Source organism: Lathyrus oleraceus, chromosome 4 (genome assembly GCF_024323335.1).
Source record: "Lathyrus oleraceus cultivar Zhongwan6 chromosome 4, CAAS_Psat_ZW6_1.0, whole genome shotgun sequence".
Classification (NCBI taxonomy): Eukaryota; Viridiplantae; Streptophyta; class Magnoliopsida; order Fabales; family Fabaceae; genus Lathyrus; species Lathyrus oleraceus.
The window spans coordinates 48,802,405-48,946,583 of record NC_066582.1 but is presented as its reverse complement, the minus strand read 5'-3'; the positions used below and the strand labels follow the sequence as shown (position 1 = coordinate 48,946,583).

Genomic DNA, 144,179 nt, shown 5'->3' with positions numbered 1-144,179 from the left:
CAAGACTCCAAGTTTCTCAGATACACGAAGACTCTGATCATGGAAATGCTAATTATGAAAGAGTAACGTTAAAGTCAAGTAAAGGATTGCAAATGGATTTCCTAATACAGAAAGAGACGTTAATCTCCAATTTCAATAAAGAAGATATTATATGTGGTAAGTAGTCATTTCAAGGAGAGAAAGTTATCCTGCAGAAGCTATTTATGTTATGGCGTAAATTCATTTTATTACTCATCAGTTTCAACTACTACCTCACTGATCTATATAAAGGACTGCAAATCAACATTCAGTACACAACACACATACAAGGAAAAATTATACTGAAACATCAACGCTCAAGAAAACACTCTTGCTCTCTAAATCTTCACGAAGCTTTTGCTTATAACGTGAATCACTTTGTTCTTACTATTGTAATACTTGCTTATCTTAGAAGCACTCTAGATTACATAAATCTTTTATCTATTGTTTGTTTATTTCCTCAAGTGACTCTGTGTAGTCTGTATACTTGAGAGGACTAAGAGATCTTTCTCTTAGACGTTGTTTGTAATCAATCTTTCAAGATTAGTGGATTAAGTCCTTGTTGAAGGCGAAATCACCTTGGTCGGGTGGACTGGAGTAGCTTTGTATTATAAGCGAACCAGTATAAAATCTTTGTGTGGTTTTCATTTTGAAAAAGCGCTTATTTTTCCAAACAATTCAAACCCCCCCTTTCTTGTTTTTCTCACCTTCAGATTCATGGTTGTGCATAGATGTTGATTCCATGTTTAAATCCAAGGAAAAACATGTATTTTGGAGTTTGGATTCTCAGTGTTCAGAGGTTGAAGATGAAATATTGCCTGAGTTTTTGAATTTAAAACTTAGTGTTGTTGTGTCCTGATTAATTCTCTTGCGCGCGTGTTCGATTTTAACTTTTGTTTTGTTATTTTATTATGTGAGCGCATTTTAGAATCACAAGTGGGCGCTTGGCCCAATGGAAGAGGGGTTGATCCCCCATGACCCCAAGGTCTGGGGTTCAACCCCCAGCGCATACATTTTATTCCTTTTTTACTATTTGCCCTTTAGTTTTATTTTATTTTCACCCCATTTATTTTCCATTTCATTTTATTTTTTATCCCACTCATATTTATTTTTCTGAATATATTCCCAACATAAAATCATGTTATTTTTGCCTCTACTATTTTAATATACTTTGTATTATTTCATTTGAGCCATTTTTCATTGACTTATGAGTTCTTGAACTTGGTTAGCTAATGAAGTCTATTAGGTCATGATGTTGGTTTGATTAGGGATGTTTGAAGCTTCTATGCTTCAAACCTACTAGCGAATGATCAAGGACTCATTAATGGTACTTTCAAGCATAGATATGTTGCCTCTATATCAACCAACTTGAATCATTTGACACATAGATGAAGCTTTGTTTGTTTACATACTAACTTGTGGTTTCATTTGTTCCATTTTGTTTCTATTGTTATACTAACCCTCTAACCATTTTACTAACGTGTTCATATTGTACATTGATCATTATATAAATTGTCTAACCTAATCATTAATCAACTTATTAACCTTTAAGGTATAGTCTTCCTTTTGTCAAGGGATTGAGAGATGGATATGGGGTTTGCATAACTTTAATTGTTACAAATATATTGTAAGTTGATCATTTGATCATCTTCAATACTTTGCATCAATGATAAGTTATCCTCTGATGCACCATATTTTGAATCTTTTGACCTAAGAATAGTTAATTCTCAAGTGTTGGACTTGTACATATTACTAACCAATACTTAACTTTACTAACTTTGATTACCACTAACCATTGTTATTATCATTGTTACTTTGTTATTTACTTTTATGTTGTTACATTCCAATTTACATTCAAGTACTCATCATAATATTCATTGTACAAACTCATCATGCATATTTATTATTGTCATTTATCATTATTGTCATCATACATAAAAAACATAAAAAAACATGATAAAATGATAAAAACCAAAAAGAGTCATTCCACTTGTAATCAATCATTGGACTTAGAGGATCTCATCAGGAACTTTGCTTGGAGGACCTTTCCCTACTTTGTGATACTTGGTTTTTAACTTTGGATTTCATCTGTAACTTGCATACCGGTTGTAAGATGACATCATGCACTAACCTAGGAAGACATGTTTGTAAGACCATTATCCTTGCTTAGCTTAGGTCACCTTTGCACACACAAGACTTTCTCTTGGGCTACCTTACAATGATACCCTTTACTTTCTTGTTGGTTACTTTCTATACTCACTACATTACCCAATTTCATAATCAAATAAACAAACCCTTGATTCAATATCAAGCGGCATTTTCATAATCAAATTCAAAATACGTAAAACTATGATTAGTATTGTATGTCGCGAGCCTTAAGTGGTGGAGAATGAGTAAGAATGGAGCTTTCCTACCTTACTATGATTATTTTGGACACAATACCTTGGCTTGTTTGTCTAGAATTTTCACTTCCACCCATAGACTTTAGTGCAATCTAATCACACACACTTTTTCATAAACCCTTATTCAAGGTAAAAACAATACAACCCATAAAACCTTATTTTTGTGCATTATGGCACCACCCCGAAAACTCTGTTATCAAAGTTAAAATCAACCAACCAACCAACATTTTTTTACTCCGAACTACGGAATTCTGATTCCTCATCACCCAATGAGTGATACGTAGGCACAAGGGCCACAATCCTTGGTGAGCACAATAACAAATAAATAAAAACTCATTCTTCTACACTATTTTAAAAGAAACACAATAAACAAGACAAATACCCATGTACGCAGGCAACCTAAATGGTTCCCATGGAGTGTCATGGACGTGAGGGGTGCTAATACATTCCCCTTGCCTAACCGACTTTCGACCCAAGTCTCGGTTGCGAGACCGATTCTTTATCCTTTTGCACTTCCTGTGTGCACCCTTTCTCCTGAGGGTTTCATCGATTATTTTCCTTTTCCTCTCCCATTGAGGAAATCCAATAAAATATGGTGGTGGCTCTTCTGTTTATCCTTTTTAATAGTATGGTTCTCAGTTTTGTTATCATGAAATCCAGGTAGCGACAACTCTGACCTCTAAGAAAGATTCTCGCCGAAATCTCCGTGACATTTGGGACTTTGTTAAAAGATTGGCTATAATGACAAGGCTCATCTTCACTTAAGACCAGAGGGTTTCCCATGTATTTGTTGATTTCTTCCCTATTGAAATGTATGGTTCTACCCCTAATCATTGTTGAAAATGTGAAGGGGTCTCCCTCAGACGGAAGAGCACTTGCGTAGAATTCGTGAACCATATCGTAATTCAGATTCTTGGGAGGGTTAATGACCACCCCCCAATGCATGTTTTCAAAATGCATGCTTATCTCTCTGTTTTATCCTTGAGGGTTGATTGCAAATGATTGTTCATCCCAAATATTTCTATTTTCCAACTCGCGAAACCTCTCATGTTGTTTAGGTCCCAGGAATCTCGTGTTGTCGAATTATGGTTATGACCTTGATGAGCCAGCACTAGTGGTTTTCTGCTTCTTGGAGCCAACAATCTTCTTGGGAGCCATATCTTCAAGCATCAATACAAAACACGGTCCTATTAAAACAACTTGGAATTATGTAGTATGCTATATTCGCTTAACAAAGTGTAGTGAACAAGAGTTAGCTTAGCGATGCTTGTCTCGCTTAGAGAATGAGCGTGAATTATAGATCTGTATTTTCAGAGTATTTCATCACTTCTTTTGGTTGTTATCATACACATAAAATCAAAGTGGTATTGATACTTAGCAGAAATCATGAATATATCCAAAGTTTGGACAAGTTGAAACCTAAACTAGATATTTGCATGATAAACATGAATGGTGTTTATGGAAAATCATTATGAACAACGGAAGGAAAACACTTGTTAATCATGAAATTATAAAGAACAGAGGCAAGATGTCTATAACTTGATAGAAAATATGAATATTACAAATGAGCATACCTAGATTTACAGAGATTTGAGAGAAAAAGTTTTGAAATGAAAATGAGGATTGTGTAACTTGTGAGAAAGGAATGGATTTTAGGGTTTTGAGAGAGAAAATACCAAGGAGAAATGATTTCTGATGGCAGAAAACGAGATCATAAAGAGTATGATAGGTGAGTGGTTAGAATGCAGTAAATGGTCATAAATGCAACTTTTGACTGAGACTGTTTCGCTTAGCGAAATAAGTTCGCTTAGTGAACTTGACAATGTTCAGTTTTTTGTAAAAGTTGCCACTTGTTGCATTTATGCCTGCTCAATGGGTACCTAAGAATGCAAAAGCTGTAAAAATACTTACAAAGTTGGGTTGCCTCCTAACAAGCGTTTGTTTAACGTTATTAGCTTGATGCATGTCTTTGTTTTTCAAGGTTCGTATAAGGGAATTATTGTGGTAAGTCTGTCAACGTCACAACCCAAATAGATTTTAACCCTTTGGCCATTAACTATCCATGTTTCTTGAGATACAAGATCCTCCAACTCAAGTGCACCATAGGGTTTTACTTATTTGATTCGAAATAGTCCTGACCATTTTTATATTAATTTTCCATTAAACAATCTCAATCGGGAATCGAATAGCAAAACCATTTTTCTAGCCTTAAAATCCTTGGGAAGGATCTTACTGTCATGATACTTCTTAACTATTTCTTTGTAAAGTTTTGATGATTCATATGCTTGCAACCACAATTCATCAAAGTTCATTCAATTGCACTTTTCTTTTCATTCCTGCTTGATTTAGATCAAAATTCAGAAACTTTAATGCCCAAAAAGCCTTGTGTTCTAATTCCACATGTAGGTGGCAAGCTTTTCCGTACACCATTTGAAAAGGCGTGAGGCCTATTGGTGACTCATAAGTTGTACGGTAAGTCCAAAGTGCTTTTTCTTGCTTTAAGGACCAATCTTTTCTTGATGTTAACACTGTCTTTTCCAAGATCCTCTTAACTTCATAATTAGACACCTCTGTCTGCCTGTTGGTTTAAGGATGATATGGTGTTTCAACCTTGTGTTTGACACCATAGTGTTCAAGAGCTCTTACCAGCTGGGCATTTCATAAATGTGAGCCACCATCACTGATTAAAACTCTTGGTGTTCCAAAATAGGTGAAAATGTTTTTCTTCAAGAATTTGATCACTGTCTTGCCATCTGCTTTGGTGATGTTATTGCTTCCACCCATTTTGATACTTAATATAATGCAACCAAAATGTATTTGTTTGAAAAGTGACGAGGGAAATGGTCTAACGAAGTCTATACCCCAACAACCAAAGACATCTACTTCTAACATGTTTTGTAAAGGCATTTCATTCTATTTGGATATTCCTCCGACCCTTTGACAATTATCACAACTCTTGGCATGCTCATAGGTATATTTGAATAATAACAACCAATAGAATCCTTCTTGTAAAACTTTTGTAGCTGTTCTTTCACTGTTATAATGACCACCATAAGAAGAATTATGGAAATTCCATATGATACTCCTGGCTTCTTCCTTCATTACACACCTTACCTTCTCAAAAGACTTATCAGCCCCTATTTTAAACAAGTATGGATCATCCTATACATATTTATTAGCATCACGTATTCTTTTGTTTCCAATTAAAATCCTCAGAAATAAAGCCAGTTTCCTTGTAGTCTGTGAGATCTGCAAACCATGGTTTTTCTTGAATCATGAGCAACTTCTTATCTGGAAATTCCTCAAGGACTTCCCTTTCTTGCTTAGTGATTTCAGGGTTTACCAGCCTTGATATATGGTATGATACTACGTTTTCCGTTCATTTTTTGTCTCTGATTTCTAAGTCAAATTCTTGTAGCCGAAGCACCCATTAGAGTATTCTAGGCTTGGAATCCGCTTAGGTGATCAAATATTTGATCGTTACATGGTCAGTATAATAGATAATCTTTGAACCTTTGATGTAAGATCAAAAAATTTCTAATGCATACATTATGGCAAGCAATTATTTTTTTGTAGTTTCATAATTAACTCATGCATCATTCAAAACCTTGCTTGCGTATTGTATAACATGAAAAAATTTGGTCTTCCACTGGCCTAGAACAACACCAATCGCACAATCACTAGCATCACGCATGAGTTTAAAGTCAAGTGTCCAATCGGGTGCAGTGATTATGGATACAATGATCAATTTTTCTTTCAAATTTTAAAAAGCAAGTAAGCAATCATTAGCAAAAGTAAAGGACTTATCTTTGTTAAGCAAATTGCTCAATGGCTTTGTAATTTTGGAGAAGTCTTTGATGAATCTCCTATAAAATATAGCATGGTAAAGAAACCTATGGATTCCTTTAACATTGGTTGGTGGGTGAAACTTCTAGATCTCATCTACTTTGGCTTTGTCAACTTCAATTCCTCTAGCTGAAATTTTGTGCCCGAGTACGATGCCTTCGATAACCATAAAAATGCACTTCTTCTAATTCAGCACCAGATTTGTTACCATACACCATTTCAGGTATGGTGTCCAAGTTGCTGAAACATAATTCTAAATATGCTCTGAACATGGGAAAGTCATCCATGAATATCTCGATGCATTTTTCAATCAGATCGGAAAAATTGCTTGCATACATCGTTGGAATGTTGTTGGTGCATTACATAAGCCAAATGGCATACATCTATATACGAAGACACCAAAAGGATAAGTGAAAGTGGTTTTCTCATGATCTTCATGATTCAAACTAATTTGATTGTATCCTGAATATACATCCAAGAAAAAATGAAATTGTTTCCCAGACAACCTCTCCAACATTTAGTCTATGAATGGTAATGCGAAGTGATCTTTCCGTGTTGCTTGATTAAGCCTTCGATAATCGATACACATCCCTCATATTATCATAGTCCTTGTTGGGATTAACTCGTTCTTGTCATTTGTTATTACCAGCATGTCTCATTTATTTGGAACTACTTGGACTGGACTCACCCAAGAACTATCCGAGATAGGATATATCATTCCAGCTTCTAACAATTTTACGAACTCCTTTCATACCACTTCTTTCATAATCGGGTTTAAATGCCGATGAGGTTGAGCTACTGGTTTGAAATTCTCTTACATCATGATCTTGTGCATACAATATGGCAGACTAATACCTTTCAGATATGACATCACCCAACTTATTGCCTTCTTATTCTCCTTCAAGACTTGAATGAGCTTCTCTTCTTCATGGTTGGATAATGAATTGCTGATGATAACAAGTTTATCACCTCCTTATTCAAGAAAGACATAATTTTAGTGGGATGGTAAAAGTTTTAATTCAAGTTTGTTGTCATCAAGCTTGGATTCAGCTTTCACTTCCTCGATCGTTGCTTCTTTTAGAGGAATTTCTTTTGCTGCATAAAGTTCCTTTAAACACTCCTCAATTTATTTTTCTTCTTCACTGTTGAGGACATTAAGCGCATTTGTGAGAGCTCGTTCTGACGAAGTTGGTATGTGTGCTTGTTTTTGCACCTCCATAATAACCTCATCAGTGGCATCCACTTTGAAACATGTTCGCTTATCCTTTGAATGTTTCATGGTGTCAAAGAGGTTGAAGCTCACTTCTTCATCTTGAACATGAACTTTCATTAAACCATCATCTATGTCAATCATCATTCATGCAGTTTTCATGAATGGGCGGCCTAAAATAAGTGGCACATCATCATCTTCCTCAATTCCCATCACAATAAAATCAATGGGGAATAAGAATTTGTCTACCTTAACCAATACGTATTCTGCTATTTCGGATGGACTTGTCAGCTAACTGTAGCATCATTTTGTTTTTTCATATCCAAGTCACCTATCCTTCTGATTAAAGATAGTGGAATGAGATTGATGCTTGAACCAAGTTTGATCAATGCTTTTCCGACAGTTATGTTTCCTATGGTAACATGTAAGGTAACTCTTCTGAATCTTTTTCTTTTTATGGAAGGGTCTGTTGAATGATCACACTACAACTTTCATCCAAATGAATGGTTTCTTCATCAGTAAACTTTCTTTTCTTTGTGAGGATCAATTTCATGAACTTGGCGTATGTGGGCATTTGTTCACACGCTTAGGAAAATGGAATGTTTATCTGTAACCGCTTGAAAATATCCAAAAACCTTGCATATTGCCTTTCCTTATCCTTCTTGGTTGGAGCATGAGGATACAATAGGTGTTGTACTGATAGATTGGTCATTATTACTTTCTCTTCTCGTGTTTTCTGATTTTTCCGCTCATCACTCATTTTTTTCTCATTCTCTTATTTTTTTTTCCTTTTCAACTAGTCTTCCCTCAATTTTATTCTCTTATTCCTTCTTCTCCTATTCTTCTTTTTTCTATCTTATTTTTCTCTTGCTTCAAGAACAAGCCTTTCTTTTTCCGCATTCTTACTGACTCCTGATCTAATCACTCTACCACTCCTTATTGTTTTTGAATTGCAGTGTTCTTTAGGATTTGTCTAAGTGTTAGTTGTGAATATTCCTCCTTATTGTTCCACCAATTGTTTTGCAATTTGTCCGACTAGAGTTTCAAGATTCTTGATTGAAGCATCAATATTCTTCTGATTTGTAATAGACAGTTGCGTAAACTAATTCAAGGTCTCTTCCAACTTTGACATTCTATCCGGTTGTGAAGGGTTCTTAGGATGCTGATTAAAATTCTTATATGGAGTTGGCCTATTTGGAGGTCCTGCATCCTACCTCCAACCTTGGCCATAATTAAAGTGGTTTTCAAGTGGATATCCTTGGTTGCCTTGGTACGGTGCTTGTCTTTGTTGTTGATTTCCCATATAATTCACTTCTTTGTTAACCGGAGGGCAAAAAACAATTGGATGACCACCTGTGAAAAGCTTGAAAAAAGCTACCTATTGAGGTTTATTCGATGTTTCATGCATCTCTTTGAGTTGTTGTTGGAGTTTTGACAATTTCTTGGTTAATTCTTCCACAATTTGAGTGAGAAGCTTGTTTTACGCTAATATTACCTCATTTGATTAATGCTTAAGAATTCCAGGTTTCCTTTGTGCCGTACCTCTTTATATTGAACCTAGTGATTATTGAGAGACATACGGTTAATAATAAACACTACATCATTTGCACTTTTGGACAATAAGGAACCACCAGCAGTTGCATCTAACAGAATCTTTGGTTGCAACTGAATTCCATTGCGAAAGGTATGAATATGTGTGAGGTCATCTAATCCATGATTTGGTACTAATGTGATACTACTTCCATTCAATAGTTAATAATGTTTTAAGTGAGTTTGAAAAGATGTTTGGATTGTAAATATAATGGTATAACGATGTAAGAAACGACAAATGATAAAATGAATTTCACAGATGGTAAAACATGCTGGGATTGAGTTGCATAAGTTGAATACGTATAAATTTATTGATCACTTTCATATATAATCTTAATGTTTATTCATATCATCATGTATCACTCACAACAGGTTTTATGTTTAAAATCTTGTTGAGATTCTATTGTATTATTTAATCGATGATTTCTCAATCTATCAAACAATCAGATAGTGTGAAATTTTAATACTTTATGTGAATATTATACTCTAACCCTATATCTAGCGATCAGAGTTTAACAAAATATTATCTTAGATCAATATTGGAAAAGTATTTTTCAATAACAATTCAAATCCATGAATTTAATCAGTAAAACAAATATAATATTTGATATTTATACACGACTAGATTATATAATATGATGATCAAATAGTACACATACGGTTTTGTAAGTTAGGAAAGAGCCTAAGAGGGGGTGAATTAGGAATTTTAGAAATTTATTCGGATTTGGTGGATAAGGTTCTTTTCTTTTCTGGATTGGTATGATGTTGGAAGCGATAAAGAGCGGAAAGTAAAGAACACCAGGAATTATACTGGTTCCCCTCACAACTTGAGAGTACTCCGGTCCCCTTACAATGTGTAAGAGATTTTATTATTGTTAGATCTCCTAAAGCAAACCTCTAACTAAGTGATCAAGAACAATCCTCTTGAAAACTTAACTCACAAGAAAAGAATGTAAAAGAATGTAACGGTTTCTTATTTTTTATTATAATAATTATTAATAATAAAAACTCAATTTTAATGTGGTCCATAGTTTTGGGATTTTGGTTCTGAAAGTGCACTTCTATTTTCGCATTCATGAATGTTACCGCTGGGCTGCTTTGTTAAACATGTATTTTGATTTTGTTCATATCCATATGATTTCATTTTTACTAATTATTATGCCTTATTATTTAATCTTTGAATTAAATTTGTGCAAAAAAAAATTAAAATTGATTTATAATGTTATTATTTTGTTAAGCAATTGTATAAGAGATCTTATTTATTTATTTTTGTTCTCTAATATGATTGAGTTACTATGTCTAGTGATCGTTATAATTTTGATTAATTTGGATTAGCCACAATATCCTTAAATTAATTGAAATTATTTTTTTAAAGTTTTGAGATCACATAAATTATTAGACATAAAATTGTAATTAATTATACGTGGCATAATGAATTTTATCCTACAAATTTTTTTATTATATTTGTATGATTAATTGGGATAAAATGTCAAAATATTTTCATAATTTGCTCAAAGGAATTATGAATTGGTACATAATTTGATAGTTTTATCATAAAGTATTAATTTTGGATAGAAAAACAAAATTATATCATGCACGTAAAGTATGAGGTTTGAAAAATCTATCGCAATTTTTTTTTAAAATCTTATTACATTAAAATTTAGCCCACCGGTAACTTTTATGTTGCAAGATTTATTTTATGGTATGTTTATATTGATAATACATACAATTTGGATAATATTTATGCCTCAAATTTTGACATCAATTTTGTTTATCTTTTTAGCTTCTCAACCTGCTAATTTTTCTGATATCTGATGTGATATTCCCAAGCTCAGAGGAGATAACTATAAGGTGTGGAAGGAAAGAATTCTCCTCCATCTATGTTGGATGGACATAGATTATGCTATTAGGAAAGACGAACCACCTGCAATTACAGATGAAAGTACTCCAGCTGCAATCGCACTATATGAGCGGTGGGAGAGATCCAACTGACTCAGTGTGATGTTCATTAAGACTAAGGTCACATGTGGAATATGTGGTTCTGTCGATCAGCATGAAAATGTCTGTGCTTTGCTAAAAGCCATTGACGATCAGTTCGTCACTTCTAAAAAGGCTTTGGCAAGCACATTAATTATGAAATTTTCCTCCTACCGACTCACCAGTGTGAAAGGTGTGCGTGAGCACATAATGAAAATGCGTAACATTTCAGCTCAACTTAAAAAACTTGAGGTTTATATGTCTGACTCCTTCCTGGTGAACTATATTCTGAACTCTCTTCCGTCTGAGTATGGGCCTTTCAAGATCTCCTACAATACACATAAAGATAAATGGTCAATCAATGAATTAATGACCATGTGTGTTCAGGAAGAAGAAAGACTTGTAATGGAACAGAGTGAGAGTGCATTGCTGACAAGCACTCGCGGGAAGAATAAAGCTTTCAAAACTAACAAGTCACAAGCCAATCAGAAAGGGAAATTCAAAATACCACCGCAAGGTGATATCAAGAAAGAAGCAAAGTGTTACTTCTGTAAAAAGGGAGGACATATGAAGAAGGAATGCCCTGGATTCAAATAATGGCTTGAGAAGAAAGGTAATTTATTCTCATTTGTTTGTTATGAATCTAACATGACCGATGTTAATATTAACACCTGGTGGATTGATTCTGGATCAACAATCCATATAATAAATTCCTTACAGGGTATGCAAAACCTAAGGAAGCCAGTGGGAAGTGAGCAGACTGTCCTATCAGGAAGCAGGATGGGCTCACATGTGGAAGCTATTGGAACTTGGAATTTAATTTTGAATAATGGTTTTGTTTTGAAATTAGAAAGGACCTTTTAGGTACCAAGTTTCTCACGAAACTTAATTTCAGTTTCTAGACTTGTACCTTTTGGATATTCCTTTAATTTTAAAGACACCTTGTTTGAATTATTTTATAATTCGGAATATGTTGGGAATGGTATATTGTCTGATGGTCTTTATCGTATTAATTTACAAATCGAATCCATTTATAGTTCAATGCATGTTCAAACTAGAACTAAAGACGGTTGTGTATATTCTAAAATGGATTCCATCCAAGGATGTCCCAAAGACACCATTTGAGTTATTTAAAGGATGGAAGTCGAGTTTACGACATATGTGTGTTTAGGAATGTCCGTCTGAGGTGAGGATTTATAACCCACAAGAAAAGAAACTAGATCGGAGGATCATTAGTGGGTATTTCATTGGTTATGCCGAAAGGTCTAAAGGTTATAGATTTTATTGTCCATCTCATACAACTAGGATTGTGGAGTCAAGAAATGCAAAGTTTCTTGAAAATCATTTGACTAGTGGGAGCGATCAAATCAAAAATTCAATTTCTGTGCATGATCATATAAAGTATGAACCTTCCACTTCAAGTCATAGATTGGTTACTATTTACAACATCCCTCAAGTTCAAATGTATGTTGATCAACCAATCATCGAGACTCCACAAGCTACTGATGATCTAGTAAATCAAGTTGGTCATCAAGATGATGAATAATTAGTTGAACAACAAGATCCACAAGAAAATGTTGATCAAACATTAAGAAGATCTACTAGGACAAGAAAATCAGTTATTCCTAATGATTACATTGTGTATCTACAAGAATCTGACTATAATGTTGGAGCTGAGAATGGTCCTGAGAGCTTTAGACAAGCCATGAGTTGCAAAGAGTCAAATTTGTGGTATGATGCCATGAATGATGAAATGAATTCCATGAAAAACAACGACGTATGGGATCTTGTAGAGTTACCTAATGGGGAAAAGGCCATTGGTTGTAAATGGGTCTTTAAAACCAAGAAAGATTCGTTAGGCAACATTGAGAGATACAAGGTCAGACTCGTTGCTAAGGGATTTACTCAAAAGGAGGGAATCGATTACACTGATACTTTTTCTCCTGTATCAAAGAAAGATTCTCTTCGTGTCATCTTGGCATTAGTTGCACATTTTGACCTTGAGTTGCATCAAATGGATGTGAAAACAGCCTTTCTTAATGGTGATTTAGAGGAGGAGGTTTATATGAAACAACCTGAAGGTTTCTCTTCTAATAGTGGTGAGCATTTGGTTTGCAAGCTTAAGAGATCCATATATGGGTTAAAACAAGCCTCTCGTCAATGGTATCTTAAATTCCATGAAACGATATCCTCATTTGGGTTTATTGAAAACCCCATGGATCAATGTATATACCAGAAGGTCAGTGGGAGTAAAATTTGTTTTCTCATTTTGTATGTGGATGACATACTACTTGAAACCAATGATAAAGGTTTTCTACATGAGGTGAAACAATTCCTCTCTAAAAACTTTGATATGAAGGATATGGGTGAGGCATCTTATGTCATTGGCATTAAGATCCACAGAGATAGACTTCGAGGAATTTTGGGTCTATCACAAGAAATCTACATCAATAAAGTTTTAGAGAGATTTAGAATGAAAGATTTTTCACCAAGTGTTGCACCCATTGTCAAGGACGATAGATTTTAATTTAAATCAATGCCCTAAGAATGATTTTGAGCGGGAACAAATGAAGAACATTCCATATGCTTCTGTTGTTGGAAGTCTTATGTATGCTCAAGTATGCACAAGGCCCGACATTGCATTTGCTGTTGGAATCTTAGGAAGATATCAGAGTAATCCAAGTATGGATCACTAGAAAGCTGCAAAGAAGGTGTTGAGATATCTTAAAGGAACAAAAGACTACATGCTAATGTATAGGCATACGGACAATCTTGATGTGATCGGCTATTCAGACTCTGATTTTGCTGGTTGTGTGGATTCTCGCAAATCAACATCAGGATATATTTTTTTGATGGCTGATGGAGCTATTTCAGAGAGAAGTACTAAGAAAACCTTGGTTGATACTTCTACTATGGAAGTCGAGTTTGTATCCTTTTTTGAGGCTACTTCTCTTGGTGTATGGCTTAAGAGTTTTATTTCTGGGCTTAGAATCATGGATTCTATTTCTATACCTCTGAAGATTTTTTGCGATAATTCAGTAGCTGTCTTTATGGCTAAGAACAATAAAAGTGGAAGTCGAAGCAAGCACATCGATATAAAGTATTTAGCCGTTAGAGAAAGAGTTAAAGATAAAATAGTAGTTATTAATCACATTAGTACTGATTTAATGATCGTTGATCCTTTGACTAAGGGCATGCCACCAATAAAATTTAAGGATCATGTAGAGAACATGGGACTTGGGTCCTACTTATGATTGTATACATACAGTTCATTAATAAAACTCTTATATTGTGATGTTTTCTCATTTTCATGCGCACATCAGTTTGAGAAAACATGTTACATCTGGACCAAGAGTAAACATTGGTTTATTCATCAAGTTAGTTACCACATTATAGATATATACTTGAAAATAGACATGTTGTAATACATTGATGAGACTACTCACTTTAAAAGGGACTATCTATATGATTCACATATTTATTTCTTGAGTAAGTTTTACATGACTCACTTATGCCAATAATCATTTCTATGGACCAAGTGGGAGAATGTAACGATTTCTTATTTTTTATTATAATTATTATTAATAATAAAAAACCAATATTAATGTGGTCCATAGTTTTGGGATTTTGGTTCTGAAAAGGGTATGATTTATTTTGGTTTTAATGTAAATTGATATGACCATTTAATTGGGTGGTAATGAGTTTTAATGGCTTTAAATTCTTGATGGTAGAATCAAGCCTATAAATAGTCTTTGGACCCCAAAGCTTTCTCTCATCAGAAAAGAAATACACCATCTATATTGAGAGAGCAAGAGCTTGGAAGAATCAAAGGCATTGCACTCACAACACTGCAACAATGGCTGGAGGTAAAACCTCTAATTCTATTTCCGCATTTTGTTTTATTGATCTTGTTGTTCTTTTGTTATCAGAAACATAGGATCAATATATATATTAATCTAACAAAGAAAACAATCCTTCCTTTTCTTGACACTTATATCCAACAATTCTGGATTATAAGCAATATACCTAAAACCAAACAATCCTTGGTATTTAGGATTTTACAAAGTAATTGAATGAATATATGAACAATTGTATTGGATAAGACTTTAATCAATGATTAGAATCTTCTTTTCTTTCAATATCAAAATTCAAAACAAAATAATCTCTAAGTGCTCAAGAGTACTTTTGAAGAAAATGATATGAAAATTATTTTTCAAAAGTATCTTAATATGAGAAATAGATGAAAATGAATGTATAGAGATTTTGCAAAATGATTTGAAAGAGGTGAATTTTGAAATGAAAATATAAGGATTATCTATAGTATGAATGCATCCCTTAAATCATAACATGACAATTTTTAGAAAGGAAATTAGATAATTGATCATGAAAAGATGCAAGCTTTTACCATGAAAAGTTATGATGAAATGGTGCAAAGAATGGTGAAATAATTTTTCAGATTTTTCAAAATATTTTCAGAATCAATCGATTGACACACATAACCAATCGATTGACACAACTTAAAAAATGAAAAAATATACTAAGATCAATCGATTGACATACAACATCAATCGATTGGCTCAGCTTAAAAAACAAAAAATTCTAAAACAGAGAGTTTGATCAATCGATTGTATCAATGCATCAATCGATTCACATGTCCAAAATATTGAAAAAAATTCTAAGTTAAAAAACTTTTGAACATGCGATTTTTAAACAATATTTTAAAATAAATAATTATGATAGAAAAGATTTAGAATGATAATTTTAAAGCATGATAAAACTTTTGAGCACTAGGAGTATATTGTCAAGAGTTTCATATACCTTTATTAGATCCATGAAAACTTGAGCAATTCTTGAAGTGATCTTCTTTTTCCATTCTTGTTATCTTCATCAAAACCTTGTAGGAAGCTTGTCTTCACATTCTCCCCCTTTTTGATGATGACAACCAATTATAAGTTTGAACTCATACTCCCCCTATCTTCTTAGAAATGATCACATACAACACTCCCCCCGCATTAAACAATTTCAAGCACAACACATATACAGACATCTTCTCCCCCTTTGTCATAATCAAAAAGAAGGGAAAAAAGACACAATAATATTTAAGAGAAAATTTAAGCAATTAAACCACAGACAAAGGATGTTTTAATATTACACCACAAATATCCAGATACGTCATGCAAATCAGAAACTAGGAATGATAAAAACGAACAGAATGAAAACATAACAAAGTCATAAACACCATAAGATAGCCAACTACTGATTGTTGTTTCCATCATTATATACACCACCGGGATAGCCACCACCCTGAAAATTGCCACCTTGATAACTACTACCTTGAAAGCCAGCTTGAGATAACTCCCACCGATCCATTCTCGACGACAAATGACCAGTCTCGGTCATAACATATGTGAGAAAACCTTGTAGATAGTCCATAATTATTTGATTCGAAGGTTGATTTGATTGAGCTTCGATAGGCGGATTAAACTCATCATCTTTGTTGGCTTCTTGTTGAGGTTCTTCATCTTCATTATCCAGGTATTTAATCTCATGAGTCCGAGGATTATAAATGACTCCCATCTTCCGATTGATCTGTTTGATACTAATCATAAAAGAAGGTTTTTCCATTGAAAAACACAACTCATTTTCCAGATTAACATTGAAGTGTCGGAAAATCTTGGTCAATAGGTGAGCATATGGTAGACCTTTGGCATGCTCATCATGAGACATCATATGAGATAGGATTGAATGACCCCAATCAACATGGAAGTGAGTTTTGATGGAATAGAGAAGCATCATTTCTGGATCGGTGACAGTGCAGTGATTGGAAAGTCTTGGCACAACAACATATACCAGAAAATAGTGTAACATCCTGTCATCAATAGAAAATTTTGTTGGGGACCAGTAGACTCGTTCCGGGTTATCTCCTCCAAAACTCTTCTTTCTCTTGTTATAAAATTGATGTTTGGACAACCGACTTAAACTATAGTAAAAAGCATGTTTGCTATAGTTTTCCCACTGAGCAATTGTCCCAACAAACTTATGACCACCATGAGGGATTTCAAAAATAGCACAAATATTAGATGCAGTTAAAGAGATTGGGACTCCTTTCACTACAGATGTTAATTTCCCTTTCTTCTTTACTATATTGGAGTAGAAAACCTTAACTAGTTCAGGGTAAAAATTTAAATGGCATCCAATTAGGTCACACAAACCTAATTCCTCAAAGACATTAGGAAAGGTAAACACTTCCTCAGGAAAAGTATCAAAAGTGATATACTTAGGCTTCATAATTTTCTTTTGGAAAAATAATGTTTCATACCTTTCTTGTTGATTTTTCGTTGTAAAAAGCCTTGATAAATCAAGAGAGCCTCTAGAGGAAGAAGCTTTGCCTTTGCCTTTTCCTTTTGATGATAGTTGAGATTCCATGAAAAATGCTTGGAGAGAGAAATAAAAGATGAACCAAAAACCCTTTGAAGAGAAGTGTATAGGCGTGAATGCTAGAAAAGTGATGAAGGGGAGAAGTGGCTTTATGGTGGTGGTGGATTGTAGTAATGTGAAACAAGTAGTTGGACCAAGAAAGTAAAAAGTAATAAAAGAAAAAATAAAGTGAAATAAAGATATGGAATATATTGGTAAATGCTATTTACTAGAGAATAGGAAAAGTAGAAAGAATAGGAGAAAAAAAAGAAGGAAAGGACAAAATAATAGTAAATGTAATAGGAAAATGTATCAGTAGAATCAGAATTCACATGGCCAAAATTAAATACACAGTGGAAGAGAATCATGCGCATCCTTAATTAAATAAAACAAAAATTTTAAAGGATCAATCGATTGACATGCAAGACAAATCGATTGGTTATGTAAAAAAAATTGAAAAGTAACAAAGACCAATCGATTGATGTAGGAGATGCAATCGATTGGTTGAAAGTAAATTTTAAAACAAAAAGGTAAGGAACCAATCGATTGTTTCAATTATGTAATCGATTGTAGAAACTTTCAGTAAAATGAAATTTGAGAAATTGAGAGGGACCAATCGATTGACATCCTACCATCAATCGATTGACACAATTTTTTTTTTGAAAAATACTTAAATTAACACATAAACAAGCACATTTATTATAACAAACACATTTTAATAACTATAAATAATTAATTACAAGATATTAAAAGAAAGAGTGCACCTTTTTTTATGTTATTTTGATGAGTTATATATCACACTCATCTAGAATCCCAAGTTCCCTTCAAATTTTGTAAAATGGTTCTCGCGCCAAAAGTTTTGTGAATATGTCGGCAAGTTGATTATGAGTATCCACAAATGTGACTTCGACATCTCCTTGAAGCACATGATCACGAAGAAAATGATGTCGAATATCAATATGTTTGGTTCTTGAGTGCATGATCGGATTCTTTGTAATGTTTATCGCACTTGTGTTGTCACAAAGAAGACGAATGCATCCAAGATCGAGTTCGTAGTCACGAAGTTGTTGCTTAAGCCAAAGTATTTGAGTGCAACAGCTACCTGCGGCTATGTATTCTGCTTCGGCAGTGCTTAGAGCAACACATGCTTGTTTCTTGCAAGCCCATGAAACTAATGCATTTCCAAGGATGTGACATGTACCACTAGTACTTTTTCGATCAATTTTACATCCTGCATAGTCAGCGTCAGAATAACCAACTAAGTTGCAAATACTACCTTTAGGATACCATAGGCCGACATTTGTTGTTCCCTTGAGATATTTCATGATTCTCTTAACAGCGGTGAGATGTGATTCTTTTGGATTGGCTTGAAAGCAAGCACAAAGACACACACTGAACATAATATCGGGACAGCTTGTCGTCAAATAAAGTAAGGAACCAATCATACCTTGATACTTTGTTAGATCAATCGAAACACCTGATTCATCTTGATCAACATAAGATCTGGATCCCATCGGAGTAGACATTGCCTTGCAACTATCCATGTTGAATCTTTTTAATAACTCTTTGTAGTACTTTGATTAGTTGATGAAGATGTCATCCTTCGGTTGCTTAATTCGAAGTCCAAGAAAATAATTCATCTTACCCATCATGGACATCTTGAATTCTCCTTGCATCATTGATGAAAATTCTTCACACATTTGTTTGTTTGTTGAGCCGAATATGATGTCGTCAACGTAGACTAGAACCAATAAAGTGTTATCTTTTATTTTCTTAATGTAGCAGGGTATTCGTTACAATTAGAGATATTGACTAAATCCAAGGTAAACCATACAAGTCGAGTCGCCACCGCACTTCTATTTATCCAAAGGAATGGTTAGAAAGCGAACAAAAACCTAAAAGTTTTAACAAAAACTAGTAAAAGAGAAACAGAGATCTGGGTAAGTGGGTTGGTTATGTAATGGGAAGGTGTTAGGCACCCAAAACATCCTAGGTAATCCTAGGGAGCCCTTTTCATACTTGTTGCAAGGTTGTTATTTTGTGAAAATTTATTTGTGCAAACATGATTGAAGAGATGAGAGGAGAATGTACAAGTTATTTACATTTTGTGTTTCGATGGATAAACCCATTGCCTACGTACCATCTTAAAAAAGATTAGGATCAAAACCTCGTAATTCGGGGTAAAAATCTCAAAAATGAGTTGGTGAATTGATTGGTCCAAAAGCCTTAAGGTCTTTTGTTATCAAAGGGAGAAAACTCAACCAAACCACAAATCCACCATGTGAGGATAACTTCAACATGCTAGTGAGGGGTTAACCCTATAATAAACATGGAAGACTCATTGTCCATCACTAAGGATATAGGTGAGTATTACATCTACCACAAGGATACCTCAAACCTAATAGCTAAAGGTTATGGAAAATTTGATTAAGGAAGTGGCCATTGGAACCACAAAAAGACATTTGAGTGGGTTATATTTACCAATTAGAAGTATATCCAAAAATGGTCAAAGTTGACTTAAAGGTTCAATTCAAAATAAGTGTTATGAAAAGAAGGTTTGAAAATCAAAAGCATAAGGCTTAGGTTTCTAATGTTTGAAAACAATGGTTGAATGTTTGCACAAAGAGTTTTGGCTTGGGTTAGAATGGGGAGAAGAAGAAGAATGGCTAAGGTCCTAAGTAAAGCAAAAAGATGAGGGATGAAGAATCAAAACCACAATGGAGTCCCTCTCTTGAGATCATATTGATGATCCAAGTAGCTCCCATCCTTTGGAATAAGCAATCACACAAAGAATAAGCAATTATCAAACAAGCCTCTTAAGAGATCCTCAATGTATCTTGTATCTTTCACTTTGGATGAACATGGCAATGGTTTCTCCAATTTGAGCTCTCATGGAATTCCCTAGCACAAAAGCACACACATCAAAAGTTCCATGAAGTAAATCAAGAATGGACAAGAGTGAGTTTAGAGATTTGGTCCTTCTAATCCATCTTCATCATTAAGGTCCATTTACTCCAATTTTTGTATAGGGAAAGTCCTAGAATCTAAGTCCATTTCTCCATTCTTTGCATAGGGTATGTCCTAGAATCTAAGTCCACTTCTTTGCATTTGATTCTCAACAATCAAAACAAAACACAAGCATAATAATATATACACAATTATGTGCTCAAGTGAGCAAAAGGAAAATGGCATTAACATAAACATGTGCTCAAGTGAGCAAAGAGAAAAGCAAATGGATAATATGTACAAGAATAGTAAATTGCATAAAAGTAAAGAGCAAAAAGTAAATGTTAATTGGTAATGGTTAGTGTTAGTAATTAGTGCGCCATAAGGCAAATTTAGCGATATGTTAAGCAATCGTAATTGGACTTATGTAGAAGTCACAACTATCTGACGGTCAATAATAATGTAGGCAACAACACAAGTTAGAAGTCTTGATTAGTGAACCAAGTTCCAACAACTTGCCATGCCAAAAAGAAGAAGAGAATTGATCTTGTATTGGTTTAAGCCTTTTGCATGATTTAGAAAACAACCTATCCTTAATGCAAAGCCATTCACTTGATCAATTGATCAAGATGAATTAGATTTGAATCAAGGAAGATTAAGTCTCCCTAATCAATGCTAACTTATCAACCTTCAACTCATTGATCAAAAGAAAGAAGAAGAAGAAGAAGAAGATGAAGAATGGATAAGGAAATGGAAAGATCAAAAATGCATAAAGTGAAATAAGATGTACCAATCCATATGTATTGACCAAATGACATTGAAAGTCAAAGTCAAACAATGAGAAATCAGAAATGAGATGGAGATTGGAGATCAAACAAGAAGCATAATATTTTTGGCATTTTCAATATTAAAATAAACTTGGATTAAAAAAAAAGAAAGGTCAAACTTAAAAATCACTTCAAATCAACCTTGAAAGGTCCAAGTGATTTATCCTAAGTTCAACAAGGTCAAACAAAGTTTGACAAAAAATTTCAGCATTTTTAAAAGTCAGAAACTATTTTTTATCAATTAAAAATGAATAAAAACAACCTAATTGAACTAAAATCTCAAATAAATCTCAAATCAATTATGAAAATGATGAGAATATTTTTCATAGATCCATCATCATTCAAATAGGTTAGGAAAATATTTTTGTATTTTTTGAATATCAAAAACTATTTAAAAATGAATTAAAATAACCAGAAAAGAGAAAATTCATAAAAAATATCAAATGACAAAATAAAAAATATTAAAAATCAGAAATAGAAGCTAGAATTTATTTGGAGAAGAATGCAATTGGTCCCATATTTTTTGGATTAAAAATGAGAGAGATATGAATTTTTGAAATAAAAGGGAATTAAAGAAAATAAAATCAGAAATTAAAAAAAGTGGAAAATCAGGAAGCGTTGGATCACGTTCATTAATTGACGTGGCCAATCTGATGGCCCTGAAGCGCGCGCTCATGGTGAGTCTAGGTCAATGCAACCACACGCTGATTAAACAAAAGTCATAACATCTAAAGGTTGGGATTGAATCTGGAGATGAGATCCAACGATCCAGATTCAAACTGGCAATAGGCGGCCACCAGAGCCACCTTCTTCTCCGGTGAGCTTCCAAATTCCGACCAGATTTGCAGGTTTTCAAACCTTCACCATTTTGCACGATCCTTATACCAAAATGAAGCTAGGGTGATGTACATCACCCCTGTAACCTTGAATCACACTCAAGATTCCTATAGGTTAAGAAATCTGAGGTGGAAGATTCAGGTATGAAAAATGCAGATCAAAGAAAAACAAAATTGAAGCTACCACTAGCTTGCCTCTCAGGTGAGGACTTCAGAAAACACTTTGGCCAGGCAAATGGATCAATATATGATGAGTTTTGAAGAGAATACCAGTTGAAGAGCACACTTGAATTCTGGAGATTTGAGCTTGATTCTTTGCTTTCTTTGCCAAAACAGAAGATCAATGAGTTGAATGATGAAGGTTTAGAAGCTTTAGATCCAAGGATTCAACCAGATGTAGTTGAATTTTGGATCTGAAAAAATTTGAAAGAAAGTGAGATAGCTTCTTTGGTAATGGTTATGGATTCAGTTGTGCAGCATCTTAGGCGCCATTAGGTTGAGAATTGAAGGAAAAGGAGCATGTATTTATAGCTGAGCTTGAAGCAATGCAAGGCAATACTCGTGTGCATAAGAATTGGGTCCTCCATGCATGGGCCTGTACAGGCGCATGTGAGGCCCAAAAGTTGATGCAAATGAATGCTGAACACAAACCAAGTTGAATTGGACGTGTAATTTGAATGGCATTTGCTTGTGTATCAAGATTTCATGTGAATTCCATATTTGGACCTAAATGTTCACCTCTTCGAAAATGCCAATTAGAAAATCCAAACATAAGCATGTGGGTAATGGTTGGAAAGGTCTTGATGTAAGGAACAATTGTTATGTTGGGTAAAAATCCATTTGAAGTGTGGAAATTGGTGAAATTTGAGTTTAAAGTGTAATGTGCAAAACATGTCAAGGTAAGGTTTCCAAATTTGGCCAATGTTCAAGCCCTTCTGTTTTGATGATGCAAGCTTCAAATGAAAAAACCTCCAACATAAAAGTTGTATATCTTCTTAAGACAATCAAAACGGACTTAAATTTTGCATCATTTGGATTTTTTTATGAAGAAGTTATGGGCACTTGAAGTTGTACTTTTTTGCCTTTTAATGCATTTGGCCCAAAATGACCTATAATGTCTTGCACTATCACATGTATTTCCTTTGAGATTTTGAAATTTTGTTCAACATAACATTTTAAGTGGACATCTTAAGCTTTCCAATTCATTTAAATCCACCTCAAAATCATAAAAAATGAATGAGTTATGTCCTTGGGAAGTTGACCCAAAATTAGGGTTTCAGTCAAAATGACCTATAATGTCTTGGAATGGGAGATGACCTTCCAAGCTTCAAATAAAATTTTGATGAACATTAAAGTTGTTTAAATTATCCTTAAGAACATTTTTTCTTTTGGGATCATCTCCATTTGACAAACACATAAAAAGTTAAGTCTCAGTGCATTTCAAAATAATCAGATGAATTGACTGATCAACTTCTCAAATCCATGACTCATATCTTGATGAATTGATGATTGAGGATACTCAAATAAGTTCAAATATGCATGAAATGATGAATTAAAGAACTTCCCTTGATTGCATTTGACCATGGGCTGAGGTTGCTTCAAGAACAAGGCATTGTGGTGCACAGATGAATTAGGGTTTCCTTGGGGCACAAACCTCAAACCCTTTGACATGCTTTGATCAAAATGATGAATTGAGATGATAGGGAAGCATATTTGATGGATTAGAGCTTTGGGAACCATCACCATGCTTGCTTTCATCTCCTCTTGGCCTTATCATTGCACAAAAAATCTCCTAGAAGCTTTGGACCTTGTGATTGCTCAAGCTACAAACAAAAGATGTTAGTGACATATTTTTGTGCTTTTAGTTAGTAAACAAAATAAGAAAAGCAACAATATACAATTCAAGTATGCTTGGTGATTTCAAACCACTCACAAGAAGTCCCTCCCAAAGGCAAAGGGAACCAAGATGCTAATGATCCTTGAGGCAATGCAAATGCAATGTTATGATGCCATGAGGGATCTTAGGGACAAAATTGGGGTCTTACAGATGCCCCTATTTAAGGTCATTCTAGCCGGAGAAGTGAAGGTTAAAATCTTCGTCTCGACGGGGTAGAATGGGCTTAAATAATAACAAAGAGACGAATTTTGGTCCCTAAGAGACCTCATGATGCAGATGTATGCATGCAAATAGTAAAACTCTGTGGGGATAGGCGTCCACAAAAGAAAAAAGAAATCCGGAGAAACTAAAAATCCAAAGGAGTAATACACTCACTAGGGAGACAGAGACTCTAGGGGAGTAAAGGGTGAAGATGCGTGAGCAGGTCATGACTTGAGACTTGCTGAGAGACACGGAGAGAATCCATGAAATAAATCAATGGAAGGACTCGAGCCGACTCGAAGATGCATGTATTGGGGAATATGCCAATACAGCCAAAAAATTATCCGCGACGGATACTTCGGATATAAAAAAATCCGGACTCAGGTGGGGATGTCCACTAAGGACTCAGCTGAGGAAAATCCCAACAGAAATCTCCTGGGGAAGCAACAGGATGAGGTATTACCGGTTACTGGGTAATAAGCTCAAAGAGACGTGTGATCTGAACACCGGTATAAGGGTGAGAGAACAACATGCCCCGGAAGAATGAATATCTAAGACCGGTATAAGGGTGAGAGATATCAGTCAACCAAATCATCTGAGGAAGACCTGGAAAGGTATATTTCAACTCAGGAAAATCTGACTCCACAGGGGACAAAAAGTCATAATAGGGAGCAGAAGGAAGGAACACCAGGGATGCCAGTTACTGGGCATATAATAGATGACCAACCAAAGCGTGAATTGGGGAATATTCCCAAAACACTCATCATCCGAAAAGAGGGCAAAAAGCAAACTCGATTATGGGATGGACATTCGATTCCAAAACAGGGATACGAATCTTACTCAACTGGGGAAGAACAAAAGGCTTCGACCAAAGAGCGCATGAGATATATTATCTATTACCGTCAGAACGTAGATAATATACTCGCATGGAAGATTATCCACAACCGGTTACTGGGTTAATAAAGGATAAATCGACCGAGAGAGAAGGGCATCGGGATACCGAAACTAGGTATATAATGATGATCAATCAAGGGGAGCAACAAACATTACCGACAACCGGTAAGAAAGATGACTTGCTGGGGATAAACTGCCTAATCAGAGCAATTATCCAAAAAGAAGGGAATATCAACACCGAATATTGGATAATGATAACCGTCAAGAAGGGGATTACATCTACCGGATACTAGGTAGAAAACCACGGAAGAGTAACCGTCATCGATTAGGATGAACAAAAAGGTTAACTCTGCAAAGGGGAGAAAATAGGGTTTACAACTATCAGTATAAGGGTAGAAAACCACAGACTCCGCCGAGGATAAGATGAATAATTATCGATTACTGAGCAATTATTCATTTATGCCACGGGGAAACACAGGAAGCAGTCACAAGAAGGCCAATTTAGGATCAAGCCAAAGAGGCAAACTGAATCAAGACTCGTCCTAGTGAGGATATAACTCAATAGGGGAACCCATCCCAATATATGTGTTGGGAGGAGGCAAAAACAACCATCGTCCACGAGGATATAACTCGGTGGGGAATATGGAGAGAAAGATAAACACTTTCTACTTAAGGGGCTGACTCTTCATGGGGAGATCAGACACCGACATCTGCTTGGGAAATGCATTACCAACTAGCAGGGAATAACAAACAAAGATATATAGCAAAGAATGCAATATGAATATCCGAATGTTTGAAAATTATATGCACACATCTCCAGGGAATAAGTACTCAAACAGCTGGTACTACATCTCAAGAGAGAAAGCTAGATTCCACGGAGAGTATCCAATGTGATGAGGGCAAGAGAAACCAAGAAGCAACAAAATCCCTGTAGAGGATGAATCATCAATCCTTCATAGTTTGGAGTCCACTTGCCCCTGGAATCGGACGCGAAAGACAAAACTTTCTTGAGCACAAGGTCACCTTCTCGGAACACACGAGGCTTGACCTTCTTATCAAAAGCTTTCTTCATTCTTTGTTGATATAACTGACCATGGCATATGACAGTCAATCTCTTTTCTTCTATCAAGTTCAGCTGGTCATAACGACTTTAAACCCATTCAGCATCAGTTAACTTGGCCTCCATCAAGACTCCCATTGATGGGATCTCCACCTCTACTGGGAGTACAGCCTCCATGCCATAAACAAGAGAGAAAGGGGTTGCCCCTGTTGAAGTGCGGACAGATGTGCGATATCCATGTAAAGCAAATGGCAACGTGTCATGCCAATCCTTATACGTGACAACCATCTTCTGGATAATCTTCTTGATATTCTTACTAGCAGCTTCAACAGCCTCATTTATCTTGGGTCTATAAGGAGAAGAATTATGATGCGCGATCTTGAACTCACTACACAGCTCTTTCATCATTTTGTTGTTCAAGTTAGATCCATTATCAGTAATGATCTTATCTGGCACACCATAACGGCATATGAGTTGATTCTTGATAAACTTCACGACCACCTGCCTGGTCACATTTGCATACGATGCCGCTTCAACCCACTTGGTAAAATAATCGATTGCTACGAGAATGAATCTGTGTCCATTAGACGTTTTCGGCTCTATCATGCCAATCATGTCAATTTCCCACATGGAGAAAGGCCATGGTGATGAAATCACATTCAGAAGTGTCGGGGGAATATGAATCTTATCCGCGTAAATCTGACACTTATGGCATTTCTTCACATATTTGCAGCAGTCAGACTCCATCGTCAGCCAATAGTAGCCTGCTCTCAATATCTTCCTAGCCATGGCATGTCCATTGGAATGAGTACCAAATGAACCCTCGTGGACCTCAGTCATTAACAGGTCTGCTTCGTGTCTATCCACGCATCTGAGCAGAACCATGTCAAAATTTCTCTTATAAAGCACATCACCATTAAGGTAGAAATTTCCTGATAATCTCTTCAAAGTCTTCCTATCTTTCACGGATGCTCCAAGCGGGTAAATCTAGTTCTGAAGGAAGCACTTGATGTCATAATACCATGGCTTATGATCTTTTACCTCTTCTACTGCGAATACATGAGCTAGTCTGTCCAAGCGCATGACAGTGATATTGGGAACTTCATTCCAAAGTTTTACCACAATCATCGAAGCAAGCGTAGCAAGAGCGTCTGCCATCTGATTCTCATCTCGAGGAATATGATGGAAGTCAACCTCAGTAAAGAATGTTGAAATCCTCCTCGCATAATCCCTATATGGAATGAGACTAGGCTGATTCATTTCCCATTCACCCTTAATCTGATTAACAACGAGGGCCGAATCACCATAAACATCAAGATGGTTGATCCCTAGATCAATGCATTTCTTCAATCCCATAATACAAGCTTCATACTCAGCCATATTATTCGTGCATTTGAAAGTTAGCCTTGCTGTAAAAGGAATATGTATGCCCTGAGGAGTAATAATCATTGCCCCAATACCATTTCCATACTGATTTACAGCGCCATCAAACACCATACTCCATTTGGAACCAGGCTCTGGCCCTTCATCGAGTGTAGGCTCATCACAATCTTTCATTTTCAAATACAGAATCTCCTCATCTGGGAAGTCATACTGAACTGATTGATAATCCTCAATTGATTGATGTGCTAAATGATCAGCCAAGATACTACCTTTGATAGCCTTTTGAGCTCGATACTCAATATCATACTCAGATAACAACATCTGCCATCGGGCGATCCTCCCTGTTAAAGCAGGCTTCTCGAAGATGTACTTGATTGGATCCATTCTGGATATCAACCAAGTCGTATGATTTATCATGTACTGGCGTAAGCGCTTAGCAGCCCAGGCCAAAGCACAGCATGTCTTTTCAAGCATTAAGTATCGAGACACAACCCAATGAATCTTTAAGAACAGTCAGATACATAATCAAAGGTCTCCCTTCCACGGGCAGAGACAGGATCGGAGGTGCAGACAGATATTCTTTAATACTGTCGAAAGCTTTCTGGCAATCCTCGGTCCAATCATGGGACTGGTCTTTCCGGAGGAGCTTGAATATCGGCGCACATGTGGCAGTCATGTGGGATACGAATCTGGAAATATAATTCAAACGGCCAAGAAAACCTCGGACTTGCTTCTCAGTTTTGGGCGCAGGCATCTCTTGTATTGCTTTGACCTTTGCAGGATCAACCTCAATACCTCTTTCACTGACAATAAAGCCTAATAACTTGCCGGAACGGACTCCAAATGTACACTTGTTGGGATTCAGACGGAGCTTATACTTCCTCAAATGCTGAAAAAGCTTCAACAAGTGCTCTACATGTTCAACTTTCGTTCTTGACTTGGCCATCATATCATCAACATATACCTCGATTTCCTTGTGCATCATATCGTGAAACAAGGTGGTCATAGCTCGTTGATACGTGGCTCCGGCGTTCTTCAAACCGAAGGGCATCACTCGATAACAGAATGTTCCCCAAGGTGTGATGAATGTTGTCTTCTCCATATCCTTGGGTGCCATCTTGATCTGATTATATCCGGAAAATCCGTCCATAAATGAGAAGATATTGAATTTAGTTGTATTACCTACCAACATATCAATGTGTGGTAGAGGAAAATCATCTTTTGGACTAGCTTTATTCAAGTCTCTATAGTCCACACACATCCGGACTTTTCCGTCCTTCTTGGGCACGGGCACAATATTGGCCACCCATTGAGGATACGTAGAAGTCACCAGAAACCCCGCATCAATTTGCTTCTGTACTTCCTCTTTGATCTTCACTGCCATATCAGGATGAGTTCTCCTGAGCTTCTGCTTTACAGACACGCACTCAGGCTTCAAGGGTAAGAAATATTGCACAATATCAGTATCTAGACCGGGCATGTCTTCATATGACCAGGCGAAGACATCAACATATTCTCGTAGCAAATCAATCAACCCTTTCTTAACAGATTCTTCAAGGAGTGCCCCAATCTTCACTTCTTGCACACAATCTTCAGACCCCAAGTTGACTGTTTCCAGATTCTCGAGATGCGGCTGAATGATTTTCTCTTCATGCTCAAGTAGACGGGTAATCTCGTCAGGAATCTCTCTAATATCATCTTCTTCCGCCTCAAATACAGGGAATTCAAAGTTGGGAGATGGTGTTGGATCATTATGTTCAATGGGTTTGATCAACCTGCATAATGATTTTGGATATGAAAAGCTTTAGAATTCAAACAAGGCAAATCATTATGCAAATGAAAGATTGATTTTATTTTATTTTTAGGTTTTATGTGATCACCAATTTAATGCAAAAAGTGAAAAGGGAAAATTATTGGAAAAACAAACATTTAGCATGAATTCATTGAATGAAAATATCATTGTATTTATGCGCCAGCAATGTCATCACTCCTCCTTTTGGCATGGGAGGAGGGTTTTCTAAACACAATGAACATTACTTCGACTTATGGATAACTGTTGGAATATCCACAGCGACCCAATTATTGTAGATTCCCCCAGGGATGACGAAGTTGACAGAATCCTCTGCATCCTCTTCCAAAATGGCAGCAGCTTCCTCGCTCTGATTGGTGTGGATGAACCCTCCACTCTTGAAAAGCCCTTGCGAATTAGAAACCCCAGAAGAGTAGCCGATGCCAGCCCGAGACTTGTTGTTTTCTAGCTCAATCATTTTCCCTAAACCAGCAGTTGCACCACGCTCAATGGCCAACTTTGCATCTTTATAGGAAGCAAATGAAGGAGTTCTCTTCTCAATAGGCTCAGCAATAGATAAAGCTTGGAAAGGAGTTCCAACTTCATCCTCAGCATCTATGTATGAGAAGGGAGACAAATGGCTAACCAGGAGAGCCTTTTTTCCCCCTACCACCACCAGTTTCTTATTCTTCACAAATTTCAGTTTCTGGTGTAGGGTGGATGTCACGGCGCCCGCCTCATGAATCCATGGTCTGCCTAAGAGACAGCTATACGATGGGTGAATGTCCATAACCTGGAAGGTAATTTCGAAATCACTTGGTCCGATTTTGACTGGGAGATCAACTTCCCCAACCACAGTTTTGCGAGACCCATCAAAAGCCTTCACAACTACTCCACTCTGCCTCATGGGAGGCCCTTGATATGACAGTTTCGAGAGAGTGGATTTTGGCAATACGTTCAATGATGACCCAGTGTCCACCAGCACATTGGACATGGCGTCTTCCTTGCAACCCGTAGATATATGTAATGCCAAGTTGTGGTCTCTTCCCTTCTCGGGGAGATCAGAGTCACAAAAACTCAAATTGTTACAAGCAGTAATGTTTGCAACAATGCTATCGAATTGCTCTATCGTGACATCGTGATCCACATATGCCACATTCAAAACCTTCTGCAGAGCCTCTCGATGTGGTTCTGAATTCAAAAGCAATGATAATACCGATATTTTGGATGACGTTTGTAAAAGCTGGTCTACAACGTTGTACTCGCTTCTCTTGATGAGCTTCAGCATCTCATCACAGTCTTCTTTCATATTGCCGCTTGGGACAACAAAAGCAGGAGTTCCCAATGTAGAGGAGGGCTTAACAACAAGTGCCGGATTTGGGGTGCTCACCGCATTCCCAATCGGGCGTTCAACATAATCAGCATTAGCTTGAGGCTTCGAGGGTGCTGAAAATACACGACCACTACGGGTCAAACCACTAACATTCGCAATGTTAACAACAGAGGAAGATGGCAAGGACACTTCTTTCTCATTTTCTACCGCAACAGCATTGTAGCGATAGGGAATCTCCTTTTCAGAAGAGTATGGTATTGGTCCGGCTAGCTTAATGGTTAATGCGGGAAAAACCTTTTGCTTGCTACCATCATACTTGATGATAACAGGTTCGGGGATCCGGAATACTGGAGAAATTACGTTGACCTCGTCAGCATCTTCGTCAACATTTCTGTTTTGAAGGATCTCAATAACTCCTTCATCCAGCATTTCCTGAACATCTTTGCGCACCTGGCGACAACCTCTTTGATTGACAGAACAAACTCGGCATCTATCGTGGTCATGCTCATAATGACTATAATCACACAGCAAACGATGCATCTCGACCAGCGATTGTCGAATATGACTGACATATTTGACTTTGTATTTTCCAGGGCATCTCTGGACCATGTTGACAGATTTCCCATGCTCGGGCAATGGGTTCTTCTTCACATTAGGACCTACGTCCTCGAAACACAGAATGCCACACCTCACAAGGTCTTGAACCTTGGTCTTCAAAGGGTAACAATTCTCCATGTCGTGGCCGGGAGCACCATAATGGTAAACATAGTGTAATTCAGGCTTATACCACCACTGGGGTTAGCAGGTATAGCCAGTGGGTCTCGCGGAGTAATCAACTTCCTCTCTATCAAAGAGGAATATAATTCTGCATATGTCATTGGAATAGGATCGAAGGTGACCCTTTTCCTCTCGTAACTCGTGCTGGTTTGATTACTGTTTCGAGGCTGGTAGACCTGCTGCTGCGGACGGTGTTGTTGATGTTGATATTGCGGATGTGGTTGCTGATTGTTGTTATGTTGCTGGTATTGTTGATTATCTCTGAAGACAGGTGCTATATGAGCCACCTGGTGCTGGTTACTGGAGGAACGCACGGTCTTACTCCTCACAAAGGGTCTTCTTGGTTTCCCATGGGAGATCACAACATGTGCCTCTCCATCTTTCTTCTTTGCAAACGCCCCATAACGTTTGGCAGAAGAGCCTTCTTCTTTGGTCAGACGTCCTTCTCTAACCCCTTCTTCTAAACGCATCCTCATATTCACCATCTCGGTGAAGTCAGAAGGAGCGCTAGCAATCATCCGCTCATAATAAAAAGAACTTAAGGTCTTCAAAAAGATCTTAGTCATCTCTTTCTCTTCTAGCGGAGGCACGATTTGTGCTGCTAACTCTCGCCACCTCTGGGCGTACTCTTTGAACGTTTCTTTGTCCTTCTGGGACATGGCCCTCAATTGATCCCTATCGGGAGCCATATCCATATTGTACTTGTACTGCTTGACGAAGGCCTCGCCAAGATCGTTGAAGGATCGGATGTTCGCCCTGTCTAAACCCATGTACCGACGCAGAGCGGCACCGGACAGACTGTCTTGAAAGTAGTGGATGAGCAATTGGTCGTTGTCAGTGTGAGTCGACATCTTCCTGGCATACATGACCAGGTGGATGAGAGGGCAGGTATTTCCCTTGTATTTTTCAAAGTCAGGGACCTTGAATTTCACAGGGATCTTCACATTAGGAACCAAGCAGAGTTCGGCAGCAGACTTGCCAAAAAGATCCTTTCCTTTGAGAGTTTTCAATTCCTTGCGAAGCTCAAGAAATTGATCATTCATAGCGTCCATCTTCTCATAGACATCTGGACCCTCAGATGGCTCAGAATGATAGATGGTGTCGTCTACTCTGGGCATAGTATGCACGACAGGAGGAGGAACAGCAAGGACCGGGCTAGATGCCGGCATAGAAGCAAAGGTTGGAGCAGGACCCTCGGGCATGAAATTGGGAGGCATCCCCCACGGGAACCCGGCTGGCATGGACGCTGGAGCAAAGTGTGCACTGGCTGCAGGCACAGTCGAGGATACAATCTCAGAGATGACTGTCCTCTGGGGAGGAGTTGAAGGTGTCGGAGAAGACTGGCTCTGAGCAGCCATGAATGATTCCATCAAGGCACTTAATCTGGCCACTTCCTCTTTCAGTTCGCGGTTCTCTTGTTCCAAATGATCCATCAATCTTGAAATGTTGGCTCTGGTGTAGTACCGGTGAATCAGCTTGTCTTCAAAATAAATGAAGAACACAGAGTTAGACTGATCGCGACTTTATGAGTCGAATTTGGGGTACAAACTGCAAGTGCACAGTTCTATCGCGTAGTTTTAAAAGATATCGATCCCACAGGGACTTATGAATCGATATACCGTTATCTAAGGTTACTTCGTAAAGCTAAGGCAGGTAATACTTTGATTGTTTGGGGGAAAATCTAAAACTAAAATAAGATCTAAAATAAATATCTAATAAGCGGATATCGGTATGTAATTCGTCGTAATTAGGGAATCAATTCTTTATTGGTTTCTTGGTTTTAAAATGAATCTTTTCAGTTGACTCTATTGATTAAAAGTTTTATCTCAAACTCTCGCTCTGTTGAATAAACTATGATTTTATATTAACGTAGCTGTCACTTATAGTTAAGTCAAAAACCACTTTTTGAAAACAATAGAATCCGTAGAAACTCTTTTTAAGAAAACACTAATCGTTTAAACACCCTTATCTCAAACTCTCGCTCTGTTGACTTAGGTTATATAATTAAATTCAAATGCTTAACTCTCGTCCTCACATTCAATCTTTAAAAATACTTTTTGAAAAATGTTAGAATTTAATTAACTCTAAAAATTGCTCTCGCCCTGATCTAAAATTAATGTCCAATTTACACTGTCCAGTCAAAACCTCAAACTCTCGCTCTATTGATTTTAACTTCTTTATGTCTTTTACTTTCGTACAAAAACTTTGTTATTAAACCTGTAAATTGAGACCGTAAAAAGAGTGATTTTAATTTTAAACTTAATTAAACCAACTTAGCTTTGATTCCTTCATTCCGCTTACTTTACATACCGATACCTAAATGAATTAGCCAGACATACTCAACAGATCCAAATAATCAGCATGCATAAACAGATTCATCGCAGGCAAGCAGTATAAATTAATAATAAAAACAAGCATATATAAATTCAACAAATAAATAAAGAACCTGAATAATTAAATAGCAGTCTTGAACACTCCACCACAGACCGGTTGGATTTGTTCTTGAGTTCTTCAATCAGGCAGAAAAATAAAAGCGAAGGAATAAAAAAACTAGATTCTAACGTAAGGTTAGATCCGGTAAAAGGTACACAATAGTTTCCGGTGTAGAAACTATTGTGCGAAAAATTAATTAAATGCTAGAAAAGAAAATAGAATTGCAAAAGAAACAATATAAAAATTGTAAAGGTAGTACTGGAAAAAGAGAAAATGCGAAAAAGCGAAAACGGCGAAGGAGAGTGGAAACGTGGACCCCTGGAAGGGTTTGCAAAGTTGATATTTATACTGGTACTTTCTGTAACGGTCTTCAGAAGTAGTCCACGTCAAGGGGTCTTCACGTAACGAAGGGATAGGCGTGCAAATAGGACTCAACGTCTCTGAAGGCAAAAATATAGGGGAATGGTGTGACGTCCGTCACACCATGTGTGACGCTCGTCACATGAGTGTGCAAGGCGTGACGCTCGTCACAGCCTCTGTGACGCTCGTCACAGGCACAGCGCCTGTGCTCTTTGGGCTGGGCTTGGCTTTTGCTATTTGTTTCCAAAAACTTCTTTTTGCACCTCCTTTTCTTCCTTTTTTTACTTTTGCTTCAAATAGACTACCTGAGATAAATAGAAAGGAAATATCGAGTAAAATGAAATAAATTGAAGCAAATGATAATATAATTTAATTGAATTAAGTCCTAAAATGTGATATAGTTTCATGTTATCAAACTCCCCCATACTTAGATCTTTGCTTGTCCTCAAGCAAAATACAGTATAGAACTTGTTTTAAAAATTTTAGCCAGATGAAATTTCAAAACACACATCAATTTGTACTAGGTTGCATGTAAACCTTGTTTAGAAGTAACTTGAGTTTAATCTTGACATCAACAACCACCGTCACAACCTCAGATAACCTCACCTTATGCAAACCAGTTCGAGTAATGCCATTATAGCTATCCTAGTTCCTTTACTCTTATTTCACCCGTTTTCATTCTAGCGAAATCACATTAAGCCCTTTATCTTATCGCGCACATAGTGGAGTAACCGGTTAGTGATTCTGATCCCTTTTTTTGCTAGAAGTTCTGGTACATAAGTCGGATAACTTCGTTATTCAGTCCATTGCAAATTGCGGGGGATCGGACCGTAATCCGCCCTACCAAGTTCAGTACCAGATACCTGCTGAACCAACTCATAATGGATCTTTATGCTTTTGTATGATCTGCAACCTTTAGATTAAATGATCTGGTAAGGATCACCTAACTTAATTAGTGCATTTCCTGATATATATAATTATTTTTTTTACTATGGGAATCATTCACTTATATTCATCGGCTCTCCACGTAGTTTGCTATTAAGATGGTGCTGACTTCTCGTATAAACTACTCGGGGTTACTATAAAACTAAAAGTTCAAGGGATTGGTATAATAAGTACTTATCCTGATCTGACATGTTGAGGTTCTTAGAGCGTAGTTATGGTAATAATTTTTGTTTTGATTTTACTCAAGTTTTATAAAATAAGCGACCTTTATACTTATTGAGTGTGATGAATTTTTGTTATGGCTCATGAAAATTGAGGGGAATAGATAATAGAAAGTTTTCACACTAGGGACTTAACTTAAAATAAATCTATATTATAATAATATTTTTTTATTATATTATTTTTTATTTATTTTTTTATAATGGAAATAACAGTGAAAAGAAAGATACATACTTGAAAAGGAAAAAGGAGGATAGAAAGAACATGGTTTTCCCCCCCATACTTGAATAACACATTGTCCTCAATGTTTGAAGGAAAAAAAATGAATTACAAAAAGAAAGAAAAAAAACTAAAGTTAAGGTTGCATTTCGAGATTCTGTGCTTGCATACCATCAATAGCATCCATGATGTCGTCATTGGTTGCAGGCTTTCTTCGTCGACGACGTCGGGAGGATGGGTCAGCTGCAGTATCGGAAGGGTTGAGCGGGACTGATTGTTGTTCAGGAGCGTTATCACCTTGATCCATTTCTTCGAACTCGTCGGTAGACGAGTTTGCATGTGAAGGCTCGGTGGCTTCGGGAGCATTCAGATCATAGAGGTGGCGGTTGGGATTGGTGACATCGGTTAAGGCGATGTTGGGGAGAACAATGCTTGGGACGGCCTGGTTATTCACCATAAGGTAATATTTTCCGCCTACTCGGTTCTTTATTAGGCGGCTGGACCGACAGTAGCCTATATCCATAAATAGGGGAGGTAAAGATTCTAAAGTTTGGAGTCGGTCCCCTAGGTTTAAGCCAAGTGCTATGGTGGTGATTAATCCACCAATTACAAAAGGTTGACGGCCTCTAGCACATAAGGTGCGGATATGATGAAATAGGAAGGAGGCGGCGTTTACCTTAGCCTGCGGTTCGAAGACGCATTCGAGGAAGAAGAGTTCCTTTGCGTTGACCTTGTTGTTGTTCGGTCTTCCAAAAACGGTGTTTTGTAGGATGCGGATAAAGTACCTGATAGTTGGGTTATGTATATGGGAAACAAGGAGCTCTTCCCAGTTGTTGGCATCTACACCGGATATTTTCTTAAAGAGGTCGAAAGCGGCAACTGTGCTCCAGTTTAGGTTTGGAGGGATTTTGGGGTAGACTTGACCTTCTGTGGGGAATTGTAGCATGGTACTCAATTGGTTTTGGGTTAAGGAGTACTCGGTGTTGAACATACGGAAGGTTGCGGTACCGGTTAAGAATTCGTCCTCACCGGCGGGAGTGTTGTACGCGTATGAACTTAAGAATTCTAAGGTTAGGGATGGGTAGGTGGGTTGATTATGCGTGCATAGAAAGGTTAGATCGGCAAGGCGGAGCATCCACTCGATACCTTGAAGTAATCCTAATTGTTGTAAACAAGTTGAATCAGGATACCTGGTAGAGACGACGCCTCGCTGTTGAAAGCGCTCGAATTGCTCCCTTTGATAGTTTTCATCTCCGGATCGGAAGATGATATTTCCGAAATTCTGATTTCCCGCCATATTGATGAATGAATTTAAAGGAGTAATAAAGAAAAGAAATGTATTTGATATTAGAGAGTGGTTTGTGGTGAATGAAGGAAGGTTTGGTGGGTATTTATAGGAAAAGAATTTGGAAGTTGGAAAAGAGGTGGTTGAAAAGTGAATAAATGTGGGTTAATGTGAATAAATGGGGAAGGTAAAAAGTGAAAGGGTGTAACGTTCGTCTCCAACGGTACTGTAACGTTCACCTAGTCAGAAAGGTGTTACGCTCGTCACAGGGGCGTGACGGGCGTAACAAGTACTTGGCGTGCCGTCCGTCATAGATTGTGTGACGCTCGTCACACAGTCTTTTTGGCATGGCTTCAGCTAGCGTTCTTCAGAATAACTATGGTAATTTAATTTTTTATTATTTATTTTGTTTTGCTTCAGATTATTTTGTTTTGCTATTTAATTTTCCTGCATGCTATTCTACTTGGTTTAATAGTGCATAAATGTATTATGTTCTTAATAATAAGTCATGTAGGCAGCAACAGTAGAGAGCATAGTAGATATTACATAATAAAATAAATAAATAGCTTCAATAAAATAATCATAATGTAACAATGGAGAAAAACAAAAATGCGAAAGAGAAACAAATACGAACATAATTTGAAATAACATTAAATAAATAATCTAACTTAAAACTAAATAACTAAGAAAAATAAATTATATCCATCTGCACGATCTCTGGCCGGAGGAGCAAAGGAGTTAACACGGTTTAGCAACTCGTGAAACTGATTTGTCATACCGTTCATGTATCCTTGAACTTCGTGTCTCATGTTAGCGAACTCTTCTCTGAGGGCTTCTTGTTCTGACATCAAAGCTTCAATGGCAGTGTTATAATCAGTTCCGGGCATATGATGTCTAAGGTTGGGTATTGCCGATTCTTCGGTCTGAACAGGTTGAGGAGGAGGATCAATATCATAATAGCCAGAGGGTGTCTGAGGGTCAGATTCGGCATAAGGAATCTGGTCATCACAAATCTCATAGTCCTGGATGGATTCAGTGGATCTAGCAGGAGAGGGGGTTTCGTTCAGATTGTAGAGCCAGTTACTGCGGTTATGAACACTAGTCCTAGGATCGGGCATGGTGAATAGGCAAAGAACTTGGTTATTAATTATAAGCTCAAACTCATCGGATCCTAGGTTTGCTATAAACATAGTGTTGAAGAGGAAGGGTATACTCATAGTAGTAATGCCACAAAAAGGGCTCAAGTCAAGAATAGGCTGACGTAATCCGATAGCATTACCTATCATAGTTATCAAACCGCCTATTCGAATTGGTGCTCGCTCATCTTGGATAAGGTGGTCCAAATTTGCTAACATAAAAGTGGCACCGTTTACTGGACGGTTTTGGGAAGCACAAAATATGATGAAGAGTTCATCACGTGAAACTGTGGTACTGTTTGGCTTCTTCCCAAATAAGGTGTGGGTCAGGATCTTATGAAAATAACGGAAGGCCGGGTTATGTATGTTTCCAGAGAGAAACTCATGTTCCTCGGGATCGTCATTTCCAGTCAAGTTACCCCACAAGTGTTCAAGTTCTCTATATTCAAAAAGTTCTTCTTGGCTCACTGTGAACGTGTCAAAGGATGTAGGGAAACCTAAAAGGTTGGTAAAATCTTGAATATTAAATTGGTACTCCATGTTAAACATTCTGAACTGGATAAAACCTCTGCTTATTCCTTTTCCATGGCTGGGTAGATAGATCAGAGAACTAAGGAATTCTAGAGTCAGTCTCCGGTAAGTGACAAATTATCTATGGATAGGAGCGGTTTCCCACCCTATCTGATTCAGCAAATACAGGACACTTTGTCTTAGTCCAAGGGCAGTCATTACCCAGTCATCAGCATACAGACTAGGTAGCATCTCTCTTGTGGCTAGTTCCTCAAACTTTTGTTTCTGAGCGGTTCCTCTGAATTTGATACCCATACGATCAATTTGTCCCATCAGATTAGTGTTAGCTAGAGAAAAGAAAAACAAGAGTTTTTAGTCAGGATTTGGCCAAATGCCGAAAGAAGAGAAAAGTTTTTAATAAATTAAAATAAATTAAGAATGAATACTAAACAAAAATTAAAAGAATAATTAAGGAAGAAATAGAAAAATAAAAAATGATAATAGAAGAAAATGATAAAATATTTGTGGGTCGTCTCCCACTAAGCGCTTTGTTTAATGTCGCAAGCTCGACATAAAAACAACCAATCTATAATTTCTGGAGGCATTTCTTCTAAGTGCAAGACTTGCGAATCTTCATTGTTTTCTGCATAGTGATAATGTTTTAGACGTTGCCCGTTTACGGTAAATGGTTCCATAGATTTGCCTTTAATTTCTACTGCTCCACTGGGAAAAACATTGGTGATTTGAAAAGGACCTGACCATCTAGATCGTAGTTTTCCCGGGAATAACTTTAGCCTGGAGTTAAATAAAAGGACTGTATCGCCTTGTTTGAAGATTTTCCTTGATATGCGCTTGTCATGCCATTGTTTTGTTCTTTCTTTGTAGATTCTGGCATTTTCGTAAGCGTCTCTTCTGAGTTCCTCTAATTCGCTTATATCAAGGATTCTCTTTTCACCGGCGGCTTTATAGTTTAAATTTAGATTTTTAATAGCCCAATAGGCTTTATGTTCTAATTCTACAGGGAGGTGACCGGATTTTCCATAAATCAGCTTAAATGGGGTTGTCCCTATGGGAGTTTTGTAAGCAGTTCGGTAAGCCCATAAAGCTTCTGGTAATTTTAATGACCAGTCTTTCCTTGAAGTGGCGACTGTTTTCTCTAGTATCTGTTTGATTTCTCTGTTAGACACTTCCACTTGCCCACTGGTTTGAGGGTGGTAAGGTGTCGCTACTCTATGTCTTACGCCATACTTAAGCAGTAGTTTTTCGAGTACCTTGGATATGAAATGCGATCCACCATCACTGACTACTATTCTTGGGACACCAAACCTTGGAAATATTATATTCTTAAAAAGTCTAGTTACTACTCGTGTGTCGTTTGTTGGAGAAGCTATAGCTTCAATCCATTTTGATACGTAGTCAACTGCCACGAGTATGTATTTGTTACCGAAAGAGGATGGAAAAGGTCCCATGAAGTCTATTCCCCACACGTCAAAAATCTCTACTTCCAAAACGCCCTTTTGTGGCATCTCGTCATGTCTAGATATGTTTCCTGTGCGTTGTCATCTATCACATCTCTTAATAGCTGCATGTACATCCTTCCATATACTTGGCCGATAAAAACCGACTTGTAGGATTTTAGAGCAGGTCTTGGATGTACTTGCGTGTCCACCATAAGGAGCGGAGTGACAGTGTTGGATTATATTTTCTACCTCTTCTTCGGGTATACACCGACGGAAAATACCATCGGGGCCTCTTTTAAAAAGTAAGGGGTCATCCCAGTAATAATGTTTTATGTCATAGAAGAATCGTTTCTTCTGTTGGTAGGATAAGGTAGGTGGAACTATTCTGGCAGCTAAATAATTGACGAGGTCAGCGTACCACGGTGTAACAGATATAGCTAAGGTGGTTTCTACCTGTTTATCAGCGTTATTTTCTTCTAAAGTAGCTATAAGCTTATCGTACGAGAAATCATCGTTAATTGATGTTCTTTCCGGTTCAATGTTCTCAAGTCTAGAGAGGTGATCTGCTACTACGTTTTCAGTTCCTTTCTTGTCTTTGATTTCCAAATCGAACTCTTGTAGCAACAGGATCCACCTTAGGAGTCTAGGTTTAGCATCCTTTTTAGTCAAGAGGTATTTGATAGCAGCGTGGTCAGTGTAGATGATTATTTTGGCTCCGACCAAGTAAGAACGAAATTTATCTAGCGCAAACACTACTGCTAGAAGTTCTTTCTCGGTTGTGGCGTAATTCATTTGTGCTTCATCTAGAGTTCTACTTGCGTAATATATAACATGAAGCTTTTTATCTTTTCGTTGTCCTAAAACAGCACCTACAGCGTAATCACTAGCATCACACATTATTTCGAATGGTTCGTTCCAATCTGGTGTCTGCATTATGGGTGCGGAGATCAGTGCTTGTTTAAGCGTTTGAAATGCTTCTAAACATTTATTGTCGAATATAAATTCAGCATCTTTCATTAATAGCCCGGTTAAAGGTTTAGTTATTTTAGAGAAGTCTTTAATGAATCGTCGGTAAAAACCGGCATGTCCTAAGAAGCTTCGTACTTCTCTCACAGTTTTAGGGGGTTGAAGGTTTTCGATTACCTCTATTTTAGCTTTGTCTACTTCAATTCCTCTGTTTGAGATGATGTGTCCTAAAACAATTCCTTCTTGTACCATAAAGTGACATTTTTCCCAATTAAGTATTAGGTTTACTTTTACACATCGCTCTAGAACTCTCTCTAGGTTTTCAAGACATTCTTCAAAGCTTTGTCCGCATACGGAAAAGTCATCCATAAATACTTCCATGATGTTTTCTAGAAAATCGACGAATATTGCCATCATGCACCTTTGGAAAGTTGCAGGAGCATTACACAAGCCAAACGGCATTCGTCTATAAGCGAAGGTACCAAAAGGGCACGTGAACGTTGTCTTTTCTTGGTCATCAGGATGAATTGGTATTTGAAAGAAACCTGAGTAACCGTCTAGATAGCAGAAATGAGAATGTTTTGCTAATCGTTCTAACATCTGGTCAATGAATGGTAAAGGGAAGTGATCTTTTCGGGTTGCTTTGTTTAGTTTCATATAGTCAATGCACATTCTCCATCCCGATTCGATTCGTTTGGTTATAGTTTCTCCTTTTTCATTCTCAATGACTATTATACCTCCTTTCTTTGGTACTACGTGTACAGGACTAACCCATTTGCTATCAGATATAGGATATATGATACCTGCCTCTAATAACTTGGTTATTTCCTTCTTCACTATCTCACTCAGGATCGGGTTTAGTCTCCTCTAGTGTTCCCTAGAAGTTTTACAATCTTCTTCTAACATGATGCGGTGCATACAAATAGAGGGACTTATTCCTTTAAGATCGGTGATGTTGTAACCTAGTGCGGTTGGATATTTTCTTAAGATATGCAGGAGTTTTTCTGTTTCGAGTCTTCCTAGGTCAGCATTAACTATCACTGGTCGTTCAAGCTCTAAGTCTAGGAATTCATATCTCAGATTCTTGGGAAGTGTTTTCAGGTCTAAGGTTGGTTTCTTAAGGCATTGCGTAGGGTCCGGTGTTATTGCTAAACATTGGTTAGGTTTGTCTTCTACAAGATAGTCAGATGATTTGTCTTTTTCTAACTCCGTTTCTTTTATGCATTCATCGATGATATCCATGAAGTAACATGTATCTTCTATTGCAGGTGCTTTCAAAAATTGGGAAAGAATGAACTCAATTTTCTCTTCTCCTACTTCAAAAGTGAGTCGTCCTCGTTTTACATCTATGATTGCACCGGCAGTTGCTAAGAACGATCTTCCCAGTATAATGGGTGTAACTTCATCTTCTCTAATATCCATAATTATAAAATCAGTTGGAATGTAGAATTGACCTATGCGCACTGGAACGTTTTCAAGAATTCCTACAGGATATTTTACGGAACGATCTGCTAGTTGCACAGACATTTTAGTTGGTCTTAATTCTCCCATTTCAAGTCTCTTGCATATGGATAAAGGCATAACACTAATACCGGCTCCTAAATCGCATAAGGCTTTGTCAATGACAAATTTTCCTACGTGACAGGGTATAGAGAAACTACCTGGGTCTTTAAGTTTAGGAGGCATATTCTGGATTATAGCGCTACATTCAGCGGTGAGTGTAACGGTTTCGCTATCTTCAAGTTTCCTTTTATTAGAAAGAATTTCTTTTAAAAACTTGGCATATGAGGGCATCTGCGTAATAGCTTCTGTAAACGGAATTGTGACGTTTAATTGTTTTAGTAGGTCGACAAATTTTTTAAATTGGCCCGCATCTTTGGTTTTAATAAGCCTTTGAGGGTAAGGGATAGGTGGTTTATAAGGTGGTGGAGGTACATAAGGTTCCTTCTTTTCTACGGTTTCCTTATTACTCTCTTCCTTTTCCTTAGGTTCACTTTCTTCCTCAGTTGACTTTTTAGAGTTTTGGTTTTCTATCCTTGGGTCAGACGGTCCTTCCACTTCCGTTCCACTTCTCAGTATAATTGCATGAGCGTGGCTTCTTGGGTTAGGTTGGGGTTGTCCAGGAAATGTACCAGTTGGGGCAGCAGTAGGCGCTTGTTGTTGAGCTACTTGTGAAATTTGCGTTTCCAGCATTTTGTTATGAGTAGCCAGGGCATCTACTTTACTTGCTAGTTGTTTAATTTGTTCGCCAGTGTGTACATTCTGGTTTAAGAAATCTTTATTGGTTTGCTGTTGAGAAGCTATAAAATTTTCCATCATGATTTCCAAGTTGGATTTCCTAGGGGCGTTATCGTTAGGTGTAGATGGAATCGGCTTCTGATATCCCGGAGGTATAGCTGGGGCTTGATTTGGAGATTGTCCAGGTGCGTATAAAGCATTATTACTCTTATATGAAAAATTGGGATGATTCTTCCAATTTGAGTTATAGGTGTGCGAGTAAGGGCTTCCTTGAGCATAGTTTACTTGCTCCGCTTGGATTCCTGTTAGGAGTTGACAATCTGCAGGAGTGTGACCTTGGATTCCACAGACTTCACAATTCTGAGTTATGGCAACTACGGTGGCTGGAGGTGATACATTTAAACTTTCAATTTTCTGGACCAGAGCATCCACTTTTGCATTAACATGATCAAGGTTACTTATCTCGTACATGCCAGTTTTCATTTGAGGTTTTTCCACCATTGTTCGTTCAGTTCCCCACTGATAGTGGTTTTGAGCCATGCTTTCAATAAGTTGGTAAGCGTCAGCATAAGGTTTGTTCATTAGTGCACCACCTGCGGCGGCATCTATTGTTAACCTCGTGTTGTACAAGAGACCATTATAAAAGGTATGAATTACTAACCAGTCTTCTAAACGATGGTGTGGACAAAGTCTCATCATGTCTTTGTATCTTTCCCATGCTTCGAAAAGAGACTCGTTATCTTTCTGTTTAAATCCATTTATTTGGGCTCTTAACATAGCTGTTTTGCTTGGCGGAAAATATCGAGCAAGAAAAACTTTCTTCAACTCGTTCCATGTGGTGACTGAGTTGGAAGGAAGAGATTGAAGCCATCTTCTAGAGCTATCTCTTAGTGAGAAAGGAAAAAGACGAAGTCGAATTGCCTCTGAAGTGATACCATTAGCTTTAACAGTATCAACGTATTGGACAAATACGGATAAATGAAGGTTAGGATCCTCGGTAGGATTTCCAGAGAATTGGTTCTGTTGTACTGCCTGTAACAGTGAAGGTTTGAGTTCAAAGTTGTTTGCTTCGATTGCGGGTGGAGCAATACTTGAATGCGGTTCATCTTGCGATGGAGCGGCGTAATCGCGAAGAGCACGAGCTGGTTCTGCCATCTCGGGTATCGAAGGGAAAATATTTTTGAAATCGGGAAGTTCTACAGGAGGGAGATTGTTTGCAGCACGATATTCCCGAATTCGTCGTAAGACTCGGAGATATAGTTCGATATCATTGATTCGTAAGTAGAATGGCTCGCCTTGTGAGCGAGTGCGTGGCATACAAATCAACGAAAGAAAGAAAAGAGAAAGAAAAGCCTTAGTCTCTACAGCGTAACACAAGAGTTACGATATCGACTAAATAAAAGTCCCCGGCAACGGCGCCAAAAACTTGATCGCGACTTTATGAGTCGAATTTGGGGTACAAACTGCAAGTGCACAGTTCTATCGCGTAGTTTTAAAAGATATCGATCCCACAGGGACTTATGAATCGATATACCGTTATCTAAGGTTACTTCGTAAAGCTAAGGCAGGTAATACTTTGATTGTTTGGGGGAAAAACTAAAACTAAAATAAGATCTAAAATAAATATCTAATAAGCGGATATCGGTATGTAATTCGTCGTAATTAGGGAATCAATTCTTATTGGTTTCTTGGTTTTAAAATGAATCTTTTCAGTTGACTCTATTGATTAAAAGTTTTATCTCAAACTCTCGCTCTGTTGAATAAACTATGATTTTATATTAACGTAGTTGTCACTTATAGTTAAGTCAAAAACCACTTTTTGAAAACAATAGAATCCGTAGAAACTCTTTTTAAGAAAACACTAATCGTTTAAACATCCTTATCTCAAACTCTCGCTCTGTTGACTTAGGTTATATAATTAAATTCAAATGCTTAACTCTCGTCCTCACATTCAATCTTTAAAAATACTTTTTGAAAAAGGTTAGAATTTAATTAACTCTAAAAATTGCTCTCGCCCTGATCTAGAATTAATGTCCAATTTACATTGTCCAGTCAAAACCTCAAACTCTCGCTCTATTGATTTTAACTTCTTTATGTCTTTTACTTTCGTACAAAAACTTTGTTATTAAATCTGTAAATTGAGACCGTAAAAAGAGTGATTTTAATTTTAAACTTAACTAAACCAACTTAGTTTTGATTCCTTCATTCCGCTTACTTTACATACCGATACCTAAATGAATTAGCCAGACATACTCAACAGATCCAAATAATCAGCATGCATAAACAGATTCATCGCAGGCAAGCAGTATAAATTAATAATAAAAACAAGCATATATAAATTCAACAAATAAATAAAGAACCTGAATAATTAAATAGCAGTCTTGAACACTCCACCACAGACCGGTTGGATTTGTTCTTGAGTTCTTCAATCAGGCAGAAAAATAAAAGCGAAGGAATAAAAAAACTAGATTCTAACGTAAGGTTAGATCCGGTAAAAGGTACACAATAGTTTCCGGTGTAGAAACTATTGTGCAAAAAATTAATTAAATGCTAGAAAAGAAAATAGAATTGCAAAAGAAACAATATAAAAATTGTAAAGGTAGTACTGTAAAAGTATGCTTAAGCTGCTGGAAAAAGAGAAAATGCGAAAAAGCGAAAACGGCGAAGGAGAGTGGAAACGTGGACCCCTGGAAGGGTTTGCAAAGCTGATATTTATACTGGTACTTTCTGTAACGGTCTTCAGAAGTAGTCCGCGTCAAGGGGTCTTCACGTAACGAAGGGATAGGCATGCAAATAGGACTCAACGTCTCTGAAGGCAAAAATATAGGGGAATGGTGTGACGTCCGTCACACCATGTGTGACGCTCGTCACATGAGTGTGCAAGGCGTGACACTCGTCACAGCCTCTGTGACGCTCGTCACAGGCACAGCGCCTGTGCTCTTTGGGCTGGGCTTGGCTTTTGCTATTTGTTTCCAAAAACTTCTTTTTGCACCTCCTTTTCTTCCTTTTTTTACTTTTGCTTCAAATAGACTACCTGAGATAAATAGAAAGGAAATATCGAGTAAAATGAAATAAATTGAAGCAAATGATAATATAATTTAATTGAATTAAGTCCTAAAATGTGATATAGTTTCATGTTATCAGAAAAGATCCTTTCCTCTGAGAGTTTTCAATTCCTTGTGAAGCTCAAGAAATTGATCATTCATAGCGTCCATCTTCTCATAGACATCTGGACCCTCAGATGGCTCAGAATGATAGATGGTGTCGTCTACTCTGGGCATAGTATGCACGACAGGAGGAGGAATAGCAAGGACCGGGCTAGATGTCGGCATAGAAGCAAAGGTTGGAGCAGGACCCTCAGGCATGAAATTGGGAGGCATCCCCCACGGGAACCCGGCTGGCATGGACGCTGGAGAAAAGTGTGCACTGGCTGCAGGCACAGTCGAGGATACAATCTCAGAGATGACTGTCCTCTGGGGAGGAGTTGAAGGTGTCGGAGAAGACTGGCTCTGAGCAGCCATGAATGATTCCATCAAGGCACTTAATCTGGCCACTTCCTCTTTCAGTTCGCGGTTGTCTTGTTCCAAATGATCCATCAATCTTGAAATGTTGGCTCTGGTGTAGTACCGGTGAATCAGCTTGTCTTCAAAATAAATGAAGAACACAGAGTTAGACCACAGGACAAGAAACCGGGAACAAAACCTGCTTATGCATATGATGCATGCAATGCTCGTGCATATGATTTTTCTTTTATTTTCAAAGGAAATTTATGGTCCTATTTGCAAATTTTTGGAAATATTAAACATTTATCACATATGGAAATATCTCATCAAATAATATCAAGGAAAAGAAGTACAGCATCATCAATCATATACAAGAGAAAAGGAAAATAGTCATCCTATGGATCCCTAGAAACAATCATCTAAAGCTCTGGACACAGGAAGATAGGATGCACGAAGCCTCTTCACCTCCCTCTCGTAGGTTGCCTCCATATCTGCTTTCTCCTTGGCGAGTCGGTCGTACTTCCTCTTCCAAAACTTGGAAGACTGAGGAAGTAGAGAAATCCATGCATCATCAGGATCATCAATAACCTGATGTTCGAGGAACTCTATCAAAGCATCCTTCTCCTTGATCTACTGAAGCAACTCCTCCCTTTCACGGATCCAAGCGCGTGATCGGTCTTCGTCTCTCAACTCCTCTACTCCTTGGTTAGGGAGGGTTGAAGGCCCAGCCATAACCAAAGGTGTAGGTCTTGGATACTCGTAAGGCATGAGATACTCAGACACTCTCTTCCTCACCCAAGCAGTGTACGACTCCATAGCAACACAGTTCTTAGGACCCAATTCCTTCCTTCCTTTCCTATGAATCTTGCGCCAAGTGCGGACCATTCTTCCCTTCAAGCCTTGGGGATCTTTACCCTCCTGAAAGAACACACCCTTTAATAGAATGTTATTGGGTTTATCCTTTAGGGGGAACCCAAGCTGACGTCGTGCCAAAACAAGGTTGTAGTTAATCCCACCATATGTACCAAGAAGAGGTACATTGGAGAATTCACCACAAGAGTCAATAATTTTCACACCGTTATACACACGGTTATACCAAGAGATATCATCATTAGTGAGAGACATAAGTCTCGTGGACCACCGTAGACATCCTTTGTTCTCCTTGAAAGCGACCGTCTGTGGTAAGTGAGAAATAAACCACTTATACAACAGAGGCAAACAACACACAATGACACCACCACCCTTTGCATTCCTCATGTGCAAAGAGAAATAGGTATCACCCAACAGAGTCGGAACGGGATTAAGAGTGGAGAAGATCCTAATAGTATTCACATCCACAAACTTGTCGATGTTGGGGAACAATACTAATCCATAAATGAGAAGTACAAATATGGCTTCAAAGGCATCCTCACTCATGGCCTTCCCATATACAGTAGCTTGCACAATGAGGAACTCAGAAGGGAGACCTTGAATTCCACCTTTGGTAGTCATATGAGCACCAACCAGAGATTCATCTATGTGCAACATGTCTGCTATCTCTTGAGAAGTAGGAATACTCTCTAAGCCACTGAACGGCAACTGGTCTAGAATAGGTATACCCACAAGGTAGGCATACTCCTCAAGTGTAGGCAAAAGTTGAAAATCCGGAAACGTGAAACAACGGTACAAGGGATCGTAAAACTGCACCAATACACTCATCAATCCTTCGTCCACCTGAGTAGTCAGAAGAGGAAGAAGCTTCCCAAAACGAGCCTTGAAACCCAAAGGATCTAATACATAGGATGTCAGATTCCTTAACTCTTTCAAATCTGGTTGTCTGAAACTGTACTTCTTTGTATTCCTTCTTTGTCTTTCCATGTCTGAAAATTTTGCAAATAAACCCCCTTAAGTTCCTTGAAAAATTTCTTTATTATTGATGATATGGGTGCAAATGGGTGCATGAATGCATGAATGCAACAATCACACTCAAGGATCAAGCAAAGTACACCAAACAAAGGTCATGGGATGGATCATATCATCCTTAATATCAATCATCCATTTTGGTGGATTATGGTTTACACCTTATCAACACCCAAGTTCCATTGATATTAAGGATACATGAACGGAACAACCATGAATCAAGGGTTTGTTGCGAGTCACGAGCATGGGGTCTCGGTTAAGAACCAACCAAAGGGAGTGTACTAGGGTTTAAACCTGCCAAACATGTTCTATAAGAGGTTCCCATAGTCATCATCCCATCTTTCGGATATTATCGGAGAAACGACTACTCGTATTCCAAAAATATTCTCAAGAGAGACTCTTATGAGTGTAGTATCGCGTAACAATCGTATCAAATCTTACATCTGAACAACTTTCGCACTACATCCTAAGAATAGGCCAAGATGGGCTTGGTAAACTAAGTTCCTTGGCTTCTAAGGTCTATATTGGAAAGAGTAATGTCTAACCACAACTTACTTGTGTGACATTATTGATCCCAACATGACCTCCACCAAGTGAATGGACTTGCAAGTCAACTTGCTAAGGAATAACTCCACACAAGTCAACAAGACTACGCCATTCTCCTATCCTAAGTGCGCTCGAGTCCGGGTATAGAACTCATCTCACAAAGATCACCAAGCATACAAGGAATTAATATTCAAGCAATTCAATCATTACATACAATACAGTAATCCCAAATTGCACAAAAATATGTCACAAAACAATACAATACAAAAAATATGAAAAGTAGGCAAAACCCACTAGGTAAATAGTCCCCAGCAGAGTCGCCACTTTTTTGTAGCAGGGTATTCGTTACCATTAGAGATATTGACTAAATCCAAGGTAAACCATACAAGTCGAGTCGCCACCGCACTTCTATTTATCCAAATGAATGGTTAGAAAGCGAACAAAAACCTAAAAGTTTTAACAAAAACTAGTAAAAGAGAAACAGAGATCTGGGTAAGGGGGTTGGTTATGTAATGGGAAGGTGTTAGGCACCCAAAACATCCTAGGTACTCCTAGGGAGCCCTTTTCATACTTGTTGCAAGGTTGTTGTTTTGTGAAAATTTATTTGTGCAAACATGATTGAAGAGAGGAGAGGAGAATGTACAAGTTATTTACATTTTGTGTTTGGATGGATAAACCCATTGCCTACGTACCATCTTAAAAAAGATTAGGATCAAAACCTCGTAGTTCGGGGTAAAAATCTCAAAAATGAGTTGGTGAATTGATTGGTCCAAAAGCCTTAAGGTCTTTTGTTATCAAAGGGAGAAAACTCAACCAAACCACAAATCCACCACGTGAGGATAGCTTCAACATGCTAGTGAGGGGTTAACCCTATAATAAACATGGAAGACTCATTGTCCATCACTAAGGATATAGGTGAGTATTACATCTACCACAAGGATAACTCAAACCTAATAGCTAAAGGTTATGGAAAATTTGATTAAGAAAGTGGCCATTGGAACCACAAAAAGACATTTGAGTGGGTTATATTTACCAATTAGAAGTATATACAAAAATGGTCAAAGTTGACTTAAAGGTTCAATTCAAAATAAGTGTTATGAAAAGAAGGTTTGAAAATCAAAAGCATAAGGCTTAGGTTTCTAATGTTTGAAAACAATGGTTGAATGTTTGCACAAAGAGTTTTTGCTTGGGTTAGAATGGGGAGAAGAAGAAGAATGGCTAAGGTCCTAAGTAAAGCAAAAAGATGAGGGATGAAGAATTAAAACCACAATGGAGTCCCTCTCTTGAGATCATACTGATGATCCAAGTAGCTCTCATCCTTTGGAATAAGCAATCACACAAAGCATAAGCAATTATCAAACAAGCCTCTTAAGAGATCCTCAATGTATCTTGTATCTTTCACTTTGGATGAACATGGCAATGGTTTCTCCAATTTGAGCTCTCATGGAATTCCCTAGCACAAAAGCACACACATCAAAAGTTCCATGAAGTAAATCAAGAATGGGCAAGAGTGAGTTTAGAGATTTGGTCCTTCTAATCCATCTTCATCATTAAGGTCCATTTACTCCAATTTTTGCATAGGGAAAGTCCTAGAATCTAAGTCCATTTCTCCATTATTTGCATAGGGTATGTCCTAGAATCTAAGTCCACTTCTTTGCATTTGATTCTCAACAATCAAAACAAAATACAAGCATAATAATATATACACAATTATGTGCTCAAGTGAGCAAAAGGCAAATGGCATTAACATAAACATGTGCTCAAGTGAGCAAAGAGAAAAGCAAATGGATAATATGTACAAGAATAGTAAATTGCATAAAAGTAAAGAGCAAAAGGTAAATGTTAATTGTTAATGGTTAGTGTTAGTAATTAGTGTGCCATAAGGCAAATTTAGCGTTATGTTAAGCAATCGTAATTGGACTTATGTAGAAGTCACAACTATCTGAGGCCGGTCAATAATAATGTAGGCAACAACACAAGTTAGAAGTCTTGATTAGTGAACCAAGTTCCAACAACTTGCCATGCCAAAAAGAAGAAGAGAATTGATCTTGTATTGGTTTAAGCCTTTTGCATGATTTAGAAAACAACCTATCCTTAATGCAAAGCCATTCACTTGATCAATTGATCAAGATGAATTAGATTTGAATCAAGGAAGATTAAGTCTCCCTAATCAATGTTAACTTATCAACCTTTAACTCATTGATCAAAATAAAGAAGAAGAAGAAGATGAAGAATGGATAAGGAAATGGAAAGATCAAAAATGCATAAAGTGAAATAAGATGTACCAATCCATATGTATTAACCAAATGACATTGAAAGTCAAAGTCAAACAATGAGAAATCAGAAATGAGATGGAGATTGGAGATCAAACAAGAAGCATAATATTTTTGGCATTTTCAATATTAAAATAAACTTGGATTAAAAAAAAAGAAAGGTCAAACTTCAAAATCACTTCAAATCAACCTTGAAAGGTCCAAGTGATTTATCCTAAGTTCAACAAGGTCAAACAAAGTTTGACAAAAAATTTCAGCATTTTTAAAAGTCAGAAACTATTTTTTATCAATTAAAAATGAATAAAAACAACCTAATTGAACTAAAATCTCAAATCAATCTCAAATCAATTATGAAATTGATAAGAATATTTTTCATAGATCTATCATCATTCAAATAGGTTAGGAAAATATTTTTATATTTTTTGAATATCAAAAACTATTTAAAAATGAATTAAAATAACCAGAAAAGAGAAAATTCATAAAAAATATCAAATGACAAAATAAAAAATATTAAAAATCATAAATAGAAACTAGAATTTATTTGGAGAAGAATGCAATTGGTCCCATATTTTTTGGATTAAAAATGAGAGAGATATGAATTTTTGAAATAAAAGGGAATTAAAGAAAATAAAATCAGAAATTAAAAAAAGTGGAAAATCAGGAAGCGTTGGATCACGTTCATTAATTGACGTGGCCAATCTGATGGTCCTGAAGCGCGTGCTCATGGTGAGTCTAGGTCAATGCAACCACACACTAATTAAACAAAAGTCATAACATCTAAAGGTTGGGATTGAATCTGGAGATGAGATCCAACGATCCAGATTCAAACTGGCAATAGGCGGCCATCGGAGCCACCTTCCTCTCCGGTGAGCTTCCAAATTCCGGCCAGATTTGCAGGTTTTCAAACCTTCACCATTTTGCACGATCCTTATACCGAAATGAAGCTGGGGTGATGTACATCACCCCTGTAACCTTGAATCACACTCAAGATTCCTATAGGTTAAGAAATCTGAGGTGGAAGATTCAGGTATGAAAAATGCAGATCAAAGAAAAACAAAATTGAAGCTACCACTAGCTTGCCTCTCAGGTGAGGACTTCAGAAAACACTTTGGTCAGGCAAATGGATCAATATATGATGTGTTTCGAAGAGAATACCAGTAGAAGAGCACATTTGAATTTTGGATATTTGAGCTTGATTATTTGCTTTCTTTGCCAAAACAGAAGATCAATGAGCTGAATGATGAAGGTTTAGAAGCTTTAGATCCAAGGATTCAACCAGATGTAGTTGAATTTTGGATCTGAATTTTTTTGAAAGAAAGTGAGATAGCTTCTTTGGTAATGGTTATAGATTCAGTTGTGCAGCATCTTAGGCGCCATTAGGTTGAGAGTTGAAGGAAGAGGAGCATGTATTTATAGCTGAGCTTGAAGCAATGCAAGGCAATACTCGTGCGCATGAGAATTGGGTCCTCCATGCATGGGCCTGTACAGGCGCATGTGAGGCCCAAAAGCTGATGCAAATGAATGCTGAACACAAACCAAGTTGAATTGGACGTGTAATTTGAATGGCATTTGCTTGTGTATCAAGATTTCATGTGAATTCCATATTTGGACCTAAATGTTCACCTCTTCGAAAATGCCAATTAGAAAATCCAAACATAAGCATGTGGGTAATGGTTGGAAAGGTCTTGATGTAAGGAACAATTGTTATGTTGGGAAAAAATCCATTTGAAGTGTGGAAATTGGTGAAATTTGAGTTTAAAATGTAATGTGCAAAACATGTCAAGGCAAGGTTTCCAAATTTGGCCAATGTTCAAGCCCTTCTGTTTTGATGATGCAAGCCTCAAATGAAAAAACCTCCAACATCAAAGTTGTAAATCTTCTCAACACAATCAAAATAGAATTAAATTTTGCATCATTTGGATTTTTTTATGAAGAAGTTATGGGCACTTGAAGTTGGACTTTTTTGCCTTTTAATGCATTTGGCCCAAAATGACCTATAATGTCTTGCATTATCACATGTATTTTCTTTGAGATTTTGAAATTTTGTTCAACATAACATTTGAAGCGGACATCTTAAGCTTTCCAATGAATTTCATCCCACCTCAAAATCATAAAAAATGAATGAGTTATGTCCTTGGGAAGTTGACCCAAAATTAGGGTTTCAGTCAAAATGACCTATAATGTCTTGGAATGGGAGATGACCTTCCAAGCTTCAAATCAAATTTTGATGAACATGAAATTTGTTCATATTGTCCTTAAGAACATATTTGCTTTTGGTATCATCTCCATTTGACCAACACATAAGATGTTAGGTCTCAGTGCATTTCAAAATAGTTAGATGAATTGACTGATCAACTTCTCAAATCCATGACTCATATCTTGATGAATTGATGATTGAGGATACTCAAATAAGTTCAAATATGCATGAAATGATGAATTAAAGAACTTCCCTTGATTGCATTTGACCATGGGCTGAGGTTGCTTCAAGAACAAGGCATTGTGGTGCACAGATGAATTAGGGTTTCCTTAGGGCACAAACCTCAAACCCTTTGACTTGCTTTGATCAAAATGATGAATTGAGATGCTAGGGAAGAATATTTTATGGATGAGAGCTTTGGGAACCATCACCATGCTTGCTTTCATCTCCTCTTGGCCTTATCATTGCACAAAAAATCTCCTAGAAGCTTTGGACCTTGTGATTGCTCAAGCTACAAACAAAAGATGTTAGTGACATATTTTTGTACTTTTAGTTAGTAAACAAAATAAGAAAAGCAACAATATACAATTCAAGTATGCTTGGTGATTTCAAACCTGTCGCACCTCAAAAAAAGGGGGATACGACTACAAAGCGAAGCGCGATCGCACGCTCGCAATGATGAACTGAACAGAGTCGCCACCGAACTTTTTTATTCCTAAAAAGGAAAAGGGAAATATCGATAAAACCTCTAAAAGAAAGGATAAGATATGGTCATCGCAACCAATATCAGGGTTCGGGAGTCGATTACGCAAGGGGAAGGTATTAGCACCCCTCACGTCTGTTGTAGTCAACGGGAACCATTAGGTTAGTTGTGTGCGTTAGTGTTAGTTAAAATATTAGGCTTTTCAAATTATTAGGTGGGAAAGAAAGAAAGGAAGAGAATGTTTTTAGATTTTTGACGAAGGACTAAACCTAAGTTTTTTATTAGTGGGCCTGACAAGATTTATGAATCTTGCTCCTACGTATCTCAAGAGAGAAATCAAGGCTTACGTAGTTCTGGGTAGAAAAATGTTTGTTTGTTGGTCGATTTTAGCGAAAGCTATACTGTATTAATCGACGAAAACATTGTTTTACCCAAAACAGATGAGGAGTGGACGCATACCACACATCGAACGGATTTATAAATCTACATTCGGAAAAGTGTCACTTATCTCGACTCAACAATCGTGGCCGAAACATTGTTTTGTATCACCTTAAGACAATATATCTTCCATTTATGAAAAAGGTTCTTTGATTAGTCGCACGGCGGCGAAAAAGAGTTTGATTAGTTGGATGTATTTTGAGTGATGGCGAGAACTTGGATGAGCGAGATATCCATCTCGAATCCTAGCCTCAGGAGTGCACGGTATACACCATGTTCCATTTCCATCTTCATTGGCAAAAGTATTTAATAGAGATTAAGTATCTTTAGGTTTGATTGAGAAAGGATTTGAGGAAACCGTATTGACAATTTTAAATGATGACGAGAGCTAAGATGGGCGAGGCATCCGCCTCGAATCTTAATCTCAGGAGTGCACGGTATACACCATATTCCATTTCCATCTTTATTGAAAGAGGTTAAGATCGGAATTAAGTATTTTGGAGTTTGAAAGACGAGCACTTATGACTTGCAAGCTCTTACAGCTTGGGTCTAGTACTCGGGACTACGTCTGGACATTCCACCCAGACAGTCTGTTTCTTTCCAATATTGCTAAGAAAATGATTCGAATATTTGCGAATGTTTTGGAGGGAAGACGGATATTTATGGCTTGCAAGCTCTTACAGCTTGAGCCTAGTATTCGGGATTATAACTGGATATTCCATCCAGGATAATCTTTTTCTTCAGATTTTATTGAGAAAAAAACGTTTGAATATTTACAAATATTTTGGGGGGAAGACGAACACTCATGGCTTACAAGCTCTTACGACTTGAGCCTAGCATTCGGGACTACGACTGGATATCTCATCCAGGTAATCTTTTTCTTCCAACTTACTTATGAAAATGTCTTGAATAATAAATTAAAATAATTAAAGTACAGAGATTTGAAATTATTGAAAATTGAGTTGGTATTGCTTGAAAGCTCATTGTAAGAAGGCCCAAGAGTAAGCCACGAGACTGAAAGCCAACTGAATTCGAGAGAAAAATGAATTTAGCTCTAAGCAAACTTAGAGTGGATTCATGTAAGAATCACTCTATAAGAAGTTGAGCCAACAAATCTATGCGTCCAAACGATTTTCAAAAGTTAAATTGGATTTTAACTCCGAAATCGTAACGCAATAATAAATCGAGCAACAATCAGGCACATTATTATTATAACAATGGTCTTACAATTTTATTCCATCAACTCAAAATAATTTAAAAAATAGAAGCTAACACGACACATACACACATACTATCCAAAATAAATTTGTATTACTATAAAATCAACATAAAATTTAAAAAAAAATGAAATGTTAAAATAAGATTAACAGGTATATACATAAGATTAGAAACAAAAGGGTATATATCTAATACTAAAAAAACAGAAGTAACTATATAAATCTTAAAATAAAATAAAAATCGAAGTATCTATATACAAAAACTATAAAAAAAAACAGCTGCAAATATATATATAAAACAAAACAAAATGAAGATATACACATAAACGAAAACTGAAAGTGTAAAACAACATATACATATAAAACAAAAAGCTTAGATCTATTTATAGCTATATATAATTACTAAAATATATATATATGAAACTATAAACTGAAGTATATATCAAAACAAATATTGTATACGTATATATATAAAAACAAAATAAAGTAATATATAACTTTAAGCTAAAATAAAAGTGTTAGAATTTTCATCATTTTCAATTTATAGTGAATGTTTAAGATTAATTATGAGGTAACAGTGAGAGAATAAAAATGAAAAAAACTTAGGAGACTTGTATGTATAAGCTAAAGAGAGAATAGAAAGATTAATATTTTATGATGAGGTTAGGTTATTGTGTAGAAGAAGAAAAATTGCAGAAAAAGAATTTACATGGCAAGTTTTATTTTGATGCCTCAAAGAAATAAAAGAGTGGAAGTGTTTACTGTGTGAGGAAGTAAGAGTACTACTTGCAAATTGAGAAAAAGATCCTTAGCGGGCTATGTGCGAGCAGCAGATTTATTTTGTGTCACTTTTTTCTTCATTTGCCAACCAAGTAAGTTTATATACTTGAGTTTTTAGGGTTCTCAATCAACCAAAATGTCTATATTATCCTTTGAAGTGTTGTAGTATAAAAATAGTTATAAACAAATTAGATTAAATAAAAATAATACTAATATAAATAAATAAAAATAAATCGGATCTAAAACATAAATAATTCTAATTAATTATTATGAACTTTTTGACAAAGAAATAAAAATTAAATCACTCAAGATGAATAAAGGTCGGACGCAAAAATGCTCAACAAACTAAAATGAATGCACCAAAATGATCAGTGCAAAATAAACTTATTGGAAAAATACAGCGTTTCTTTTAATTTTGAAATAAATTTTGACCGGTTAAACAGGCTTGAGCTAATCAAAAAATGGTCGAAAAATTAGCTGAAAAAATAAATCGAGCATACCGGATTAAACTACGCGAAACGTAGATTAATAAAATTGGTGTTTGCAAGCTTGATTTTAAAATTTTTCGTCTACTGATTTGACGCACATCTGGCGATTAATTCAACCGGTTCGCCTGTAATTCCAAAAAATTATTTCGACTGATATTCTAGGCCTTATGCGGTATGGAATGCATGTTATGATATGTAAAGATGCAACGATTATGACGAATGTGTTAAATTGGTGATTCAGGGTCAAAATTGGGGTGTGACAAAACCACTCACAAGAAGTCCCTCCCAAAGGCAAAGGGAACCAAGATGCTAATGATCCTTGAGGCAATGCAAATGCAATGTTATGATGCCATGAGGGATCTTAGGGACAAATTTGGGGTCTTACACTTAATAAACAAGGTTTTGTCAATTTTACCTTTTTCAAATCTCTTTTCACAAAAAAAGATGCTGAGACGATCATACCATGCTCTAGGTGCTTGCTTTAGGCCATAAAGAGCTTTCCTCAACTTGAAAACATGTGTAGGATTTTTTAAGTCTTCAAAGCCCGGGGGTTATTTGACATAGACTTCTTCATTGATGTAGTCATTCAAGAATGCGCTCTTGACATCCATTTGAAATAATTGAAAATTTAATGAACACACATAAGCAAGTAATAAACGGATAGCTTCTAACCTTGCAACTGGAGCGAATGTTTCTTCAAAATCAATGTCTTCCTCTTGATTGTATCCTTCGGCCACCAATCTTGCTTTGTTTCGAACAATTATACCATTCTCATCAAGCTTGTTCTTAAACACCCATCTGGTACCTATGATGTGTTTATCACTTGGCCTAGGGACAAGTTCCCAAACTTGATTCCTTTCTAATTGGTTTAACTCTTCTTGCATAGCAATTATCCATTGGTCATCACTTAAGGCTTCATCAACCTTGAAAGGTTCAATTTGTGAAACAAAAGCCATATTTAAGCATGCATCTTTGATATTTAATCTAGTTGCAACGCCTTGATTGATATCACCAATGACTTTATCAATTGGATGATCTCGATGAGTTTTTAATTCCTTAGGTAGATTATTATCATTTGCTTCTTGCTCATCTTGATGTTTTGGTTGATCACCATTGTGTCCACTTGAAGTATCTATTTGAGGGACATCTACAATATCATCATCATCATCACACAAAACAATATCCTCCTTGGAGGGGTTAAATTCATTGAAAGTAACATGGATTGATTCTTCAATTTTTAGAGTTCTTTTATTATATATTCTAAAAGCTTTACTAGTAAGAGAATATCCAAGAAATATACCTTCGTCGGACTTCTCGTCGAACTTACCTAGATTGTCTTTGTCATTGTTGAGGACAAAGCATTTGCATCCAAAGATGTGAAAGTAAGATATGTTTGGTTTCCTTCCTTTGAAGAGTTCATATGGAGTCTTTTTCAGGATAGGTCTAATGATAATTCTATTACTTACATAGCATGTCGTGCTTACCGCATCCGCCTAAAAATACTTTAGAAGATTTGAGTCGCTTAGCATTGTTCGTGCAAGTTCCACAAGTGACATATTCTTTCTCTCCACCACTCCATTTTTGTTGAGGAGTCCTTGGTGCCGAGAAATTATGAAAGATTCCATTTTCTTCACAGAACTCTTCGAAGGGGACATTTTGGAATTCTCCACCATGGTCGCTTCTTATGGAGGCAATAGTTAGCGATTTCTCATTTTGGATTTGCTTCGCATATTTCTTGAACGCCTTGAATGCATCATTTTTCTGCACTAAGAAGAAGGTCCAAGTGTATCTAGAGAAATCATCAACAATAACTAGAGCATATACATTAACTTTGAAGCTTCTTGTTCTTGATTGACCAAATAAGTCCATATGCAACAATTGTAGTGGCCTTCTAGTGGACACCACATTCTTTGATGTGAAATTTGATTTAGTTTGTTTCCCTTTTTGACATGCATCACAAAGTCTATCTTTGACGAATTTTATCTTAGGCAAACCAATGACAAGATCATGCTTTATAAGTTTATTCAAATGTTTCATATGAATATGTGTGAATCTTTTATGCCACAACCATGACTCATTATTATTGACCATAAGGCATTTTACCTTCAAAGATAAATCATCAAGGGAAATCATAAAAATATTATTAATTCTTGTACCTTTGAGTTTTACCTCATAAGAGACTTCATCTTCAATCAACCATTCATCTTTGGTGAACTTTATTTTGAAGCCCTTGTCGCAAAGTTGGCTAATGCTTAGAAGATTATGATTTAGTCCTTCGACATAAAGAACATCTTCAATGGATGTGAAAGGTGGTGCTCCAACTTTGCCTATGCCAAGAATTCTCCATTTGTTTTTATCACCATATGTGACATAACCCTTGGCCTTCAATGCTAGATTTGAAAATTTGTGTATGTATCCCGTCATATGCTTGGAACACCCACTATCAAGATACCAAAGATTTGATGAGGTTTTCAAGCATACCTACAAAACAAAGTTACGTTTTGTTAGGTACCCAAATTGCTTTGGGTCCTTCATAATTAGTGCCTTTCTTTACCCATACATAATACCCACTTGCTACGCTGAAATTTCTAACATAGCACGCATTTGGTGTATGGCCAATTATTATGCAATAAAAACAGGTAGGTTCAAAGTTGCTTCTATATCTAGGAACATAAGATTTCTTTTTAGGAAATATTTTCTTTTTAGGATAGTGATGAACAACTTTGGGACTGTTTACTTTCTCTTTGGATGGTTGATCCTTAGCCTTAACAAAAATGGTTTTACTTGTACTTGGTTTGGAAAATTTTGAGTAACCAAGACCACTTTTATCATTTGAATATCTTTGTTGGCTAAGGACTCCTTCCAATCCAATTTGTCCCTTTTCATATCTTTCAAGAACCCTTTTTAGTTGGAGAATTTGGAACGAAAGTGACTCACAGTTTTTGCATACAAAATTCTGTTTTTCACTAATCATCTTTTTGTTTTTCATCGTTGACATCTTTTTCAATTGTCCCGATTTATTCTTCTAACGATAAAATTGTTTTCTTTTGAGATGATATAGTTTTACATAGAATTTTGCATTCTTCAAGCAGTTCATTTATAGCACCTTGTGCATCACTATCGAAAAGAGAAAAGTTGCTACTAACCTCATCTTCTTCATCGTCGGAATGGTGTGACGCCATTAATGCTAAGTTTGCACATTTGTCGCTTTCCGATTCGGATGAGGAACTTATCTCATTATCTTCCCATGCAACATATGCCTTTTTGTTCTTAAACTCCTCCTTGCCTTTAAAGCCTCCTTTCTTTGAGAGTCTCGGACAATCTGGTTTTATATGACCTTGCTTTCCACATTCATAACATGTAACTTCTTGTGTGGAAGTGGAAGCCTCCCTTTTCCTGAAATGTTTATTTATTTTAGCATGAAAAGGTTTGTCATTTTTACCAAAGAACTTACCAAGCCTTTTAACAAGGATCATGAAGTTTTCATCTTCCTCCAATGCGGCCTCATCTTTTTCTTCCATTGATTCAACTTTTAAAGCAATTCCTTTGGATTTCTTTTCCTGATTTTTCATGCTTTTTAAGTCGTCCAAGTTCAAGTTCATGTTCTTGAAGTTTTCCGAATAATGATGCGGATGTCATTGTAGAAAGACTTTTCTTCTCCGATATGGCTGTAACTTTAGGTTGCCATTCTCTCGTCAAGGATCGAAGCACTTTAAGATTGAGATCATCATTTGTGAAGGTCTTTCCAAGAGCGATTAAGTGATTCGTTAAGTGAACAAATCTTTTCTGTAAAGCAACGATGGATTCTCCGGGCTGCATTCTGAATATTTCGTATTCTTGACTCAATGTATTTAATCAGGATCTTTTGACTTCAGTGGTTCCTTCGTGAGTCTCCACCAATGCATCCCATATTTCTTTCGCAGATTTGCATTATGATATGCGGAAGAACTCGTCCATACTTAATGCACTTTGAAGAATGTTGATGGCCTTCTTCTCATTAAGTATTTTCTTCTTATCGTCTTCATCATACGAATTTTTTATCTTTGGGGTGCCAACACCATTGATCACACTTGTTGGATTATGCGGACCATTTTCAACGGTTTCCCAGATACCATCTCCTTGTGCTTCTAAATGAGCTTTCATGCAGATTTTCCAAAAATCAAAATATTCGCCAGAAAATAGAGGTGGTTTGTTGCTACTACCTCCATCCTTAAACATCGCATTTACGCTTGCGAAAGCCATTGTCTGGATCTGTGGGGCAAGTTACCAGAACCTGCTCTGATGCCAATTGTAAGTTAGGAAAGAGCCTAAGAGGGGGGTGAATTAGGACTTTTAGAAATTTATTCGGATTTGGTGGATAAGGTTCTTTTCTTTTCTGGATTGGTATGATGTTGAAAGCGATAAAGAGCGGAAAGTAAAGAGCACCAGGTATTATACAGGTTCCCCTCACAACTTGAGAGTACTCCAGTCCCCTTACAACGTGTTAGAGATTTTATTATTGTTAGATCTCCTAAAGCAAGCCTCTAACTAAGTGATCAAGAATAATCCTCTTGAAAACTTAACTCATAAGAAAAGAAAACAATCCTTCCTTTTCTTGACACTTATATCCAACAATCCTGGATTATAAGCAATATACCTAAAACCAAACAATCCTTGGTATTTAGGATTTTACAAAGTAATTGAATAAATATATGAACAATTGTATTGGATAAGACTTTAATCAATGATTAGAATCTTCTTCTCTTTCAATATGAAATTTCAAAACAAAATAATCTCTAAGTGCTCAAGAGTACTTTTGAAGAAAATGATATGAAAATTATTTTTCAAAAGTATCTTAATATGAGAAATAGATGAAAATGAATGTATAGAGATTTTGCAAAATGATTTGAAAGAGGTGAATTTTGCAATGAAAATATATGGATTATTTATATTATGAATGCATCCCTTCAATCATAACATGGCAATGTTTAGAAAGGAAATCAGATAATTGATCATGAAAAGATGCAAGCTTTTACCATGAAAAGTTATGATAAAATGGTGCAAAGAATTGTGAAATGATTTTTCAGATTTTTCAAAATATTTTCAGCATCAATCGATTGACACACATAACCAATCGATTGACACAACTTAAAAAATGAAAAAATATACTAAGATCAATCGATTGACATACAGCATCAATCGATTGGTTCAACTTAAAAAAAAAATCTAAAATAGAGAGTTTGATCAATCGATTGTATTAATGCATCAATCGATTGACATGTCCAAAATTTTCAAAAAAAATCTAAGTTAAAAAGCTTTTGAACATGCAATTTTTAAACAATATTTTAAAATAAATAATTATGATAGAAGATATTTAGAATGATTATTTTAATGCATGATAAAACTTTTAAGTACTAGGAGTATATTGTCAAGAGTTTCATATACCTTTATTAGATCCATGAAAACTTGAGCAATTCTTGAAGTGATCTTCTTTTTACATTCTTTCATTATGGAGAGCTTGATATGTTGTCTTCATCAAAACATTGTAGGAAGCTTGTCTTCACAAATTCGACATATTACATTCAATCCTAACACAGGAGAAGAATTTAGCTAGCCATCATCATAGTAGCTTGACAAATCATGAAGGAATTGAGATGAATAAGCATCAAACGTGATTTCTCGACAATATAATGTGTATCCAGCTCGTCCCCTGACTTTTCACTCTTCTCTCAGTCTTCTATTTATTCTATGGTTCTCAAAAAATGAATCATCCCCCGGTTGATTGTGTTTCTATTCCTTTTATAGTGCCTGGTTACAGCAAACTTCTCTTGGCGAAATATAGCTCGCTAAGCAAAGTATCTTTCCTTCACCCTGAAGCAACCTTCAAACTGCCTTTGTTGGACCGCCTTACTTCACTTAGCGAAATATGTCTCGCTAAGTGAACTTCTTTATTGCTTCCTTTCTTGCTCTTACTAAGGAAACTTCTTGAGTTTTGATTATGTTTCTTCTCACTTGGTGCTCGCTAATGCTCGCTTAGCGAAGTATTTATTGTTTGGATTTGTTTCCCTATGCTTGGTGCTTGTTAATGCTCGATTAGCGAAGTATTGATTCTATGGCTTTGTTTCCCTTTGCTTGGTGTTTGCTAATGCTCGCTTAGTAAAGTATGTGTGGCACTTCCCTCTTTTGTGATTCATTTTGGTTTAATCTAGGAATTTCTTGCAACATTTAACAACTAAACTCAAAGGCACTACATCCTAAGCAAGGCTTTGGAAAAATACAAGTAAATATTGTGTCGCGGCTGGAAAAATTCAGAGTCGACATCATCCTTTATTTGTTCCTAAGAAACAGAGAAATAATGATAAAACCTAATAGTAAAGGGTGAGACTTAGATTCGAGAGTCGGTTAAGCAAGGGGAAGATACTAGGCACCCCTTACCTCCATTGTACTCAACGGGATCCTCCTCTAATTCTAGGACTATTGTATGCCTAAGGATGTTTGCTTATCATTTGTTAATGGTTAAATATTTATTTATTTACAGAAAATGTTTTATTATTGAAAAAAAGAGAAAAAAATTATTAATAGGAGAAGACTTTAAAATGTTTTTAATTATTGTACTCGCTAGAGTGCTATGACTTTATGCTTATGTACCCTCATATTGAATGAAGGATTAGAGCACTGTGATTATTGTAAAAAATGTTTGTTTGTTTTTTGTTTTTATCCCTTGAAAAGTTATCACGCATAGGGGGCGGAGAAGTAATTGATTTTGAAAAAATATCTCAATGCACTAGGGCAGAGGACTTATGATTTGAGGTGTATTAGGTTAATTTTATCCCATTGATTGATTGCAAAATATAATGTTTAATTTATTTAAGAAAATAAATTAATAATGATATTATATATTTATTTAATAAAAGGTTTAATTAACTCAATATCATATCCCTTATCCTTGACTTTTATCCTTGACTTTTATCCCTGAATTTTATCACGATTTATCCCTTGTTTTTATCCCTTAAAAACCCTAGAATTTTATCCTCTGATTATTTGCAAAAAAAATAGTTTTTAATTTGATTTAAGAAAATAAATTTAATATAAATATATTTATTTTAATTCAAAATTAAAACACAAATTATCCCTTATCCCCGATCGTTCATCCCTGATTAGATTAATTAACCCTAAAATTGACCTTGAATTTAATCCCTCAATTATCTAAAAATTATCCCCCAAAATCCCACTTAATTAAACCCTAATTCCTAATTATCATTATTTAATTAAATATATTATCCTTATTATTTTAATATTTAAAAAGTTAAATGACCATTAAATTATTAATGTAAAAATGGAAGAATACTAATTTAAAAAACCTAATCCTTAATTATATTAATTTACATAATAAAATTAATTTAATTAGTGATTAAATTAATTAAAGTAAATAATAGAAAACAAATAGGCAGGGGGTGCAAATTAAGTTATAGAAGTAGTTGGGCCATCAAATGGGGGTGTGTATAGCAAAAGAGGGAAGGCCCATTTATTCTTTGAAACCCGTCGCTGAAGGGATCACAAAGGGAGAGAGTCAATGGTTGACTCTCTCTGAACCTCTTGTTCGAGATCAGACAGATCTGATAGGACAAGATACTGACCCTTGATTTAGATTATCGATCAAGGTATGTGGGATGGGCGCTTAGGATGTAAAGTCAACTGAGACTTATGGTGTACGTGTATGCATAAGGGACAGGTTGACTTAACAACATGATTGGCTGAAGGGAGGCCACACAGGAATGACGTGTATAAGCTCAGGGGAGATATTTAAGGGAACCCTCTTCAGACTTGTTCATTTCTTTCCATTCTCTCTCTCTCTCTCTCTCTCTCTCTCTCTCTCTCTCTCTCTCTCTCTCTCTCAACTACTTCTACCTCTGGTCGTCCATTGTTCTTTACCCTCACCATCCAAACCACCGCATTTTTCAATTTTCCGATTGAACTTCAACTAGAAAATTCAAACATTGAAACACCTTATCCCCAGAACCATTAACCCAACCCAGAAACCCTCACATCCCCAAGAACCCTAACAAACCGTAACCCCCAAATGAACCATAGGGTTCATCGTATGAACCCTAATCCTAATATTATAAACCCTAACACTACCTTTTCCCATATTTCACCACCCTCGTCCAGATCCACATCAAACTGTAGTTGATCCATAGATCGACCTTCCATAAACCCTAATCAAACCTCTAAATCCTAAAATCAACTAAATAATTTTCTACCCTAACCCTAAACCCCTTTTCGGTTTACCTCCAAAATCAAACCCTAAGCAAAATTATCACAAACAAACAAGCACATAAATTCAACAATATATGTCAGGTTATACTACATAGCAAAACGGGGGACCAACCTATGGAATGGAGAAGTATTCCAATCAATTGAGGTAAATGATCCTTCTCTTGTCTCTTTATGCTTTAGCCTTTTCTTCTCCTTCTCTTTCTGACCGCTTCTTATTCATTCTGTGCGAGGAGTTTATCTGTATTGTGGTTTATCTCAAGAGAGTTAGGGTTTAAATGTGAAACTTTAACCTCTGTTTAATGGGAGCTCTGTTGAATGCTAGGGATTACAGAAGCAATAGATTTTTAGGTTTTTTTCGTTGTCCCATTCATCTCAATTCTCGATGTTTTTATAGGTTAATATTAGGTCTTAGGTCTTAATTCATACTGTTTATTTTAGGGAGATTTTCATTTGATTGTAATATAATTGATTTAGATTGATTGTAATTGAGATTTGAGTTTTAGATATTTGATTAGATTATGTAAATTTTAGGGTTTTTGGGTTCTGATTGTACTGGATTGTAACTTCATGAACAAGATTGTGTAATCTCAATTTGTAACCGAAAATTAATGATAATGAATGAGATGTGTTTCTGTTTTTATTCATTTTTCCTTTCTTGATTCCACTATGCATGAATTAGGGTTTGAGGACTTTGGGGATGATGGGGATAAACTCGGGTCATGTGTTTGACTCGGTTCAAATGATGGACATGGGTCTAACCCCACCCGGTTAGAACTTGGGGACTTGGATTACTCGCTTGACCTAATTGGAATGGGCCTGGGCTGAATTCAAACAAATGGAAACAAATCAGCCCCATTTTTATTATTAAACATTAATTTAATTAATCGATCACCCAATTAAGTTAATTAACATCTAATTAGCTAAAATAATATAAACTAAAATAGTCTAATTAACCTATTAATCTAATCTAAATAACTTAATTATAATTCAATTAAAAACTAATTAATGTAATAACACAAATTAATCAACATTTTTTAAATTTAATTATATATAAAAGAAAATCAATTAATTTTATCCCTAATATTAATCAATATTTAATTAATCAAATTAACCTTATGTTAAATAATCATTATATAAACAAAATTTAAGTAATGAGCAATCAATCCAATTCACCTGATAATATTAATCTACTTAAATCATCAGTTAATCAAAATGGGATCAGGGACTTAAAAAAGTCAAAATGGTCCCCTTTCCTTTTTAGGTCATTGGGATTTGACCATATGACTTATATGGTATCTGGGCATGTTAGTGATCTAAATCCTAGGTTAGGAGAAGGTGGTCAAATTTTGGGGTACGAAACATTGTTAGTTGAGTCAATAAGCGCCAAGTTTCCATGTAAATAATCACTCTTGTTTGACACTTATCAAGCGGTTAGTCTTTAATCTTAAAACAAACCTTGGTAGATTTTAACATCGAAATGAGCTCGCGAACCTAAGCTTGGTTCTTTGCTGGGCTAACCAAAAACCCGTGAGATTTTACCACCAGGATGATCTCGAACCAAATCGCATTTATCGCAGGCTGAGCTTTAACCGAAACTTGGTTTTATCGTTGGCTAACCGAGAACCTATGAGATTTTATCATGGGTTAATCTCTAACCTTGAAAGCTTTTGAACAGGCCAAACTTTCAAACTTAAATGGAGAATTAATCACAAAATTCCCAAACCAAATATTTTTATGGGTTTAGCTTTGAACCTAAATAAACAATCCTTAAATGGATAAAATATTCAACCAAGATATAAGCAAAACTTCCTTGGTAAACTTACAAAACTAGCTTTCTAGAATTACAACTTCCTCACTTGTAAAATGGCTTTCTCAAAAAGTACTCTAGCTAAACTTTTAGTGAGAGAAAGTAAACAAAAAGAAATTTTTAGATAGAGAGTGAGAAGTGATAAATGAAATCAAATTTTTGGAGGATGAAAAGAGTGGGAAGGGGCCTCTATTTATAGGCTAGAGGTTGGCACATAAAAGGAAAAAGTTGTACGGCCTTTTATGACTTGTCAATCGATTGGAAACATATACCAATCAATTGGTTGCCTTCAAATTAATCGATTACTAGGTTAAAATGGAAAGTAAATATATGTAGTCATCGCACCTCATTAATATGATGTCCTAATCTCTTAGGGCGCATTTTTAAATTGACCCAATTGATTGGGCTAAAGTGTCAATCGATTTGCAAAGACAAAACATTTACCCCTGAGCTTTTCTAACACCCCCTAACTCATGTGGCACGACTTCAAGGTATTTTTGAAGAAAAAAAATCTTGAGAAAAATAAGTTTGAAAACAAGTTTCTGGGTGTGTCTGTTTGTGTTTGTGTGTGTGTGTGTGTGTGTGTGTGTGTGTGTGTGTGTGTGATTATGCCTTCCACTTTTATGAGAATGCCCTTATGTTTTACAATGTATTCACTTAGATGTGTCAAGGAAGGCTTTCATATACTTCAAGACCTGTCAGATACTTCATCCTATAGAAACTTTCTTGAGTTTACTTTGATATGAGGTTTGAATTATATTCCATTCTATTGTCATCATCATATACTCAAGTTCATTAAATCCTAATATCCTGGTTTGCATATTTAACTGCTTAACTGATTTATGATTGACTTTAGTTGTTATTACTATCCAGGGCATGATCATATTTAATAGTTGTCATCATCAAAATCATGTGCTATGACCTGTAAAACAAGGTTCCACAACTCTGGCTATGATTGTACAACTCATTTTTCTCTTGTTTAAAATCCAAATTTGTTAACAATCCTTTAATCCATATCAATTCTTTAATGGCTTTTGTTACCGCTACATACCTTACCTTTATAATGGATAAAGCGTCAATATTTCGTATTTGTGATATCCAACTAACTTCTCCAATACTAACAATAAATATAGAGTCGTTTGTACTTTTTCAGTGACAACATCACCAACAAAGTTTGCATCAACATTGCTATGTATATTTTGTTTTCATTAACATCATTTTTTAGCAAACCATAGTTTCACTGATTGCATATCCAATTTTATATCACTTTCTGTATGTTTGTTTTAGATATTTCATTGGTTTACTTATTACATTCTTTATTTTACTCATCCATCTGTAGCATGTTTTTTATTTTTCTTCTTTGCATTTAAGTCTTTTTAAATGTGTATTGTAAATCATGTGAATTCGAGCATCTGTATACTTGTTCATGCATTATTTAATCTTCCTTCATAATAGTTTTGATCACTTAATTGTATGTTGTTTAATGTTCTTCCATGTATATTTTGCATTTTATTGCATATAGCATGTCTATCTTCGTGTTATGTATCTGATCTTTGTTGTTGTATATTATTCTTAGTTGTCTATCTATTTTTGATGTTATCAAAGAGGGAGAAGTTGTAATATGAGTCTAGAATTTTTTTATGCGTTTTATGTTGTGTTGTATGTGTGCAATGTTTCAGGGGGAGCCAAAGTAATTTGACTCAAAGTCGACTCAATTCCAAGTGAAAGTTTATCAAGCGTCAAAAAGGGGGAGAGTGAAGTTGTATGTCTCTAATACATTCAGGGGGAGAACCCCAATACGTTTTTATTGCTTGTCTTATCGCTTTTGTTTCATTTATTATTGTTCATTAAGTCTCCTTCATGATTGCACATTTGTGAATCAAGTTTTGAATCGATTCGTTTTTAGCATGCATAATTCAATTGTTATATTTGATTTGATCATAATATTTGTAGTCAATTGGTTGAGTTAGTGTAACAAAAATCATATGTATTGTTGGTTCAAGTTAGGCTGAAAAGAAAATCTCAAAGTATTTTGAAAATCATGAAAATTTGAGATTTTATGTGCATGACTCAAATCATGTACATATCTTGAGTCGAATCAAATTTGAGATTTCACATTTTTCTATTTGGCTATGTCCAATTTGACTTGAATCAAGCTTTATACCTGATTTAAATCATGAGCCTTTGTGACCCTAATCATAGATATAAGGTGACTTGGATCACATGAAAAATGGGTCAATTTATTTATGAGATCATGTTTCACTTCACTTGCTCATTTGACTCAAATCATGAGATGTTTTTGACTTGAATCTAACAAAAAAAATCCATCCATTTTTATGCTTAATCTCAAGCACATATAAATTTATTTTGTCATCTTATTTTCAACAAGAAATTTCATAATCTACATTGTGATTTTGTGAAATCAACACCCTCTCATTTTTTGAAAAATAAAAAATTCTTGAAAATAAAATTCTTTCATCTTCAACCTCTAGTTTGACTTTAGATCTTGATTATGGATATTTGGAATTGTTGAGGGAGACATGTATTGAAACTAACCCTTCTTGAAGGTTTGGTAAAGATATACAGGAAGCTTGCAAGATTGAGGTTGTTGTCATTGGTTGTGATAAATGCTAGTGATAAGAAAGAGGATCTTCTCTTCAGTTGATCTTGGTAGTGACTGTGGGGAAGGCTACTTACAAGGTGGGGTTCTTCTCAATATTCTGACAGTTCACCACTCAAGAAATCGATGGTATAAAGGGGTGATTTCCATGCACGAAGATTGTTAGTGGATTGGTTAAGTTGAAATATTCAAGAAGTGAGAATTGAGTAAATATTTCACAGAAGAGTTCGGCATTAAGTTGTATACAAGTCAAGATCTTGATAGGAGATTTATTTTTCTCAGCATTATTGTGGGTTAGTGATTGTATAAACTCTTATTATATTTGTCAAAACATAGTGTAAGAAAACATGTTCCAACGGGAAACTAGTAAAGAGAGGATTAGGCTCCTACGAGGATGACAAAGTTGAACCACTATATATCCAAGTGTACTCTCTCTCTCTCTCTCTATCTCTCTCTCTCTCTCTCTTGCATTTTAATTTTTGTAGGATAATTGCATGCTTAGGTTATCAATCTTAGCGTAGTTTATTTTTGTAGGATAATTATGAAATTTTCCTCCTACCGACTCACCAGTGTGAAAGGTGTGCGTGAGCACATAATGAAAATGGGTAACATTTCAGCTCCACTTAAAAAACTTGAGGTTTATATGTCTGACTCCTTCCTGGTGAACTATATTCTGAACTCTCTTCCGTCTGAGTATGGGCCTTTCAAGATCTCCTACGATACACATAAAGATAAATGGTCAATCAATGAATTAATGACCATGTGTGTTCAGGAAGAAGAAAGGCTTGTAATGGAACAGAGTGAGAGTGCATTGCTGACAAGCACTCGCGGGAAGAATAAAGCTTTCAAAACTAACAAGTCACAAGCCAATCAGAAAGGGAAATTCAAAATACCACCGCAAGGTGATATCAAGAAAGAAGCAAAGTGTTACTTCTGTAAAAAGGGAGGACACATGAAGAAGGAATGCCCTGGATTCAAATAATGGCTTGAGAAGAAAGGTAATTTATTCTCATTTATTTTTTATGAATCTAATATGACCGATGTTAATATTAACACCTGGTGGATTGATTCTGAATCAACAATCCATATAACAAATTCCTTACAGGGTATGCAAAACCTAAGGAAGCCAGTGGGAAGTGAGCAGACTGTCCTATCAAGAAGCAGGATGGGCTCACATGTGGAAGCTATTGGAACTTGCAATTTAATTTTGAATAATGGTTTTGTTTTGAAATTAGAAAGGACCTTTTATGTACCAAGTTTCTCACGAAACTTAATTTCAGTTTCTAGACTTGTACCTTTTGGATATTCCTTTAATTTTAAAGACACCTTGTTTGAATTATTTTATAATTTAGAATATGTTGGGAATGGTATATTGTCTGATGGTCTTTATCATATTAATTTACAAATCGAATCCATTTATAGTTCAATGCATGTTCAAACTAGCACTAAAGACGGTTGTGTATATTCTAAAACGGATTCCATCCAAGGATGTCCCAAAGACACCATTTGAGTTATTTAATGCTCGATTAGCGAAGTATTGATTCTATGGCTTTGTTTCCCTTTGCTTGGTGCTTGCTAATGCTCGCTTAGTGAAGTATGTGCGGCACTTTCCTCTTTTGTGATTCATTTTGGTTTAATCTAGGAATTTCTTGCGACATTTAACAACTAAACTCAAAGGCACTACATCCTAAGCAAGGCTTATACAAGTAAATATTGTGTCGCGGCTGGAAAAATTCAGAGTCGACATCATCCTTTATTTGTTCCTAAGAAACAGAGAAATAATGACAAAACCTAATAGTAAAGGGTGAGACTTAGATTCGAGAGTCGGTTAAGCAAGGGGAAGATACTAGGCACCCCTTACCTCCATTGTACTCAATGGGATCCTCCTCTAATTCTAGGACTATTGTATGCCTAAGGATGTTTGCTTATCATTTGTTAATGGTTAAATATTTATTTATTTACAGAAAATGTTTTATTATTGAAAAAAAGAGAAAAAATTATTAATAGGAGAAGACTTTAAAATGTTTTTAATTACTGTACTCGCTAGAGTGCTATGACTTTATGCTTATGTACCCTCATATTGAATGAAGGATCAGAGCACTGTAATTATTGTAAAAAATGTTTGTTTGTTTTTTGTTTTTATCCCTTGAAAAGTTATCACGCATAGGGGTGGAGAAGTAATTGATTTTGAAAAAATGTCTCAATGCACTAGGGCAGAGGACTTATGATTTGAGGTGTGTTAGGTTAATTTTATCCCATTGATTGATTGCAAAATATAATGATTAATTTATTTAAGAAAATAAATTAATAATGATATTATATATTTATTTAATAAAAGGTTTAATTAACTCAATATCATATCCCTTATCCCTGACTTTTATCCTTGACTTTTATCCTTGAATTTTATCTCGATTTATCCCTTGTTTTTATCCCTTAAAAACCCTAGAATTTTATCCTCTCTCTCTCTCTCTCTCTCTTGCATTTTAATTTTTGTAGGATAATTGCATGCTTAGGTTATCAATCTTAGCGTAGTTTATTTTTTATTTTTTATTTGTAGTGATTTATTACGTAAGATTAGGTTTTCTTAGAATTGTTACTTAATTGAGCTTTAGTGCTGATTAAAATCTGGAAAACTAGTGTTGTTAGAATCAAGTATTAATTGAATCATTGTACAAGATACATATCGTGTAATCTACAATAACTCAATTAATTATTGTCTTTGAACAATCTTTGAATTTTGTGAATTGTGTATTTATCAACATGGTTGAATTCCAATACAAGCATAAGATCTTTATTTTCGCTTTAAGACTTCTGTGCATTTTTGAAAAACCTCTGATATTTTAGTTTTTGTAAAATCGGACAATATTTTTTAATAAGGGTCTATTCACCCCCTCTAGACTGTTTCTCTACTCCATATTCTCACACAACATAAACAACCATAAGAGGAATATTAGTTCTACCATCAATGAGATTTGAGACCATCAATAAAAAAAGTGACTAAAAAGCCTCCGCCAGATGAGAAGAAAAGAAAAGTAAACAATCAAGAAGAACCCATAGAGATAGACAGTTTTAACTACTCTATTCCTTAACCGCCTCAACTACCCACAACTAATAACATACTCAAAGTCATAATCGGAAAGATAAATGTGATTAATGGCAAGCTCGACTTCATAACTCGTCACTTCATCCCAGACCAAACACAACTCCCACGAGACATGTTCTTTGATGATGATTTTGATATATAAAAAATAGTCTCGCCTACATGTCTAGGTGTGTTAATTAAATGTTGTTTCCGATTTTCCGTGATTTCCATTTTTGTACTTTGAATTCTAAGTAATTTATATTAATGAATAAAACAATATTTTTCCTTTTTCCTAAATGTTTAATTTCCCATGTTTACATATTGCAATGCATCTTTACTTGCCTTTTTGGTATCCAATAAGCAGGAGAAGTATACTCTCAAAGGGAGTAGAGTATGCTCTCTACCTAATTGAGAGGGATCTTAATTACTCCAAACAATTATTTGTTAAGTCTTTTACCACCTCCCTGAGAGATGTGTTATAATCATAAAAAAAAGGAGAATGTGGAACCTTGATTTGCAAGTTATAGAATATGATTTTAATTATGACAACTATTAAGATGAACAAACCTCTGATAATGACAATAAGAATTTGATGAAACTAAAGACCAATTAAAGATAAAGCCAAATCATTAGGGCTTGATGGACTTGACTATCTGATGATGGCAACCAAATGAAATATATCTCAAGCCTCATCTCAAGATCAAGAAAGTGTCTACAAAGATAAAGCATATGAAAAGTCTTGAAGTATATGAAAGTATGGAACCCCTGCCTTGATACGTATGAGTGAATACATTGTAAAAACATAAGGTCATTCTCGTAAAAGTGCATGGCTAAAAACATAAGGTCACTTTCAAAAATATCTTAAAGTTATGCTAGATAAGTTAGAAGCTACCACAAAAGCTCTAGGAAATTTTTTGTCTTACCCAATCAATTGGGTCAGTTAAAAAATATGTCTTAAGCGGTTAGGACACCAACTTAATGAGTTGTAATGGCTAAATGTCTTTTTTTTACCATTTTAAGCCTATTATACTGTTAGCGCAGGCTTATCAATCAATTGGAGCTTGATGCCAATCGATTGACACATCAGTATTGGCCTTAATTTTTTTTCCTTTTTGTGTCAACCTCTAGTCTATAAATAAAGGTCTCTTCTTACTTCTTTTAACATCTAGAAAATGTGATTTCATTTCACTTCTCACTCTCTCTCTCTAAAAAATACTTTTGTTTACTTTCTCTCACCAAAAGTTTAATTGTAGTTATTTTTAGAAAGTCATTATACGGGTGAGGAAGCTATAATTCTGGAAGGGTAGTTTTGTAAGTTCACGAAGGAAGTTTTATTTTCTCTTTGGTTGAACATTTTATCCACTTAGGGATTGTTTGTTTGGGATCGAAGCTAAACACATGAAAAGATTTTTTGTTTTAGGATTGTGTGATCAAGTCTTCGTTTAGGTTATTCCTTAACTCGTGATAAAGCCAAGTTTAGGTTAAAGCTCAGCCTGTAATAAAAGCTTGTTTTGGATAAAGCTTGGCTCATGATCAAAGCTTATTTTTATTCGAGATCATTCTAGTGGTAAAATCTCACAAGTTCTTGGTTAGCTCGGTGTACAAGCTAAGCCCGGTGTTTAAAGCTATCAAGGTTCAATATCATACCATGATAAAATCTTTGTTCAAATCTTGAAGACTAACCGCTCCAAGTTTCTCGTAGAAATGAAACTAACTGTTTTGATCCATCATTTGGAAGGAAGACTCATTGCTTCTCTGTTGTGTTTATTATTTGGTTAGAAGTTAGCCACAAACTTCAATTTTCCTTGTATAAGCGGTTCAAGAGTTCAACCTACTATAAGCTCATAAGTTTATTGGATACTCTTAAGAATAATTCTTGGAGAGAGAATTAGGCCTTTTTATCTTTGATCGAACCTCTATAACTTCATGTGTCTTCTATCTTTCCTTAAACTCTTTATATTTCCGCATTTTTTTATTCTGTGTGTTTATTTTATGTTGCATAACTCTATAACTTTTCTTAAAATGTTGTCAAACTTTGATTCTAATTCTATAAAACGGGGTCACGTAACGAATGGAAACAACAATAAAGGATAAATTATAGGATAGATTATTGTGGGAAATCCTTCCATAATAACCATGGATAGAGTTTTGTTAGTTAAATAATTTAAACATAACTTATTAAGTGTTAGTCAATTAAGTGACAAAGGGTATTCAACCATTTTTTAAACCTTGAGTTGCTTAATTAAATATATGGCTAGTAAAAGTCTTGTATTTAAGGGTTCTACGGTTGACAATATCTATTTTCTAGACCTAAATAATTTGTTAGGGTATGATACTAAATGTTTGGTCATAAAGAATGAAGATTTGTGGTTATGGCAAAAACTTTTAGGACACTACACTTTGACTTGATAAATATGATAGTTTCCAAACACGATAATCATTTAACCTACCCTGGTGAAGACATTTTAGGACACTACACTTTACCTTAGTACTTTTGGCCGTGTGCAATTAACATTGTATGACACGTCTTAAACACGATAATCATTTAACCTACCCTGGTGAAGGCATTTTGTGAGTTACTTAAAGATATAAAATCAAATATTTCCTACTGATAACCCATATTTAGTTAGTAATTGCATACCTTAATTCTTTCGTATTATTAGTTTTATTGCCTTTAAGTTGTTAGTTTCAGTTCATTTTAATTATTTTATAGCAATTAGCTTGAATCACAATAGGTGCTCCCTTTTGTTAGTTGGATATGTTCGTTGCTTGATTTTAAGGTTAGTTATGTCGTGCTAAGGAAATATTGTAGTGGACATCACCTGGGAGTGCATGCTGAAGCAGGAATATAAACTTTGCCAAAGAAATTAAATGGAGAAAGCAGTTGAGTTCCTTGGGAAAGCTTGGAAGGAATGACGTACTTGAGGGAAACGTTGCTTTAGATTAAAGAAAATTAATTTGAATTAAGTAGATAAGACCATGAGGAACTAGAAGACAAATATGGTACAATATTATAACCATTACTCTTCGTGCTCTACAAGAAAGGATAGCGGTGCATGCACCCTATTATGGCAGTCTGTCACAAGACGCCATGTCTCCCACAATTGTTCCTTTGTGCCTGATTCCTTGCTTGCTAAGCAGAAATAATGATGTTAAGGCGTTGATTCATGTGTTGGGCTTGATTTGATTTCCTTATTTTTTGGCCTATGATCCAATACATCACAAGAAACCCTAGTGAAGGCTTATAAATAGACCTTGCTGATGATTGAGAAAGGAGTTTACCGTTACTTCCCAGAAGCACAAGACATAACATAATAGTATGAGGTTAGTGGAGAGAAAATAGAGTTCTCTTCTCACCATTTATTGTACCAGTTGTTGAGCCCTGGCGCGACTGGAGTCATCTCTTGTTTATTATCCATCTCAAGAAGTCTTCCTATTACTCTTAGGTTTACACTTCTTCTTCAGTATTTGTTCAAGAATGTATACTTTGAGAACCATGTTTGTAGTTTGTACTCAGCTTTTCATGAGCTAAACCTTTTGTATGTTGAGCAATAGGAAGTTAATGTTATGATGTTTTATGTTAAGTGATGTGTTGCTTAGTACCACATTTTATTATGTGTTGACTTGATTGCAAATCTAATTCTTTGAGTGATCAACTTAGAAAAAGATACTAGCTTGTTATTATGAGAGATCTAACAACAAGTGGATTTCATAATAAAAGTAGTTGAGAAGAGTATAATAGAGATATTCACTTGATTAGTTCACTTAGAGATAAGGAACTACAACTATAAGGGATTTCATAATATAATAGACGTATTTTAGGGTTACAGGTGTGACTTAGAGATTTGTTCCTTTGACCTAGTAATCATGTTTTGATGTTGTAGAAACACACCTCTAGATCACTTTAACCTTTAATGGCATGACACTGCATATCATGAACACATAGTTACTTCAATAACACTATTGGACCTTGGCTTAACATGCACTCTCTGATATCATTTCACTCCCACCTTTCACTTTTTAGATCTGGTTTAAAGAGGAAAGATTGAACTTGTAACATTCATATATTATTTTTTATCTTTGCTCATGCTTAAGTTAAAAAGATAGGTCATTACAAAATCAACATAAGTAACATTCACTCCCTGTGGGTACGATACCCTTACTTTTTATCACTTGTTACTTCTAAATATACATGTATACTTGCATGTGACACATTTTCAAGCAACAAGTCTTAGGCGTCGTTGTATGGGAGTGCCAAGTTATATTTTTGATTTTATATTCATTATTATTATTTTTTATTATTTAAGCATTTGAGCCTTTAACGTTTCCTATACTCTAGTGTCATGACAGGTGCTTAGCTGTTATATACGCATGTTGTTGCATCCAGTCTACAGAGGAGACCCTGAACCTGAAAGAACTCTCAGAGTACTAAGGATATTTCAACTTACTTGACATTTGCAAGGGAGTCCTAATTCTTACATTTTGGATGACATACCAGAGTTATAATGATTAGAGCTAGACGAATAATTAGAGTTAGACGAAGGCCGAAGTTATCATGGCTGATAATGACGTCATTGGCTTTGTCAATGATAGGGAGAGAAACATCAGAGATTATGAAATCATTGATCCAAATGCCATGAATACTGGGATCATACGACTATCAATTGATGCACCACAATTTGAATTCAAACCTATGAAGTTTCAAATGCTGCAAACCACTGGCCAGTACTCAGGTTCTGGAAACGAAGATTCTTACTTACGACAATGCCTGGACGTTGCTAGTAATTTTAAGATTCCTGGTGTCACTGATGATGCATTCAGGATGAGGATCTTCCCATACTCTCTGGATAGAGCCAAGATTTGGTTAAATTGCTTGGAGCCTAATTCCATTGCCACATGGAATGATTTGGCCGAAATGTTTATGGCCAACTATTTCCCTCCTTCCAAAAATTCCAAAATGAGAAATGAGATAACCTCATTTAGACAAGGAGAGGGTCAATCCCTATTTGACGCTTGTGAAAGATTTAAGGAGCTACTTAGACAATGTTCCCGCCATGGCATACCAATCTGTATTCAACTTGAAACTTTTTATAATGGATTGGTGCCTTCATCAAGGAATATGTTAGATGCCTCAAGTGGTGGAGCTTGTTTGTCTAAACCTTATGAAGAAGGCTACAAGTTGACTTAGAGTATCACTGCCAACACTTATCAATGGCCTCTTATCGCACCTCGAAAAATAGATAACACGACTTAGCGAAACGCAATCGCACGCTCGCATGATGGACTGAACAGAGTCGCCACCGAACTTTATTTATTCCTAAAAAGAAAAAGGGAAATATCGATAAAACCCAAGAAATAACGACAATGATTACGGTCATCGCAACCAAAATCAAGGTTCGAGAGTCGATTACGCAAGGGGAAGGTATTAGCACCCCTCACGTCCGTTGTACTCAACGGGAACCATTAGGTTTATTGTGCGCGTTAGTGTTAGCTTGAAATCTTAGGCTTCTCAAGTTATTATGAGGGAAAGAATAATAGGATCAAAAGAAAAGAGAAGATGTTTTTGGATTTTTTACGACGAAGGGGACTAAACCTAAGTTTTTTATTAATGGGCCTGACAAGATTTACAAATCTTGCTCCTACGTATCTCCAGGTGCAATAGAGAAATCAAGGCTTACGTAGTTCTGGGTAGAAAAAAATTTGTTTGTTGGTCGATTTTAGCGAAAGTTATATTGTATTAATCGACAAAAACATTGTTTTACCCAAAACAGATGAGGAGCGGATGTATACCACACATCAAATGGATTTATAAATCAACATTCGAAAAAACGTCACTTATCTCGACTCAACAATTGTGGCTGAAGCATTACTTTATATCACCTTAAGACAAGGTGTCTTTCGTTTATGAAAAGGCTTTTCTGATCAATCGCACGACGGCGAAAAATAGTTTGATTGGTTGAATGTATTTTTGGGCTTGAAAGATGAGTATATATGACTTGCAAGCTCTTACAACTTGGGTCTAATACTCGGGATTACGTATGGATATTTCATCCAAGTAATCTTTTTCTTCCAACTTACTTATGAAAATGGTTTGAATATTTATAAGTGTTTTAGAGGGAAGACGAACACTTATGGCTTGCAAGCTCTTACAACTTGGGCCTAATATTCGGGATTACGACTGGATATTCCATCCAGGGTAATCTTTTTCTTCATGTTTTATTGAGAAAAAATATTTGAATATTGGAGTATTTTAGAGGGAAGACAAACACTTATGGCTTGCAAGCTCTTACAACTTGCGCCTAGCATTTGAGACTACATCTGAACCTTTCATCCAGGTAGTCTTTTTCTTTCAATTTTATTGAGAAAAGAAGTTTGAATATTTACAAGTATTTTGAAGAGAATATGAATATTTAGGGCTTAGAAGCTCTTACAACTTGGGCCTAATGTTCGAGATTACGACTGGATATTTCATCCAGGTAATCTTTTTCTTCCAATTTTAATTAAGAAAATGGTTTGAAATTAAATTAAAAATGATTAATGTACAAAGGTTTGAAATTATTGAAAATTAAATTGGTATTGCTTAAAAGCTCATTGTAAGAAGGCCCAAGAGTAAGCCACGGGACTGAAAAAAACAACCGAAATCGAAAGCAAACTGAATCTAGCTCCAAGCCCACTTAGAGTAGACTCATGTAGGAATCGCTCTATAATAAAATAAATTTATTGATAATCTAAATAAACTAAATAACAAGAGAAAAAAAGAAATAAAAGGAGATATGTGCATGTATGAACATGAGATATAAGTTAGTAAAAAAAATCAATTTTGCAACTTACCCAACTTAAATAATCTAAACTTATTGTCAATTAAATTATAGTAAGAAATATACCAAGATAGATACTGATAGAATTTTAGAGAATAATAATAATAATAATAATAATAATAATAATAATAATAATAATAATAATAATAATAATAATAATAATAATAGAATTTGAGAGAAAAATAATAATAATAATAATAATAATAATAATAATAGTAGTAGTAATAATAATAATAATAATAATAATAATAATAATAATAATAATAATAATATAATAATAATAATAATAATAATAATAATAATAATAATAATAATAATAATAATAATAATAATAATAATAATAATAATAATAATAATATAATAATAATAATAATAATAATAATAATAATAATAATAATAATAATAATATAATAATAATAATAATAATAATAATAATAATAATAATAATAATAATAATAATAATAATAATAATAATAATAATAATAATAATAATAATATAATAATAATAATAATAATAATAATAATATAATAATAATAATATAATAATAATAATAATAATAATAATAATAATAATAATAATAATAATATAATAATAATAATAATAATAATAATAATAATAATAATAATAATAATAATAATAATAATAATAATAATAATAATAATAATAATAATAATAATAATAATAATAATAATAATAATAATAATAATAATAATAATAATAATAATAATAATAATAATAATAATAATAATAATAATAATAATAATAATAATAATAATAATAATAATAATAATAATAATAATAATAATAATAATAATAATAATAATAATAATAATAATAATAATAATAATAATAATAATAATAATAATAATAATAATAATATAATAATAATAATAATAATAATAATAATAATAATAATAATAATAATAATAATAATAATAATAATAATAATAATAATAATAATAATAATAATAATAATAATAATAATAATAATAATAATAATAATAATAATAATAATAGAAAAATACAAAACATAAATTTATGGAAAGGGACAGCGTCCCAGTTAACATACTACAAGCATAAAGAAGCAAACATTTTATTACACTAATATAATCATGTCTCTTTCTCCTTGAAAAATCTCTTATTTTAGATTCTAACACACACACTAAAAAAACTCTTCCCTCTTCAATCATCTTTTCTTCTCAAAGCAAAAAGCAAAACAAATAGCAATTCAAACTAACCAATAATAAAATCGAAAAATCTGAAACGGATAAAAAAATGTTACCGATTAGTTGATGAAGGAGATCGGAGAAGGTCGTTGACATTCATAGCAACATGGCAGAAACTGAACCGAAAATGGATCAGATTGAAAACGGAGTTGAGGAGCTTGCTACCGCTGATGTTGTCGTGTTACCATAAACATCAATGATGTAACTTTTAGTTTATTGTTGTTGTGGCTTGGTAAAGAGAGATATTATTTTGATGAAGAATGAGGGTATGAGATGAAGGTGAGGGAAATGTATGAAGTGTATATGTGTGGTTGTTGTTTTTTTTAGCAAGAAAACATAAAAAAAAAAAAAAGCATTATTATAGAAAGGGTGTTGTATTATGCATGAAGAAGAAGTAACATGAATTGGATGGTGTTTTACATGGTTTACGAAGCTTCACGTTAGTTTTCTGAAGATCCTTTCATTATTTTCTTTCTTTTTCAAACAAATAATGAGAGTGAGGACCAATGGATGGTGCGGCTACCCCTATTTGACCAATGAAAGTTAATGTATATACTAAAGAAATTAGGTTACAATTTTCAAACAATGCGAATAGTGCCCTTGGAGTGGTTTTGAGTGCAAAAATGAATTAAAACCAATTAAGTGAAATACAATTCATATATTTAAAATAAATAAAATAAAAATCAATTTTAATATGTAATTAATTCTATTTATTTATTTCAAATATTTTGACAAAAAAAATTTAATAAACGGATTCAAAATAAATAAAAGTTTGGCGCAAAAGTGCTCGAAAAAATAAAATGAATGCACCAAAATGATCAATGCGAAATAAACTTATTGAAAAAATACAACGTTTCTTTTAATTTTGAAATAAATTTTAACCGGTTAAACAGGCTCGAGCTGATCAAAAAATGGCCGAAAATTAGCTGAAAAATAAATCGAGCATACCAGATTAAACTACGCGAAACGTAAATTAATAAAGTTGATGTCTGGAAGCTTGATTTTAAAAATTTTCGTCCACTGAATTGACGCACATCCGTCGATTAGTTCAACCGGTTTTCCTGTAGATCCGAAAAAACTATTTCGACTGATATTCTAGGCACTATGCGGTATGGAATGCATGGTATGCTATGTAGAGGTGCAACAACTATGATGAATATATTGAATCGGGATTCAGGGTAAAAATCGGGGTGTAACACCTGTCACTAGGGAATCCTCTAATTCAACTCAAAAGAAACTTGTTGGTGTTCATGAAGTCATTGAGAGTACAACTCTTGTTGTTCAGGTGGATCAAATCCACAAGATGATGAAGAATCTGATGACTCCTGAAGTGACAAAGCCTGAACATGTAAAGGTGGTAATTGACAAATCGGCGGTTTCCTGTGTATACTTGTGGAAGTGCTCATTTATTTGAAAAATGCTCAGAAAATATTGTTTCTGTTAAATATGTTGGCAACAACAAGTATAACAACCCCTATAACAACACTTACAATCCTGGTTGGCAAAATCACCCCAATTTCTCATGGAGTAATAATCAAAGTCAACTAAAGCACCACAAATTCCTCCTAGTTATTCTGCACCGAATTATGATGTGGAAAATTAAGGGAACAATAAGCTGGAAAATATTTAGAAATCCTCCATTCAGGAGACAAAGAACCAGTTTCTAGTACAAGGATTTAGCATTAAATATCTAGAGAACCAAGTGGGGCAGATTGCCACTGCACTTAGTTCAATAAATCTATGTGCCCTCCCAAGCATTACTGAAGCTCCATCCTCAATATTTGGGGTTTAGATTGTTGAAACATATTAAGCTTAGAAGTGGAAAAGAATGTGAAAGATCCACATCAAGAAACAATTAGTCAAGTGAAGAACTACCAGTTCATGACAGTTCCCAAGATAGAGAGGAGTCCAATGAGGAGCCTTCCTCAGAAGGACATAACGAATAAAATATTGACAACAATGCTAATGGAATGACTTCCAAGTCAGAAAAATAACCAGAAGTTATGCCAGAAGTCGACAGAGTCCAGAAGATTGTTCAAGAAAGACCCCTATCTCATTTTCCTGAAAGGATTAGGAAAGCAAAAGAAGAGCAGCAATTTGGCAAGTACATGGAAATCTTAAAACAGCTTCACATTAATATACCATTGATTAATGTTATCCAACAAATGCCAAACTACTCTAAGTTCATTAAATATGTTCTACCTAAGAGGAAAAGAGTATGGGATTTTGCCACTGATGCACAAACTCGAGAGTGCAACCAATTGGTTAAAGGCAAGCTTCCTCCAAAACAGAAAGACCCTGTAAGTTTTACCATCCCCTACACAATAGGAGGTACTTTATATGGAAAGGACTATGTGATCTTGGAGCTAGTATAAATCTCATGATCTTGTCCATCTTCAAGAAACTTGGAATTGGAGTTGTCATGCCAACAACAATTACTCTCTAACTAGCTGACAAAAGCATTTGTTATCCTCAAATTCCCTATTGATTTCATTATCATGGATTTTAATGCTGATGAAGAGACTCTCATTCTGTTGGAAAGACCTTTCCAAGCCACTGGAAGAACTTTAATTGATGTGGAAAGAGGACAACTCACTATGAGAGTCAATGGGAAGCAAGTTGTGTTTAGTGTACTCAATGCTCTACAGTATGTTGAATAAGACATGGATGAATTTTATATGATATCAAGTTGGGAAGGAATCATCCACAAGAACTTACTCAATTCAAACAATGTGTTAGAGCAAGAGTTGAGAAAGTTGGAAAAAGAAGATGTTCAACATGATGGTATCATTAGTGGACCCTTGTGCAAACTATATATTCTTGAAGAACCTGTAAAGGTATTGGAATTATCCAATGTACTGAAGACGCAAAGCTTACCATTAGTAGAAGTTCCACCTGAATTAGAGCTTAAGTAGTTGCCTGCTCATTTGCAATATGTCTACCTAGAGGCAGGACATAAGTTGTCAGTCATTGTGGCTACTGATTTATCTGTTGGGTAGAAGGGTCTGAAGTCATCTTTTGCTGATTATCCATCTCAAGAAGTCTTCATGTTACTCTTAAGTTTACACTTCTTCAATATTTGTTTAAGAATATATCTTTTGAGAGCCATGTATGTAGTTTGTACTAAGCTCATCATGAGCTAAACCTTTTTTATATTGAGTAGCGAGAAGTTTATATTATAATGCTTTTATGTTAAGTGATGTGTTGTTTAGTGCCTTATTTTATTATGTGCTAACTTGCTTACAAATCTGATTCTTTGAGTGATCAACTTAGAAAAAGATACTAGCTTGTTGTTGTGAGAGATCCAACAACAAGTAGATTTCATAATAAAAGTAGTTAAAAATAGTAGGATAGAGATATTCACTTGATTAGTTCACTTAGAGGTAAGGAACTACAACTATAAGAGATTTTAGAATATAATAGACGTATTTAAGGGTTACAAGTGTGACTTAGAGATTTGTTCTGTTATCCTAGTAATGCATGTTTTGATGTTATAGAAATACCCCTCTAGATCACACTGACCTTTCATGACACGACACTAGACATCATGAACACATAGTTGCTTCAATAACATTAGTGGAACTTGGCTTAACATGCACTCTCTGATATAATTTCACTCTCACCTTTCACTTTTTAGATCTTGTTTAAAGAGGAAAGATTGAGCTCGTGACATTCATATATTATTTTTATCTCTACTAACGCTTAAGTTAAAAATATATTTCATTACAAAATCAACCTAAGTAACATTCACTCCATGTGGGTACGATATCCTTACTTTTTATCACTTGCTACTTCTAAATATACATGTATACTTGCATGTGACACATTCAAGCAACACCTACTTTCGCATTTTCGGATGTAAATGCTTTATTTTAAACTATGGTAAGGGAAAACTTGGAAAATTTGATGCAAAAAATTAACGAAGGAATTTTTCTTGGGTGCCATCATCGAGTAAGGCATATAGATTTTTCAACAATACAACGTATGTTGTTGAATAGTCAGTTCATGTTGCTTTTGATGAGACAAAACCCCAAAAGTCGGGGAAAGTTATTCTTTCTAGTTTTGATGTTTCATGTAAAATAACAGAGGAATTTGTCAAAGACGACACTCCTAAAGAGGATCCTCCAAAGAATGATGGCATAAAGGGTGATAAATGGGATAGCAAACACGAGGAAGACAAACAAGAGACCTCAAATCATATGCCTCAAGAATAGATTATTGCAAAGGATCATCTGTTAGATCTCATACTTGGAGATATCAAAAAGGGCATAAGTACTAACTCTCAGGTTAAAAATCATGTAAGTGTTCTGCTTTCATTTCCCAAAGTAAACCTAAAACAATATTTAATGCTTTACTTGATGAGAGATGGCTCATTTCTATGCAAGAATAGCTCATTCAATTTAAATGAAACGATGTTTGGGATCTTGTCCACGTCCTACAAACAAAATTGTCATAATCACTAGATAGGTGTTAGGAACAAGAAGGATGGAAACAAAATAATTACTATAAATAAAGCTAGATTATGGGAAAAATGATATAGTGAAGCTGAAGGATTGACTATGAGGATACATATGCTTTAGTAGCCCATCTTGAGGCGATTTGACTCCTTTTAGCATTTGAATGTTGCCTGGATTTTAAGTTATATCAGATGGATGTTAAATTTGCTTTCCCTAACGGTTTTATAAATGAATAATTCTACGTTTACCAACCTCCTAGATTTGAGGAACATGAAAATCCTTATTTTGTTTTTAAGCTAAAATGAGCATTCTGCTGTCTCAAACAGGATCCTAGAGTTTGGTATGAGCGCCTTAGTGGATTTTTTATTGAGAAAGGATTTAATATTGATAATGTAGATACTATTTTGTTTATAAAGCGTAAAGGAAGGTATGTCTTGTTAGTTCAGATTTACGTTGGTAATATTATTTTTTTATCTGTTGATGAACCTCATGTAAAGAGTTTGCTAGTATCATGCAGGGAGAGTTTGAAATGTCATTGATGGGAGAGCTTAATTACTTCTTAGGATTGCAAACCAAGCAAATAGAAATGAACACGTTCATCATCCAAATAAAGTATTGCTTGAAGCTTTTAAAGAAATATGATATTAAGAACTCAAAAAGCATCTCTACTGCCATGCCTTCACATTTACTAATTGATAAAGATGAACAGGGTGTAAATATCGATATCACTAAATATAGAGGTATCATATGATCTCTACTCTATTTAACCACAAGTATGTCAAATATTATGTTTAGTAGGTTTGATTTCAATAGCGATGGAATCTCATTTTAAGATTATTAAAAGAATTTTGAGGTATCTTAACAGAACTTCGCACCACGTTTCTTGGTTTCCCAACGGAAGCAATTTTAGCTTAGTAGGATTCCCTGATTCTGATTTTGCTGGATGAAATCAGATAGGAAGAGTACTAGTGGTGTAACACCCTAACATTACCATTACACCTCAATAACACATATAATCAACAAATTTCTTTTAAAGACACACCAAACACCAAATAATTAAATAAAAATCTAAATAATTCAATTAAATTAATTAATTAAATTATGGATGTTACAACTCCACCCATTTTAAAAACTTTCGCCCTCGAAAATTTCCTAAGTAACAGAGTCGGATATGACTCTCTCATCTGGCCCTCAAGCTTCTTAACGACACATGTACATTTGCAATAGAGGCACACTTAACCAACTCCCCACACCTGAAATATCTTAGAGAAGCATGAGTTTCTTCCTCACTTGTTTCAAACTTGTTCCTGCAAATCAATGATCAGAAAAATAAACAATTATCAACAGTATTTTCACACACATGTCACATACAACTGAACATACACATTATAACAACTTAGCCGAACGGACCAACTGACTTTGATACCACTAAAGGGTCGTGTATAAAAGGGTAACCCACATAGTCTTTTCAAGATTCGGGATCGGGAATTGAGACTCTTGGATTCTTCATGTTTTAAATAGATTTAGATTTTATTTTATTTCATTTTGCTATATTTTTTATTGTAAACTAAATAGATACAGATTCTATTTTATTTCATTTTGCTATTTTATTTCGTTTTGCATGTTGAACATCTTTTTGAATTGTTAATGTGCATATTTATTGCATTTGACACATTTTGTATCTTTTGTATATGGAATGGAATATATTCTTCTTATTTTGTATCTTTTGTATATGGAATATATTCTTCTTATTTAATGTATATCCTTCTTTAGCTATGTTTAGTTTTGTTTGTATGAGTTACTTTATGTGTTTGCAAGTTGTTTTTTGTTTAGGTTCATCATCATTTATCTCTTTTTTATATTATCATAAAGGGAAAAGTTGTAATGTGATCCTAGATTTTGATTTAAATGTTGTGTGGTATTATGTAATGCTCCATGGGAAGCACCGCACCTGCAAAAGGAGGAAAACATTGATCACAGTTTACATCTAACTAACTCAATTACAATTGCAAAAAATTTATGTGTTTGATCCACTTTTCAATGTATTTTATTTAAATCTTCTCCCTTTAATAAATAATTAAAGATAATTTTGCCAATCAATGTATTTATAGATTTAATTTTTTATTAGAGACAATTTTGACAAAATAACTGTTATATAATTTTAAAAATGACATTTAAAATGACACAAAATATTCATACAAGTAGATAATTTGAAACTTAATTAATTGACACAAATTTAAGTTGTCTAATTAAATAAGAATTCAAGTTTTAGATTCATGCATTAAAAATGTTAACTTAACTATATTCGTTGAAATAAAGATGTTAGCTTTGGTGGTTATGATAATCATATTGGAAAGAAAACACCTTTTCACAAATCTTAAATTAATACAGAAATCAATTGAGATTATCTTAATGAAAAGAATCAAAGACAAAGTAAAATTTAAAATAAAAAATTGTCAGATATAGCTTTCTAGACTAGCAGTGTGCATCAAATAATATGCTCAGCGCCCAGTGCTTATTCATCATTCAAATAATTAACATACACATTATAAATATATCAAAGAAAACAATGAAAAAATTGTAAATTGAAAAATGGATCCTCAGAGATTATGCTTATAGTTGACATCAAATTAACATTCAGGTCTCAAAGATTTCATGCCTTCATTGGATCCATCGTATTTCATCAAAATCAACACACACAAAAATCGATCGTAACCTAACATTAGAAAATTGGGGGAAACGGTGATTTAGCAGTCTGTTTATTCACTGCACCGGTGGAAATCACGACGGTGAAGCGACTCAACACGGCTGCTAGAATCTATGCCTCTTATCATCAAATATGATGAGATAAACAATGAATCATTTGGAATATGAATCAAAGAAATCTCAAGAGGCAATTACAAGACTGAAAACTGAAGAAATCAAAGTACCTGACTCGTAGATTAAACCATGAAAAGAGGGATTTCTTGATAGTGAGAATGAATAGGCGTTCTTCCGAGATTTATAATGAGAATACTCGAATTAGGGTTTTTACTGTGTGAAAAAGACTATGAGAACCTCCGTTTATTTTTTTATTACAAGTTTGCCCCTTCAAATTATTTTGAGAGATTATTTCTCCCCTCCTTAGGGGAGAAATAATCATTTTAAAACTCATTTTTATTCCTCGTTTTCAATCAAAATCATTTTAAAACTCTTCTTACCTCTATTCATCCTTTCCATATTATTTTGCCAATTTAAGTGTTTTTTCTACTTCATCCAATTTAAGTTGTTCGTCAATTTTTATTCTCAACATTCAATCAATCGAAGTGCTCAACTTCAACTACATATCTGATAAGTTTTTGAATCCAATTTTGTTCACATTTGATTTTCTATACATGCATTAAAAAATGAGAATATTATGTTGTGTAATATACATCAATATATAGATAATTATAATCATTGTTAGATAGTATAACTGATCAATGTGTTTTGTTCATTTTTTGTTTCACTTACATTTATGTCATTTGCGTGTTTTCTGAGTTGTAGATAAATACGAAAATGCACTTCTATATTGTTTCAGAATTTGATTTCAAATAATAAGGAAGTGTATTTCCGTGTTTTGTCTTTCTGCATTATTTGGTTTAATTTTGAATGTGTTTCATCTAGGTTTGATTATTTTGTCTTTTGTCGTACTTGTCTGGTTTAATTGTAGGCAATGTAGCTGACAACCAAGATCGACTGAGGCACAACAGAGTGTCCCAGCATGCATATGTTCGCAAAGGAAAGAGTCTGACCCTCACGATTATGGTTCAATGTTAGTTCATTTGATGTGAATGCATCAACTTATAGGGCTCAGGTGTCTCCGACTTCGTCTTTTCCGAAGGCATGTGTCACATGTTGCTGGAGGTGAGAAAAACACAAAAAGGGAGGTTGAATTGTGTTAGGTTTTTCTTTCTTTTCTGAAAAATCTCTTATTAGATTTTAAAGACACAGTCTAGAATCTAAATCAGGATTAAGTGTTTAGCAATGGATTAAAGCAGTTCAAAGGTAGAAAGAAAAGAAAGAGAGACACAAACAATTATTCTGGTTTCTCCCACAAATCGAGAGTAGTCAAGTCCCCTTGCACTTTCAAGGGACTTCACTATAATCAAAACTGACTACAGGTGTGCAAGCACAAAGCAAGAGACTTCAAATGCTCAAACATGCAAGTAAGAGACTTATATGCTTAAGCACATAAGTAAGAGACTTCAAATGCTCAAGCATACAAGCAAGATACTTTCAATTCTCAAACACATATGTAAGAGACTTCTAATGCTCAAGAAAACAAGCAAGAGGCTTCAAATGCCCAAGCATTTAGCAAAAGACTTCTTAAACTTAACTTACAGTTAAAAGATTGTGAAAAACTACACTTGATATACAATCAGAGGTATATACAAAATACAACACATAAAGACTCTTTAAGATTAATAAATTCTAAGATTATACAAGTGTTAAGAAATTCTAAGTTAAACTTGTGTTTTTTGTTTGACAGAGTAACGGTTATTTTATTGTCAATAGTTCGTTTTTCTTCTTCAAGTCTTCAGATCCTTATATAAAGATAAAGAAAAGAGTTATTGAAGAGATTGCACAAGAGAGTCTTTGAAAAGTTTGATTCATAGACGTTAATATGTTTCTTGATATGGTTAATACCGTTGAAAGCTCATTTGAAATCTCTTTGCTTCAAAAGGAATTATATGTTGCATCCCAGTTGTCTTTTGCACATGTTTGCTTAAGTATTTACGTGATTAGAAGAAGACAAAATGTCCTCAGAGTCTGATAGCGACATGTAAGAATCTTCTCGATCCTTGCATTGACTAAATCTTTAGAGTCTGAATCTCTAGAGTCTCGATCTTCAGAGGCTGACTTTCAGAGTTTGGATCTTCGGAGGCTGACTTCATTCAGAGTCTGATCTTCAGCTTCTATTCTTTCAGAATTTGGATCTTAAGCTTCTCTTTAAATGTCCATTCTCAGTATCAGTACTAGGTTCTCTTCAGTAATTTTAGTCTATGATTCTGCGCAGTTGAATATTTGTTAACATACCCTATTGTTCCTTAAATACTTGTGTTATCATCAAAATCTTAGAGATATGGTACAAATCAATTTTGTTCAAATAATCATCCCTTTTTTTTATGATGACAAACACAAGTATATAATAATAGTGGTTGTTTATTTAATTAACTATTTGACTTCATGGCCTGAGGTTTGTAAGCTCCCCCTGAGTCTAATAGTCCAAAAATGAGGTTTGTAAGCTCCTTCTAGGTTCTATCCAGGTTAGTTAAGTTGGTCTTAAAAGCACAGTAAAATAATCTACAGAATTTAAGCAAAAATAGTTCTTAACTATCAAACTCAAACGCTTAAATACTTATATATCTACTTCCCATTTTGTCATCAACAAAAAGAATAAAGAATAAAGGAATCGGGAAGAGATATTGAAAAATAATAATTTAAAACCAAACAAAAGAAATGTCATATTATACACACAAAAAATCATATTTCAAAAAGAGTTAGCAATAAAGGACAAAAAAGGGTATTAAGCCTAAATTCTAAGGTGTTTTCTTCAAAATCTCCAAAATGGCTTTGGTGTCAGACCCCATAGCATCTTGCTTGGAAACCACAAACTATAGTTGAGTATTCGTTTTGTCTTGCTTAGCAACTACTGAAGCTAGTTTCTCCTCTAATTGATCCTGCATCTGACTGGTATAAGCATCAGTCTCATAAGTGAAGGACTTCAGGTTTCGTAGAACTGAGTCCAAAGAGGTTTTAAGAGTATCCATTTAGTAGCATAAGCAACTGGGTTAGATGCAGTGAGTCTCTCAGTAACCAATTATTGTATCCTATCATAGAAAACAATTCTATATCCTTCCATTTGGGTTTGGATATTTGATGAAGGGTTTAGATTGAAAGATTGGGGAAGGGGTGAAGGGATAAGTGATGTCATTTCTTCTGATAAGGAAACATGTATAATGCCAAAATCTAACACATTATCGGCATCGGATGGTTGAGGTTGAGGGTCAGATTGTATTTCTGGTACAATTTTGTCTATTGTGGCTTATGGTTGAGATTGGTCTTCTAGTTGAGGGGATTGTGGGTCAGAGATTTCTTGTTTAGGATGGGGTTCATTATGAGCTTCAAGTTTTGGTTGAGGTTGAACAAGGTTTGGATGAGGTTCAGAGTCAGGTTGGGGTTAATGTTCAAGTCGATAATTGTTTTGGTCTTTTGATTGGTGAGATTCATAATGTGTGGTTTCAAGGGGTATGGCTTGAATTAGAGAGATATCCACAGTTTCAAATTCGGATACATCATAACTAGAACTTCTTTTTTACTAGACACGTGGATAGGGGATTCAATCATGGTGTTTAAAGGACTGGGTTGGCCAGTATCTAAGTAAAGTACCGGTTGGTTTTTTCATTAGTGAACTCGCCATCTACGTGACTTTCCAGTTCCTCTAAGGCATATTCTCTAGGGTAAGTTTCTTGTCAAGTAAACTTCAGGTGCATCTGACTAAAAAATGAAAATTTGATTTATCAACATTAGATTCAGAGGTTGGTTTAGGGGAGGGCATGATATTTCTATAGAGAGATTGTTTTCATGTTGAGGTGAGGGATTATGTTCTGAGGAATATTATAAGGATGGTGTTTTGGTTTCAGGTTGAGGACTAGAAGAATTTAAAATTGACTTAGAGATAGGATGATAAATCATACATATGGTTGTAGTTTTTGCAGCATCTGAAACTTCTGCACCAACTGTTGCTTAAGTAGGGATGTTTTTTCCACATCAGCTTCAAAAGCTCGAGTCTCTAAAGCACCATCAACTTCCCATACTTCCTTCAAAATAGATTCTGCAATAGCCTCTACTTGCAGAGCTTGCTCCTTTAGAGCCTCATCTTCAGACGAATTTTCCAAAGTTTTATCCCTCCAAGCTGATATAATCAGCTTTGCTTCTTCTTCAATAGATTCTTTCATCATGTCTTGAGTCAACTTCTTTATTTCCTTTGTCTTCCTAACCAAAGGAGAATTAACTTCCTCTTCCTCTTCTACTTCTTCTTCTTCTACAGGAATAATCATCTTCCTTACTTTCTTTGAAGGTGTTGGTTTAACAGAAGAAGAAGTTGTTTTCTGAGGAGTCTTCCTGTGTCTAACTTATGGTCTTGGTAGGCATCAAAACAAAAGAACATACCACTTTATTTACTTCCTTGAAGGCTTGTAGACATTTTCAGGAGCATCTAGAATGTCACCCTTAGTCAGAAGTATACAAGTTTCTTCTTTAGTCAACTTGATATATTCTAGAATCACTTTTAGATTATCCATCTTGGAAATAAAAGGAAAATCCTTAATGTAGGCAGTCTTGCCACTTCTGATGTTAATACTTTCTTCAGACTTAACCATATCATTCATCTTAATGATATTCATATTACCAAGAACATTAACAAAGGGAATGTTACCATATGTTTCTTCCAGATCCTGAGTGGCAGAAACTTTCTTTAGAGCATCAATCAGTATGCTTTAATGGAACAGTTCATATAAGAGTTTGTCATAAGGACCATTCTTCTTGTTATGCTTTTGGCTTACCTTGATAGCATCACACATATGGTTGAAGATGTAAGCATCCAATTTTAGTCTCTCACAATTCATCAGAAAACTAGATGAAAGGCTTGTGATCCCAATAGATCCAATCAAAACTTCCTTCTCTAGGTATCAAGCAACCAATGAGGATTCCGAACAAAAGTATATATGCATTGTGCATATTCTTCACTTTACTAGAGTCTTCAGAGTTGGTGAACAAGATTGACTTGATCATATGAACATGACAAATTGATGTGATAAATTGATGTTAATGTGTCAAATTCGCGTGGTAATGATGTGTTAGACGTTATATGAGTAGGTGTGGTTACTCATGTTCAAAATTGAAGTTTAGATAGGTCTAGGTTGAAGAAGTTGAGCTTAAGAGTGAAATTCCCATGAAAAATTAGCAGAAAAATATTAAAAACTGATTTAATTTGAATCATAGGTTTACACTATAATTTTGATTCGTATCATAGCCTTATAGGTAGCCCCTACGTGATTTGATTCAAATCACAGTTTACATATGATTCGAATCATGAAGGCAAATTTGGGTTAAAATAATGATTTCATCATAACTTGAGCTTCATGACTCTGTTTGAGGCGCGGTTTGAATCGTTGGGTAGCTGACACGTAATACTACCTTATAATAATGATTTAGAGGTTAAAACATGTACATGAAAATAAGAAGAGTGTGCTTACTTATGATAAGTCTTATGAGATAATTATTGAACAATTAGGTATTCATGAATTGATGGTTGGTATGTGATAAGTTGTGATGTTGGGATGCTCTGAGTGGTTATATGAATGTTATAATGATGAGTATTGTTGAGAAATTATATGATTATAATGATGAGTATTGTTGAGAAAGTGTATGATTATAATGACGAGTATTGTTGAGAAACTATATGATTATGATTATGATTATTATGTCGAGTTATGATGAGATTGATTTGGTTTGGTGGAACCATTTATTGTGGCCTCATATTGGTGAATATTATGCTGAGTTTTAGGTTTAAGAAGAAGCAGTGAGGAGTAATGATAATGGAGGTAGAGCTGCATATTATGTGTTTTATTTTGCATTAATACATCATGCAGTATGGAGATAGGTAGGACTTCGGTCCAGTGACGAGTATGACTTCGGTCCAGTGACGAGTATGACTTCGGTCCAGTGAAGAGTGGATAATTTAGTAACATGCCTTTGACTTCTAAAAACTTTGGTACCACATGCATGTTAAAGCAGAGGTGACGAGTACATTGAAAACGTTCTTGCATATGTGAATGTCTATGGTTTATGGATGATATTTGATTGTGTATAATGTGTTGTGGATGAATATTCATGTTGGTTGTACCACCCTCAAAGTTTATATGCCATTAACTTATATGAATGAATTATCACCCCTCTTTATTTGTTTTGTGGTGTCTTGTACGTTGTGGTAAAATTCTCTGGAGGAGTGATAGTTGATGTGAGTTGGAAGATAACATTAAGGCCTTCATTTATTTTACCGTTTTCTCGTTAATTAGTTTTGGATTCGCTATGATATGTAACACTGTGGATGATTTAATTTTGTTGCATTATATGTTTTCCGAGATGTTTAAGTTATTATCATTGAGTTTTTCATTGTTGATACAAATAAATGATTTATTTGAGATTTTGAAGTTTATTCCAATGCCTAATAAATGTCTTGATGAGGGAAAAAAATGATGAGAATGTGTAACAGCTTTCTGGATTAAAGTATTCGTGTAATTTTGTTTAATTAAAAAGTTGGGGAAATTAAGTGTTACACCATAGACAATAATTCACATGTGTGGGAGAAACTTACTGAACTGGGTTTTAGTGTAGATAATGGTCCAACAAATAAATTCGGTCCACAAAAAAACTTAGCCGAAGAAAACATAAACATGTGTTTCCAGCAAAACAATGTTATTTCCCTATGTGACATCGTCAACCATTCGACCACGAAGGCAATGAGAAACCAATGTTCAACAATTCATTCTCCAACTAGATTCAATCTCGACGAAAGAGGAGGTGAGCTTGTGAAGAATTCATTTAAAGATAAAAATCCAACCATGGAGGTCCAATCCTATAAGGAGATAAGAAGAAGAAGAAGAAGATCAGAGATTCTTAAGGCAAAAAAGTAACAAAGGAAGAAGAAGAAAAGGAGTATAGTCAACTACAATTGCATTGAAAAAAGGTCTTCAAATAATGAGGTATCTATTAGCTCTGATTTGAATTTGGTGGGGAGTGAATTAGAAGAAAAAAATAGATGGATTCTATTACATGGAGATGTAATAGAGATGGCCAAAAACATATGGGACTTAGGGAAAGAGTTCATTTTAATTAATAAAAGTGAGGATGGAGATATTTAAGGTGAGAAAAATATACAAAAGAAGGGGGTTGAATTGTGTATAGGGAAATTTATTTCTTTTCTCAAACATGTTCAGAACCTGAGATGTCAAGCTCAGATTCTGTTCCAAGTAAGAGTCTGAATCAAATTAGAGTTAACTTCAGAGTTTATTGTACAACAAAATATAAATGCAGAAGTAAATAGAGAGACATACAATATATCATGGTTCCTCTCAAACCGAGAGTAGTTCAGTCCCCATATAGCACAAGAGATTTTCACTATAATCAATCAGATTACAATATGCTCAATCAAACTAGAAAGAGACTTTTACTCAAGCCCATAAGCAAGAGACTTCATTTCCTAAATAACCCGTTCAAGAACTCTTGCTCAATCTCACAGAAAGAGACTTCATGCTCAATCAATCCTTGAAATAGACTTCTTTCTTTGCCTGCAAGCATGAGACTTCAATGCTCAATCTATCCAGATATAAAGTTCTTTCTCTGCCCGCAAGCATGAGACTTCAATTCTTAAACCCTCGGTTCAATACTTCTTTGCTCAATCTAACAGAAAGAGACTTACTCTGAATACAACAACTAAAGTCTTCAGATTCTCTTAACAAAAGAGTCTAGTATTAACCTTGCGTTTATATGTGTGTTTCTTAGTTAAGCAGATACACAAAGGTTTTACACTCTTGAGCAGAATATAAGTTTATTGCTCCTAAGTATGGAAGATAAAAGTTTTTCAATCTTCTTCTCTTCATGCGCAAATTTTCTTCTTTGTTGTGCCTTTCTGTTCTGTTGATCTTCTTGATCATATTCACTCTACTCTCACACACTTAACCCTCTTGGTTATATTTTCCATTTTGTGTGTGTTTCTTTCACCTGTGTTTTTTATGAAACACGGTCTCTCTCTCTCTCTTAACCCATTTTATGAACTAGTATCACAGTTATATGAACACAATCACGTATTCTTCAACATCATACATTCTCTTGTTTTTGGAATGTCTTCAATCTTCTTCTTAAATAGATGCTAAGAATAGACCCGTTGAAGATTGAAAATACCCATGGTACAAGCAGCCATTAAGGGTATTTAGCTAGAGCATATGAAGTGTACTATAAAATCAAATAGCATAAATACGTTTGAGAAGAGCATAGTAAAGTTCAGAACATGTGGAGAGATAAGATCCTAACAATGTTACTTTTTCTGGATTAGACATAAATTAGTGTATCGTTGTCACGTGATCTTCTATAGATAACTTTTGACCGAAGACTTCTTGTATATGTTTGTTGAAGGTTTATATGAGTCATTGTTATATTTATACTTAACTTCCTAAATCATAGGCATTTTATAGGATTAGTTAAAGCATGATCAGAAATTAGAGTATGTCTTCAGAACTTGGTTGAAATGAGAATTCAAAGTCTAGAGTTCACATTTTCTTAATCTTGCCTTTTATCAGATCCTTGATCAGAATTAATCTGGATGAACACTTTCAAAGTTGTTGACTTGATATAGACAAAATTCCTTTAAAGCATAATCTTCAGAACTGCTGATGAAGCTTGTCCAGAAGTTGTAGAGTTATTCCTTATGACAAAGTCTACTTACTTCAAACTACTCCAGTATTCAGAGCCTTGTTGATCTCTGAATAAGGTTGACCATCTGAAAGACTTGAGTTGACTTTGTAGAGTCTGAAGGCTTTGGTTCCAATCCTTCATATTCATAACCTCTTTGCTTCTCTTTAATGATTCTTCTAAGTGATTAACTTAATTTATATCAAGGTTAATGTCTTTTAATTCTGCACACTTGAACAACCATTAGTAAACTATATTGTTCTTTAAATACTTTGTTATCACCAAAACTTTTTAAGGGCATAAGCAAATCTTGTTCCAAAAATCTCCTCCTTTTTGATGATGACAAACAAATATATTGAAGATGATGGTTGATAATTTAATTAACACAATCCAACATCAGAGTCCGAGGTTTGTAAGCTCCCCCTAAGTTAGACATTCCATTAAGGTGAGGTTTGTAAGATCCCCTTAACTTTAATAGTCCCTTAACACGAGGTTTGTAAGCTCTTTTTAAATCCTTATCGGTGTTAATTGAATCCTATAATTTTAATCAACAAATTCTAACATCAGGGTTTGAGGTTTGTAAGCTCCCCACGAGTTTGATAAACCTTAGTTTAAGGTTTGTAAGCTCCTCCTTTAGTCTGATAGTTCATTAAGGTTAGGTTTGTAAGCTTCCATTAAGTTATGTCTATGTTAATCAAATTAGTCATTTAAGCTCAATAAGATAAATTGCTCAAAAATATAAATAACATAAAGCTTATAACTTAGAAGTTGTTTTGGCAGAAACTACTTTGTTCAAGTTTTGATGCTTTAATCTCTTCTTAAATACACCGTGCATTTTCTCCCCCTTCGACATTATCAAAAACGATTTGGAAAGAAATAGAAGAACAATAAAATTGGTAAAAATAAAATGAATTTTAAAACATTTTAAATGCATAGGATTTTGAAAGACTCGAAAACATTGAAACATTTGAAAACATTTAAAGGATTAAAGTATTTTTCAAAAGAAGAAGACAATTTAAAAAAATTTAAAGCATTTTCAAAATTTGAAAGAAAATACAATGAATTTAAAAAATTCTTTACTTCTTACGGTAAATCACTACCGTCTTAATTTCCAAGGATTGTCATTTAGAATTCCAAAGATCAGAAACTTAAACAAGTAAAGTGTTTGATCTTCCGAAATTTTTGTTATAAAAGCACACGTTCAAGTAAAAAAACATATTCACTCACATATATTTGGTTCAAGATGAATACAACTTCTAAACAATATATGACTCTCATTGTTTCAGAGGCTATTGTAGTCTCTGAGGCAACTTCTGATCAGAAGGTCAGACCCTTTGGAGAGATTCCTTCAACTTATCTTCCTCGGGAACTGAAGCCGCAAAAGAAGATTAGTAAGAAGAAGTCCATCAGAAGAAGAAGATTAAGAGAAGTAATTCATTTCAATTTAGATGAAGAAGAGGAATTGGATTCAGATTGGGGAAACTTTTTCTACGTTTGCAGGCCTAGGGATGATTAGGATTGATGTTGTAAACATCTTTTTGCAATCATTCCTTTAGTTTAATGAAGTTTTATTCCATTTTTAATTAGCATACCATATTTCAGACATAATTATTTCCTTTAATGTAAACTGATTTAAGAAGTTCAGAAAGAAAAATAACAACACTTTTAACTTGATATTCCTTTTTCATTCGATTCATTTGATACATCCAATTAACCATAGAAATTGACTTGGTTATACAATCAGAAGCTAAAAAAGAATACATCAAATAAAAACTAAGAATTTGAACATACAAGTCTTAAGAAAAACTAAAATTACAAAGAAATGAAGGAATTCTTTTGACATAATGTGTTACAATATTCATTCATTGATTGGAGACGCTTTACAAGTAATACAAACTTGACTCAATAATAATATCATAAACATTACACTTAAAGAATCCAACCAAAAAGAAAAGAAATGCACAAAAGAGAAACTTAAGGACACGCTACATGTCGAAGTTAAACAGATGACAGATCTTGAAGCTGGACATTATGAGAACTTACATTATCCCGGTGTTAGTTATCGACTTCTTTCCCAAATATTGAATGAAATTTCATTCACATTTAAAATATGAAAAGGATAAATCTTCAATATCTGCGTTGAGAAGAAGCAAGAGATCTATTTCATCAGATTCCATATAATCTAAGTTCTTAAGTGGTTTGATGTCAACTTATGAAGATTTCATCAGATTCCATAGATTCAATCTAAGTTCTCACGCGAGAAAGTTTTCTAAACTGCTTATGCACATATTGATCATATACATAGGCCAATTATAGTTAACCTATCATGCAATGAATCTGTTTAAAGAATGAAGATGATTGGCATACCTTTGTGCAGATTATGACCATCCTTTGTAGTATCTTGTTCAACAAGAACTTGAAGCTCAGAAGATTGGAGACAATAGCCTTTTTTCCTTTTTCTCCCTTGAGTTAGTATTTGGAACATATAATCTCCTCTTGATGTAGGTTGTAAATTTCCATCATCCAACCTCTATAACAAATGCTTCACCTTTGCCCTTACTTTCTGAATTTTTAGAGACATGGATCTAGAGGTCTTTGGTTTAGGTCTTCTAGAAAGCATTGACTTGGAGGTCTTAGGTTACGAACTCCTTTCACATTTTGACTTAAAGATCATAGTATCTAATTTCTTCAGAAACTATTGGCTTTGAAGATTTTAGGTTTTATTCCAATCAAAACCTTTGACTTCTCTATCATTGATTTTTGGTGTATTCAGACTCTTACTACACTTAGCAGCACATACACCAAGGTCTTTAAACCTTTTAAAGTTGGAACTTTTACCAGAGAATTTCTTGCTTTTCTTGGTCAGTTATTGAAATCTCTTGAAGAAGAAAGCCATTTCTTCATCATCAGAGTCCCTTTTAGAATCTCCTCATTCAGAAGAGCCATTTCTTCATCATCAGAGTCCCTTTTAGAATCTCCTCCATCAGAAGCTTCTTCTGGTTTTCTGAATTTTGAAGATCTAGAAGTTTAATCAGTCTTCCTTTTAAACAAGCAGATCAAGATTAAACCTTGATTCCTGCAACAAGCGCATTTGCTCCACGAGTCAGTCTTAAGGATTAAAGAATCATTTCATATTAATAAAGCAGATGACTTAAAGCAGAAATCGTTTCTTGATTTCTTCAACAAGCATACTTGTCCCATGAGTCAATCTTAAAGATTAAAAATCCTTTCATACTCACAAATCAAAAGACTTAGAGTAGAAACAAGTTTCTTGATCTCCTCAGCTCATCTTTCTTTACCTTCTGTAGTTTCCATTCTTTAACCAATGAAGGAAACTTCAGAGAAAATCTGAAGCACTTATTGAATAGTTTTTCTCACTAGATCTTTTATGTTTCCCTATTAAGTGAAATAAGCACAGTCGAGCTCTAATACCAATTAAAGGTGAGAAATATATACACATGAAGGGGGATGAATTATGTATATGGAAATTTACTTAATTTTCTCAAACCTGTTTAGAACCTGAGATATTAAGCTCAGATTCTAATCCAAGTAAGAGTATGAATCAGATAAGAGTCTGACTTCAAAGTTTGTTGCACAATGGAATATAAATGCAAAATTAAATAGAGAGATGCACAATATATCATGGTTCCTCTCAAACAGGCAATAGTCCAATTTCCTTGCAGTACAAGAGATTTTCACTATAATTAATCAAATTAGAACATGCTCAATCAAACTAGGAAGATACTTTTGCTTAAGCCCTCTGTAGCACCTCAAATTTGCATCTCCCATTTGTACATTCATTTCATTTTTTATTAGTGTGCTCGCGAAGATACAGCAATCTCCTGCCTACGTATCCTTATGGCGTAATAAGGAAATCAGAGCATTCGTAGTTCGGGGACTACGGTTGGTTGGTGTGTTTTTTATGAACAACTGTTTAGATCACATTCTAAAGGCTAAACGTTGGCTTGTCTACTCTCGGCGGAGGCTTAAACACTAGTTTGTTGTGCGCATTAGAAAGGATTAACAGTGTTCTTTCTGAAAAGATTTTTGATCACACGAGGGTGACAAGTTGGATTAATATGTTGGATGTTTTGTTTGACTGGTTTCGATCGCACGAGGGCGAGAAAGGATAGGTTTGATGTGTTAAGGTATTTTGGTTGGATGACGATTACTCGGATAGTCGAGTAAGACAACTCGTATCCTAATAGTCGAGGAGAGGAATCGAAGGCTCTAGACCATCTCCCTTTTCATCCTTAATTTCAAAAAGAATTTGATAATAATTAAGGTGTTTTGAATGGATGACGAATACTCGGATAATCGAGTAAGACAACTCGTATCCTAATAACCGAGAAAGGGAATAGAAGACTCTAAACCACTTTTTGTTTCATCTGAGTATTTATGAAAATAAGGGTGTATGGTTGATGTATTTTAGAATAGACGACAAGTACTTGAATGGCTGAGTAAGACAACTCATATCCAAGCAATTGAGAAGAGGAATTGAAAACTCAAGACCATCTCCCTTTTCGTACAGTTTGTTGTGAAAATGATTTGATTAAGTTGTATGTTTGTATAAAATGACAATTGTTCGACTGACCGAGTAAGAGAACTCGTATTCAAACAATTGAGGAGAGAAGTTGAGGACTCAAAGTCATCTCCTTTTTCATTTCATTATTATAAAAATAATTTGATTTGATCGGGTTTAGAAGTTTGTAACGAAATGACGAGTGTTTAACTGACCGAGTAAGAAAACTCGTATTCAAACAATCGATGAGAGAAGTTGAAGACTCAAAGTCATCTCCTTTTTCATTTCATTATTATAAAAATAATTTGATTTAATCGGGTTTAAAAATTTGTAACGAGATGACGAGTGTTTAACTGACCGAGTAGGAAAACTCGTATTCAAACAATCGAGGAGAGAAGTTGAAGACTCAAAGCCATCTCCTTTTTCATTTCATTATTATAAAAGTGTTTTGATTTAATCGGAGTTTGTGCTTAAGTGGATTAGAGATGACAAATCATTCGATTAACCGAATAAAAGAATTCGTAAACAATCGAGGAGAGGAGTTGAAAACTCAAAACCATCTCCTTTTTCGTATGATTTGAAAATGATTAGGAATTTGCTATAGTGATCAATCTTTAATTAACAAAAATTATTAATTAAAATTTAACTAAACCACTTAATTAATATAATCAAAATTAATCATCAAAATTATTTGATTAAATCAAATATTCAAGGTAATTAAAATTAATTATTAAAATTAACTAATTTAAATGGATTTTAATTAACTGATATATATACCTAGAACAAAGTTGACTTGAATAATTGAAGCGAATTAACGCACAATGGGCTCAAAATTGGTTCATACATAGCAACAATGGTATCGAAATGCCGTACGTAATGGACCGAAACGCGGCGAAAATATCAAATAAATGTATCGAAATCTTAGTGGCATAACGGCACACAATGAAATTAAATAGTAGTGACACAAATATTTACAAATTTATTCTCAGTATATTACAATTTTCATCAAAAGACATCATGTGTAAACAAGTAGTAAAAAATGAACATGTTTATTTATTGTGATCATTTCAGCCATAGAATTGGCATATAGAATTGGCATATATTTTAAAATGAAAACTGCTATATATAAAAAAAAAAAGAATGAACCGAACTATAATTACAGTATGCTCATAACTCAATTGTTATACCAAAATAACTATTGGATTGGTTTACTAGATAATATTATAATTTAAATTGGATGTATCAATGTTTGATTTCTTCTTTGTGTTACTGAAACTAACAACTTGCATTGCCTACTGCTATTAGAATGTAACTTGTAGAACCAAATGTAACTTTTGCAAAGTTTCCTGCCATAGACAAATAAATTATATATATGATGAATTTTAATTTGTTTTAGGGAAGAGACACATGCATGATATTCACAATTCAACTTATTACTATATTATAAACAACATAACAAAAGTCATTAACAATGCAGAATCAAATCGAATTTAGTACAAATCCGCAACAGCAACTTGCACAACACATACATATCATAATATTGCAACAACAAACAAATCAAAAGTATTTAAACATCTAAAACATCAAACGGCGTAAAACTGAGTTTTATTTGGATTGTTACCGAAATTGTGTACACGAATCAATCACAGCAGCGGCGTGGCGTCATAATGCTCATCAAACCGACGTCCTCACGGTTTTCCGATATAATACGGAAATCAAACTCAAACCTGCACAGAAATGGACAACCCCAAAAAGAATAGAAAAAAAAATAAACTTCACAATTTTCGAAAAAAACAGTGTTGAATCGGAGATGTGAAACCGATGGTGCAAGCCTGATTAACATTTTGCAGGCCTTATCTTGAGATTTCCTTAGGAGCGGTGGAAATGTTTAAATGCAGCAACAATGTTTACAAATCTGACACATGCAGTGATGTTGTGTTGTTAACATCACGATGAAGATGATGTCGGAAATGAGAGAGGTGATGGCGGCGTGAAGGTTGTGTCTGGCGGCGACGGTTGTTTGTCGTTCACCGACGAAGACGAGATCGTGGATAATGAAGCGGCGTTACGGTGAAGGGTTGTTGACGGTGGGTCGTTGGAGTTTAAATAGGAAGATGAAGGAGCGGCGTTACGGTGAAAGGTTTGTGTTGTTGGAGCGTTTCGCCGGTTATTTATGGTGGTGAGAGCTGTTGGGTGAAGGATGGAGGTGGTGTTACGGCTTTGCGTTTTGGAGTGCCGGTGTGGGGTTTGTGAAAGTTTTGCCGGTGGGGGTTTGTGAGTTGTGGAAGATGGACGGAGCGGTTTTGTCAGTCAGAGAGAGATGTGTGGTTTTGGGGGTGGTGTAACGGCGGCGATTTGGTGTGGTGAGGGAGATGATGAAGACGGTTTACGGTGGTTTTCAAACGTTGAATGAGAAATGGGTGGGTGGAAAAAAAAGCTTTTTTCAGAATTTTCCGTTTCTCCCTTTTTTTTTACGATGAGAGAGTCAAGTTTGTGTGTGGAACCTAAACTTAGTGACAATGGCGAATGTGTGAGCCCAGAGAGAGGGATAACCTGTCTGCTTTTATTTCTCTCTTTTTTATTGTTACCGTTGGCCAAGAGAGAGTAAAAATAGCTAGTTGGCATCAACTTTTTCAATTTTTATTACCGTTGGAGTGTGTGGAGAGAGAGAGTTTTTTTTTAATTTTATTTATTTTTCAGATTTTTTTAAAATAATAATATTAATTAAATCCTAATTTTGATTGGATAAACTAGGATAAGTGTGGATTACTTAACATAGACCATTGATTAATTTGAATCGATGACTTGGATTGAATCAAAGAAACACACCAAGAAACACACACTATTTAAATAAATCAAAATGCATATAATCCCCTTTTTTAGATGATTTAATCGATTTAAAACAATTTAAATCAATTGAATCAAATAAAATTCACAACTTTTTACATAATCATGATAAAATTAAAATAATAACATGAAAAATTCTATTTATTTAATTTGACTATTTTGACGAAACAACAAAATTAAAACGACTAAAAATGAATAAAAGTCGGGCAAAAATTTGGTCGAAAAATTAAATCGGAGCATGAGAATGATCAGTGCAAAATATACTTATTGAAAAAATACAGCGTTTCTTCAAATTCTGAAATAAATTTTCATCGGTTAAAAGGCTCAGGCGGGTCAAAACGCAACTGAAACAGCTGCTGAAAAATACAACGAGCACACCAGGTTAAACTACATGAACTATAGATTAATAATACTGGTGTCTGCAATTTTAATTTCGAAACTTTTTACCCGCTGATTTGTGCACGTTCTTGAGAAAATGATTCAACCGATTTGTCTGTATTTTCAATAAATTTATCCTGACTGATATTTTAGTTATTATTAATGATAAAATGCATGTTATGCCGTACATATGATGTAAACTGAAAATTAAATCGAATTTATGAAAATTTTAAAATGCCCGGACAAAATTGGGGTATGACAGGTTTCCTGTGTGCGTTTGTTTGTTCGGAGTTGGATGTAAGCCCAGCGATTGGCATTCCGATTCCAGTTGTGTGTTTCGTTTGCTGTCTCAGCGTCCCTGTTTCAGTGTTTTGTTTCAGCGTGCGTTAGCCGAGCTACGAGTGCTCTGATTCTTCTCTGGTTAGAGAAGATACGTATGCATAGGATGCGACATCCTAGCGAGCACGTTTCCCCTATTCCCCGAACTACGTCGACTCTGATGTCTGTGCCTGACAGACTACGTAGGCCCAGGATGCGATATCCTGCCGAGTCCCGTTTCTTCCGTCTTTCATCTGTGTTTCAGTCCAGCTTGTGCAGTGTTTTGAGCAGTCTTTTAGCAACCTTTCTTCTATTCTTTCTGAGCGTGGATCCCGTCGAGTACGACGGATGCGTAGGGGTGCTAATACCTTCCCTTCGCATAACCGACTCCCGATCCTATCAATCTCTGGTCGCGAGACCATGTCCTTTCCAGGTTTACTTCGAGCGTTTCCTTTCCCTCCTTTGGGATAAATAACGCACGGTGGCGGCTCTGTTGTTTCGTTTTCCCGCCGGTTTTTCGCGTAATGCGACAGCTGGCGACTCTGCTGGGGATTATCCCGAGAAGTTGATCTATTGCTGGTTCATCTTCCCTAAGCGAGTCAATCCTAGCGCTCTGTAGGATAGGGTTTGGTTGCTTTTACTGTTTTATTTATTGCATTTATGATTATGATGTGACTGTTATGTTTGCATTTATGTTTGCATGCATCATATTTTCATTGTGTTGGTTGTGTATCTATGTCTCTCTGTGGGGTGGGAGTTACAAGAGGTAAAAGGCCCAATACACAGGCCATGAGTGAACTTTAGGACACCTAGGAATAGAGTGATTCATGGGAAGCGGGTGGTATTGTGCCACTTAGCGGAACATGATATCACGAGCAGTTTAGACTCTGATGGGGTATTATCGTTACATACATCTGGTGTGTATATGATGATATTCTTGAAAGGGTTATTTATCCTGCGTTTCTCTTGACCTTACCCTGGCCTAGATGACACCCGTGAGTGGGGAGGGAATGATCATTACAGGTACCGTTGGTGACTTGATCTGTTGGTGACTGTATTCTGTTGGTGACTTCTGTTTGGTCCTGTTGGTGACTTGGTTCAATATGGGTTCCAGATGACTGTGGGTTTCAAATGACTTGGGTTTGTGGTTTCCGATTCCGATGCCGAAGTTCCGATCCTGTGCTCCGTGATACACAACCAACCAGTCATAATTGCATCATTTGCATCATAGCGTGTTTATTTTCAAAAAAAAAATGAAAAAAATGAAAAAAAAAAAAAAAGAAGAAGAAAAAAACTAACCTGTACATGCATATCATTTCTCAGGTTCATTCAGGAGTCTGTTCACAGTGAGAGATGGCAGCCATCCCAGAATTGAAGAGGAAGACTTGCACCTACAATTTTCACCGTGAGCCGGTGACACCTTTGGTAGAGTTGAGTAATCTGGTGACCGGTGGTAATCAGAAGGCGTTTGATGATCAGTATGGGGATATTCTGATGCTGTTGAAGATGGTGGTTGACCCAGTACCGTTGCAGACTCTTTTACAGTTTTATGACCCAGAGCTCCGTTGCTTCACTTTCCAGGACTATCAGTTAGCTCCCACTCTTGAAGAGTATTCTATCCTGATGAATGTCCCGATCAAGTACCAGGTGCCTTTCCTGGATGTGTCAAAGGAGGTTGATTTCAAGGTTGTTGCCAGAGCTCTTTATTTGGGTATCAAGGAGGTGAGTGACAATTGGAAATCCAGTGGTGATGTTGTGGGGTTGCCTTTGAATTTCTTGGTGAGGATGGCTAAGGAGGAAGCGAAGAAAGAGAATTGGGAAGCTTTCAATGCTCAGTTGGCAATTATGATCTATGGAGTTGTCTTGTTCCCGAGTATGCCTAATTTTGTGGACCTTGCAGCAGTCACTATCTTCATCAGAGGAGACCCAGTTCCTACCTTGTTAGCTGACACTTACTATGCTATTCATAGCAGGCATGGTAAGGGTGGAGCCATCAGGTGTTGTCTCCCATTATTACTCAAATGGTTCTTGTCCTTTCTACCAACCAGTGGACCTTTTGTGGATACTCAGAGCACTCATAAGTGGACTCAGAGGATTATGTCACTCACGTCCTATGATATCAAGTGGCAAGCTTACCGGATGAATGTGCGTAATGTCATCATGAGTTGTGGAGGGTTTCGTAATGTTCCACTCATAGGAACCAAGGGTTGCATCAATTACAACCCGGTTCTTTCTCTTCGTCAGTTGGGGTTTGTTATGAGTGGAAGACCGCTAGATGTTGAGATAGCTGAGAGTGTGTACTTTGAGAAGTGGAGTGACCCAGCTAGATTGGAGCAAGTAGGAAAGGCTTGGGAGAACATTGGTGTCAAAGATGGAGCTGTGCTAGGGAAGAAGTTTGCAGTTGTTATGCCTGCTTACATTGATTGGGTCAAGAATAGAGTTGAGACCTTGTTGTTGCCCTATGATAGGATGGAGCCATTGCAAGAGAAACCGCCTTTGATCCTTTCCGAGAATGTGTCTGCTGAGTATTATAAACAAGCCCTAATGGAGAATCGTCGGTTGAAAGAGAAGGAACAAGATATCCAGATGGAGCTTTACAAAGCCAAGGCTGATAAGTTGAGTCTGGCCCATAAACTCAAAGGAGTGCAAGGAGAAAGCGCTAATAGATTGGGAAGCAAGAAGAGGTCCTATGAGGAGATTGAAGCAATGTTGGATGGAGAACACCGTGAGCGTTTGAGGTTGCAGAGAGCGGAAGCCAATTACCAGAAGAAGATACGAGACTTGGAAAGGCAGCTCAAAGACAAGGATGTTCAGTTGAAGAAGGAGGTAGACCTGAGGCATGCATTAGAGAGCCAACTTGGAGAAGAAGTTGTGGAGCTCAGAAGACAGCTGAAGGAGAAGATCACCCCTTTACCTGATTGTTCAGAGTGTGACCAGTTGATTGATCAGTGCCAGTACCTGAAGACTCTTATTCCTGGAGGACGACCTTCTTAGCTTGTTTTGTTGTTCGTTTTGAGAATCACCTCCAGGATTGTTGGATGGGATTCCTTGTACTCTGTTGATTTGAATCTTTGATTGAACTATGTTTGTATGACCTTTATTGCTCATGTCTATAGATGAGATTGTTGATGTTTCACCTTTTGCTTCTTGTCTTGTGTAGGTTGCTGCTTTGTTGTTTCTGTTGCAGGTTGCCATTTTTCAAAAGTGAATAAGGCTCTTGAATGCTTGAGGAATGATAAAACATATCATATGCATCATACGCATCATGTGCATCATACACATATCATTCTTGCATTACAGGTATCTTTGAAGAAGACTTCTCATTCTGGTTCCTGTTTCAGGCAGGATTGTTGATCAACGTCCGCACCGCTACGCGACAAGGTTGAATCGACAGAGAAGCATGGACCAATTTCAAGCTGAGTTGGCAGAGATGAGGGCTAACATGGCCCAGTTTATGAATATGATGCAAGGGGTTGCGCAAGGTCAAGAAGAACTTCGAGCCTTGGTTCAGAGACAGGAAGCTGCAATTCCGCCTGTCAACCATACTTTGCCAGAGGGAGGCCCAATCCATGACACCGTTACTGCTGTTGTTCCCATCAACAACTATGCCGTGGGTGATGAGTTGAGGGGTATCAGAATCAACGGACAACCTATTGCTCTAGAGACTGCTAATGCCAGAGTGACTCGTGCTCCAGTTCACCAGCCTGCTCCGTTGGTTGACATACAGGAGGATATGTTTACTCTCCTCAGTGAGGATGATGAATTTGTGGGAAGAACCGACGAAAGGGATAGGAAGGTTGATGCCCTAGCTGAGAAAATCCATGCTATGGAATGTCAGAGCTCTTTGGGGTTTGATGTTACGAATATGGGTTTGGTTGATGGGCTGAGGATCCCTTATAAATTCAAGGCGCCGTCCTTTGACAAATATAATGGCACTTCTTGTCCTCGCACTCATGTGCAGGCTTATTTCAGAAAGATCTCCGCCTATACAGACGATGAGAAGATGTGGATATACTTCTTCCAGGACAGCTTGTCTGGAGCGTCCTTGGACTGGTATATGGACCTGAAGAAAGAATCTGTTAGAAGTTGGAGGGATTTGGGTGAAGCCTTCTTGAGACAATATAAGCATAATATGGATATGGCTCCGAGCAGAACCCAACTGCAGAGTCTGTTCCAGAAATCTGGGGAAAGTTTCAAGGAGTACGCCCAGAGATGGCGTGAGTTAGCCGCAAGGGTGCAACCTCCTATGTTGGAGAGAGAGCTAACCGACATGTTCATCGAGACGCTACAAGGAGTGTTTATGGACCGTATGAGGAGTTGCCCGTTCGGTAGCTTTTTTGACGTTGTTATCTACGGAGAGAGGACTGAAAGTCTCATTAAAGCAGGGAGGATTCAAGATTCTAGTTCTTCATCTTCCAGTTCTAAGAAGCCATTTGCTGGGGCACCCCGAAGGAGGGAGGGTGAGACTAATGTTGTGCATCATGGGAGAAATATACACAAAGGACAGTACCGTCAGGTTGCCGTTGTAACCATCCCAGCACCTCAACCACGACAACAACAACAACAAAGAGCACCACCACAACAACAACAACAATAGCAACTCCAGTTTCAACCGAGGCAGAGAATGTCGGACCGTCGTTTCGACCCATTGCCGATGACATATGCTGAGTTGCTACCCGAATTGCTCAGGTTAGGGTTTGTTGAATTACGCACTATGGCTCCGTTGACGAAGATACCTGCTGGGTATGATGCCAATGTCCGTTGTGACTTTCATTCCGGTGCACCGGGGCACCATATTGAGAATTGTAGGGCGTTTCATCATAAGGTCCAGGATCTGATTGATGCCAAGACAATCAATTTTGCTCCTGTGCCTAATGTTGTGAACAACCCTATGCCGCAACATGGTGGGCCTAGGGTGAATAATGTGGAAGGTGAGGAGGCATTGGATTTGGTGGTCAATGTTGACGAGGTTCAGACGTCGCTGTTTGTTGTGAAAGAGCGTCTATTGAATGGGGGAGTGTTCCCGGCCTGTGATAAGGGCTGTTCAGATTGTGTTGATCGAGAGAATGGTTGTGACAAGCTGAGGAGAGGTATCCAGGGAATGATTGATGAGGGTTGTCTGCAGTTTGCTAGGGCTGTGAGAGATCGTGGAGTGGTGTCAACTGTCACCATTTACTTCAAACCGTCAGAGGGTCCCGGATGTGCTCCGAGAATTGTTAGTGCACCCGCAACTGTTGGTACTCCAGTAACCATATCTGCACCAGGGACGGTTGGTACTCCTACTACTATAGTTGCTTCTGATAGAACACATGTTGAGAATAGTATAGCAGTTCCGTGGAGGTACGACAACTCTTTCCGTAGCAACAGAAGGTCAGAGAATCAGACAAGACCAGTGAATCAAGCTCCAGTGACAATTGGTGTGCCAATCAAAGCTCCAGTAACTGTTGGTCCGGTTGTGGACAATGTAGGGGGACCAGGAGGTTTCACTAGAAGTGGTCGTCTGTTTGCACCGCAGATTTTGAGAGAATAATGTCGAGGCTCTTGACAAAGCAAAGGGAAAGCAAGTTGTGGTTGAAGAAGAACCCGTACAGAGGGAAGCGCCTGAGGGGTCTTTTGAGAAAGACGTGGAGGAGTTTATGAAGATAATTAAGAAGAGTGACTACAAGATTGTAGATTAATTGAATCAAATTCCGTCCAAGATCTCCATTCTATCTCTGTTGTTGTGCTCTGAGGCACACCGTAACGCCTTGCTGAAAATGTTGAATTTGGCTTACGTGCCTCAGGAGATTTTTGTCAACCAATTGGAGGGTGTTATTGCTAATGTGAGCACGAGGCATGGTTTGGGTTTCACAGACTTGGATTTGACGCCTGAGGGTCGCAACCATAACAAAGCCCTGCATATCACTATGGAGTGCAAAGGTGCAGTGTTGTCAAATGTGTTGGTGGATACTGGCTCCTCTTTGAATGTGTTGCCCAAGAAGATTCTGAGCAAGATTGATGTTGAAGGGGTTGTCCTCACTCCGAGTGATCTTATTGTTCGTGCTTTTGATGGATCCAAGCAGTCAGTTTTTGGTGAAGTCACGTTGCCAGTGAAGATAGGCCCGGAGGTATTTAACATTATCTTCTATGTGATGGATATTCAACCAGCATATAGTTGTTTATTGAGGCGTCCCTGGATACATGGGGCTGGGGCAGTTTCGTCAACTTTCCATTAGAAGTTGAAGTATGTATGGAACGGTCAGATTGTAACTGTGTGCGGCGAGGAGGACATTCTTGTGAGTCATCTATCCTCTTTCAAGTATGTGGAGGTGGATGGCGAGATCCACGAAACTCTGTGCCAAGCATTTGAGACCGTTGCTATTGAGAAGGTGGCTTTTGCTGAGCAGAAGAAGTCCGGTGCCTCAATTGCGTCATACAAGCAGGCTATGGAGGTTGTCAACTCGGGCAATGCAGAAGGCTGGGGCAAGATGGTTGACCTGCCCATCAAAGAAGACAAATTTGGTATTGGTTATCAACCTCTGCAGGCAGAGCAAGGTGTTCAAGATCAGAGAGGGTCGAGTACCTTCACCAGCGTTGGGCTGATGAATCATGGAGACGTCTTCGCAACCAGTAGTGAAGACTGTGACAGTGATTATGATATGGACAACTGGGTGCGCCCGCAGGCTCCAGGGGATATGGTGAACAATTGGACTGCTGAAGAAATAGTCCAAGTTACTCTTCAGACAGAGTAATTTTCTTTTGTTTTTCATTCTGCATACAAACCCTACGCTTTTCCCGAGGCGTAGTGGTTCATTGTAGGGCCACATCATGTTTTCAATGATTATCAATTAATAAAGGACGTTTTGCAATCAAGTTTGTGCTCACTGTCTTTCTGTTTTTTACTTTTTTATTTTTTCACTTTCAAAACAATAAAATGGCAATGTTTTTGTTTTTTTTGTGTGACTTTCTTGAACTCTTTTTCTAAAATAAAGCACTAAACATGCAGAATCAATCTCGCGAACTCCATTAAAAACAATTCTGTTATGGCTCAATATGATTTTGATAATCCCATTTACCAAGCTGAAGAGGAGAGTGAAGAAGACTGTGAACTCCCCAAAGAATTGGTCAGATTATTGAAGCAGGAGGAGAGGGTCATCCAACCTCATCATGAGGAGTTGGAAGTTGTTAACCTTGGTACTGAGGACGCCAGGAAAGAGATCAAGATCGGGGATGCTTTGGAAGAATCTGTCAAGAAAGGGTTGATTGAGATGCTGAGAGAATATGTGGAGATATTCGCATGGTCGTATCAAGATATGCCTGGGTTGGATACAGATATTGTGGTGCACAGGCTACCTCTCAGAGAAGATTGTCCTTCGGTAAAGCAGAAGCTTCGCAGAACTAGTCCTGATATGGCTGTCAAGATCAAAGAAGAGGTTCAGAAGCAGTGGGATGCGGGTTTTCTGGCAGTTACTAGTTATCCCCCTTGGGTGGCCAACATCGTTCCCGTGCCGAAGAAGGATGGTAAAGTCAGGATGTGTGTCGATTACCGGGATTTAAATAGAGCCAGTCCAAAAGACGACTTCCCATTACCTCACATTGATGTATTGGTTGATAATACTGCTCAATCTTCGGTTTTCTCTTTCATGGATGGATTCTCTGGGTATAATCAGATCAAGATGGCGCCAGAAGACATGGAAAATACGACATTCATTACACCTTGGAGCACGTTCTGCTATAAGGTTATGCCATTTGGGCTGAAGAATGCCGGTGCTACCTATCAGAGGGCTATGACGACTCTCTTTCATGACATGATGCACAAACAAATTGAAGTGTACGTGGATGATATGATTGCGAAGTCTCAGACAGAAGAAGAGCACCTGGTAAACTTGCAGAAGTTGTTTGAAAGGTTGAGAACGTTCAAACTGAGGCTGAATCCAAACAAATGTGCGTTTGGGGTGAGATCCGGTAAGCTGTTAGGTTTCATTGTCAGTGAGAAAGGGATTGAGGTTGATCCAGCGAAAGTCAAAGCTATTCAAGAAATGCTTGAACCGAAAACTGAAAAGCAGGTTCGTGGTTTCTTAGGGAGATTGAATTACATTGCACGGTTTGTATCTCACCTAACTGCCACGTGTGAACCGATATTCAAATTGCTAAGGAAAAATCAAGCAATCAGGTGGAATGATGACTGTCAGAAAGCTTTTGACAAGATAAAAGAGTATTTGCAGAAACCTCCGATCCTTATACCTCCAGTTCCTGGGAGACCTCTGATAATGTACCTGTCAGTGACTGAGAGCTCGATGGGGTGTGTATTGGGACAGCATGACGAGTCTGGTCGAAAAGAGCATGCTATATACTACCTTAGCAAAAAGTTTACCGACTGTGAAACAAGATATTCACTGCTCGAGAAAACTTGCTGTGCTTTGGCATGGGCTGCTCGCCGACTGAGACAGTATATGCTGAACCATACTACCTTGTTGATTTCTAAGATGGATCCAGTGAAGTACATCTTTGAGAAGCCGACTCTCACCGGACGAGTTGCTCGTTGGCAGATGATTTTGACTGAGTATGACATCCAGTATACGTCGCAGAAGGCCATCAAAGGTAGTGTTCTGTCAGACTACCTTGCCGAGCAACCGATTGATGATTATCAGCCGATGATGTTTGAATTCCCCGATGAAGACATCATGTATCTAAAGATGAAAGACTGTGAAGAGCCTCTCGTCGAGGAAGGACCAGATCCTGATGACAAGTGGACATTGATGTTTGATGGGGCTGTGAATATGAATGGAAACGGTGTTGGGGCAGTACTTATCAACCCTAAAGGTGCTCACATACCTTTTTCTGCCAGATTGACTTTTGACGTAACCAACAACGAGGCTGAGTATGAGGCCTGTATCATGGGGATTAAAGAAGCCATCGATCTAAGGATCAAAACTCTGGCCATCTATGGAGATTCCGCTCTAGTGATTAACCAAGTCAATGGAGATTGGAATACTCATCAGCCGCATTTGATTCCTTACCGAGATTACACCAGAAGAATCCTGACTTTCTTCAAGACAGTGAAGTTGTATCATGTACCCCGAGATGAAAATCAGATGGCTGATGCTTTGGCTACTTTGTCTTCTATGATCAAAGTCCATTGGTGGAATCATGTGCCACATGTTGCTGTGAATCGACTCGAGAGGCCTGCGTATGTGTTTGCAGCCGAGTCTGTTGTGGATGAGAAGCCGTGGTACTTTGACATTAAGAATTTCCTAAAGAGTCAGGAGTATCCTGAAGGAGCGTCAAAGAATGACAAGAAAACCCTGAGAAGGCTAGATGGAAGCTTTTATTTGAATCAGGATGATGTGTTGTACAAGAGGAACTTCGACATGGTTCTGCTCAGATGCGTGGATAGACACGAAGCAAACATGTTGATGCAGGAAGTACATGAGGGATCTTTCGGTACCCATGTTGGTGGTCATGCAATGGCCAAGAAGTTGTTGAGAGCCGGTTATTACTGGATGACTATGGAATCCGATTGTTTCAAATACGCTCGGAAGTGCCATAAATGTCAGATTTATGCAGACAAAGTACATGTGCCACCAAGCCCTCTGAATGTTATGAATTCTCCTTGGCCATTCGCGATGTGGGGCATCGATATGATTGGGAAGATTGAACCTACTGCTTCTAATGGACATCGCTTCATCCTGGTTGCGATTGATTACTTAACCAAGTGGGTGGAAACAGCTTCCTATGCCAGTGTTACCAAGCAAGTGGTTGCCCGATTCATTAAGAAGGAAATCATCTGTCGTTATGGGGTTCCTGAGAGAATCATTACTGACAATGGTTTGAATCTCAATAACAAGATGATGAAAGAGCTTTGCAGAGATTTCAAGATCGAACACCACAATTCTTCTCCTTACAGACCAAAGATGAATGGTGCTGTAGAGGCGGCAAACAAGAACATTAAGAAGATTGTGCAGAAGATGGTCGTGACGTACAAGGATTGGCATGAGATGCTGCCTTTCGCTTTGCATGGGTACCTTACCTCAGTACGTATCTCGACCGGGGCAACCCCTTACTCCCTTGTGTATGGTATGGAGGCAGTCCTACCAGTTGAAGTGGAGATTCCTTCTTTGAGAGTCTTATTGGATGTCAAGCTAGACGAAGTTGAGTGGGTCAAGACAATGTTTAACGAGTTGAGCCTTATCGAAGAGAAGCGGTTAGCAGCTGTGTGCCATGGGCAACTGTATCAGAGAAGGATGAAGAAAACCGTTGATCAGAAAGTGCGTCCTCGAAGCTATCAGGCAGGTGATTTGGTTTTGAAGAGGATCCTTCCTCCCGGTACAGATAACAGGGGCAAATGGACTCCGAATTATGAAGGTCCATATGTTGTTAAGAAGGTTTTCTCCGATGGAGCCTTGATGCTTACAACTATGGATGGTGAATATTTTCCGTCCCCTGTTAACTCAGATGTAGTCAAAAAATATTTCACATAAATTGACCCGCTGGACAAAAAGAATAAAAAAGTCCAGGCAAAAAAGGGCATCCCGGCGAACCAAGAAAAAGGAAAAAGGTTCGGGCAAAAGTTAGGGATAAAGAATATGTACACCCGGTAAGTCGAAAACCCGCAAGGGCGGCTTAGGCAAAAATGGGTATCCCGGTGGATTGAAAACCCGAAAGGGCGATCCAGGCAAAAGAGGGATTAAAGCGAAGACTACAGTCTGAGTTATCTGTACTTCACCACGCTTCAGTGTCTACCATCTCGAAGGATATGATCGGTCCAATCATTCTTCTCAGAAGGCAAAGGATTTGGGATGAAATTAAGGATATACGAGTCATAACAGAATTGGAAAATAGTGGATGTCATGTTCACATTTCCAATAGGATAGTTTATTTCCTGTTTTGGCGCAATTACCTCTTCCTAGGAATTGCTTCCTGATGTATTTGCCTTTATAGGCCCATTTTCAATCAATAAAAGTCGTTATTCAGATAAATTGCTCTCTTGTTTTTAGTTTACTGTTTTGTTTGCAAAAACGTCCGAATTTTTTATAAACATTGCATATAAAAAACATGAAGGCTAGACAATAACGTGCAGAAAGATGAAACATTTGAAAATCATTTTGAATGTTGAGTACACTTGGGTGTATTTTGTCCGTACAATCCCCAGGGCATGTCTTGCTGTTTTTGCAGGTCATTATCTTTGATTGTTGGCTAGAGCAGATGAGCCACAGTTTGTTCAGAGGTGTTTCAGCATTGTCCAGTAGTGTGAGAAGTTCAGAGCTTGTCTCCCCAGCAAGTTCAAAACCAGTGTTTCCTCAGCAGTCAGGCCTGAAGTTGATTGCAATTCCTCAGCAGGGTTGGAGATGCATTTTCCCCAGCAGGTCTGAGGATTGTTAGTCCCCCAGCGAGCCGGAAGATTGTTGTTTCCCCAGCGGAGGTATCTGTGGGTAGTTTGTTCCTCAGCAGCCAGGTCTGAGGTGCTTTAGTCCCCAACAGGGTTGAGTTGACAGTTTCCCCAGCGGAGGTGGGAATTGTTTGTTTATTTCCCCAGCGGAATCCCCAAGCGGATCAGGTTCAGTAGAGGTCGTCCCCAGTGAGGATCATCTATTCCCCAACAGCAGTACTATTCCCTAGCATGTCTGAGAGGTGATGTTTTCCCAACAGATGAATCCCCAGTTGAGTTGGTTTCTCTGTCATTCCCAGAGTGTTAGATCAGCAAGTATCTGCAGCAGAATTGTTATGCTGTCCCCACAGAGTTGGAAGGTCGAATTAGATTTGTTCGCTCAAAAGCGATCGTATGCTTTCCCGGCAGGAGTTCTCCTCCATTTGCATTTTGCATGTAGTGATCATCATTTGCATCCTCAAATTGCGTAGCATTTCCATTCAATATGGAGCATTACACCATAGAACAAACCAAACATATGCATACATGTGTTAAACCAGATCGGATCATATCCCCAACAGAGGCGGACCATATTTCAACATGTGTATGGCATTTGCAGCAATTGCTCCTGACAGCATTTAGGATTGATAATCTCCAAAGAGGTTTATTTCCTCACCCGTCAGCGAAAGGAAAGCTTGACTCCCTAGTGTAGTCCCTGGCAAGTGTTTGCCCTGTCTTGACAAATGAAGATGTCATCCTTGTGATACCGGTAAGTATCGCGTCAACACCCGTGTCTGTTCTTTCTTTGGTGTCGGTAAACATCATCGTTCGATGTCGGTAAACATCAATTCTCATCCCAGTCATTGGTAAATGTCTGGTCTTGTTTCATTTCTGAACATCATCTTTCGATGTCGGTAAACCTCGAGTTTTTTTCCCAGTCATCGGTAAATGTCTGGTTGTGAATCCCATCCCAGTCATCGGTAAATGTCTGGTCGTCTTTTTTGATGTCGGTAAACATCATCTTTCGATGTCGGTAAACATCGAATCCCATCCCAGTCATCGGTAAATGTCTGGTCGATCCTTTGTTGGTGTCGGTAAACATCATCTTTCGATGTCGGTAAACGTCGAGTTTTTTCCCATTCATCCGCTGATGTCTGGTCGAGTCTTCCCAATCATCGGTAAATGCCTGGTCATGTATCTTTTCAAATTCCCCAGTAGAGTCATCGGTAAACGTCTTATCTGGTTCCTGTTGTAAATATCTTTTTCCTCTCCAGTCGAAGCCGCCATCGGTAAATGGCCCCGCTTTCCTTGATATAAGTGTATATCAAGTCGACTGTTTGGAAGCCGCCATCGGTAAATGGCCTCGTTTTCTTCGATATCGGTAAATATCGAATACCCAGCTTAGTTGCCATCGGTAAATGGCCTTGATTTCTGTGACATCTGTTCCCCAGCAGCCATCGGTAAATGGTCTCGCTAACGTTGATATCGGTAAATATCAAGTTGTTTTGAAGCCACCATCGGTAAATGGTCTTGCTTCCTTTTAATATCGAATTCCCAGTTGAAGCCACCATCGGTAAATGGTCCTGCTTCCTTTGGATGTTGTTTCCCAGCCGCCATCGGTAAATGGCCTCGCTGACGTTCATATCAGTAAATATCAAGTTTCCAATAATGCCGCCATCGGTAAATGGCCTCGCTTTTCTTTGATTCATCCCCCGCAGAGTGCAAATTTCTACGGTTCTTTGGTATTTAATCCCTGTTTACCTTGAAGGTCTGACAGTCGTTGCTCTCATCCGTTCATGTTCCCAGTTGATTGAATAGAGGCAGCTGTAGCACCTCAAATTTGCACCTCCCATTTGTACATTCATTTCATTTTTAGGTCATTAACATTACATTCATATTGCATAGACCACTGCATATCATCAGTCAAAACTGATCAGGAGAATCCATCTGTGCAAGAGAGCAAAGGTTTTTCCCATGAGATAAAGGCCCTATGGTTTTTCTAGAAAGCTTATATGAATCAAGGATCATTTTGATGCAATTTGGCCAAGTGTTGAAAGCTCAAAGTCCACAGTGCAGTTTCAAGTCATCTGAGGCCCATGAAAGTCAACTGCAAGTCAACTGAGGGCCAGGAGATAGAGAAATGATTTGAGACACTTCATTCATGTCCCAAAGAGGTTTATTCAACATGTCTAATATCTACCTTGAGGATTTGAAGCCAGATCAAAGGTTTCCAAAAATGGAAAATGACCTATAATTTTCAAGTTTCCAAAAATGGCAAGTTTTTGGACCAACTTCAACTCAACTTTCCAACATCAAACAAGCTTCAAATGAAATTTTGTCCAACATGAAAGTTGAAGATCTTTCTCTCCCATTTCCAAAAAGTCCAAGATCATGAATTTATGATGAATGGTTAAGGAGTTGTGATCAAATCATTGCAAAGTGTGCTTGAAAATTCAAATGGTCATATCTTTTGAACCAAGACTCCAAATGGAGTGCCTCTTTTTGCATTATTCTCCTCATGAAATGTAGTTTCCAAATACCTCATCACATTGCATGAAATTTAAACATATGATCATTTGCTTATTCATGATGTTTTTTGAAGGAAAATTGCCAAAATCAAATTGGTTGATCACATGCATGAAATTCAAATTCTAATGTGTGCATGGGCTATTTTTAAGTGGTTTGGGGCCTTAGTTGGGTACTGTTCACGTGGTCATCTCATGCATGGAGTGAAAATGTAAATTGGTGCATACACCTTAAAACTCCCTAATCTCCATTAGCTTTGGCTTAAGTTTGATCTCAGATTAATTAAGAGGGAGTATATAAGCTTTATTGCAACGGCATTGGGGATAAGACAAATGTTTCAGATCTAGATCCAAAATTTCCATTCTCAAATTTCTCTCACAAAGAACTTCCAAATTCCCCACATAAGCACCATTTCTCTTGTTGAATTGTTGATCATGGAGTGGTTCTGAGTGAGACTGGACGTACCATTGGTGTTTTTCTGCTCAATTTCGTGCATGCTCAAGCTTGGATGCATCAATGGAGATTTCAAATTAAGCTGGTTTCAAGCCTTCTCGCGTGCTGTTTATTGTAGCAAACTTCATTGGAGTTCAAAGCAAGTAGAACTGGACCATTACAAGCGTTGAATCGTGTGAATCCAGAACTTGATCTTCAAGAAGGTGAAAATTCAATCTCAATTATTCTCAAATACATGTGTATATTTGTGTAGATCTTTTAACCCTGAGCATTCTGAGCTAAAATTCGTGAAAAATGGTGCACTATAGCATGAGATATGCTCACTTGAAGTTTGGTTCATCAATTTTATTTTGCACGATTTGAACTTGTTTTGATGTTTTAGGATAAATTGTTAGTTGATCTATGATGTACATGGAATAAGGATTTGAGTGATATAATTTTTTTTGAATTCTGGACATTTCTGGAAATTTCTGGAAATTTGGATGAGGTTCATGTGATGTTCATCTTCATCTTCATGAAGAAGATGAAGATCTTGCTGTTTTCCAGAATTAGCGACGATAGCGTCCAACTAGCGACGGATTTCTGGGTTAGTCTAGGGTTTTTAAGTGAAATGACCGCGTTTCATCAAGCACGCGCCTCATTCAAATCACTACATGGATTGATTCCTGGCGAAGACATATTTTCAAATGTTTTCTCGTTTAGCCTTTTCATGTGTGCTATTGTGCTTGTGTTTGATGATGTGCTATTTAAGATAGCTTGCTTCCTATGCAAGTTAGGATAGAAACCTCAACATAGGGATCGTATGCATGACAACTTCTAGGCTTGAGTCGTAGTCTCCCTAGTAGATTGTTATCTCCCTTTGTCTCTGGTTAGGTTAGAAGTTCTTTCCCTGTTAAGGGGAACTACGTCGCCCCGATCCTCATACCAGATGAGGTACGTAGGCAGGGGATGAGCAGATCTCTCCGGACGCCCTTTTTCTGTTTCACCCCCTTGTGTGTGTTTGGAGTCTGACGTAAGTCCAGCGATTGGCAGTCGATTTCCTGTGTGCGTTTGTTTGTTCGGAGTTGGATGTAAGCCCAGCGATTGGCATTCCGATTCCAGTTGTGTGTTTCGTTTGCTGTCTCAGCGTCCCTGTTTCAGTGTTTTGTTTCAGCATGCGTTAGTCGAGCTACGAGTGCTCTGATTCTTCTCTGGTTAGAGAAGATACGTATGCATAGGATGCGACATCCTAGCGAGCACATTTCCCCTATTCCCCGAACTACGTCGACTCTGATGTCTGTGCCTGACAAACTACGTAGACCCAGGATGCGATATCCTACCGATTCCCGTTTCTTCCGTCTTTCATCTGTGTTTCAGTCCAACTTATGCAATGTTTTGAGTAGTCTTTTAGCAACCTTTCTTCTATTCTTTCTAAGCGTGGATCCCGTCGAGTACGACGGATGCGTAGGGGTGTTAATACCTTCCCTTCGCATAACCGACTCCCGATCCTATCAATCTCTGGTCGCGAGACCATGTCCTTCCAGATTTACTACGAGCGTTTCTTTTCCATCCTTCGGGATAAATAACACACGGTGGCGGCTCTATTATTTCGTTTTCCCGCCGATTTTTCGCGTAATGCGACACCCTCAAGAAAGAGAATTCATTGCCTGAACAGCCTGTTCAGAATTCCTACTCAATTCCATAGAAAGAGACTGACTTCATGCTCAATCAATCCCTGAAAGAGTTTTCTTTCTCTATCCTCAAGTATGAGACTTCAATGCTCAATCTATCCAAAAAGAGACTTTTTTTCTCTTCTCGCAAGGATGAGACTTCAATACTTAAACCATCGGTTCAAGATTTTTTTGCTCAAGCACTCAACAAGAGACTTCTTTGCTCAATCTAACAGAAAAAGACTTACTCTTAACACAATAACTAAACTCCTCATATTCTCTTAACAAAGAAGTTTAATATTAACCCTGGGTTGATATGTGTGCTTCTTAGTTAAGCACATACGCAAAGGTTTTACTCTTTTTAGAAGAATCTAATTTGATTTCTACTAAATGTGAAAGGTTGAAGTTTTTCAATCTTCTTCTCTTCATGCATAAACCTTCTTTTTTGTTGTGCCTTTCTATTATATTGATCTTCTTGATCATATTCAAGATACTCTGGAACATTTAACCCTTCAGGTTATACTTCCTATTTTTTATGTGTTTCTTTCACCTATGTTTATCTATGAAACACAATCTCTCTCTCAACATATTTTATGAACTAGTATCACAATTATTTGAACTTAGTCTCGTATTTTCCAACCCCATACAACCCTCTTGTTTTTGATATACCCATCAAAGATTGAAACTACCCTTGGTACAATATACTATAAACTCAGCTGGTAAAAAGACTTTTGAAAAAATTATAATAGAGTCCAAAACCATGGGAAAGATAACGTTATTTTTTTTATTAGACATAAAGTATTATACCATGGTCACATGATCTTCAATAGATAACTTCTGAATGAAGACTTCATGTATATGTTTGCTTAAGCTTTATCCAAGTCATTATTATTTTTATACTGAACTTCCTAAATCTAAGGCATTCATTCAGATTTATACTAACAATATATTCTAACAATAAAATGGTTAAGTCTCAAAAGCAGAAGTTCGTAGAATGGTTTGGGATTGTGATATTTCAAAGAGCCCAAATCCAGGTGGAGTAAATTTCAATTTTATAAATGAAGTCTAGGAAATAATCAAAGGAGATTTCATTAGAGTATTATATACTAACAATAAAATGGTTAACGGCGCAAATTGCTTTTTCTTAGTGTTGATCCATAAGAAAGATCTCATAACAGAGACAATGAGATAAAGATTAAACAAGTCAAAGATACTGTGATACCAGTTTACTTTCTCTCCTTCTTCAAGAGATCAACATCTATAATTTTAAAATTAGAATAATTAAATAGGAGAAGGGAATATGGACTCAATTAAATGGGAGAAAGTGTTAAGGCCACTAGAAGGAAGTTAAGGATTAGAAACTTGGTTGTTCTAGAATTGTTCAGCTGGGTTTTCTATTTTAATTTGTTATTGGTGTTTTAATGAACTAGAATTGTTTGTGGTGAGAGAAGTTTCAAGTTGTGAAATTGCAATCCACTCAATCGCGTTGTTAAATGTCAATTACCCTTGAATAAAAAAGTATAACAAATAATTCTTTAATAAAGAGACTAGAATAAAAGGAGGAGAAATTGAAATGATCACAAGTTTACTATGCATTTTACAGCGGCTACAAGAGTGACCTTATATAATTTATAAAATAATTTCTATACAATTCAATAATAATAAACAACACCCCTTAACATGTACTATTAAATGAAAATCAGAGAAACATATAATAAAAATTGTCAGATATAGCTTTCTAGACTAGCAATGTGCATCAAATATTATGCTCAGCGCCCAGTGCTTATTCATCATTCAAATAATCATATAAACATTATAAAAACATTGAAGAAAACGATGAAAACATTGTAGATTGAAAAACGGATCCTCAGAGATTATGCTTATAGTTGACATCAAATTAAACATTCAGGTCTCAAAGATTTCATGCCATCATTGGATCCATCATATTTCATCAAAATCAAAAAGAAAAAAATTAAATCGATCCTAACCTAAAATTAAGAAATTAGAGGAAATTGTGATTTAGCAGTCTGTTTATTCACTGTACCGGTGGAAATCACGACGGTGAAGCGACTCAACACGGCTGCGAGAATCTATGCCTCTTATCATCAAATATGATGAGATAAACAATGAATCATTTGGAATATAAATCAAAGAAATCTCAAGAGGCAATTGAAATTATATAAAATAAATTGACAAAAACAAGAAGAAATTGAAAAATTCCTGAAGGAAGGAATATAAACCTATATAAAACGAGATAGTGGATATTTCAGATACAGGATGAAAATTGAAGGCGTTCTTCTGAGATTTATAGCGAGAATAGGTGAATTAGGGTTTTATTTTCCTTTGCAGAAAAGACTGTAATAGCCTGGGTTTATTCTTTTTATTACGAGTTTACCCTTAATTGCTTTAATTCTTTTTGTTGGTCAATGAACTAAAGAGGCTGAAGGGCCTCCAGACAAAAGGCCCAGTCTTGAACGCTGACCTAATAATTTAATTAAAAAGTAATACTTCATATTCCGCGTAATTTCCACAAATTCATATTTTATCTATAAAAATTTGAATTTTTTTATCTAAATAATTTACTTTTTAAAATTAATTCCTTAAATAATTCATGTTTTAAAAAAATTCTAAAATACTCCACTTTCAAATGAGGATGAAATGTGTTGTCAGATGAATTGACTACAAAATATTTCATCGGAGGTTTCGTTACGGAATAACAAACATGCTCGTAACTTTTAACAATTATGCTAAAAAAAGTCTACTTGTACACACCATATGCACCTCCTTTATGCACTTGTACATTTACGTCAATTAAATTGACAACACTATATGAAATCGTCAATTCATTTGACGTCTCCTCTTAAAAATATAAGATTGTCGTCAATTCATCTGACAATAACACTTCATCCTCATACGAAAGTAGAGTATTTTGCAACAACAAAAATGAAATATGGGGTTATTTGAGGAAATAATTTTAAAAAGTAGGTTATTTGAGTAAAAAATTCTAAAAAATTAATTTAATATTCTTTTTGGTTCCGTATATTTTACATGAGACTTATTTTGGTTCATTTCCTTAATAAATATTCATATTGGTCCTTTAATATACAAAACGAAATATATTAATCATTTTCATTTAATTAACGACAAAAATATTTAAAAATTGACCGTTAAATAGTCTAAAAGGATAACATGATACAATTTATAAAGTTAAAAGATTAATATAAATATTTTTTAAGTTAAAAAACTAAAATAAATTTGAGGTTAAGATATCAGACTAAAAAAATAAAAAAGGTATTAAACCTTTTTATTTTAAAAATTCTCAACGAAGATTATGCGTCATCTCCAATAGTACATAATGCACCAAGACAATGATGCATAAAAGTTAACGGTAAGAGCATGTCATCTTCAATAGTACATAATGCACCAAGACAATGATCCATAAAAATTAACGGTAAGAGTATGAATTCAGTTAGTAGTTTTTCACACTTTTCTAAGAAATGTTTGTATGCGTAGCAACGTTCCTACACACTTTTCTAAGAAATGTTTGTATGCGTAGCAACGTTCCTACACTTAAATTTGGATCGTATATATATATAGAGAGAATATTGTAGTGTTTAATGGGATTTACTTTTAAGTCTTAGATAAATCGGATGGACATTTAAAAACGTAGATGAGTTATTGAATGTGTGAAATAATATAAAAAAAATCAATGAGGTCCATTTAAAAAACTGAAATGGATTTTTTCGATGTAGGTATTCTAAGGGTTTGTTTATTTCAGTTTTTTTAATGTTTTTTAAAGGGTAAAGTATTTTTGTTAAAAAAAAATTACAAAGAATTTTAAAAAAAAACTTTGAATGAAAAAATAATTTAAATAACTATTTTTTAAATATTATTTTAAGTATTTCATCCTTTTTATACGACCATTTTTCGATATCAAAACTTTACAAAAAAACTTTTCAATTTGAAATAATTTTAAATAATTTTTCATAAAAACTATTTTTGAGATACATCTTTTTTTTTAATTGTGATATTAAATATGTTTTAATCTTCAATAATATATATGTATGTTATAAGATGTCAAAATTATTATTTTAATTTATAAAAAATGAATTTTAAAAACACTTAAAATATTTTGAAAAAGATTTTTAAAAATACAAATAAAAAATTAATAAAACAAACAAACCATAAATCAATAGTTAAAAGATACTAAGTATATGACCTCTACTTTGATCAAATGCTATAAATCAATAGTTAAAAGACATTGAGAACTAGAAATATTTTGTGGAATAATCAAATACAATTTTAATGTTGAAGAGTGGATCTTTAGTATGACGGTGTGGGATGGATATGCAGATTAGCATTTAAATATTTAAATCAATAAGAGAATGAAGAGTAAAGTGAGTTTTATGAAGAGTAAAGTGAGTTTTAGGTTCTAGAGAGAATACATTAAGTCTCACGAGGGATGTCTTATATATGAATGGCAATTATAGATGTTCCCCACCATTTCAACGTAGAATGCAGGAGACCTTCCGATGATATCTATCGATGGGCAGCAGCCCATGGCGTGGATCAGTGTAAATCTCTAAAGCAGTGTTACATTGTAGCTTTAGTTCTTTAGTGGGATGGAGACCGATGTATTTTTAATATACCATATTTTACTTTGTGCTAAGACAATTTTATTACTTCTCGCATTATTTTCATTGCTTTTAATTTATTTATTTTAGTTAAGCTTGAATTCTCTTTGATTTTATTCATATTGCTTATTTTTGGAATAAATTATAGTTTGATACATTTTCACTCTGAAAATTATAACTTGAGCTACAAAAAATGTTGTAGATTCGTTATTTGATTTTATTTATTTATTAGTCACATTTTCATAATTTTTAGATTTTATTTATTTATTAGTCACATTTTCATAATTTTTAGATTTTATTTTAATCATTTTTTCATTAGATTTTATTAGTTATATTTATAGTTATTTTATTTGATTTTGTGTTGGTTTTGATTTTGATTTTATTAATCATATTTTATAGTGATTTTAATTGATTTTGTATTGATTTGATCCTAATAATAATCATATCATGCCTGATCAAAATAGAACCCTAAGAGAACTTGTTGCACTTGATTCACTTTTTATTGATTTCCCTTCTTTGTCTGATTTTGATGATACTTATACTTGTGATGTTTGTATTGATACTCACTTATGTTCAGTTTGTGCTTAAATTGAAGTTGTCTTACATGTTGATATTTCTTATGATATTTTTACTAACAAAGTTGATGTTGCAAATGTAAATGTAGTTTCTGCTGTCAAAGTTTGGTCATCCATTGAGCAATAATCTGCTTTAGAGCTTAAGTTACTCCCTTCAAATTTAAAATATGCATTTTTATATTTAATTTTTTTAAATTTTTGTAATAATTTTATCTAAACTTGAATATGAACATGAACAAAAAGTGTTGCAGGTATTAAAGAAACATAAAAAGGCAATTAGTTGGACCTTGGCTGACATTCCTGGTATTAGTCTGTCATTGGGTATGCATAAAATCTTACTTGAATATGTAGCAAAAGCAATGAGGCATTCCCAAAGGCGGCTTAAACTCTTGATTTTAGATGTTATGAAAAGTGAGATATATAGTGCACTAGAGGACAAAGGGAATACCACTTTCACTTGCACATTCGACATTTTTATCTATAGAAAAATGTTTTTTGATCCTGGAATAAAAAGTAAAGGCAATGATCAAAATTTCAAAGTAAATGGACACCACCTCAAGTTATTCCATTAGAGCCCCACATCGAAAGAGGAAACTATAGAAGAACTCTCATTAGGAAATGATACTTATGCAGTCATCTATCCACCTTGACTCCTCGTGTGTGTGTTTTCCTCTCTCTTATTTTATGTTTGTTTCTTTCATTGAGGATAATGTGTGTTTTAAGTATGGGGAAGAGATGTCATTTATTATTCTTGTTTTATTATCTTTATTTTTGTGGTTTTGATTTCTTAAAAAAAATTATGCATGCTTTTTCGTTGGTTTTGGGGGTTGTGTTATGTAAGTAATTTCTCTCTTCTCTTGACTAAAGATTTATGGTGTGATATGATTAACTTTCTTTGCATTCTCAGTATGATAAAGTATATTAAACTATAAAGTATCCATCATTTGTAGTTGATCAATACCCTTTGTGATATTTTGAGGCTAATAATGGATAACATTAATAAAAAAAATCAATCTCTTTCTTTCTTGTGTGATTTCATTCATGGTTGTTAGTCTCTAGAACTTGATCTGATTCTTTTTGAAACTGTTTGTTTACTTGTGCACACTGATATGATAAAGTAAGTTGTTTCTATTTTATTTTTAGCCACTTAGCCCAAAATCCAACCTTATAAATATCATCCCTTGTTTGAACCCCCCCTTGAACCTATTTATCTTATTCTTTATTTGAAACTCATTACAAGTCTAAAAGTGAAAAACAATATTATTACTCCATTTAAAGAATTGGAGGAGTCTTGTTTGGAGTTGCGTGGGGTTGAATTAATATAGTTGTGATATTTCAAAAGTTGTCAGAGAAAAAAATAGAAAGAAATGAAAAGAAAAAAAAAAGAAATAAGGAAGATAATTCATATTCTTATCGTATTCATTCTATACAAAAAAGAGAAGAAAAAAAAAACAAAGAGAAGAGAATATGGATGCAAAGAAGGTACTGAAAAGTGAATGAATTATTATTTTATTCAAATCCCACAATATCCTTCTCTTTGGCTCCTTTAAATTTTAGCCTAATACCCCTTATGATTTATCCTACTCGTACATTAGCCTCATTACAACCTGAATAAAGTCATTTTGATCTTTGTGTACATGTAATTCAGTTGTGGATGTTAGAGTTTTTTCAAATTTATGGTAGTGCTAACTTTTTCGATGTGCTTTGAGTGTAAACAAATAATCTAAACACTTGAGAGTGAGTGAATATTCATATCATGTGAGGACCTTGTCACTTATGATGTATTGTTTGGTAAACTATCTTCTTATTTGCCTTGACTTTCACACAAAGTTACTCACTAACGTCATATTCCTTGAAGTTTATAATGAGAATTTTTCTTACCCCTATGTGACCCTGAAAGTCTTTAAAATCTCATGTTCTATTTTTGTTTTTGTTTTTTCATTTTTAATCTGTTTTGAATTTTGAAGTTAAATTTTTGCTCTGAGTGCAAAAGTTCAAGTGTTGGGGAATTTGATGGGGAATTTGATTAGTGTATTTTAATACGCCATATTTTACTTTATGCTAAGACAATTATGTTAATTCTCGCGTTATTTTCATTGCTTTTAATATGTTTTTTAAGCTAATTTTAATTCTCTTTGATTTTATTTATATTGCTCATTTTCTGAATAAACTATAGTTTGATACTTTCTTAATGTGCAGATCATAATTTGAGCTACGAGAATTGGATTGACGCATTCTAATATGTGTTGGAAAGCTAAGAGGAAAAGATGAAGGTTTCATGTTGATTCCAGAAGCTAATTCGGAGTGAAGAAGAGCCAAATTATCATATTTTATTCCATACTTTATTAAAAAAAATTGTTAGTTTTAGGTCAACTTATGTTTTTCGGGGCGGTGCAATTTTCTTTATTATTTAAGCTAAAATCAGCATTAAGGAAAGTTGGACATTTTTTAGGAAATAAGGAAGAGCACTAGGATTATATGGCCGACTAAACTCCAAAGTTAATCTACTATTTTGGAGTTTCATCAAGACTTTGGGGTTATTATATTAACCAATTTTTATTCAATTCCTTTCAATCATGGTTTATATGTTTTTGTTTGCTTAATTTGAGTTTCATAGAATATGGTTATTATTTGATTGATGCATGTTCCTTAACTTCACGTATTAACTTAGCTTATTCGTTAACTTCACATGATATTCAACAGTCATGCTTAATGCGATAAATAGGAATATAATTCATATGATATTGATTGCGCTTGTCTAATCTAAATTATGATCAAATAGGAATTGAATCCACTTAGGGAGTTGATGATATACTAAACGATGATAAGTCTAAAATTATCGAATCAGTAGATTAATTTGTTGATCATAATTGTAATCGTTTTCTTTATTTTCAATTATCCAAAAACCTAAACCCCATTTTTTGTTTCTTTCCTTTGGTTAAATTAACTTAGAGTCCTTATGATACAATTCGAGTGTCACTTTCTTATACTACACTTTATTTACTCATTTTTTTACCTATGTGCGACAACATATCAGGTGGTTAGGACTGATGATAGAGCTTCCTCATTTTTGGTAGTGGTTGGCCCATAACATTTGCCCTCAAGGCTAATCGTAATGCAACAATGGGAATTCTTTAAGAAAACTCAATAAAGTTTATCATTTTAGGTCCATCGCTTAAAGAAGTATGAAACATTTGAGATCCGGCGTGAGTGGATTTGGGAACATGTACATTAAATGATAGTCTCGTCATTAAAATGTCTCGCGAGATTTTTCTTACACGTGGACCTACTTCCTTAGACTAGAGTGTGGTGTTTCATTATAGGGTGTTTAAGTGTACTCGAGTATCGTTGCATATCAAGTCAAATCTAATTGTTGTTTTTAATCTGCTCATTTTCTTTTATTTGGTACCATTGATTAACTTGTTATGCCTCAATAAAAAAAGGTTAGTTCATCTTCTTTACCACATATCCACTATTTATGCAAATCGCAAGTCTTTTCTTCTTATATGAACCCTAATTTCTTTTCATGGGATCTGATGATTCTTGTTATATTTTTCATCCTGTTCTTCTTTAGGTCCTTCATTTCCTCGATTCATCGCACCCTTTGAACTAGTCTTTGCTTTAATCATTTCCTTAAGGTTCAGATATTTCAAGTACCATTTCTATCCTTGTTTACCACTTGTATTTCCCCCTTCCATGTTTTAGTCATGACTAATATGGGAGACGGCCTTGCAAATGTTCTTGCCATATCCAGTGATGCGAGTGATGATTTATATTGCATTCAAATAATAAACTCATAAATGTCAAATGTTGCCTCTTTAGCAATTAATCGAATAATTGCAAACTTCATTATCCTTAGCGATGATTATGGATCTGATGAGGGTTATATTGAGATGTGAATAAACCCCCAAGTTCCCATCCTAGCAGAAATACAAAATATTATGTTGGTCCCACCACCAGGGATACTAATGTTGGCTCATCTTCTTTTGAGTGTGTTGATGCCCACATGGATGAACCAAAAACTAGTCTCTTATTAATTCATTTAGATTTGTAAATGGTAGGGAACCTGGTATTAAGGAGGTTATGGATCACCTCAACTTTTTGAGTTATTCCCCGATTTTTGGTAAGCATTATCCTTTTCATGGCAGTTAGGAAGATGTGGTTCAAAATGATTGTTAAGGTATTGTCATGCCTATTGATGTTTCTCAGTACTATAGGGTGGAGGTGGAATTAGTTCAAATACTTTCCTTCTTCAGTAACACTTAAAATTTAAAGGATGCTTACAAATATGTAGGATTGACCTCTAATTGGTCTATTTCCCATGTCGACTCCTGCAAAAGGATATGTAGCTCATTTGTTGAGTGTTTCACACCTTTATATGAATGTCTATGTTTCATGATGAGATTCAAGTTGACCTTTGTACTTGCTAAAAAAAATACAATGAAGGTAGCTTTGTACTTAAAGGGTTTTTTGTTGTGTTTAGGGTTGTTTATAGTGTTTAGAGCTAGCTCATGCAGAGTGATGAGATGCTTTGTATGTGTGGTTTCTTGGTGAAAATGATTTGACCTCTCCTTAGCCATAAGGTTGAGATATTTATAGAGGCCTATTAGGCCTATAATAAAAAGTGGTTATCTCCACTCCTCCATCAGAAATGTGGCAAGTAAGAGAGTTATTCTTCCTTAGATCATGAAGACGGTGATTATATCTTTGACCCTTCTTCTAGTTTGTTATGATGGGACATGTCATGTCCTATGTTCATTTGGAAAGTGGACAATGGGAGTGAGTTCAGGTGGACTACACCTAACTAGTTAGCTGCTACTAATATCTAGGCAATTTTCTGGCTCATTTTGGGCGGCCTGTGGCTTCTTATGGAAACTCACCTTGTGCCAGTGTGTTTAGCCTTCCTTACGTAAATTGTCCCTTCTTATGGCCCAACAAAATTATACTGGTACACAATCCCTCAAACACGAGGGCTTGGAAATAACGAAGTGATTTAGTTTGATTGTTCTCATTCTTAATATATGGGCTAACCCCCAAAGAGCCTTCCATGTTATCTATAGGGCAAGTATCTTAAGTAGAAATTGAAGTGAGTCCCTCAAGAAGATATTGGAATGAGTCCCTCAAGTAGAGCTTGGGGCAAGTCCCTTAAGTCAGGCTTTAGCCTAGTCCTTAAAGTAGAACTTTGGGAGAATCCTTCAAGTGTCACAGATAAACCCACATGCATCATTAAATGCAATTAATGATGTGTCTCGAGAAACCAAATCGATATGGGTTCCTTGCATATGTCAGAGATATGAGGAATCTTTTAGAAACTGTTAACATGCCTAGTGAGAACGTTACTCATTACATAATATGCCTAGCTTTATCATCTCTATAACAAGGTTTAGCCTTCACTCTCCCAATCTCACATTTGAATCTTCAACAAGATCAGACCGAACTCGCTTCGAACTCCACTAAGTTCAACATTTTTTCCTTCTTTCACGGGTATAAGCCTTTACTCTTATTCTCTCTATTTCTTCTTTGATTCCAATCATTCGGGGTTTATACGAGAGTGACAATATAGTAGATCATTCAACTTGCGATGAATGCATAACTATATGGAATCACTGCTACATGAACGCTAAATGCCTTGATGTGATGGTTGATTACAAATTAGTGGAACTATGTTTGTTTAGTAGGTTTGATAGTTTCAATAGTTCTGATAGTGATAGCACCAATGGTAGAAATAGTGATTCATTTTTTCCCTCTTCTTTCTTAGGAAACACAAAGTTATTAGTGGTAGGAAATGAACCTAAGTACACAAGTGTCGAAGATTTTGGAACTCATTATTCTTGTGAGGAAAGAGTGACTTCCTTTCAGCAATATATTATCCTCTTTGGCTCTAACGAGGACAATGTTATTTTGGAAATATGCTATGAGGAGGAGCATGTCAACATGGTCGCCCCTTTACACGCCCCATCATTTCTTTTATCTACACACTCCCATTATCAAATATTTTGAGATTTTTGTTCCTTATACATTTTTCAAAAATCGGGTTTTGGTGACTACAAACGTCTCTCCCTCCCAGATATTGTGAAATGATTGGGGCTTCATTAGGGCCTTCTAGATCATGTGATGGCAACTATGTGCAAATCCTACCATATGGATATTATTTTCCTTTTATGGAACTAAGACCAAAGAGAACGAGGATAGATGACTCTATTAGCCATATATGGGAGGACATTATTCAAGCCTAAACACTACAAGAATGGTAAGGATACGTTTGTTAGAGTAAATGGGAGATAATGTGTCTCCCTTGTGACATTTGTGGAGGATGACATTCCTCGCTTTCCTCTATCTTGGAAAAAAGATCCAATGATGATCACTTGATTTAATTTTGACTACCTTACCCCTACTGAGAGAGAGGTGGTTCATTTTCTAAATGAGTTTAAAGTCATGAGCTCCCATGAAATGATTGAATTAGATCATGGAAAGGATAGCGAGATCGATGAGTACTTGTGTAAGTCATGATAATGGTTATTTCTAGTTTTCTTTGGATTATTTACTCAGCTCATTATTCATAATTTTCTTTTCCTTTTTTGCATAAAAGATGTCGTATGTACCAGTAGTTAATAGGAAAGATTTCCTTTCCAGGAAGAAGAAAAAAGTTCAAGAGTAATGGAGTCACGGTCCAAAAAGTCACTAAGCAGCCTCATCACAAAAGAATGCAAGAGGGACACCTAAGGGAACACTTTTATCAAGAATATCCCTTCCAGAATATCTAAGCAAGGCAAGAGTTATCGCTTAGCCCTGAAAGACAACATCAATGTAATCCTTAAAGAGGACAAAGAGGGTGAGCAACCAACTAGTTCGCCGGTTTGACACGAGTCACCCTGACACTTTTCTTCTTCATTGTTGAATGATGTGATGTTTGACACAAGGAAGTATACCAATGCTCGCTTACCCTTCCCTGAAGACTTCCCTAAAAACTTATAAGCCATCAGTCAGACTAAGACTCAAAAGATGACTAACATGATGGAAGTCCATAAGCTGAAGGGCTTGATAATGGATCAAGTTCTCTTTGACGCTCATGCCAAAATTAAGGTTGTAATATAGACCAAACTTGCCTCCACTAAGGAATCTCTAACTCAAGGAAAGGAGAGAGTTAAAAGTTTGGTCAAGGAGCGGGATGAGCTGAAGCAGTTAGACATAATGCTCAAGGAGGCCTTGAAAAAGGAGGAGTCAGAAACCAAAGTGTTATCCCTTTCAAAGAAAGGCATGAAGGAGACCTTCGAGGATGCCCTTCATTATTGGTGGATACTTCTTACCAATATTTTGAGTGGGAAAATGAGCATATAACCTTTCTTTACCCTATATTGGACTTGAGTCAGATGGACTTATGCAAGGTAGTGTGAAAGGTCAGTTGGTGGATGAAGAGGAGGTGCCACCTCCTAAGGCATTGATACATCTCTCAATGGGGATTCAAGTCGAGCCTGAGAGCGCCAAGAAAATGGTGGACGAAAATTCTAAGGAGAATGTTGTTTACCAAAAATATGCTTAAGAAGAAGGGAAAGCCCATGAGGATGGCCAGTGGCAACTTTGTAACCACTCCCTCAAGGGCTTTTATGTAATATGGGCTTTTACTTTGTACTCTTGCCCTTCAGGCTTCAATAACGACATTATGGACCTCAAGGAACCTTTTTTATCTTTGTATTGGACTACTTACTTACCTTTAGTATATTGTTTTTAGAAATCCCTTTCAAACATATAGGTTTTTCCAATATTATATTGTCTAGTGGGGGGAAAGGCTTTTTCATTAAGTATTATGCTTCGAAAGACTTAGGATATAGATGTATGCTTCAAAAGAAGATAAAGTCTAAATCTTTTTAATATTTATATGAAAAATTAAATGTGTTAAAATAAAGGAGACTAAAAGCTTTAATTTAAATTGGGTTGTCTGATGTGATGCATGAACCTAGGCTTAGTTCTTTAATTTATCAGTTTTAATTTAACAAAATTCACAAACAAAAATTATCGATCGTCTTTGATAAACTTAGGAAAAATATATTTCAGTAATCAAACTGGTCTCAAAGGATGATAATTTTTTACTACTTTGATATACTCGAACACTTGCGGCGTGTCAAGTTTTTTATGCCATTGTCGAGGTCCATTTTTTATATTGATTTCTACCGTTTCACTGTCTCGACTAAGACATTTTATGTTTTTATATTTTTAATTATCTTTTTTAGTTATATGTGAAGAACCTAAAGTATTGGGAACATTTTTTAGTCTATTAATGAAATCAAACTGTATTTCCAAGAAAGACGTTGATTACATCATCCATAAGCGATGGTCGCACCTGTGCCATATCACGCCCTAAAAGACTATGCTACCCACACACACGAGGAACCTCATTAGAGCATAGTCTTCCTACTTTGGATGCTAATAATTTTGAATTAAAACCCATTCTATTGTCCATGGTACAACGAAACCAAATTTTTGGGTCGCTGATTGATGACTTGAACCAACACTTGTCCATATTCATAGAATTTTGTGACAATTTAAATATAGATGGGGCGGGTAACGAAGCAATCCAACTTTGACTTTTCTCGTTCTCCCTTAGGGACAAAGCCAAAGCATGGTTATAGTCCTTCCTCTCTGATTCCTATAATTACCATGATTTCTTAATCACAGATCCATATATACTTTACTTAGAACGTTAATCTCTGTTTCTAATCAAATTTACTAAATTTATAACCAAATTCACCTCACCAAAATCGTCAAGAAATGAGACCGTCAAAAGTTACTCGTTCCACTGCTAATTTAGGACCATAAGCATCTCATGAACTGATGAACGACGTGTTAAGAATGAACTAACAACAAAATTCCCAAGGCATCGCTTAAAGACTCACTTGGATAAAAGAAAGTGTATATAATGTCATACTAAAAGACTGAACCGTACAAGAAGCGACCTTGCATAAGGTCATGGAACCAACGAAAGGGTGGGAGGAACTCCTGAAATCTCCACACCGCCGGGAACATAGACATCGCACACCTTCACCTACCCCTGAGAGAAGGAATAATAAACACACTTCTCCAAAAGCTCATAGATCGGAAAGAAGGGAATGAACAAAGGATCCCACTTCCACTCCACCCAAGAAGAAAAATCCTCTGAGTGCTCGCATCTTAGGCACACACAAAATTGCAATCCCTGGAAAAAAATCCAAACTACAAGATTACAATGGGAACAAAGTCTCCTTAGAGCATGTCAAACACGTACACAATAATTTGGACTATTATAATGCTGACGGGGACATTAAACGTGAATTGTCCATGCTCACTTTTACAAAATTTTCTCAGGACTAGTACAAACCCCTCCCTGAAAGGAGTAAATATTCCTAGCTTATGTTCTGCAAAAAATTTATGACACATCTCACTGCAAAAAAAAAACAACTTGTAAATATGGCCACCCTCAATAGAGTGACTCAGGGAAAGAAAGAAACGTTGCAAGCATATATTGATTGATTCACCAAAGTGGGAGTAGCCATTGGAGGGACTAATGAAAGTATCAAATGTTGGATCTTCAAAATAAGGCTCCAACCTGACAACGTATTATGATAAAAATTGGGCCGCAAAGAAGCCCATAGTTTTAACAAGTTACTAATAAGGGCTAGACCATATGTTAAATATAAAGAGAAACTGTTGGTCGATGGAGGAGGCTGGGGACAGAATATCCCCGGGGTGGGACGAACAACTGACAAAGATTCCATAAAATTAAGAGAAAAGCACGAGCGAATACCACATTCGAATTTTGACTCTTACACCCATTAGACACTTCCCGTAAAAGAATCATTAAAAAATGTACTAACACAAAGTTCAAGGAGGTCGGGATAAGAAACATGTATCTGGTTAGGGAATCTTCCCGAACTGATAGGTCAAAATATTGTTGTTTCCATAAAAGCCACAACCATAATACCAATGATTCCATTCAGCTTGAGGACGTGGCCGAGGGGCTTATCAAGAAGTGATGGCTATCTGGCAACACAGAACACGCTTCCTGGCAATTCACAACAGTGTTAACCGGTTAACACCCTCGGTTAACCGGTTAACGCAACACAGAACACGCTTCCTGGCAATTCACAACAGTGTTAACCGGTTAACACCCTGGGTTAACCGGTTAACGCAAGACAGACAGCAATATTTCACAATTCATAACAGTGTTAACCGGTTAACACCATGGGTTAACCGGTTAACGCAAGACAGAAAGTTGTTCCTGCGCTAACACGAAGCAGAATGCAGAATTCTCCGCATTTTCCGCCGTTGGAGGACTTCCGGACCTCCGATTCCAATTCCGTAAAAAGCTACACTTTCGGAAAATCAAGACTCATCCAATTACAGATTCAATTACAGCTTTAACATAACTTATTCATCTCAATTTTTCAGCATTCAACATCCCAATTAGGGTCAAATCAATGGCTTATCACTACCCATTACATGTTAACCCATAATACCCATTAAACGACGATAAACCCCCCTTACCTGAGTTAATCCGGCAATCCTTTAGCTTCAAGCTTTTCCCTTCTTCAACCCTTGCTCTCTTGCTCTTCCTCTTTGCCCTTTTCCACTTTCTGTCGCTTCTCTGGTTTTCACGTGAAAAACCCTCTTTACCAAATGGAACTCTTTATATATATTCCAACTTATTATTCCAATAATAATAATCCAATAATATTCCAATTATTTAATTAAATTAATAAATATACTAATAATAATATATATGAATGGTTTATCTAAATAATACCCTCTCATTCATATTATCATCATAATATACTATTAAACTTAAATTAAATAATTATCATATTTTATCGGGGTGTTACATACATCATTTTTTTATTTATGATACGTTCAAGTTTATTACAAAAAAAAGGAAATCATAGTACAAATTTTGATCCTTCTAGGATTCATCGCACAACTTATTTTCTCATCATTATCATGTTATTTCCATACCATCTCCATGCCTCATATATGCCTTAGCAAAAAATATGAACATGCCATGAGCATCATACAACATAAATTAAATAACATCAATGGTTAATAGTCAATATACATAGAGAATGAACCAAGAGGGACTCTCTTAAACAATCACACATACATACATGTTTTACAAAATGACACCAATAAACATTGCAAATTAGAAGCTGCAACATAGCATATATGGCAAAGGGGACCATGCAAAATGGAAAATCAAAATGAATACACACCAAGAAGACACACAAAAAGCATTTCAGCAGCAGAAATTCATTTCATCCAATTACACATAAAATCCCACAAACTCAAGGATTGGGAATGAATCCTTACCATATTACTTTGCAGAAAAATCACAACTCATCATTTTCGCAATAAATTTCATACGAGTAAACAAGAAAATATCAGGATTTCTCACACGTATTTCATTCCCTATAAATGCACTACCATTCTTCATTCATAAAGATACTGGAAAAACTACAAAGAAACTCCATAAAAAATGTCTACAGAAACCCTAACAGATACCTATCACTAAAGCTCAATTAATATTCTATCTCAATTCTGATTTTCACACTGAAAATCAGAGATTGGAGAGCTTAACCTCTAACAACACACAAACAACAATAGTAAAGAAATTGGAGAAGAGGAGGAACCAAATAGAACACGAAGAACACAAGAGCGAGGATAAGAAGATTGTCACCTAAAGTTTTGGTAGTCCTCCTTCTTTTTTTAACTCCACTGCACTTAAATATTTGTCGCCTTGTACATCTTTGAAGAAAACCTTTAATGCTTGAGTTCAGATGTTGATTTGGTTTGTTTAAAATACTTTTGTGCTTGTTTAATGTTTGAATCGTGGATAGTGGTTGAGTTTTTAGTGAATTATGTTGTGTTTTGGACTGTTGTGAGGTTAGGGTTGAAGGAGAAGCGCGATCCACAATGCAGCGGAATTTAAAATTTTCTCATTTAGTGATCCTTGCGAATGAGCATGATTAGTGATAGAATCGTTACCTCTTGTGGTGATTAAAACCTTTGATGCAGATCTACAGAATGATCACGCACTTTGAATGATGACAACGCCTATACTCGGTTCACACAAACGAATTCCTTCAATCTCAGTGCTAGCTGCTACGAATGAAGGCTTTGAGTGAGAGAGAGAGAGAGAAACAAAATTACAACTGCACCAATGCTTCTGCACAAGGGTTCTATTTATAGAACCATTTGCGTGGGTTGCATTATAAAAATCCCACTTAAGTGTATGTGGCCTATATCTTATGATATGCCAAAATCACTTAAGCGTGTGGTACCATACCATATTTCGTATTCTACTTAAGTACACCGTACCCTACGATGTTCTACAATTCACTTAAGTGCACCATACCTTACGGTGTTCCTTAGTTACTCTATCTCTCATCAATCCGTCCTTTTGTGTGTGACCCTGTAGGTTTTCGCGACATTAGCAATTATATTAAATCACACATTTAACATAATAAACAGTGAGCAGTATCTAGTAACACATCACTGCTATCCAAGACACGAAAATGTCATATGATCTGACAAATCCTTTTGTGATAATACTTATGTGTATAATTACCATTTTGCCCTTATGTCTATATTAAACACAAGGTATAGACCGTGTCATCCTTGTCCAGTTCAATATTGATTCGTAGACATTTATCCTGTTACGCAGGATGGGTAAATTTCATCTAGGTCACTCATGTCCCTCAACATGCTTCGTGGAGTACCCACCAATTGTCTTTATGGTCATCCAGTTATGGACAATGTTTGATCAGTAATAAGACACTCGACTCTACATCTAGGGTACATAGTGGTTTCAGGTCAAAGGGTGATATACACCATTATCACCATGAGAATAACTTATGACACTTAGCATAACATTCTATATAGTATTCTTATAGCGGGTAAATCCAGTATAAATATTACTCTCAATATTCATACTTATGTTTAAGACTTGATAACTCCTTATCCATGATCCATGAGATGTGATCATCAGTCTATATATATAATAGTCTTAATGCTTTAATGTTATCCCACTTCACAATAAAGCTCGACTACGGATACTTTAAGAATATTGTCCTTATGTTTAATGGGATCTCATGATTAAGTTACACTTGATACATTAAACGGACTAGCTATTCTAGGGACTTTATTAAACAAACATAATAAATAAAAAGCCTTTTATTATTAATAAATAATTCGATACAAGTACCAAAATTATTGGCCTATAGGGCTTACACCAACAATCTCCCACTAGCATTAGAGCCAATCAGGCATACCCCTAATGCCCATAGATCTAGTATGGCCATCATGCTTCTGCTGCGCAAGAGGCTTTGTCAGTGGGTCAGCAATATTGTCAAGTGTAGGTACTCTGCATATTTTTACATCTCCTTTATCTATTATCTCTCGAATGAGGTGATAGCGCCTAAGTATGTGTTTGGATCGTTGATGAGATCTAGGCTCCTTAGCTTGTGGGATAGCACCATTGTTATCACAATAGAGATCAATGAGATCCACAATGAAAGGAACTATGCCAAGTTCACTAATGAACTTTTTGATCCATACAACTTCCTTTGTTGCACTTGAGGCAACAATATACTCGACCTTAGTTGTAGAATCAACAATTGTATCTTGCTTTGAACTTTTCCAGCTCACAACGTCACCGTTTAAGCAAAACACATAACCAAATTGTAATCTAAAGTCATCCTTATATGTCTGGAAGCTAGCATTGGTGTATCCAATTACAACAAGCTCTTCCTGACCTCCATATATCAAGAATGAGTCCTTATTCCTTCTCAAATACTTAAGGATATTCTTGATATCTATCCAATAAGCATCATCGGGATTAGATTGGTACCTACTCGTTGCACTTAAAGCATACGAGACATCTGGTTGAGTACATAACATGGCATACATGATAGATCCTATTGCAGATGCATATGGAATCTTATTCATGTGATCCCTTTCTTCCTTAGTTGAAGAGGATTGTGTTTTTGATAGACACGTGTCATATTGCATAGGTATGAATCCTTTATTGGAATCATGCATATTAAAGCATCTCAGCACTTTGTCTATGTATGTTCTTTGACTTAGGCCAAATAGTTTATGTGATCTATCTATATAGATCCTGATTCCTAATATATAGGTTGCTTCGCCTATGTCCTTCATAGAAAAGCATTTCCCCAACCAAGACTTTACTTGTGGTAGGGTAGGGACATCGTTTCCAATGAGTAATATATCATCTACATATAATACCAGGAAGACAATCATGCTCCCACTAACCTTCTTGTAGACACAAGGCTCATCTTCATTCTTGATGAATCCATATTGTTTTACTGTTTCATCAAAACGAAGATTCCAACTTCTAGAAGCTTGCTTCAATGCATAGATTGATCTTTGTAACTTACATAACTTTTGGGCTTCTTATGGTATGTCAAATCCTTCAGGTTGTATCATGTACACATCCTCAAGAAGATTCCCATTAAGGAAAGCAGTTTTGACATCCATCTACCATATTTCATAATCATGATATGCAGCGATAGCAAGTAAAATTTGAACAGATTTAAGCATTACAAATGGTGAAAAGGTTTCATCATAGTCAACCCCATGAATTTGTTTATATCCTTTTGCAACCAGCCTTGCCTTATAGGTATGTACCTTACCATCCATGTCAGTCTTCTTTTTGAAGACCCACTTGCATCCTATAGGGTTAACTCCTACAACAGGCTCTACCAAGGTCTAAAACTGGTTTGTGTACATGGAGTCCATTTCAGACTTCATGGCTTCTAGCCACTTCTCAAACTCGAGACCAATTATGGCCTCTTGGTAGGTCACTGGCTCATCTTGATCCATGAGTAATACATCATCTTGATCCATAAGTAATACATCACCTTGATCAGTTATGAGATATCCATATCTCTCAGGTAGGTTATGTATCCTGCTTGACTTATGTTGGTCTTGTTCTACTTGAGCAGGTTGCTCTTCCACAACTACTTGTGTTTCCTGCTCTAATTCCTCCATAGGTGTATCAATGCTTTGTGATTCTTGAATTTCTTCAAGTTCTACTTTCCTCCCACTGATTCCTTTGGAAATAAAATCCTTTTATAGGAAAACTCCAGTTCGAGCGACAAACACTTTGCCCTCAGAAGGATTGTAGAAGTAATACCCTCTTGTTTCTTTAGGATACCCTACAAATAAGCATTTGTCAGATTTGGGCTCAAGCTTAGTTGAAATTTGTCGTTTCACAGAAACTTCGCAACCCCAAATCTTCATGTAAGACATATGTGGTTTCTTACCACTCCATATCTCATATGGTGTCTTTTCAACCTTTTTGGATGGAACACGGTTAAGTGTGTAAGCTGTTGTCAATAATGCATGTCCCCAAAAGGAGTTTGGAAGATCGACGTGACTCATCATGGATCGGACCATGTCTAACAAGGTTCGATTTCTTCTCTCAGATACACTGTTCCATTGGGGTGTTCCAGGAGGAGTAAGTTGGGATAGGATCCCACACTCTTTCAGATGGTCATCAAACTCTAGGCTTAAATACTCATCACCTCGATCTGATCGAAGAGTTTTAATATTCTTACCTAGTTGGTTTTGTACTTCATTCTTGAATTCCTTGAACTTTTCAAAGGACCGTGATTTGTATTTCATTAAATACACATAACCATATCTACTGAAATCATCAGTAAATATGATGAAGTACTAAAAACCTCTTATGGCTGGTATGTTCAGTGGTCCACATACATCAGTATGTATGAGGGTCAAACGATCATTAGCTCTTTCACCTTTTCTTGTGAATAGAGACTTTGTCATCTTTCCAATTAAACAAGACCTGCATGTCTCATATGATTCAAAAGAGTCCAAGCGTCCATCTTTATGGAGTTTGGGAATGTGTTTCTCATTTATGTGGCCTAATCGACAATGCCAAAGGTAAGTTGGATTTAACTAATTAGGTTTCATCCTTTTAGTATTAATGTTATAAATAGGCATTTCAGGATCAAGGACATATAGTTCATTGTTCATTTGTGCAGTAGCATAGAATATATCATTCAAATAAATGGAGCAACAATTGTTCTTTATTATAAATGAAAAACCAAACTTTTCTAAACAAGAAACGGAAATAATATTCCTGCTAATTGCAGGTACATAATAACAGTTCTCTAACTGAATTATTAAACCACTAGGTAAATTCAATACATAAGTTCCTACGGCTAAAGCAACAACCTTTGATCCATTGCCAACTCGTAGGTCAACTTCACCTTTTGCCAAATCTCTACTCCTTTTTACCCCTGCACATTGGTACAAATGTGAGAACCGCATCCAATATCTAATACCCATGATGCATAAGTAGATAAATTAATTTCAATAACAAAAATACCTGAAGTTGAAGTCTCTACTCCATTCTTCTTATCTTCCAGGTACTTTGGGCAGTTTCTCTTCCAGTGTCCGGTCTTACCGCAAAGGAAGCAGGTGTTTTCCTTTGTTATGCCTCCACTAGGCTTCAAAGCAGGAGCAGTGGATTTGGGTTTGGCAACTTCCTTGTCTTTCCCTTTATCACCCTGCTTGGTGGATCTTTTGTTCCATCTCTTTCCATTTTCGATCATCAGAATGAACTTCCCTTTTGACTTCAGATTCTGCTCAAAAATTCTTAACATGGCTAGCTGTTCAGGAAGAGATTTGTCCATATCATTCATATTGAAATTAAGGACAAATTGACTAAATCTATTTGGCAACGATTGCAAGATCAAATCAGTCGCAAGTTTCTTTCTGAGGGGAAAACCCAACCTCTTAAGGTTCTCCACATACCCAATCATCTTGAGCACATGGGGACCTACAGGGGCTCCTTCAGCTAACTTGCCTTGAAAAAGGGCTTTTGAAACTTCAAACCTTTCATGCCTTGCTTGCTATTGATAGAGCATCTTTAGATTGTCGATCATATCGAACGTTGCCATGTTCTCATGTTGCTTTTGCAACTCTAAGTTCATGGTAGCTAGCATGAGGCAAACAATTTTATTGGCATCATCGACATGCTTATTATAAGCATCTCTTTCTTCCTTAGGTGCAGAACTAGGAGGTTCCTCTTCAGGAACAGGTTTCTCCAAGACATACAACTTTCTATCATGTTTGAGGATAATCCTCGGATTTCGGTGCCAATCCATAAAATTTGTCCCAAACAAATTTTCCTTATCAAGGATTGATCGTAAAATGTTGTTAGAGGTGTTTGTTGTCATGGTAATCTACATGAAAATAATGAAAATATAAGTATCAATAACATATTTAATTAGGCCATTAATTAAATATGCTCCCACTATTTTACTCAAAACAAATGAACCTCACCATTTGATTCGGAAAATCCCGTTGGAAGATTTTCTAGTGGGTCAAGATCCACATTTCACTTTGTTTTAAGTCCGCGTAGGCGGATTACACAAAACTAGGTTATTTAGGTAGGAACTCCTTCCAATTGTATCTAATACAACTCTCGAATATTTTAGTTGGGTGAATAACTCCTTATTTCAATCCATCACATGGATCATTTCCAACTCTTGCTTCTAAACATATATAATCTTATTATAATTTGTTTAGTTAAGTTTGACCCATTGTTTTAGCAATTGGATATTACAATTATCCCATCGTACCTTACTAATATAGAATATGCACCTCGCGTAGGCGAAACCTACATTATTCGATACTAGTCTTGATGAGTGCTAAAACTTGGAAAGCATAAACTTAATATTTAATTTGAGGTAACTTGCAATTATTCTGATCTCACCGACTTATTTATCATATAAATCGTCTCTCACATGCATCAACATACATTCACAATGAAACAGTTATGGCCCCTAGCGCAATTGTTCTCCCAAGCCAATGAGAGAACCTAAGCTAACCTAATAACGATCTAAGCTTCTCCAAGCAAGATCTTAAAGGTTGTCC

General features: G+C 35.8%; 6 non-coding genes across 6 annotated transcripts; 1 reads left to right on the top strand and 5 right to left on the bottom strand.

Annotated features, from left to right (window-relative positions):
* The first annotated feature begins 43,844 nt into the window (after positions 1-43,844).
* LOC127077890 (small nucleolar RNA R71) lies at positions 43,845-43,951 on the top strand. Its single transcript, XR_007787655.1, has one exon. It is a non-coding gene; the product is annotated as a small nucleolar RNA R71 (small nucleolar RNA).
* Positions 43,952-77,937: 33,986 nt separating this feature from the next.
* On the bottom strand, positions 77,938-78,044 carry LOC127077410 (small nucleolar RNA R71). The gene has a single exon (XR_007787223.1). It is a non-coding gene; the product is annotated as a small nucleolar RNA R71 (small nucleolar RNA).
* Positions 78,045-87,938: 9,894 nt separating this feature from the next.
* Positions 87,939-88,015, bottom strand: LOC127077633 (small nucleolar RNA snoR118). The gene has a single exon (XR_007787422.1). It is a non-coding gene; the product is annotated as a small nucleolar RNA snoR118 (small nucleolar RNA).
* A 66-nt stretch (positions 88,016-88,081) lies between these two features.
* Positions 88,082-88,154, bottom strand: LOC127077597 (small nucleolar RNA R66). Its single transcript, XR_007787390.1, has one exon. It is a non-coding gene; the product is annotated as a small nucleolar RNA R66 (small nucleolar RNA).
* Positions 88,155-122,739: 34,585 nt separating this feature from the next.
* LOC127077631 (small nucleolar RNA snoR118) lies at positions 122,740-122,816 on the bottom strand. Its single transcript, XR_007787421.1, has one exon. It is a non-coding gene; the product is annotated as a small nucleolar RNA snoR118 (small nucleolar RNA).
* Positions 122,817-122,881: 65 nt separating this feature from the next.
* LOC127077596 (small nucleolar RNA R66) lies at positions 122,882-122,955 on the bottom strand. Its single transcript, XR_007787389.1, has one exon. It is a non-coding gene; the product is annotated as a small nucleolar RNA R66 (small nucleolar RNA).
* Positions 122,956-144,179: the final 21,224 nt, after the last annotated feature.